The following is a 144,179-nucleotide window of genomic DNA, read 5'->3' as shown; positions in this document are numbered from 1 at the left end:
ATATAAATGTAATTCTACAGTATGTATTTTCTTGTGCCTGGCTTCTTCTACTCAAGATTATAACTGTGAACTTCATCTGTATATTTGCGTGTAGTTGTGGTTCGTGCATTCTTATTGTTGCATTTGTTATGTGAGTATGTATAGCACGATTTACTTATGCATTTACTATAGATGGTCATTTGGGTAGATTCCAGTTTGGGGGCTATTATGAATACTGTTTTTACGGACATTCTAGTCTATGTATTTTGTTGAAAAGATGTATACTTCTCAGTTGGATATATACCTAGGAGTGGAATTGCTAGATTCTTTTTAAAAATATCACCTGTTCCCAAAAGAAATTTATGATGGATTTTTAAAAAATCACAGATAGACTAAAATTCAAAACTATTTTATCAAAATGAAAGGTCCTGAAGTAAAGAAGGGAGCATAGTTTTATACACACCAACAAAAAATTAACTCCTGTTCACAAACATGGTTCATGGTGCTCACCTTCTTTTCTTTAAAGAACTGAAACAAACCCTTTTTTTTTTTTTTTTTTTTGCGGTACGCGGGCCTCTCACTATTGTGGCCTCTCCTATTGCGGAGCACAGGCTCCAGACGCACAGCGGCCATGGCTCACGGGCCCAGCTGCTCCGCGGCATATGGGATCTTCCCGGACCAGGGCACGAACCCGTGTCCCCTGCATCGGCAGGCAGACTCTCAACCACTGCGCCACCAGGGAAGCCCACAAACCCTACCTTTTAATGATGAATTAAAATTTACTTCTGAATTACCAGGCTGCTTTATCTGCAATTTTCACTCCTAATTACTTGAGGGGTGGGGATAGTCTATTATGTATTATATAATATATATTATAAAGTGGTTTATATTTATCCCAAATTATCACACACTAAACATAGACCAACTTCGATCATATTTTATTATAAAAATAGTAGAGTAATAGGTCTATATTTGCCTTAATAGTATTGTACAATGTCAGTTTCCTGGTTTTGACAGCGTACTGTGGTTCTGTGAGATGACTATTTTTGCAACTTATGTCTTATTTCAAAATAAAGGGTTTTAAATGAAAAAGTAATAATAAAATGTTTAATTAGCCATAATTCTTTGCCTACCAGAACCATCTTAGTATAGCATATTTCCTTCTACTTTTGTCCCTGTGAAATAAGTGCAATTTTCTAGTCTACTCTTTTCCACCACCTAATATATATTGAAAAACATTTCCCCAAGTTTTCTCACCAATCTTCTCTAACAGCTTAGAGAAGTTTAATCATCCAAGTTTAATCATCCTGACTACCGAATGTTTAAGTTGATTTCCATTTGCAGGCCGAGGTAAACAAGAGCTATCCTGCAGTTATCACAGTCTCGCTGGGGAGAAGCCAGAATGAGCCTGAGGCCCCCAGGTGTCTCTGCAGGAGTCCCCTCACCAGCGTTTTCTCCCCACAGAGCAGAGGGTACACTGGCCGAGCCACCTGCTTTGCAAAACAGATGTCAGGTTCTTGCCAGGCAAATCCACTGCAAATTTTAATGCAACAATTTTTAAAATTTGTATTCTGAGAACTATTCTGTGTGCAACAAGCTCCCCAGTCCACTAAAGACAGAGAACCTAATATTTCACAGAGACAGTACTTAACGAATCGCCTTGCCCTCTGGCCCGTCAGTTCCACTCAGCTCTAGACATTCATCCAGCAGGCCCCATCACCTCTCTTCTAAATGCACACATATGTAAGGTGTTCTCAGCAGCAGCGGTGTAAGGACAGCAGCAGTGCTCACCAGCAGGACCTTGGTCAGGTGGCTGATGGCAGCTCCTTAAAATGGAATATTACTCTGCTTAAAAAAATGAATGAAGAGGCCCTCCCTTTGAACCACCGTGGGAAATATGTAAGATACATGATGAAGTGTAAAAATGCAAGTTGAAGTACACCAGTGTGCTACCATAGAAGGAATATAATCATATTTATTTGAATTTACATAAAGCGTCCACACAAGACACGGGTAACAGCGACGGCCCATGGGGAGGAAAATGTGGAGGCTGGGAAAGGGGATAGGAGTGCAGAATGTTCATTGAATATTATTTTTGGTAAATGATTCCCTTTGATTTATGAGAGGTGATATTTATGAGGTAGGTGATATTTTCTGTTAAGAAAATAAAGCCCCGAAGTTTTCCAATAAGATTGCATTTTAGGGCTTCCCTGGTGGCGCAGTGGTTGAGTCCACCTGCCGATGCAGGGGACACGGGTCCGTGCCCCGGTCGGGGAAGATCTCATATGTCGCGGAGCGGCTGGGCCCGTGAGCCATGGCCGCTGAGCCTGCGCATCCGGAGCCTGTGCTCCGCAACGGGAGAGGCCACAACAGTGAGAGGCCTGCGCACCGCCAAAAAAAAAAAAAAAAAGATTGCATTTTACATAGATAGCTAGTGGGAAGCAGCCGCATAGCACAGGGAGATCAGCTCGGTGCTTTGTGACCACCTAGAGGGGTGGGATAGGGAGGGTGGGAGGGAGGGAGATGCAAGAGGGAAGAGATATGGGAACATATGTATATGTATAACTGATTTACTTTGTTATAAAGCAGAAACTAACTCACCATTGTAAAGCAATTATACTCCAATAAAGATGTTGAAAAAAAACAAAGATTGCATTTTACACAAACAAGTACTGCTCCAGGAAGGAAAGAAGGAATGGAGAAACAAGAGAGAGTGAGAAAGGGGGAGGGGTCAGGATGGGGGTGGGGGAGTCAGAGGGAGGGACTGGGGGAAAGGACAAAAGGGAAAAAGAAAGAACCAGAAGCAAGCCCTTGCTCAGCCTCTGGAGTGGCTGTCTACTTTCCTGAATACAGAGTAAGCTGTTGAAAGAAGGACTACTTTGAAGACAGGAGTCTGATAAAGCTACTGTGAAAGCACTGGCCTCATAAATCCCTCCAATGGTAATGGCAGGGCCGACACAGGGATATCATTTACCAAGGGGCCAAAAAGAAAAAGGAATTTTCATTCTCTTTCCCTTTCCCACCATCTGAAATTCATCCTCGGTGTCACTGAGTGTTAGTGGCATTGGCTCTGCCATGATGGTGCTCTCTAATGCCGCCCAAGCCCGCATTTGCCAGAGCCCGAAAGAGGTGCCTTGAGAGTATCTGCAGCTGCTGCTGCTGCTACAGAGGCTCAGAAGCAATATGAAAGCATAACAGTAAGGAGTAGGTTCACCTGGGAATGACAGGAAATTCCAAATGAAAGTAGCTTATATCAGATACAGATTTCCTTTTCTCTCTCACAAAATAAATCTGGAGGCAGACAGTCCAGGATGGCAGAGCTGCTCCGCACAGTACTCAGGAACTCAGGCTCTCTGGAGTTCTCTGTTCTACTACCCCTATAATTATCCTTGTCCTCATGATCCAAGACAGCTGCTGGAGGCCCACCCATCACATCCATGTTCTAGGCCAGCTGCTAAAGTAAAGAACAAAGAAAGATGTGCCTCTTCTCTTGAAGGAACATACAACACTTCTACTTTCAACTCATTGGCCCAAACCCAGTCATATGGCCACACCCATCCGGGAAGTTAGGAAATGCCGCTTTTCAGTGGATCACATGTTTATCCTAAATAAAATTGAGCTTCTATTATAAAGGGAGAAGGAAAGAAGAGGTTAGTGGTACGCAAACAGCAGCCTTCTGCAGGAGCCAATGTATATGAAGAGTTTACAATAATTTTATCCTCAACACATATTTTTATCTACTAATAGAGTTAGTTATATTTTTTAAAAAACTTTATGGCAGTCCATATTTGGAAAAGATGCTCATAATTGTTTTGCACTTAAACTGAGTCTGTAGAGTTGAAGCTAGGGAATTATCTTCATAACAGTATTGATAACAGTGAAGCTCGGGACCTCCCTGGTGGTGCAGTGGTTAAGAATCCGCCTGCCAATGCAGGGGACATGGGCTCGATCCCTGGTCTGTAAAGATCCCCCATGCCACGGAGCAACTAGGCCAGTGTGCCACAACTACTGAAACCCATGTGCCTAGAGCCCATGGTCCGCAACAAGAGAAGCCACCACACTGAGAAGCCCGCGCACCACAACGAAGAGTAGTACCCACTCGCCTCAACTAGAGAAAGCCCACGTGCAGCAATGAAGACCCAATGTAGCCAAAATAAATTAATTAATTAATTTTAAAAAACTGTGAAGCTCAGTGAAGAATTAGCAAAATTCTTATGTCCCTCCACTTTCGAAGGCTCATGAAAGGAAATGTAGTTTTGATATTAAGGTAATGTTGCTTTGGTCATAACTATGACCTTAAACAGAACCCACTGTTCTCCTCGTGACTCACACTGTAGTTTAATAAAAGCCTAAATCAAGAGATTTTGATGCTCCCTCTTTTTTCTAGGTGGCAGTCCTTGGTTAGACAAAGAACAGGCTTAGATTTAGCTGTAGTTTACTTTTCGGTAGCAGTTATTTATGAATCTGCTGTTATGCCTATTCTAAACTCTACTATTTAAGCAAATTTACTTTCAACTCTCAACCGAGTTCACCAAAGACAAGTAATCCTTCTGCAACTGGCAGGGCTGAAGATTAAGCCACCCTGGGCAATTAAGCGTATCCCAAGGTTCAGCTGGTATGCTGCAGTTTACATTAATTACAGACGTTTAGCAAGGTTCTACAGCTTACACCCCTGCTCTGAAGGAGGATTTGTAGCCTTCATTAGCATCCTGTATCAGGCTAGGATGCTGTGGCATACGCCACCGTCAGGCTGTGTCACAGTATTATGAGATTAGGGCTGCAAACTTCATCCTTCTGCCACTAGTGGAACCCTCTAGTACTTGGCCTCTGGGAGCAGCTGCGCCAGTTTTTGAAGGCAAAGCCTGAGAGGGTGCCAGTAAGGAAGTGCAAACAACCAGGGTTAACATGGTTATGAAATTTGAAATTGGGGATTCAGTTTTGAATCAAAGCCCCAAATGGGTACAAATGAACATAACTTTCAGGATGTCCAATTTGGTGTTTTTAAAAGGAGACTACAAGTATGGCAGCAATATCAGTTAACTATTGCTGTGTTATGAACGTTTCCAAAAGTGTCTCAGCAGCATACAATAATAAGCACTCATTTAGCTCCCAAATCTGTGTGTCTGGGCATCGACCAATTTAGCCTGGGCCTGGCTCGGGTGACTCAGCTGCCCCCAGGATTCTCATTCCCCTCCTGGGACTGGCAGGTTAGCCTAGGCAGGTCCTTCTCATGATGGTGGCAGGAGCAAAACAGCGAGAATTCACAAGTGCTGTCCAAGAGTTTGCTTGTGTCACGTCTGCTGACATCCCATCGGCCAAAGCAGGTCATTTGGCCAGAGCCAAGGTGTATGGAAGTATGCCCTGCCCTACAAAGTTACATGGTGAAGAGCACAGATGTAGAAAGGGATAAAGAATGTAATGCAATCTACCAGGTGGGACAAAGAGACTTGAAAATATACACCTGATTAATGATGAAGAAAGGAAATAAGTCAATGAAAAATGAAGTCCCACATTTAAAAAAAAGTATTAATGGAAGACTGCCAGCTATGTTTAGGACCTAGAGGATCACGTTCTATATGGCTGGAACTCTATTAATTTACAGTCATCTAGACCAGTGGTTCTTAGCATTCCTGAGGTCTGGACTCTTCTTACACACATTCATAAACATATAACATTTTATAAGCCTCCTGTGGACTGTCTGAAAACCATCTATGAGCCCTGGTTAAACTTGCATTTTAAGGCAAACTTCTCATTGTGACAGGTGGGGAAACTGAGTTACATTTTGGTTTCTTTATGCTTCAAAGAGGTCTTTCAGCTGGTGTAAAATGTATGTGTTTGGTTGGATTTGCTTTAAAACCTCCTGAGGTGTTCCTTCACACAGTGTAAAATCCCTGACCCTTCCTGTGGCCTTCAGGGCCCTCCAACAACTGACCTCTGCCTCTACCTTCACAGCCTTGCCTTCATCTCCCATCCTCCCTACATCCAGCCACACAGCCTTCCATTCTGTTTCCTGCACCTGCCAAGTTTGAGGCCTGTGCAGCTGCTGTTCCCTCTGCCTGGAATGTATGTTTCCTGCATATTTACACTACTCACTCCCCTGCTTCATTTAAAATTCTGTATAGAGTCTGTCTCCGAACACCTCATTTAAAGTGCCACCACTCAATTGCTCTTGCCTTATTTACAATTTTAGTCATTTGTTGTTTCTCTCTCCATCTGGGGGGTAAGACCAGAGGGCAAAGACTTTATCTTGTTCTCCAGTGCATCCTTGGCAACCAGCAACAAGCCTGAAAGAGCAGGCACTCAGTAGGCATTAAATGAGTAATTTGACATGTTGCACTGTAAGTTATGCATCCACAGAGAAACCATCTCCACAGAGGAGATGAAAACATACTGGAATACATTCCACAACCAAATAAGAGAGAGAATTTATACAGCTCATTCTTGCAAAGAAAGTGTAACCCTTCTACAAGTCTTTTGGGTGGCTTTCCTTTAAGAAACTTAACGTTTAATATCAAAGTAAATAAGGACAATTCATTAAATCAAACTATTAACCATAGCTAACTAGCCCTCTCAAGGATTTTGTAGGGTTTTTATTATTGAGTGATAGCTCTGTTGGTACAAATGGGAATGTTGTCTGAATAAAGCTTTGGGGTAAGAACTTGTAACTGACAGACCAAGGGGCATGTTGGTCCCTTTACAGGTGGGTGCCATATGGCTCCATTTCTTGGTGTGTGGCTTTCTTCTGTATTACCAATTTGAAATTTGGAGCATCTTATAAAGCACCAAATGGAAATGGTGAGTTGGCTGTGAGGAAGTTATAAGCTATTCTTAGCAGTGATTTATGGAAGTTCTGATTTCAGAGGTTAACAAAGATTTGCTTTGGGTTTATGTGCCATTTTCCAAAGTCATTCTGAACTGAGAGATAAATATGTAGCCCTCTTTGCTGACGCCTTTTATGGGTAGGTGCAGCTGGATGAAAATCAGCCACAAAGGAGATCCCGGTGTTATCATTAATGGTGACTTTGTGTAACAGATGTTGTCTACATATTAGAGGAGGCTGCTTAATTTGTCTCTTGCAAACATGAAGCCTCTTAAAACTATTATGTACTAAACATTGTCTGGAAAATTCCATTCTTTTGTAACACAGTCCTCCTTCAGGAAGAGCAGCAGTTGAGAATTAAAAGAATAAAAGCAGGACTCAAATGAAGGAATACTACGCCCATTACATTTGTGTTCATCATGATTACAGCAAAGAGAGACCAACGGGGGGAAAAAGACATTATGGTATTGCCAAAGGAGAATACATGTATTAAAAACAAAAGTCTAAATGAATTCTGGGCAAATGATGACAAATTAGGGCGGAAATGGGGTTTTGCCTCCTGCCATTTGCAAGGAGGCATCCCCATTGACTTTACTAGCTAAGGACAGAGTGATGACAAAGACCTAGAAATCTTGCACACAATGTTAGGAAAGTGACTTCATCCCACTCACCATATGGTCAGCTCAGCCTATTTTTCAGGCAAAAGAGTAATCTCTTGTTAGGCACATTAAGCTCCAATTCTCCACACTGCCTACCGTGCACACACACACACTGTTGTGATAGTCCTATACCACACTTCTCCACCTTTTCTTCTCTCTACAAATAAGTGCGAATTCCATTTTTATTTTGGGGCATCTCTGGGGAAGGTATCATGCATATCATCAAACAAGTTGTTTTCACCTTTTTCTCAGTAAATAAAAGGAGACTTTCACGAGACCATAAAAAGAAGGTTGTAGATGGCAGAGTTATACATTGATATAACCACTTTGGAAAGAAATTCGGTAATTTTATCAAGAACCAAAAAGACTTCAATTTATAAAAATATTGAACCACTGTTGCACACCTGAAACTAATATAATATTGTAAGCCACTATATTTCAGTAAAAAAAAGAACCAAAAAGACTTCAAACATTGTGCCCCAAAACTTCACTTCTGAGAATCTACTCTAATTCAAAATAATAAAAAGACATGTCACAGAAATACATTTTTATAATAGCAAAAATGGAATTTTTGTAATAATAAAATTGGAAGCAAGCCCAAATTCTTACATTAGGTTATATTTAATAAATTATTATAAATTACCTAACATTTTTCAGCAATTAGAATTATGGTCATCAAAACTAGTAACGTGAAAACATTTATGCTAGATGTTAAATGAATTAAAAAATGAAAAATTGTATATATATGATTATTTATATCCTTGTACAATATGAATATGAAAAAGACTCTAGGGAAATATACCGTAAAGATAAATATTTTTGTAAAACCAAGGAAGATATAGAAAGGAGGCATGGTGCAATCTTAGGAGTAATTATTTTCCTCAGTAAGCACCAGCTAGTATATATCAGAAACAGTTTTCTGCATATTAAACTACTTCATTATACATTTATCGTTCCTGGCAACCCTCCTCCCTGTGGCCATATTTTCCGACTGTTCATTAGATCATGAGTATATATGAAAGAGTAAATGTTTGTATCAGCACTCATTTCAACACTAAAAACGGCACACTTGTTTCTCCTCTTGACTTAGAGGAGGGGTGTAGAAGCCCCTCCATCATGTTCCCGAGGAAACTCCAAGTCTCAGAACAAAGGTCGATACAAGAGAGTTGAGGCAATAAACTGTCCTGCAATGTTTCATCTAATTAATTCCTCAGCACAATGATTTCAAGGTGTGTAATTGCAATATATACTCAATAATAAGGACCTTTCCACCTTGGAATCCCTTTCAGCATTCTAAATACAGAGAGGTTGGTTGACTTAAGACATTAATAAAGACCTCCAAGACTGCTCACACTTTGAGGATCAACACAGAAACACCTGATACTCACAGGCCCTAAGTGTTATCACTGGCTGCCAAGGAGCACCAAGGGCTGGCGACAGAGACTATCTGTGGACTCATAGATGACCAGCCTCAGAGTCAAACATAACCTCCTAAAAGTGTAAAGTAGCTTACTTTTTGTTGTTGTTGCCAGTGCCATATTGCTCAGGTATTGCAAATAACTTAGCTCAGAGATGTATTTATTTTATAATAACCTCCCCCACTCCAGAGATGAGAAGTCCCTAGTTTAAAACAAACAAACAAACAACTGCGCCACCAACAGACTAAGCAGAAAGTAAATACTACCCAGGAAATCGGGCAGAAGCCAGGTGGAGAATTCCTCCTCAAGCATCACATGTCCTGAAGGTCCTACTCTATGCCCAGCACAGAGCCGGCCTCTGGTTGCTTCAAAAGCATCAGGCTCATTCCCTGCCCTTAAGGACCTTAAAATCTGGTGCAAGGGCATGATACATGAGTAATTGATGGTTAAGCAGTCCCTACTAGTAGGCCATGGACAGAAATTGTTTTCCTTTTCTCCAGCCTCTGCTTCCAACTGGGCTGCATCAGATGCCCCTATTCTGGTCCTTAACATCTTCAGTCCGTCACAAACTTCCCTAGTCCAGCCACTATGGAAAACAGTATGAAGGTTCCTCAAAAAATTAAAAGTAGAACTACCATATGATCCGAAGTCCCACTCTGGGTATATATCCAAAGGAAATGATAACAGGATATCGAAAAGATATCTGCACTCCCAAGCTTATTGCAGCATTATTCACAATAGCCAAGATATGGAAACGACTGAAGTGTCTGTCAACAGATGAATGAACGAAGATGTGATACATATATACACAAAGGAATATTATTCAACCATGAGAAAGAATAGGCTGCCATTTGCAGAAACATGGATGGACCTTGAGGGCATTATGTTAAGTAAGTTAAGTCAGGCACAGAAAAACAAATATTGTTTGATCTCACTTTTATGTGGAATCTAAAAAAGCCAAACTTGTAGAAACAGAGTAGAATGGTGGTTACCAGGAGCTGGAAGTGATGGAGGAATTGAGAAGATGTGGTTCAAAGGGCCCAAACTTCCATTTAGAAGATGAATAACTTCTGGAGACCTAATACACAGCATTATACACAGCATTATTATAGTCAACAATATTGTATTATATTCTTCAAAGCAGCTAACAAACTAGACCTTAAATGTTCTCATCAAAAAAGAAAAGATAATTATGTGATGTACAGAGGTGTTTAGCTGAAGCTACAGTGGCAATCATGTCACAATATATAAATGTATGAAATCAACACTTTGTGCACCTTAAATTTATACAGTGTTCTATGTCAATTATATCTCAATTTAAAAAAACTTCCCCAATTGCTTCTGGTTATTAAATTAAGTACATATAATTCTACTGAAATTTCATTTTCCTTATGATAATTTCAATTTTTTGATATTTGGTAAAACACAAATATAGTATGCTGTATTTCTAATGAACCAAATAATGACAATAATAATGATAATACTGCAGTGAACAACTCTGTATTTCTCACTGCATTTTGGATGATTTCTCAGTAATCCTGCTCTTGGTACACAATGCCAAGTTCTTTTCCAGGTTAGTTGTACCAATTCACAGTCCCACCAGCCATTATGAAAGCCCCTGTCTTAACACAGCCTCAGTAGCATCATATATTTTTAATCTTTTGTAATTTCATCAGTAAAATGGTATCTTATAGCTGTTTTGATTGACATTTCTTTCTTTACAGATGAGTCTGAATTTTTCACAAATTTATTTTTCATTTATATTTATTTTGCAATATTACTATCCTTGTTCTTTACCCATGTATCTATAGGGATTCTAATATATGAACTTTTTATAATTTAAAGCCATTATATTTGAAAGTCATATTTTTTCATAAATTGTTTACTTTTAGTATTTTGTCATTTCTTAAGCATAGAGATAAAAGTTTATGAACTCAAAAATATTGATATTCTCCTTTGTGATTTTTCATTATGTTTAGAAAATGGTCTTTTCTTCTAGAGATCAGTTATATATTCATCAAATTTTTTTCAAATACTATTACTTAATTTTCTTATATTTAATTCTAAATTTATCTGAAATTTATACATAAGGTTTGGGCAGAGAAGGAGAATCTATATTTTTCCTGCAAATAGCCTGCCAACTTTTTCAAAACATTTATTGAATTATCCACCTTTTACCTATTGATTTGTGATGCTTCTCTTATCAAATGTTGTTTTCATGTACAATTACAATCATGTAGCTAGCTACTCTGCTGCACTTATCTATTTTTAAGCCTTAGCCACTGTGTTTTAAATAGCATACCTTTAAAGCATGCTTTTATAGGGGATCTCTCAACACTGGCAGTATCTGTCTTTTTATCTCTTTCAGATTAACTTTAATTTTCTCAAAGCCCTCAAAAACAGACCTTAAATTGTCTTAAATAAATTATCTAGTTTGAGAAGAATTAGGTCTCATTACTCACGGCCACTAGCCATCCCTCCCAGAAACACAAGTGTCTTCATTTATTTGAAGCTTCTTTTATATTTCTCTTTCATTACTGAGGTTTCTTGTTAAGAATAGAGATTTATTTTTTTAATTAAGTATACTAGTCCCATTATCTGCAATATTTTCAAATTAGATGTAATGTAAATAGTCTTGAAGCTTCCAAGAGTGAACTGATTTTTTTCCTGGTTGGCTTGTGTGTGTGTGCTTCCATATTAATTTCAATAATGTAAACCTCTAATTGTCTCTTTGGGGTTCTATCTATACAGGCAAAATATAATAAAGAAACAAATTGAAGACCAAAAGAAAATTTACATGGGTATTTCAGATAAAAGGGAAAGAAAGGAAAGTGCTGCTTATTTCAACTGGATCATTGGTACAGGTCTTAACTTTCGGTAAGTAGACATAGCTTATTAAAAGATATACTACTGGAATTTCCTGGTGCTCCAGTGGTTAGGACTCAGCACTTTCACTGCTGTGGCCCGGGTTCAATCCCTGGTGGGGGAACTAAGATCCCGCAAGCCCATGTGGTCAAAAATAAAAAAAGATATACTACTTAATTTTGTAATGATTATTCTAGCTTAATATCTATGCATCTGTGTAGCATGTACAAAGTTAAATGCTCAAAGTGCTTGTTGAACATAGCTAAAGCACTGGGTTTGAGTTAACCTGACTCTCTAACATTAAAGCCACTGAAGAATACATTTCCTCCAAAATGCAGGGGTCTATATAGAAATATAACATTGCATTATGTTTGTTATTACTATACTGTATTCATAATCCCCCCAAATAGTTTTATTTCAGGGTGATTCATTTTCCCTGGGATTTGGACTTCATACTGGTGATTTCGTCATCTCGTTCTTAGAGAACTGCAGGCACACATATTTGTTAATATTGAATACATGAGTGTCACCACTGGCTTCTATATAGAGCAGGTGCATTAATTACATCCTAAAATGAAAAAACTTGTCTTCTCAAACATTTTTTAACTCTAGAAAATATGATAATGGTTTTTTATATCAGAGAGTTTTCATTCTTCACTTAGAAGAAACTGTCTTCCAAATGCAGAACACTTTGCTAAAGATGATGGCACATAAGAGAAAGTGTTTTATAGATAACACTAGTCTTTCATTCCAAATGTTTATAAGTTTACGTAACAGTATACATGGAGCTTAACTGCCACAGAAACATTTTCCCGCATGCCTCTTACTCTGCACTTGAATTTTCTACCTAGAGTCTCAGCAACTGCAACACTTTTAAGTACTTGATTGTGGTGAGTGATTTTTGAAATTTTTTGACAGTTTGCTTAAGTTCCACTTCAGACACACCTCGATAGACGTCTGTATCAACTCTCCCCGCTTCTCTGCAACAAATGCTTTCTGCAGGATGTTCACAAGTCTTGATCACATCTCTGCTTCACACAGGGTTGAACATCAAGGTCATCTGACCTAAGTTCAGGAGAGCTGGACGCTGCTTGATAGGGACAAGTCCAATGATGTATTTTTTATCCAGAAGCCTAAGCAATTCTTTTGAAGAATTTTTAAAGAGGCCAAGACACGTGGGCCTTCTTCTGAAGGCAGCTCTCCAATCAGACTGAAATTCCAAGCTATCTTACAACATTGGTCATACTGTCAATACCATTTTGAATATCTGTGACTAGTTTTCTGAATTTCACCTTGATAAAAGTCTATTGGTGAGCAGTTCTTTTTCTTCCGCTGCACCTTCAACCTACAGCCTACAGCAACCACTCCCCCTAGAAAGCTTTCTTTCCAGTTAATAGCAGTGTTTTGGTGAGTTACTGAGTTTTAAAAGTACACATAATAGACAGAAGTATAGAGTATGTATGTTATCTTAAGGCCAGGAAACACCTCTCTATTATCATACACTAAAGAATGTTAACAGGTTTTTGTTTTACTCTGCATAAATTTTTTTGAAGAAACTAGGAATATTAAATAGTCAAAGAGGTAAAAATCAGAAACTTTCCTCTAACGACCTTATAACTACAAGTCAATCTATATACAATTCCAGAATTACAACATCTTTTGGGATCTCTCTCTCAATGTCACCATCATCAAAATCAACAATATTCACAAACATCTGTGGTATATTTTCTATGTGTCAGGCCCTGTGATTAGTATTTACTTATATGGATTAACTCATTTAAGCCACACTATTATCCTTTCAGGAAGATGCTATTACTATTTCCATTTGCAGATGAGAAGAAGATTAAGCTCTCGGCTGTACTTCCCACAGGTAGGAAGTTGGAGCTGGGGCATGAGCCCAACTGGGTGGATACCTGAGCCCTCAATCTTCATCACTCGTATACTGTCTTGCTTTCTGTCCTTGAGGTTCAGCCAGGAGCCAATCTTTGAATCTCTCTTTCCTCCACACCCTTTATTCAACTACTCAGGTCCCATGGAGTCTAACTTGGCTTTCAAATCTCTATCTTCCCCTTGGCTGTGCTCGCACCAGCTCTTAACAAATCTCCCCTCCATGACTGCAACTGCCTCCTGCCTCACTGTCCCCTGACTCCAGTCAATCCTCTGCACCGGCACAAAGTGAGAACCCAATCAGCCCAGGTTCCACTTAACAAAAGCAGAGATGTGACCATGTCACTCCCCAGTGATGACAGAATAAAGTTTCAAACCTTGAGGATGGTATTCAGAGTTCTTGCGTTCAGGTTCCAAGCCACCTTTCCCGCTGGATGGTCTGACACTCCCTCCTGCCAGCCTAAGATCCAGTAACCCGAAATTACCAATAGTCACCCAGACAAGCCAGGGACTTTCCTCACTCTGTGCCTTTTCTCAAATTCTTCCCTCTATTTGGAATGTCCTTTCCTCTATCCTACCTCTAATCCCCAGTTTCTGCTAATCAAAAGCCTAGACCTTCTTCAAGATCCTGCTCAGGTGCAAAGCCTTCCTTGACTCCTTGAGTTGGGAGTACTTGCTCTCAGAGGACTGTTTACATAGGTCCACACTGCTTTATTCACAGTTCAGAAATGTAAAATGCTGTGAAAACCAAAACTTCTTTTTATAACTTTGATGCAAACTTTTTTGGTGGCCTCACCTAATCCAAGCTGACATGAGACTGTCATTTATAGTGTGAAAATTTGCCTTTCACTTTAGAAATGTTGGCTTCACTTTAGAAATAAAAACTGCGTGTGATTACCACATACTGCCCCAGATTCTGCTGGGGGTGTTAAATAAAATATGGTATATGTACCATATTACCATACATTCTAAATTCCATAGTGCCTCTGGTCTCAGTAATTTTGGATGATGGATTGTAGACCTATACTTAGTGCTCTCCACAGTATTTGATATAAAAGGTAGTTTTTGTTTTTTTGTTTTTTTGTTTTGCGGTACGCGGGCCTCTCACTGTTGTGGCCTCTCCCGTTGCGGAGCACAGGCTCTGGACGCGCAGGCTCCGCGGCATATGGGATCTTCCCGGACCGGGGCACGAACACACGTCCCCTGCATCAGCAGGCGGACTCTCAACCACTGCGCCACTAGGGAAGCCCTAAAAGATAGTTTTATCAGTCATCTCACCAGCCACCTAAGGTTCGTCTTAATAGAACCAGGCACATGTGTAGCTGACATCACCACATACTTCATGTAAGCAATGAGGGGCATCAGGAATGAGTCCCCTAACCTTCCTGCTGCAGTCCCCTGCCTTTTCTTCCGTTCTGGTTTCACTTTGCTTAGTTCCCACACCTGTGCAGGACCAACTCCTTCAATTTGCACTCTTAATCCCACCCCTTCTTCAGATTTGACTGCTTTAATTATCCCCTATATTCCTTACATTACCCATTGGGTCTTTTCATTCCATCTATAAGAAAATTCAAGTCTTCCCACATTCTTTTAAAAAACATTTATCCACACTGACATAAATAAATAAATAAATAGTTGCTCATCCTTATAGTAATAAACCGACTAATAAATGCAGAAGGAACACATCTTTTTAGAAAAAAATCACATTTTATAACCATCATAGTAATAATTGATTTAGGCAAAAATCATCAATGAATACTAAATATTAATAGTAGGTGACTGTCTAATGAGGAGCAGGATATTTACATAGCCTCAAAGTATCTTTCCATAAATTACTAATTGTAGAAGGAAAACAGCTACTTTACAATGGAGAAATATGGCAGACCCCACATCAACAAGTAATCTAAGATCATATCCCCAATAAGGGAACAAAACAACATCATATGCCTCCTGATACAATGCCTTGAGAAAGACAATCACTTCTGGGGCAGTCCTGGAAAATCAGAAACCTTAATCAAATTTGGAGAAAGCATCATCAATTCCACAGTGAAGGACATTCTATAAAATAACTAGTCTGTACTCCTCAAAAAATGTTAATGTCATGAAAGATAAAGAAAGACTTAAGAACTGTTCCATTTCAAGGAAACCGAAGAGACATGACAACTAAATGAAATACACAATCCTGGCTTGCATCCAGAATGGAGAAAAAATAGCTATAAAGGACTTCTTAGACACGATTACTGAATGTAGATTAGATAATGGCATTATATCCATGTGAAAGTCTTATTCTGGTAACTGTACTGTTGTAATGGAAGGTAATGTCCTTATTCATTGGAAATCTGCACTGAAATATCTGAATGTAAAAGGGGCATGACGTCTGCAACTGACATAATTCAAGAAAAGAGAATAAGAGACAGAATGATAAAACAATGAGGCAAAACGTTAACAAATGGTGAATGGTGAATTTGGGCACATGGGAGCTCTTTGTACTATTTTTGAAACTTTTCTGCAAGTTTGAAATAACAAATGAACCAAACATTCCTTAGAATCTAGCTTCACCTAAAGCCAACAACTTTTTTGTCTCCTCTCTTATGGTCTCATTCTTCTTATACTCACTGACTTCACTTCCTCATTTTGTGTTGACTTAAGTTCCAATTCCATTACCTCTTTTTCTCATCCATCTTGACCTCCTTTGAGCTTTTTAAAAAATTCCTGACTCTTCTGTAAAATCTTAACCTCCTTTGGGTTCCACAGTACAACTCTTGTCTTTACCCTACTTTCCTCATCTTTCCTGGTATGTTCACTGACTCCTCATCAGGTGGTTTTTCCCCCAAGACATCTTCACTTTCTTTTCTTTTTGTTCACCATTCTCTCCTGAGGCATCTCATCCACTCCCACTGCTTTCTCCTGAGCAGTTAATCCAGCCCTGGCTCTCTCCCAAATTCCAGAACTACATAATCAATGGCCTAATGATGAGCTTCTCATGGATGTTGCCAATTTTACCAAATTAAATTTATCATCTCTCCCTTCAAACTTTCTTCTGTAGCCCATGTCTCAATCAGTAAAGTTCCTAACCACTCAGTCTAGCTTGGAACCGCAAGGCTGCTGTTGACTCCTCTTTCCCTTCCTCTCTCTGCCCCTCCTTCTCTCCTCTCCTCTTGGACACTTACAGCGTCTGGGCTTGGCTGCCTAGACACCTGTGGGAGTGGCTGGTTGAATGACGCCATCCAGCCTCTCACTGGGTTGTGGCCCAGACTCCTTAGCATGAGAGTCAAAGCACCTCCCAGTCCTGGGGCAGCCTCTCTTCTGGCTCCACCTGCTCCCCCGTCTGCGGCCCTCCTCCTGCTCCAGCTACACTTGGCCTCTCACTGGAACCAGGCACATCACGTCATCTCATTCCTTCACCCCTCTTCACCTGCTGTTTTATCTACTCTTCCCTAATCCTCCGCCTGCTGATCCTACCCACCTCCCAAGGAAGGTCCAGTTTAAATATCACTTGCATTACAAAGCCTTCCCTTATCCTTCCCAGTTTAGTTGAACCAGATTTAATTTTCTGAACTCCCACAGCACTTGATTTAGACTCTTGTTTTAGAGCCATCTGCAAAGTAAAGTATAGCCAGTTAGTGGTGTACACACCTGTCTCTCCAAATTTTAAACTCCTAGGAGGCAGGGCTACATGTGATTCACTTTTGATTTCCAGTAACTCCCAAGCACATGGTAGGCTCCCAGCAAGTGTTTACATGGACTTTCATGTCTGCTTGCTGCGATTATGGTAGTTGCCCTGAGACAGTTCTAACAACATCTTTGGCTCTTATTTTCAAGTGCCTTTGTTGGGAGCCCATTGGCCAATTACCATTCCTTATTCCTTTCTCTGCTGCTCAGTCTGGGCTCCATGCATAAGCCTTGGCTTCCACTTTGGCTCCTACCTCTGCCCTGAATATCAGTCAGGCTGACGTCCTGCACTGTCCTGATGTCCCATTTTCCTCTTTCCTGCCCTCTTCTCTGGAACCTGAGCTTCTGGAAGAGGTGGGGTTATACCTTGACTTGGAACGATGGGTAGAAGTAACCATTCAATTCTCTTCAAAGACTTACATTCTATTCTTTTGTCCCCATAACCCAGCCCCCACCAGGTGAGCTGTGTCACTCTGGGTTAAACAGACATTGACTTTAAGATCCCAGTGAGACCTCATGGAGCATCTGGTGGAAACCCTTCAACACACAGATAAGGGAATTGAGACTCAGAGAGATAAACAGACTCGTCTAAGGTCATCTGGCAGTTGGCAGCAGCCTTTTGAGTGCACTGCTTCTTCCACTTTGCCTCTGTGAAGAGAGGTTTACATATCATCACTCATGATTATGAAACAGACTCCCCTTATCTTATTTAGTACCAGACAGTCATGTTCCAATATTTGATTGCTGAATATATTATATTTCCCTATGTTTGCTAAGTAAGTTTTCCTGTATTGTAAATAATGCAGACAATGTCTCACAGATGGGAACTGACTAAATATTGGTCCTTATTTTGCCAGATAATTGTAAAATAATAACCACCTGGGGAAAAAATCAGATATAGTTTTCTATGCCATACTGTCTTCAATAACATTGGATCTGATTAACATGGAAAAAAAACAAAGCTGAAATGAGAAAAATAAAGAGGGTTATTTACATCCTGCTCTGTTTGTATGTCCTCAAAAAAGCTGTAATGCAGCATAATTTCAATGACTGTCACAAAATTGGTAGTTCTCAGCAGCACCTAAAATTCTCCATTGACCTGATTGTTCCTGGAATTCATTATAAAAGAAAGATAAGGATAATTTTCCTGGGATTATTATCAAGCGTCTGATTGTATAAGCAACTACAATTTTCAGGTGTTTTCTGAGCATAAAAATACAGCAAACAGAAAGCAGTGATTAAGAAGAAATCCACAAAACATGTTATATTCAAACCTCCTTGTGTCTGTATTTTTGTCTTCTTTAGAATTCAAAAATCAAAGAAAGCAGAAACTATTTATTTTGATTCACTTTTACTTAATACTACCCTTCCTGTAGCTTATGTAAATGCCTTTTCTACTTCTTGTATTTGTCATGTGTTAAGTGCTTTTACCAAACAAACAAAAAAATTCTTCTAAACAATGCATGAGCCATTTCCAAAATAAAATGTCTTCCCTAGCACTTAAACTACATTCAGTTACAAACAGGAGTTTAATGATGCCCAGTATGAATTTAATTACACAACCGTTCGTGTGATGATTTGTCTCCCTCACTCTAAGTAAGTGCTGTAAGTATTAACAAATGTTTTGGTTTGGGTTCCTCCATAAACAGGTCCTGAGCTGAGGATTTTAGTGCAAGTGGTTTATTGGGAGGTGAATGCTGGAAGCACCTCTGGGAGTGAGGAAGTGAGACAGAAAAGAAGGAAGTAAAAAGAGGGTGTATTACTGAGCAGGTCACCACTATGGGCCATTGGGCTCAATGCTGCTGGGGACCTCTGGGATGCTATGTGGAACGTGCCTCAGACTTGTTCCCCCCTTGGGAATACCAACCCACCCCCATCTGGCGTAGTGTAAGGGCAGCTGGGGTGGGGAGGCATTAATTTTGCAGTTTTTTTTGGCCTGAGGCTAAATAAAACCTTCAGCAAAGAAGTCAAGGTGCTGATGGTTGGAAGCCGTAGTGTCAACATATACAGGAATGATGAGTGCAAAGGACATGTGGGCAGGGCACCCACAGTTGTGCTATAATAGTTTATGCCTATTTAGGGACTTCCCTGGTGGCACAGTGGTTAAGAATCTGCCTGCCGATGCAGGGGACATGGGTTCGATCCCTGGTCTGGGAAGTTCCCACATGCCACAGAACTAAGCCCATGCACCACAACTACTGAGCCTGCGTTCTAGAGCCCGCAAGCCACAACTACTGAGCCTGTGTGCTGCAACTACTGAAGCCCGCATGCCTAGAGCCCGTGCTCCGCAACAAGAGAAGCCACCACAGTGAGAAGCCCACGCACCGCAATGGAGAGTAGCCCCCACTCGCCGCAACTAGAGAAAGCCCGCGCGCAGCAACAAAGACCAAACGCAGCCAAAAAAAAAAAAGTTTATGCCCATTTAAAAAAATAATGTATGTGTTTATTATTGAATAGGCAACACACACATGGTTAAAACTTTTTTACCTTCTTAACCATTTGTTTTTATTGAAGTATAGTTGATTTACAATTTTGTGTTAGTTTTAGGTGTATAGCATAGTGATTCGCTTTTGGTTTTGTTTTGCTGATTATATTCCATTATAGGTTATTACAAGATACTGGGTATAATTCCCTGTGCTATATAGTAAATCTTTATTGCTTATCTACCCTATGCCCATTTTTGATCATCACTGCATCACACAGCAGAGTGTGCCATGTGGTAGATGCTCAATGTGGAAGGAAGGAAGGGAGGGAGGGAGGGAGGGAGGAAGGAAGGGAGGAATTGCCCTTCTAAATCCATAACCAATCTAAGTATCACAATGAAACTGAATCATTGATGGATAAGCTGGTTCTTAATGTGTCCCTTTATTCTATTTCATGTATCAATATTTTCTACTGTACATTTGCAGCCTCCCAAAAGCCTTTGTGGAGGTAAGAAATGCAAACAGCATAAGGAAGGGCAAAAAGTTCACTTTTCAGATGATCAGGAAAAATGGGCAAGACTGTATTTAGAGAGAGGTGAGGTTGTCATCGTGACCAGCAGAGCCTGAAAAGATTTAGATCAGCTCTTGGAACTAATGCATCTGTAATGGAAGGGGATCCTGAGGAGGGGGATTAAGACCTGCCCAGGCAAAACTCTTCAATTTGAGTTGAGATATTACTCTAAGATCTCACTCCTCGGTTTGTACATTTCTTCCCTTCTATTCCTAATTCCCATACCCTCATCCTGACCAAGGCATCTGCCTTCACACACAGACTCAATATCAATCTCTTTCCCACCATAAATACTACTCCCATGTCCTAGTCAGCCCTAATTCCTCCTCATCAAAACGTACATGTTCTACATCCTATGGAACCCTGCCCCCTCCTGTTCCAAGTTCAGCCATGCCAAATAGCACTGAATACGAACAGGTGAAAGAACATGTGCATGATCTCTCTCAACCGCACATGTGCATTTTTTTATTGGGGTACAGTTGCTTTACAATGTTATATTAGTTTCTGCTGTATGTAAATCAGCTCTATGCATACATATATCCCCTCCCTCTTAGACCCCCCTCCCACCCCCTCCATCCTTATTCCAAACTGGTGACTTCTAAATACCACAAGCTTATAAGGAAAATTCTGTAAAATAAGATACAACCCTTTTATTTGGGAATCATTTAAAACTTACAAAAACCAGCAAAAATAAAAATAGCACAAGGCAACCCTGTACCCAGATTGTCTTCCCTCTCTCTCTCTTTTCCCTGCATACTTTTTGCTGAACCATGAGGGTAACATACATCATGGCCCTTTATCCCTAAATACTACAGGATGTATTTCCTATGAATAGGAATACTCTTTTTCTTTAACTTTTTATTTTATATTGGAGTATAGCCGATTAACTATGTTGTGATAGTTTCAGGTGCACAGCAAAGTGACTCAGCCGTACATATACATGTATCCAATTCTCCCCCAAACTCCCCTCTCATCCAGGCTGCCACATAACATTTAGCAGAGTTCCCTGTTCTATACAGTAGGTCCTTGTTGGTTAATAGGAATATTCTTTGGGTTTTTTTTTTTTTTTGCGGTACGCGGGCCTCTCACTGTTGTGGCCTCTCCCGTTGCGGAGCACAGGCTCCGGACGCACAGGCTCAGCGGCCATCGCTCACGGGCCCAGCCGCTCCGCGGCATGTGGGGTCTTCCTGGACCGGGGCACGAACCCGTGTCCCCTGAATCGGCAGGCGGACTCTCAACCACTGCGCCACCAGGGAAGCCCAATAGGAATATTCTTTTACATTACCACACAACTGTTGTCCACTTTGTAAATTTACACTAGCATAATACTTTTGTCTACCCCACCATCTATATTCTAGGCTTGGAAATTAATCTGATCATGTCCTTTATAGACTTTTTCCACTTCCAGTAGAGAATGCAATCTAGGGTTTGGTATTGAATTTAGTCATCGTGTCTCTTAGCCGCCTTCTACCTGATCATTTCCACACCCGTTCTTTGTGCTCTATGATGCTGGCATTTTTGAAGAACACAGTGCCCCCACCTTTAAGTAGAACTCTCATTTTTGTGTCTGTCTGATGTTTGTGTGTGATTAGAATGAGACTACTCAGCTGGAATGCTGCATGGATGAGGTCACGTCCTTCTCAGGGTATCACACTGAAGGCAAACAATGTCTATCTGCCCCTCATTGGGGCTGTTAATTTTGGTCACCTGGCTAAGGCACTGCCCGATTTCTCCATTTTTCTCCACTGAAATAAACTGGGGTTTATTTTTCTTCTAATTAATAAACAATCGGTGAGTATGTTTGTATGATTAAGATCATACAAACATACTCCTCCTCATCAAAATTCTCCCTAGAGTTAGCAACCTGTGGTGATTCTTTCCTGACCCCATCTTTACTGTAACAGTTGAAAAATGATGCTTTTCCAACTCTAGCACTCCCTCCCCATTTCCCAGTCAGCCTTCTCCAAGCAAGAGAGCTGCAATCTCCTCTATTTATTAACTCATCTTTTATCAGCAAGGACTTATGAATTCCTATTTAACAGATGCTTTATATCAGAATCTTCATTTATTATGAGGCAGATGGAGTAAACCTTAGAAAAAATGCACCCAAGCTCCACCTAAGAAAGATAATATCTAAAAAGGAATAGGAAGGTACCTTTTAAAAGCCTATGCCTGGTGGCGCAGTGGTTAGGAGTCTGCCTGCCAATGAAGGGGACATGGGTTAGAGCCCAGGTCTGGGAAGATCTCACACGCTGTGAAGCAACTACGCCCATTCGTCACAACTACTGAAGCCCGCGCACCTAGAGCCCGTGCTCCGCAACAAGAGAAGCCACCGCAATGAGAAGCCTGCGCACCGCAACGAAGAGTAGCCCCAGCTCGCCACAACTAGAGAGAGCCCACGCACAACAATGGGGACCCAACGCAGCCAAAAATAAATAAATTAATTTAAAAAATAGTATCTGCAGGTAATTTGTTAAAAAAAATAAAAAAAAATAAAAACCTATGCCAATACCAAAAACTATTGAATTATAAACTTTGGGTGAGTCATGGTGTGTGAATTATATCTCAATACAGTTGTTTTTTTAAAAAGCTATACCAGTCAGAAAGTTGATGAACTTTCTGAAGATGCTGAAGTGTGGATCTCCTAGAATATTATTTCTTTCTTCACTTTTTTAACCTTTACTATCTTTCCACATAGAAGGCAATTTTTAGAAAACATCTTCAAAAAGTGTGGCTGGAGGAAAGGGGTAATGGGGGAGGCTGGCAGTGGTGGGTGGCAACCAGAGGGTGAACTCCCCTAACGTGTCAGGTGGGAATGCAGGTAGAGTCTCAATAACAGGACTTCCAGGAGTCAGGGGTTTCTTTTCTTGTACATATACATCCGTTCGGAGTCACAGAGGACCAAGAACTGCAGGATGAAGGCGATGCTACATCACTGGAGCACAGGGCACTGGAGGAAGCTGCTGCAGCTCAGACACAGTTTGAGAGCTGTGCATGCCCATCAGCCACTTCTCCTGCACTGGGTCTCATGAGGAGAACAGAGGCCAAGCTAAGGCAAGCTTCACACACTGTCTGCTTCAGAACATCAAATTGGAACATAGTTTACCTTGTCCAAACATAAGTAAAAGATATACAAACCCACATAGAGCTTATGAAGAAATATCATTAAGAAAGGGAAAGAAAACTATTTCTATATGACCCAGAGGAAGATTCTTTCTCTGGAAATGACATAATTCAGTATACAGGTTAAAAAGTTTTTAGTAATATTTTGTTACTCTGCAAGAAGATATTACCTGTAGTTATGGTAGCAGAAGTCTGTAAGGAAATAACAGGCTGAAATAAAAAGGCAACAGAAAGAGATAAAAAGACAGTGGAATAAAGTTTTATTAATAGCTATCATTTATTGAGTATTTACTATATGCCAGGCACAGTGTATATATTATTTGTTTACTCCTAAAAATCATCTCTATTATAAAATAGACAGTTGAGAGTTGGAAGAGTGAAATAACTTGCTCAAGGTCAAGCAGCTGTAAATGTCAGAGTAGTGATCTGAATCCAGATTTGCCTGTCTGACTCTAATGCCATGATATACAGGTTAACCAAAGGATAATTATAAGGAAACTAAAAAGGCAATCGTTAAAATTCACAAGCATAGAGTACAGACGTTGAACTGATGATGTGGAAAATAAAACTGGATAGATAGACAAATTGAAGAAACTCTCCTGTTACACAAAGTGAAAGGATAAGAAAGAGTGAAATGAAGGAGAAAAAGGTAACACAAACGGAAGCAAGAGACTGGAAGTCAGCATGTGGGAAACTGGTGCCTCTGAGAGATGAGACCATATTAAACTAAAAAGGCCAAAGATACTGAAAAATAAATTCCTAAAGCTGAAAAAAGATCAAGGCAATATAGATAAAAAATAATCAATGAAAAGAAAACCACAATTAGACAAAAAATTTCTAAGAGCAATTTTAAACTAAATATAAAGACAAAAAAATATCCTAGATTTCATTCCTAAAAAATGGTTATCTACAAAGTACCAAAAATCAGCCTGGCCTCAGATTTCTCTGCACTGCTAATACCAGAGTCTAGATATCCATAGACACTAAGGGCAAAAGGCTGTGAACCAAGAACTTTGTAGCAAGTGAAGATGTATGAAGGCAACACAGTTATCATACAGAGGCCCAAAATGTACCATTCACATATTCTTCTGCAAAAGGACATAAATAAAAACACAAATATAGAGCCAAATGCACACTGAAATTTAGTATATGATAAAGACAGCATCTTAGCTGCTTCAGTAGAAAAGAGAAGGTGTTAGATGGTAGGACAACTAGATAATCATATGGAAAAAGTTAAAATTGGATCTATTCCTCACATCATGCATCAGAATAAATTCTATATGGATCAAAGGGGAGTTCCCTCATGGCGCAGTGGTTAAGAGTCCACCTGCCAATGCAGGGGACATGGTTTCAAGCCCTGGTCCAGGAGGATCCCACATGCTGCGGAGCAACTAAGCCCATGCATCACAACTATTGAGCCCGCGTGCTGCAACTACTGAGGCCCGCGTGCCTAGAGCCTGTGCTCTGCAACACGAAGCCACCACAATGAGAAGGCTGCGCACCACAGTGAAGAGTGGCCCCTGCTCACCGCAGCTGGAGGAAGCCCACGTACAGCAACGAAGACCCAACACAGTCAAAAATAAATAAATAAATTTCTTTTAAAAATAATAAATGGATCAAAGATTTCAAAGTAAAAATATTAAACATGCAAATACTAGAAAAAACAAGATGAATTTCTTACTTATTTAGTTAGTTAGTTGTGCTGGGTCTTAGTTGCGGCTTGCAGGCTCCTTAGTTGCAGCACACGGGTTCCTTAGTTGTGGCATGTGAACTCTTAGTTGCAGCATGCATGTGGGATCTAGTTCCCTGACCAGGGATTGAACCCAGGCCCCCTGCATTGGGAGTGCAGAGTCATCCACTGCGCCACCAGGGAAGTCCCAAGATGAATTTCTCTGTAACCTGGGAGTAAGGTTATGACTTAAAAATCCACAAAGAATAAGGGAAAGGTATTAATTACCAAAAAATAAAAATTAAGAAGTTTTGCATGTCAAAATTTCTATTAGCAAAGTAAAAAGACAAATGACAAACTGGGAAGACACATTTGCTATTACCATCACAGGCACAGGGTTCACATCCTTCATATGTAGCACTTCTGGACATAGAAAAGAAAAACCCAAAACCCTTATAGAAAAATAGACCAGGAATATGTACAGACAATTCCACAAAAAGAAATTCAAATGATTCTTAACGATATGAAAAGATGCTCAACCTCACTCACAAGAGAAATACAAATTAAAACAATACTGAAATACCATTTCACACATCAGATTGGCAATATTATCAACTGTTTGACACACTCTGTTGGCAAGTCTGTCAACAAACAGGTACTTTCATACATTCCTAGTGGAAATACAAAGTGGCACAACCCCTTTGGAGGGGAATTTGGTAACATGTAGCAAATTACATATGCAGTTACCGTTTGACCCAGCAATCACACTTCTAGGAATCTACCCCAAAGATATACTGGCAAAACCACAAAATGATACACGCTATTCACTGAAGCACCATTTGTAATAGCAAAAGACTAGAAACAACCTAAATTTCCTGCAGTAGGGGACTAGGTGAATAAATTATGGTACATCCATACCATGGAGTATCATGCAGTTGTAAAAAAGAATGGGAAATACATCTATATCTCTATAGAGTGACCTCCAGGATACACTATTAGGTGAAAAAAGTGAAGTAAAAATAAATGTGTATAGTATACTCCCATTCATATATAGAATATATATATACCTTCATATATGAACACTGGCTGGATATTTTTATATTATGGAAGTATTGCTTACTTTTATGTCTGATAATAGTATTATGGTTATTTTTTAAAATACATCTTAAAAAAGAAGCATTAAAAGGAATACTTCAGTCAACCAAGAGATGGGGGAAAAAACTCAGAGCTCAAAAGTAGAGAATTGGAACACACATGCAAAATCCACAAAAATTTATGAAATCCATCATTTTATAAAAAGGATACTATATTATAATTGAGGTTTATCCCAGTAAGGCAAGGTTGGCATAATATTTTTTAAAAATAATCAATGTAATTTAACCACATTAACAGAATAATGCCCTCAAGGTCCATTCATACTGTCACAAATGGGCAAGATTTCCTTCTTTTTTATAGTTGAATATTAATAATTTTCTTTATGCATTCATCCATCGATGGACAATTAGGGGTTGCTGCCATATCTTGGCTACTGTAAATAATACTGCAGTGAACATGGGTGTCCAGATGTCTTTTTAAGATAGCGATTTTATTTCCTTTGGTTAAGTACCCAGAAGTGGAAATGTTGGGTCATATGCCTTTTAGATTTTTTAAGGACTCTCCACATTGTCTCCCATAGTGACTGCACCAATTTACATTCCCGCCAACAGTGCAAAAGGGTTCCCTTTCCTGCACATCCTTGCCAACATTTATTGCTTGTCTTTTTGATAACAGCTGTCCTAACATGTGTGAGGTGATATCTCATGGTTTTGATTTCCATTTCCCCGATGATTAGTGATGCTGAGCACTTTTCCATGTACCTGTTAATCATTTGTATGTCTTCTTTGGAAAAATACCTATTCCAATCCTCTTCCCATTTTTTAATCAGACTTTTTTTTGGTATTAAGTTGTGTGAGTTCTTTATATATTTTGGATATTAATCCCTCATCATATATATGATTTTTCCCCTTCCATAGGTTTCTGGGAGCTTTTTTTAAAAGACACTTTGAGATTTCCTACATAGACAATTATGTCACGTTCAAATAAAGGCAGTTTCCTATATCCCTTTGTGAGACATATGCATATTTCTTTTTCTTGCCTTAATGCACTGGCTAGGATCTCCAGTAGAAAGTTGAATAGGACTAGTGAGAGTGGACTTCCTTGCCTTGTTCCCAGTATTAGAGGGGAAAGCACAAGATCTTATCGAGCTTGATGTTAGCTGTAGGTTTTTTGAATATACCCTTTATCAGGTTGTGGGAGTTCCCTATTATTACCAGTTTTGGGAGAGTTTCTATCATGAATGGACATTGAATTTTGTCAAATGGTCTTTCTGCATATATTGAAGTGATCACACTCTTTTTCTTCTTTTATATGTTGATATGGTGAGTTAATTACACTGACTGATTTTTTAATACTGAACTGGACTGCTTTGTAAATGAGGTACTATCCTTCAATAAGGATTGAAAAGGAAAAATTAAAACTGTCCTTATTCACAAAGTGTGTGATTGGGTACGTAAAAGTTCAAAATAATCTACAAATAAATTATTAGAATTAATGTATTTAGCAAATTTGCTGGATTTAAAGTATTTCTATACAACTGTATTTCTATAATGAACAATCACTAGAAAATAAAAATTTTTGAATACTCCTTAAACAATACACTTAAAAAAATCACTTTCCTGGAAATAAACCTAACAAAATATGTGCAAAATCTTTACAAAGTAAACTATAAAACATTGAGAAACCTAAACAAATGGAGAGACATACCATGTTTATGAATTGGAAAACTTAACATCATAAATAAGTGAAGTTTTCTCTGCACTTAATAGGTTGTCTTTTCTTTTTGTTGATGATATCCTTTGCTGTGCAAAAGTGTTTTATTTTGATGTAGTTCCATTTGTTTACTTTTCATGTTGTTGCCTTTGCTTTTGGAGTCAGATCCAAAATATTATCACCAAGACCAATGTCAAGGAGCTGACCGCCTATGTTTTCTTCTAGGGGTCTTTTATATTTCAGATTATTCATTTTTAATTTACCAGTTGTATCAGTTAAGGTTCTCCAGAGGAAGAGAACCATTATGATATATATATATATATATATGTGTATATATATATATATATATATATATATATATATATAGAGAGAGAGAGAGAGAGAGAGAGAGAGAGAGAGAGAGAGAGGTTTATTCTAAGTAATGGCTCACAAGACTGTGGGGGCTGGCAAGTCTGAAATCTGTAGAGCAGGCGGCAGGCTAGAGACCCAGGGAAGAGTTGATGTTGCAGCCTTGAGCCTGAATGCAAAATGGAGGCAGAATTTTTCTTCTCCTGGGGACCTCAGTCTTTTCTCCTAAGGCCTTCAATTGATTGAAAGAGTCTCATCCATATTACGGATAGTAAAATGCTTAATTAAAAGTCTACTGATTTAAATGCTAATCACATCTAAAATAATACCTTCTCTGAAGATATTTGACTGGGGTTTGACCAAACAATTGGGCACCATGGCCTAGCCAAGTTGACACATAAAATTAACCATCACACCAGTGGAGTTTTAGAAATTTAGAATAGAATTAGTATGGATTCTACATACTAGAAACATACAAACATCATGGTACTCCTAATTCCAGCCTCTCCAAATGCTTTAACATGCCGTTCAATCACAAACTGGAATCTGATTCACTGACCAAGAGAAATATTTAATTATTTACTAATATAGCAGTCTCTAAAACAAGGCTCCGTGATTTATTAAGACATCTTAAAAGGCAATAGAAACATTCTAATGGTGAACGAGATAATATCTGATGTTGCCATAGTACCTTATGAGTTTAGGCATAAACTAGAACATTAAATAGTAATACTGGAGGATCATCATATTGTATTAAAGTTTAACATTTTAGACACCTTTTCTTGGAAGCTATTTCTGATTACACCTTTCATCATCATATTAGTGGTATGTTTATTTTCATAGGGAACAAGATACAGTTGCCTTTCAATAATTGATGTGTAGGTATGTTGAATATAATTTTCATGGAAGATTATAATGATTACATTGGTCATGGTGTAGTGTAGATTCTGTCAGGATTGTATTGTACTTGCTGAAATTTTTCTGAGTTCAGAGCTTAGTGATTTAATTCCATTTGACTAAAGAAATAAATCTAATCCATGTTAATGCTGATAGCACAATCCCTTTGTATTTTACTATCAAGTTTCTGGTTTACAGGCGGCCAACGTTACTCTTTTGACTGGAAGATGATTGTCCCTTTTTTTTTTTTTTGCGGTACACGGGCCTCTCACTGTTGTGGCCTCTCCCATTGCAGAGCACAGGCTCCGGATGCACAGGCTCAGTGGCCATGGCTCACGGGCCCAGCCGCTCCATGGCATGTGGGATCTTCCCAGACCGGGGCACGTACCCGTGTCCCCTGCGTCGGCAGGCGGACTCTCAACCACTGCGCCACCAGGGAAGCCTTACTGTCCCATTTTAAGTGAAAATTTACTCAACATTTTCCAGGAAAACTGGACCAAGAGCCATTACTTTCCTATTTTTAATTTTTGAGGTTTCTATATTAACACTTTCTATATTTGCCAAATATGTCTAGTAAAAAAAATCTCTCACCTCGATGAACTTGATCTGTGAAATTCCTGCCGATCGCTCAGAAATCTCCAGAATTCCAAGCAGAAACAAGGAATAAAAAGGATTTATGCAGTGAAAGGCACTTGAGTAATACCTCAAAAAAGAAAGCAAACTATTTGTATGTACAATAAAAACCTATGTTGGGGGCATGGATCAAAGGATTAAAGAAGATGTAGTAGTATACAAACAAAAGGAGAGGATACTAACTCTTTAAAAACAAATAACTGCAAATGGATTTTTTTTTTTTTCTTTACAGTAAGCGGGCCTCTCACTGCTGTGGCCTCTCCCGCTGCGGAGCACAGGCTCCAGATGCACAGGCTCAGCGGCCGTGACTCACTGGCCTAGCTGCTCCATGGCATGTGGGATCTTCCCGGACCAGGGCATGAACCCGCGTCCCCTGCATCGGCAGGCAGACTCACAACCACTGCGCCACCAGGGAAGTCCCGCAAATGGAATTTTGACTCAAGAACCTGGTATATGACAAGCTTTTACAAAAGGCAAAAATTAATTACATAACATAGCATTAAGTGGTGAAAAAATGAGTAATATTTGATTCTTCAGTTTTCCCAACTAATCATTCAGGCACTGAAAATTAGTATTGGACATGAAGCCCAATATATCTCAGAACTACATATGTTCACAAAGATATATGTAACTAATCTAAGTCAAAGAACCCACTGAAATCAAATGGGCATTTACACTCTCAACAAAAGCAAAAATATCTAAGAAATAAATACTCCATTACGTCAGTTTGTATTGTTGAAAGTGCTTACTGAGAAAGCAGAAAATCTAAAAAGCAAGCAGTCAAGGGCAGTAACTGCTGTCTAAAGAGAGAGAATGAAATTACTGACAATGATGAAGTGATTTCAGGAGGAAATAAGAAAATCACATATCAACAAATAGAATTTTTTCAAAAGAAAATAGTTTATCCAAGCCTTGATACTCAGCATTCTGGAAATAAATGCATTGCTGACATCTGATTCATACGACATTAGTAACTAAATCACCAAGTAATGGAAAAACTCAGGACTGAGGCATTATCGTTAGAGGAGTATAAGGTCATGTACATCAGTGTGGCTGAGGAAGTCATTTAAAATCTGTTTCAACATAAATGTCTAGGCTATCAAGGAACCTGAGGTTAGGTGTGATGAATACCTACAACATTAGTATCTGGAGTTCCTGACACATATATTTTTAGCTTTTTAAAGGTGTTTGGGGACTTCCCTGGTGGTGCAGTGGTTAAGAATCCATCTGCCAATGCAGGGGACATGGGTTGGATCCCTGGTCTGGGAAGATCCCACATGCCGCAGGGCAACTAAGCCTGTGTGCCACAGCTACTGAGCCTGCACTCTAGAGCCCGCGAGCCACAACTACTGAGCCTGCGCACCACAACTACTGAAGCCCGCACACCCCAGAGTCTGCATGCCGCAACTGAAGCCCACGCGCCGCAACTGAAGCCCGCGCGCTCTAGGGCCCATGTGCCGCAACTACTAAGCCTGTGTGCTGCAACTACCGAAGCCCACGTGCCTAGAGCCTGTGCTCCCCAAGAAGAGAAGCCACCGCACTGAGAAGCCTGTGCACCGCAACGAAGAGTAGCCCCCCACTCACTGCAACTAGAGAAAGCCCGCATGCAGTGACAAAGACCCAGTGCAGCCAAAAAATAAATAAAATCAATAAAAATTTAAAAAATTAAAAACATAATAAATAAAGGTGTTTGGTTTGTTGGTTGTCTCCAGCTATTAGCAACTACAGAAACACCTTTGAGCATGAACTAGCATTTTGTGGGGGATGGACTCTTCAATATGCAAAGGTGCTCCTACCCTTTCAGCACTTCTGGGAACCTAAGGATATGTAAATGTAACTGTTCAGGGATCGGCGGTTACAATAAGAAATCTGACTGCTATCAGCTTTTAAGCCACACCCTTCCCTCTGCCCCTCTGCCCCACATTTGGGCAAGTGGATGGGAAAACCTTAGTGCTCCCTCTGCTGACGTCAGAGGAAGATTCAAACCAGGCAAGGCCCTGCCCGCATGCAGGAACCCTGTTCCCAACCCCACCTCAACCACAGGAAACACGCGTATCTCCTTTCCTTACTCTCTCACCCATTCTGGACCTCCTTGGCTGCCTGCCCTGCTCTCCCTAGAGACTTCCTATTGTGGACATAATTACACTTTTCATACCCTCTTGGTGTGTGTGTGGCACCATCAGTGCTACAACTGAAACAAATTTTGAGAGGGTGTCCATTCTGTTTCTCAGAGTGGCTGCAACAGTAATTAATCACATATTGCTTAGCGAGGCTTCTTTCCCCTTATACAGAAAACTCTAGGCCAACTGGTTAGTAGCTTAAAAATTATAAAGCTAGTATATATTTGGTCAAAGCTGGAAACAAAAGATTTGTTCAACTTAATAACAAGAGAATCATATGTTCTACCTTTCATTTACTTATAAAACATCTGGGACAATTGTATTAACAACTCTGTAGACACAACCAATGTCATCAAACTGGGCTCTTGGTTATACTCAACTTCTGTGGTGCTCATGAGAGTCTGTTTCACCAGACCTGTCAAGGAGTAACTTCATACTACCCTCCTCCATTGAGCCTGGAAGAAGATTTTTAAAAAATCATCAGTAGCAATAAATACACTTAAATATTTTATAATCTTTGCATGGGAAAAGAGTGAAAAACTAGAAGCCACAAAGGAAAATAACACATTTGACTGTACAAAAATTTAAAGTCCTTTTGGCAAAAGACACTAGAATCAAAATTAAAAGACAAACAACAAACTGGGGGAAATATCTGCAATGTATACACAAGACAAAGAGTTAACATCTTTACCGCATAAAAGCTCTTACAAATCAAAACAGAAAAAATGTTACCCAGTTTGGGATTGACATTTACACAACGTTATATTTTAAATGGATAACCAACAAGGACCTACTGCATAGCACAAGGAACTCTGCTCAATATTATGTAACAACCTAAATGGGAAAAGAATTTGAAAAAGAATAGATATATGTATAACTGAATCACTTTGCTGTATACCTGAAACTATCACAACATTGTTCATCAACTATACTCCAATATAAAATTAAAAGTTTAAAAAAATAATTTAAAAAAACAGAAAAGATGAATATTACAGTAGAAAAAATATATGAACAGACAATTGACCATTAAGTATATGAAATGATGCTCAACCCTATTCATAATCAAAGAGATACAAACTGAAACAATAAAATACTCTGTTTGCCCTAGTATGGGTATAGTCTGGGATAGATGAAAAAGAATGATAAAGCTCAGTGCTGACCACAGCACAGGGAAAAAGTGAACCTTATGTACTGCTGGTGAGAGCATAAATGGTGCTGTCTTTCTAAAGGGTAGTGCGTATCAAAATATAAATTTTATCTGTTCCGCCTCTAAGGATACATCTTCAGTCAATCATTGTTCAGGTGCACTAAGATGTACCTACAGGGATGTTTGTGGGAGTATTGTTCACAATATCTGAAAACTGGAGCAACGTGAACATCAGTCAGTGAGGCACTGGTGAAGTAACCCATGCTATAACTAACTATACAATGGAATTTCACACAGCTTATAACATGAAAAATGCCATCAACACAGGAGTGCATAAAGAAGACTACAGTCTGTGTAGTATCACCCCATGTATGTTTTTCTTAATGCATAAAAGAATCTAGAAGACTACATACTAAATTTTTAAATGGCTGACTCTGAAGTCATGTCTTGGAAAAGGGCAAGAGGCAGCATGACTGAAGGCCCTGGGATCATTTGCACACAAGTGCCTTCCTAGAAGACTGAAATTTGGAAAGCGAAATGGACTGATGAAGACTGCAGGTAAAATCAGCTTCTTCTCTGGCCCCAGATGGCTGCTGCTCCAAGTACTGGGCCATTAGGGTAGAGGGAGATGTCTTCCAGTGACAGCAGCCCTACAAATAAGGAACCATGAGCTCAATAAGGTTGGGTGGCTGAATCAGGTGGCTGAGATGCATTTTCATTTAACACCACCCAGCCAGTTATTCCTGGGTATACTGCCCTCAAGAGAAGGGAGACGAAAGCGCCTGTTGTAACACTGTGGGATGGGGATGGGGGCTGGGGGTGCTACAAAGTTCTGAGGAACTCTGTAAACAGCCCAAGGCTGACTTCGTGAGTTGGCTCTGACCTAAGCAGAGGGGACGGTAAGGAGGACTACTCACTATATCAGGGAGGGAGGGAAATGACATCAAGAAAAGGGCAATGGCTTGCCTTCTGGGAGCTGTTGGAGCACATTGAGGCACAGTCCCTTCAGAGGCATACTCTGCAAGCTGTCAATGGGAAGAGAGAGAGACAAGCAATTTGTCAAGCAGGAAACACCATGGTATAGTGGAGGCAACCTAGTGCCACCCTTAGCAGGTGCAGTGAATGTCCCTATCTGTAAGCCTAGCTGCAACATTCTGGAATCTGGTGCTCAGCCATGTGCATGGAACAGAGTGGGAGGTCCCCACAGTCTGTGAGTGACCGTGCTCATCCAGTGTCAAGGCAGAGATGAACGTTTCCAAGACTACAGAAAGCCCACCCAATGGCAGTTAGAGAACAAGAGTCACTGAGGAAGAGAATATAGTAGATCAGGGTTCTCTGGTCAAAGCAAAAAACTTCCCCTCTCATTCCTGTCTCTTCCATAGCCATGGGATCCCCAGGAGCGAGTGACTAATTTAGAAGCTCAGACCCTGGAGGTGTATGGAGCATAGTTTTTTAGTGGTTGGTGCCCTTGCTCCCTTCACCCCCACCACCCCCCAAATAGAGACAAAATCCACCTACAGCTAAATATGGACTAAGAGAGACAGTACTTTAGAAACAAAATCTCTGATGAAATACAGCTCTTGTCAAAGAAACCAGAGATGTCTTGCTTTGAATGTAGGCAGGGGAGAAGCTCCATCCTCCATCTTGATGCACACTCTGCCATTCAAACTCAGGCCAGAAAAGATGAAGTTAGACAAAAACAAAGAGACCCTTACTAGGAGTTAAGAGAAAAAAAATATTTCTACTTTCTTTGTAATGTTTTACTCTTGAATACTTTTAATATCGAAACAGATTTTCTAGAAACTAGAAATTATGGGACCAAAGACATTTATAACTTAACCACACTAATGAATTTAAAATTTTTGAGATTTATACTCATAGAGATCAGTGAAACAGAAGTGAGAGCTCAGAAACTTTAGATATACCCATATATGGTGAATTAATTTTCAACAAAAACAGAAAGGCTATTCAACAAATGGTCCTTGAATGACTGGATATCCATTTGTGAAAGAAAGGAAGAGAGAAAGAAAGGAGGGAGGGAGGGGGACAGAAGAAAGAGAGGAAGGAAGGAGGGATGGAAGGAAGGAAGGAAATAACTAGATCCACACTTCCTCACAGTCTCACAAAAGTTGACACAAAATGTATCACAGACCTTAAAGTAAAATCTAAACCTTTAAAAGGGCAGAGTTGATTTTTTGTTAGTGGAAATATTTTCATTGTAGTGGTGATTACATGACTGTATGCATTTGTCAAAACTCACAGAATTGAACACTAAAAAGTGTGAATTTTAATGTACGTAAATTATACCTTAATTTAAAAATTTTTTAAATTATGAGTGTTAAGAAAGGATCACTTTACATAAAACCTATCAACTCTGCCACTAACCATCAAAAGTGACCGGCAAAACCCTAAACTTTCTGGGCTCAACTCTTTAGTAAGTATATTGAAGTCAATGTAAGTGGTTCCTGAAACATATAAATATGTTTATAAATATATCTGGGGTTGACTAGAGGAGAAAAGAACATGAATTGTACAGAATTTAGAGACTATGAATTATATAAAATTCAGAAACATCATTACTTCAAAATATTTCCCAGCCCTTGAAAACAACATTTAAAAGATTTGGTTTATTTTTTAACATTTGGGAACATGTTTGTTTCTTCAAAATAAAACAGTAAGATGTAAAACAACCAACCAAGGTCTTTCTTTTGTCACTAACAAAGCTTTTAGTCAAAAGCAATACAAAGTAGCTATATTGACCATAAGCTTTGTATTTTCAGCAAGGTTGCTACACACAGCAGTTTCCCAGCAATGGAGAGAAATTTTAAGACATCTGAGCCTGTCTCTTCCCTGCACATAACCTCCTGCAAAAGGAGAAATTCACTTCACAGGAGCTTGGGCACAACGCATATCCTCTGTCCTCTGCCTCACAGGCATATTGTAAGCAATGTCACCACAGCCCAGCACTACACACATATGCAAGCTTGCCCACTGGGGTCTCATTTAGATGCATGGCTCCAGGCTGGGCTGGTACTCATAACAATCTCCTGCTGCACAGAAGCTCCATGCCTAACCCTTAGCTCCAAAGCTGGAATGGGATTTAGGACACTGAACATCAGTTTCCTCTAGGCCATCCCATTAAAAGTGTATAAATGGATTTAAACTCTACTTAGAAAAATTTGGAAGAGAAGTGGACTTTTCCACTTTGGGAGGTTTAAAGGGCACAGTGTCAGACCATCAAAGAATCTCTACATTGGAAGTTATATAGTGCCCCCTCTCATCCAAGGTAGTTACTCTTTATTGTAAGTACCTGAAGAGTTGTCACTTAGCTTCTGCTTTTACATACTTACCTAGGGGAATAGGAAAAACTTAGTGGCATTCCCAAATCAATTCACAATTAGGAAAGGATTTTCAAATACATAAACTACCACCTATATGCCCAACATTGTTGAATAATTTTCCCAGAAGTTTCTTATGTTGAATTAAGATCTGCCTACATATACAAAATTTCCACCGATAGATCTTTCAAAAAAATTTTAACTGAAGTATAGTCGATTTACAATGTTGTGTTAACCAACAGATCTTTTGATGCTACTGATAACAAATCGAATCTCCCTTTTATAACTCTAAGTATTTTGAGACAGCTTTAATTTTGCATTAAAAAATTTTAATGTAAGCTGGCAATTCCCAGAACAGCAAAAAAAAATAAAGTTCTTAAACAAATACATAAAATTCTACTGTCTAATAAACTGCTTATTTAGTGGCTACTAAGTGCTTATTAGCATATTTCACTTCCAAAAGTAAACAGCTTAGAAGTCATCATTCTCTTCTTTACAGCGAGCAAAAAGCTGAACAAACTGAAATATCAGTGGCTTTTCTTGGACCCAATAGAGAGCTGAGGATGCAAGGCTATCTGCCACCTTGAAATCTGGCAAGATGGGAGAACTCTCAGAGTCACAGCTGAGATCTGCTTAACTGGAGCAGATGTGCTAGAGCCATAAACTGGTAGGGGCACATAAATGGTAAATGTGATGAATCACTGGAGGCTGAGGGTAAACTAACACAAGAGTGAGAATCTCTTGTGGGGTTCAGCCTTAGGCGGGGTCCACACTTCTGTGGGTTTTACCTCCAAGGACCCCACCAGGTTCTTGTGATAAAAAGCCAAGAAAGATCCCCTCAGGGCTGTGGCAGGGGGAGGGGAAAAGTAATCACTGTGAAATATACCCAGAGCATTGCCCTACAAATGCCCATTCTTCAAGGGGAAGGACTTTGCTGAAAGGGGGAAGGGCATTTCTCCAACCCCAGCCCTCTCTAGTTTTTCTGCCTCACTGAAGGCTGGGGAGAGCTAAAATACACTTGTGAAGGTCACATCCAGGGACACAGGCCCACTAAAAGACTGAGATTTAATCATAAGATTATAGAGCACTTCCCCTCCCCTATGTTTTACCACTATATCATTAGTATTACAGTATAGTAACAGTGGGATTGCAGCTGAAAGAGCTTTGAGATACAGACTGTATTTAAGGAAGTCCTTAGTGCAGCCCTAAAACACCAAGAGAGACAAAAGCAAGGACTTCACTAGAAAAATGTGAAGGCCTCTGGCACCTACAACTACAGAAAACATTAAACACAGCACAACTCCTAAGCAGATTAATTATTAAAATGGAAATCCAAAAAAAAGCTGGGGTAGCAATACTTGTATCAGAAAAAATAGACTTTAAGACAAAGACCATTCAAGAGACAAAGACATTACCTAATGATCAAGGGATCAATCTAAGAAGAAGATATAACAATTGTCAATATATATGCACCCAACATAGGAGCACCTAAATACATAAAGCAAATATTAACAGACATAAAGGAAGAAACTGACAGTAACACAATATTAGTACAGGGCTTTAACATCCCACTTACATCAATGGACAGATCAACCAAACAGAAAATCAATAAGGAAACACTGGCCTTAAATGACACATTAGACCACATGGACTTAATAGATATATACAGAAAATTCCATCCAAAAGCAGCAGAATACGAATTCTTATCAAGTGCACATGGAACATTCTCTAGGATAGATCACATGCTAAACCACAAAACAAGCCTTGGTAAATTTAAGAAAACTGAAATCATATGAAGAATATTTTCTGAACCACAACACTATGAGACCAGAAATCAAATACAAGAAAAAAAATGTAAAAAACACAAACACATGGAGGCTAAACAATAGGCTATTAAACAACCAATGGATCACCAAAAAAAATCAAAGAGGAAATTTAAAAAAATACCTGAGACAAATGAAAATGAAAACACAATGATCCAAAATCTATGGTACAGAGAACTTCCCTGGTGGTCCAGCAGTTAAAAATCCACCTTCCAATGCAGGGGACACAGGTTTGACCCCAGGTTGGGGAACTGAAATCCCATATGCCATGGGGCAACTAAGTCCACATGACACAACTACTGAGCCCATGTGCCACAACTAGAGAGCTCACATGCCACAACTACAGAGCCCATACGCTCTGGAGCCCAGATGCCACAACTACAGAGCCCATGTGCTCTGGAGCCACAAGCCACAACTAGAAAGCCCACACACCACAACTAGAGAGAAACCCACATGCCACAGCGAAGATCCTGTGCATCGCAATGAAGCCCCCACATGCCACAACTAAGACCCAACGTAGCCAAATAAATAAAAAAGAAATAAGAATTTTTTAAAATTATAAATATTGGGCTTCCCTGGTGGCGCAGTGGTTGAGAGTCTGCCTGCCGATGCAGGGGACACGGGTTTGTGCCCTGGTCCGGGAAGATCCCATGTGCCGCGGAGCCGCTGGGTCCGTGAGCCATGGCCGCTGAGCCTGCGCGTCTGGAGCCTGTGCTCCGCAATGGGAGAGGCCACAACAGTGAGAGGCCCGTGTACCGCAAAAAAAAAAAAAAAAAAAAAAATTATAAATATTTATTTATTTATTTATTCTTGGCTGCACTGGGTCTTAGTTGCAGCACATGGGATCTTTCATTGCAGCATGTGGGCTCTTCGTTGCAGCACACGGGCTTCTCTCTAATTGTGGCGCCTGGGTTCCAGAGCATATGGGCTCAGTAGTTGCGGAGCGCAGGCTCTCTAGTTGTGGTGCACAGGCTCCAGAGTGTGCGGGCTCAGTAGTTACAGAGCGCGGGCTCTCTAGTTGTGGCGTGTGGGCTCTAGAGCACATGGGCTCAGTAGTTGCAGCATGTGGGCTTAGTTGCCCCATGGCATGTGGGATCTTAGTTCCTCGACCAGGGATCGAACCCACGTCCCCTGCATTGGAGGGTAGATTCTTAACCGCTGGACCACCAGGGAAGTCCCAATAAATATTTAAAAAGAAAAAAAAAATCTATGGTACACACCAAAAGAGGTTCTAAGAAATAAGTTTATAGTGACATAAGCCTACCTCAGGAAATAAGAAAAATCTCAAATAAACAACCAAACTTTACACCTAAAGGAACTAGAAAAAGAAGAACAAACAAAATCCAAAGTTAGTAGAAGGAAAGAACTCATAAAGATCAAAGCAGGAATAAATGAAATAGAGACCAAAAAAATAGAAAAGATCAGTAAAACAAAGCTGGGTCTTTGAAAAGATAAACAAAATTGATAAATCTTTAGCCAGATGCATCAAGAAAAAAGACAGAGGGCTCAGATCAATAAAAAAGAAATGAAAAAGAAGTTACAACCGACACCACAGAAATACAAAGGATCATCAGAGATTACTAAAAACAACATATGCCAATCAAATGGACAACCTAGAAGAAGTAGACAAATTCCTAGAAATGTACAATCTCCCAAGACTGAACCAGGAAGAAACAGAAAATAAGAACAGACTAATTACCAGTAATGAAATTGAATCAGTAATTAAAAAAAAAAGCAAAACAAAACAAAAACCTCCCAACAAACAAAAGTCCAGGATACCATGGCTCCACAGTTGAATTCTACCAAACATTTAGAGAAGAGTTAGCACCTATCCTTCTCAAACTATTCCCAAAAATTGCAGAGGAAAGAATGCTTCTGAACTAATCCTGTGAGGCCAGCATCACCCTGACACCAAAACCAGACAAAGATATCACAAAAAAAGAAATTTACAGGCCAATACCAATGATGAACACAGCTGCAGAAATCTTCAACAAAATTTAACAAACTGAATCCAACAATATATTAAAAAGATAATAAACTATGATTAAGTGGAATTTGTCCCAGGGATGCCAGGATGGTTCAATATATGCAATTCAATCAACGTGATACATCACCTTAACAATCTGAAGACTAAAAACCATATAATCCCCTCAATAGATGCTGAAAAAGCTTTTGACAAAATTCAACATTGGTTTATGATTAAAAGCTCTCCAGAAACTGGGTACAGAGGGAACATACCTAAACATAATAAAGGCGATATATAACAAGCCCACATCTAACATCATACTCAACAGTGAAAAGCTGAAAGCATTTCCTCTATGATCAGGAATGAGAAAGGATGCCCACTCTCATCTTTATTCAACATAGTATTGGAAGTCCCAGCCACAGCAATCAGACAAGAAAAAGAAGAGGAATCCATATTGGAAAGAAAGAAGTAAAACTGTCACTGTTTGTAGACAACATAATACTATACATAGAAAATCCTACCAAAAAAAAAAAAAAAACAACTACTAGAGCTCATCAATGAATTCAGTAAAGTTGCAGGATACAAAATTAATATACAGAAATCTGTTTCGTTTCTATACACTAAAAATGAACTATCAGAAAAAGAAATTAAGGAAACAATCCCATTTACAATCACATAAAAATAATATACCTAGGAATAAACTTACCTAAGGAGGTAAAAAAAAAAACCCTGTACTTGGAAAACTATAAGACACTGATGAAAGAAACTGAAGACAACACAAACAGATAGAAAGATATATACCATGTCCATAGACTGGAAGAATTAATATTGTTAAAATGTCCTTACTACCTGAAGCAATCTACAGATTCAATGCAATCCCTATCAAAATACCCATGGTATTTTTCACAGAACTAGAACAAATAATTTAAGAATTTGTATGGAAACACAAAAGACACCAAGTAGGCAAAACCACCTTGAGAAAGAATAACAGAGCTGGAGGTATCACGCTCCCTGACTTCAGACTATGCTACAAAGCTACAGTAATCAAAACAGGATGGTACTGGCACAAAAATAGACACATAGGTCAATGGAACAGAAGAGAGAGCCCATAAGTAAACCCACACACTTATGGTCAATTCATCTATGACAGAGGAGGCAAGAAAATACAATGGAGAAAAGAAAGTCTCTTCAATAAGTGGTGCTGGGAAAATTGGACAGCTACATGTAAAAGAATGAAATTAGAACATTTTCTCACACCACACACAAAAATAAACTCAAAATGGATTAAAGACCTAAACATAAGACCAGATACTACACTTCTAGAGGAAAACATAGGCAGAACACTCTTTGACATAAACTGCAGCAATATCTTTATGGATCCATCTGCTAGAATAATGGAAATAAAACAAAAATAAACAAATGGGACCTAATTAAACTTAAAAGCTTTTGCACAGCAAAGGAAACCATAAACAAAACGAAAAGACAACATAGAGAACGGGAGAAAGTATTTGCAAATGATGCAACTGACAAAGGGTTAATCTCCAAAATATACAAACAGTTCATACAGCTCAATATCAATAAAACAAACCACCGAATCAAAAATGCGCAGAAGACCTTAACAGACATTTCTCTAAAGAAGACATACAGATGGCCAGTAGGCACATGAAAAGATGCTCAACATTGCTAATTATTAGAGAAATGCAAATCAAAACTACAATAGGGTATCACCTCACACTGGTCAGAATGGCCATCACCAAAAATTCTACAAATAATAAACGTGGAGAGGGTGTGGAGCAAAAGGAACCCTCCTACACTGCTGGTGGGAATGTAAATTGGTACAGCCACTATGGGTACGGGAAACAGTATGGAGGTTCCTTAGAAAACAGTATGGAGCTCTTAGAAAACAGAGCTGCCATATGATCCTGCAATCCCACTCCTGGGCATGTATCTGGAATAAACATAATTCAAATAGATATGTGCACACCAATGTTCATTGCAGCAGTACTGACAAGAGCCAAGACATGGAAGCAACCTAAATTTCCATTGACAGATGAATGGATAAAGAAGATGTGGTATATTTATACAATTGAATATTACTCAGCCATAAAAATGAATGAAATAATGCCATTAGCAGCAACATGGATAGACCTAGAATTACCATGCTAAGTGAAGTAAGCCAGACAAAGACAAACATCATATGATATCACTTATATGCAGAATCTTTTAAAAAAATGATACAAATGAATTTATATACAAAACAGAAATAGACCCACCAGCATAGAAAGCAAATTTATGGTTACCAAAGGGGAAAGGTGGGGGAGTTTGGGATTAACATACACACTACTATATTTAACACAGATAACCAACAATGACCTACTGTATAGCACAGGGAACTGTACTCAATATTCTGTAATAACCTATAAGGGAAAAGAATCTGAAAAAAAAAGATATTTATGTATATATAACTGAATCACTTTGCTGTACTCCTGAAACTAACACGACATTATAAATCAAGTATACTTCAATAAAAGAAAATGTTAAGATACTTCCTTGATGCCTGAAGAGTCATGTTTTCCCCAAAGGGAGGATAATATTATTCAACATTTTGGCTGTAGAGGGGCCTACCTGGTGGCGCAGTGGTTCAGAATCCGCCAGCCAATGCAGGAGACAGGTGTGAGCCTAGTCCAGGAAGATCCCACGTGCTGCGGAGCAACTAAGCCCGTGCACCAAAACTACTGAGCCTGCGTGCCGCAACTACTGAAGTCCGTGCTCTTACAGCCCATGCTCCACAAGAGAAGCCACCTCAATGAGAAGCCCATGCACCACAACAAAGAGTAGCCACCCCTCGCAGCAACTAGAGAAAGCCCATGTGCAGTCATGAAGACCCAACGCAGCCAAAAATAAGTAAATAAAAAAAAATTTTTTTAAAGTGGAAGGAATCACTACTCAATGTTGAGGTTTAAAAACAAACAAACAAACAAAAATTTTGGCTGTAGAATGTCATGGGACAAGAGGAGATGACCTGAAGGGGCGGTGTCAGGAGATGGTGAGAAGACTCAGTCCTCAAAGGAATAAATCTTTCTCTCCACAAGTCCATATCCATTACTATACTAACGTTACTTCTCAGCTATCTCCTTTGACGTATCATGGGTTGCCAACCTCTGCAATAAAACATGGTATTTTAGGAAACGTGTCTTTTTGTTGTTCTCAGAAAGAAAGCAGTGAGAGAAAAAGAAAGGAAGCAATAAATAAAGCAAACACTTTATGCAACAGCTATGATCGGTGACTTCATCTATTATTTAAACATATTTAATCTAACCTTCACATTTTTACAGATGGGAAAACTGAGTTCAGAAAGATAAAGTAAAATTTGCCATCAAATTTTACAGTTTGATAGAGTAGGAGTCAACTGAAGTCTAATTCTAAAGCATGATTGCTTTTTACTATGCCATATTCCTCTCAAAGAAAACTAATCAGGATGAAAATACAAATATATCAGAGTCCTAAGCTAAATCTTCTAGCTTGAATTCTTATTTAAGAGTGGTTATTTCTGAATGTTATTTCAGAGGACTTGCCCCTCGCACTTTATATACTTCTTGGTTAATTTTCTTTTCTTTTTTGATTTTTTTAAATGAGCAACAGTACTTTAGCAAATAGAAGACTATTAAGGAAATACTAAGTTATGTATGTAAAGCTAAACTAGACTGGTAAAAACAATTTTTTTTTTAATGATTATCCACTGTTGGTGAGAGATGTAGGGAGAAAAGGTTACATCACACACCACTGACACGTAAACTGATGCTGGGTTTTTTGGAGGCTAATTTGGCAACTCCTACCAAAATGTATAATAAACTTACCCTTTGATCCAATTTTACTTCTAGAAATCTATCCTGCAGAAATATTTGTACCAGTACACACAGATCTGCATGAATGTTCACTGCAGCACTGTTTGTAACAGAAAGAGAGAGGGAAAGGGAGAGAGAGAGAGAAAGACAGGAGGGGAAGAAAGGAGGGGAAAGAGCCTAAACTCATTAACATGGGACTGAAAAAATAACATATAGTAAACCTGAATCATGGGATATAAATAAGTAGATTCTAGAATGAGAACATCTACGTGCACTGCCATGAAAGCACATATTTGTACTAACAAGGAACATATGTATAAGTACTAATTTGGAGGGACTTCCCCGGCGGTCCAGTGGTTAAGATTCCATGCTCCCAATGCAGGGGGCCCAGGTTCGATCCCTGGTGGATGAACTCAGATCCCACATGCCACACAACGCGGCCAAAAAAAAAAAGTACTCATTTTGAAACTGATATAAAATATCATTAAGTGAAGAAATCAGAATATATATGAAATGATGCCATTATATGTTTTAAGTGTGAATATAAGTTCTAGATACATAAAGAAACAGAACTACAGAATATGTGTAGTCATACAGATCTAGAAAAACTCACACAGAAAACCCTTCATAGCTTCATTGTGATTACTTCCGGAGATTGGCGTGGGATTGGGTATTTGTAAAGGTGACTTTCACTTTCACTTTTACCTTGGCTGAGTTTGACCAACATTTTCTGTAAAAGCACCAGCGAGCAAATATTTTAGGCTTGTGGGCCATATGGTCTCTGTTGCAACTACTCAACTCTGCCACTGATAAAGGTGTGTGGGTATATTCAATAAAATGTTATTTATGAGCACTGACCTTTAACTTGCATATAAGTTTTACATGTCACAAAATATTATTATTCATTTTTCAACCATTTCAATGTAGAAACCATTCTTAGCTCCTGGGCTGTAGAAGAACAGGTGCCTGGTTGAATTTGGCCTGGGGGCTATAGCTTTGGAGCTACAGATAAAATTTTAATATATTGGGTTAAATAAAATACATTTTTATTTAATCTCACCTGTTTCTTTTTACTTTGTTTAATGTAGCTACTAGAAATTTTTAAACTATGTATGTGATTCACATTGTATTTGTATTGGACACAACTGTTCTACAATAATATACTTCAACAGTATTTTGAATTGTTTTTCAACAAGATTCTATTATTTCAGTAACTGTAATAATATTGAGCAGATATCAATAATGCCTATAATCTACAAATCAAATATTTACATAATTTTCAGAAATTATGTTGTAAATATTTTTAAGGAGATTGTTTTATTACTGCAGTAACTACAGAAAAAACTCTTTTTATCACTGCTCTATTAACTCTGCTTATAGTCACCAGAAACTTCCAAACTTTCTGCTGTCCTTATAAAGAAAATGTACAGAAAACAAATATCCAGTTGAATAGTAAGTTTTTAAATTTTATCTAGATAGCCATCAGAATAGTCTGACAATGTAAGAATAGTTTCATTAACAATAGCTACTCAAATATCACATAAATCCTAATCTATCACCCTTGTAGAAATGCAGGAAAGAAGTATCTTTGAGATCTCTTTCCCACTCCTTTTCAGAATATTTTTTCATTAGAAAAGATATATACACCCCTATGTTCACTGCAGCATTACTTACAATAGCCAAGATATGAAAGCAACCTAGATGTTCATCAATAGATGAATGGATAAGAAGATGTGATGTATTTATACAGTGGAATATTACTCAGCCATAAAAAAGAATGAAATCTCTGCATTTGTGATAACATGGATGGACCTATTATGCTACGTGAAACAAGTCATACAAAGAAAGACAAATGCTGTATGAGTTCATTTACATGTGGAATCTAAAAAAAATGAACCAACATAAAACATAAACAGAATTATAGATACAGAGAACAAACAGGTGTTTGCCAGGGTGAAGGGGAGTAATGGGACAAAAATAAATAGGTGAGGAAGATTAAGAGGTACAAACTTCCAGTTGCAAAATAAATGAGTCATGGGTATGAAATGTACAGTGTAGAGAATATAGTCAATAACTATGTAATGTCTTTGTATGGTAACATATCAAAACTAGACTTATCGTGGTGATCAGTTTGAAATGCACAGAAATATCAAATCACTATTTTGTGTAACAGGAACTAACATAGTGTTGTAGGTCAATTATACTTCAAAACCAACCAAACAAACAAAGTCATAGAAAAAGAGATCAGATTTTTGGTTACCAGAGGTGGGGGGTGAGGGGAGGGAGAATTGGATGAAGGTGGTCAAAAGGTACAAACTTCCAGTTATAAAAATAAATTAACACTAGGGATGTAATGTACAACATGATAAATACAATTAACACTGATATATGTTATATATGAAAGTTGTTAAGATAGTAAATCCTAAGAGTTCCCATCACAAGAAAAACAGTTATTTCTATTTCTTTATTTCTCATATTTTGTACCTATATGAGATAATGGAACTTCACTAAACTTATAATCACTTCAAGATGTATGTAAATAAAATTATTATGCTGTATACCTCAAACTTATACAGTGCTGTATGCCAACTATATCTCAATACACCTGGAAGAAATAAAATTATTATGCTGTATACCTCAAACTTATACAGTGCTGTATGCCAACTATATCTCAATACACCTGGAAGAAAAAAAAGAATATTTTTTCACTTGAATCACTGTCAATGTCAGTCACACTTTAAGTTCTCTTCTATCGTAACTATCAAATGAGATAAACACCTAAAGTTCACGAACGTACCTAGCACATTAGTAAAGATTACTGTTAGTGGGTTTCAGGATTTTAGCCTTATCTCCACCTTACAAATGGGATATGTTCTAAACAGTTCATTAGTAAGTCAATTGCTTAGAACCTGGCATGTGTGTGTATGTATATATATATATATATATACACACATACACACACACATATATATGTACACACAAGCACACACATATATATGTACACACAAGCATACATTCATATGTACATATAATTTTAAATAATAAAGTAATACACACATACGTACATACAATTTAAAAGTACCATTTCAAGATCAGAATATGGATGCCAAGAATATGTTTCCTCTTTCTGGTACCAGAAGGGCTCCCTTCCCAATTTTCTAAAGCACTCAGGACACTCCTGATAATCACCTGATAAATAGTAATCACTTGATAAATTCTTGGTTAATAATTGTGTATGTTCACTACAGACTTTTTTTTGTTTTGGGGCACTTTTTGTATGAAAAGGAGAAAACATAATATGATTAATATAGTATCTTCTTATATTTAGAGGGCTTTATGGGAGACCAGACTTATAATTTGGCATCAAAAGGTTGAATTGGGACTGATATCTGCAAATGAGAGGGACATAGTTAGCCTCAGTATAAGAACTTTCTAATAACCAAAGCGTAACAATGTTGTGGCTTTTATGACGTCTTGTTTGAAAAGTGTGGAGTTCAGTCCTGGAACATCAGAAGGCTACCCATCTGGACCATATCACTTACTTTGCTCCCACCCCTCAGTTACCTTAATTGAGCTGATTTGGTGTTGAGGTCTCAAATTTTTGAGGAATGGCCACTAAAACAAGCTAACTTTATGAAATAACTCTGCTAGAAAACTATTAAGAATGTTACAGTATTCAGTGTTTCCTATATGAAGCCCCCTGTGAGGAATTTCTTTTAGAGCGCTTCTTTTCCTGAAGAATCGAGGCGGGGGTGGGGGTGGTGTTTGTTTTTGGTTTTGTTTTGTTTTTTCCCCTAAAAATAAGGAAAGTGTAACTGGCTTTTCCAGATGACCACTAGGACGCTTACAGCCAAGGTTGAGGTTCAACTACAGGAACTTGGTAGGCTTTATGGCCCATAGATTTGATGTTTTTTTCAGCCATATCTTAACTTCTTACTATTTATTACAAGATCCTTATCTACGAGGTCATGATTCTTACTAAATGTTTGAAGTACACAAACATACTTATTTAAAAGCTGCCTCATATCCTTTATGAATCAAGATAGAAGAAGTATATAATTAAGCTTTTCTTTTTTGCATCATATAACTAATTCTCCGAGTCTATGTCAAAACATTTACATGAGAGATACAACTTTCTGCTTGAATATATGGAAATGTGGCAATCTATATATATAGATAGCTAAGGACAATTGTGGTTAGCCTTTCTGGGGTATGAAAAGTGTTTGATTTTCATGAGTATTTACCTATATTCATTTATTGCCTGCGTAGTTAAATGCAGGCACATATGGAATACTGAATAGACAGAACATTCTGCATTTCTCCTTTTGAAACGGGTATAGAATAGACACTTTGATTTGATCATTTAAGATCCATGACCAAATCATCTCTTTATGCCACATAATTTTTTTTTTCAAGAGCAGAGCACTTAAACAACACTTGTACCTACTAAACCTGGGTTTTATGTGAAAATGATTTCAGAGGGCACTGGAAACCCCAGGTTTCTTTTCGATCCTCTCGTGTCTTTAGAAAGCAATTCCTAAACCACCATTTCCATCACCCTTTTAATCTCTGCAAATTGTTCATAAGAGCTGCAGCAAGGCAGTCTGTCATCAATTATGTTCATAATGACAGTTCAATCATATATGCACTACCACTGATTATTCTAAAGAAACATTGCATTTAAAAGAATTAACTCTAGAAGAAATCATCACACATACCAGACTATTTATAGAAAACTAAAACTTCGTACGTGAAATAGTTTTCTTTCAGATCTTTCAGAGTATTTTATATGTTTATAACAGTAAGCATACAAAACACAAATCAAAACAATGACTTTGTATTCCATCATCTAACTCCTAGAACAACTTATGCACAACATCCAACCGTAATACACCCTTCACAGTTCAAGATTTATTTATCCTATTAAAAAGTGAACTTTAAACAATTATAAATTCTATTTTAAATTTCTTTTATACTGCGTAATTTTTAAAAAATCTCTCACCCACTTAAGTTTGCCATTTATTCTCACAGTTAAGTTAGTTTTGTTAGCTTTTTAAACTATTTTGCATATACATATATGCTTTTTATTTTAGAATATATGACCTATTCCAAATTTACCTATTTCTTCTGTGAGATAATATTTATTTCTAAAGACATGCTGTATACCAATGATAAACTGCTTTCATTCAAGCTGGTACTGATTTTCTCAAGTAATTCTTACTTGGCATTTTTTGGCCAAATTCCAATAGCTAGCAGCTTGTGACACTTGTGAAATTTCCACTAATTCTAAAAGCAAAAAACCGTTTGAGGGCTTCCTTGGTGGCACAGTGGTTGAGAGTCCGCCCGCCGATGCAGGGGACACAGGTTCGTGCCCCGCTCCGGGAAGATCCCACATGCCACGGGGCAGCTGGGCCCGTGAGCAATGGCCACTGAGCCTGCGTGTCCGGAGCCTGTGCTCCGCAACGGGAGAGGCCACGACAGTGAGAGGCCCGCGTACCGCAAAAAAAAAAAAAAAAGTTTGAATCATCTTTTCAGTATTACCTCATGTAATTCCCTACACAGTTACAAGATCAAATTTAGTACCTAATTTTCAAATACTTAATAAACACTAGGTTTACTGAAGAGTCATCTCATTAGTAGTTCACTTAACTGGGTATTTTGAGGCAATATTCAGTAACCTTCAAGTCCATCTGACAGATATGTTGTGATTTAAGACTCATTTTACTAGGTTTTTATTTTTTGTTTTTTTAAAGGAAACCTTATGAGGAAACTTTCATCAATCAGTTCTCCTCACTGCACTCAGTGTCTGTATAAAGTAGATTAATAAAATTATTTCACATCAAGCTTTGTAAAGCGAATTATTGAACCAAAAATTAAATTGTTTAAAATCTACCAAAACTGACATTGATTTATGAGGTGAACACCAGCCTACTGCATCAAGCACAATTCTCAACGAAGAATGCAGATAGAGACATAACAAATAGCTCCACAACATTCATAGTACACAGAACAAAAAGGGAAACATTGAGCAACATTCTCTAATTATGTTAATTTCATAATTCTTTCTTCTAAAATGTGTATAGTAAAACTTTATTAATAAATGCAACAAATAATTTATCAAAAATGCCCCAAACTGAAGTTTCTCCTTCAAGTAAATAGCAGGTGTAAAGACTGATACGTTCCTTGATAATCACAAATTAATTTGTAAACGTAAGGTGATACATCTTTAATGTGACGTGTAGGAGAGAAAGAGACTTTAAATTCAATGAAACTTAGATTTGGAAAACTTGAGTGCACTTGAGAAAAAAAGTTATAAAAGTATATATTTTAAAAAGCTACACGCAGGTATGTGTAGAGATATGGTACAACCTTTAGAATGACAAGCTCCTCACACAAAATAATAAATAGAAATACCATTTTGCTTAAAATTCAAAGCATTCTTTTTTTCCTATAAAAGAACCATTTAATTACATTCCAAGACATGTAAAAAATGTCAGATATTGTTCAATGGAAATGCTATTATATTCTAAAAAGTTTAAACTTTCTGTGTAAGCAAGATATACAAGTAAACTTGTTATCACAATAAAGAATATATTTCAATATTGCCCTTGTTTCCCATATCATGTATTTATTTTAATATTTACTCTAAAAATAATTTTTATGGACTTCCCTGGTGGCACAGTGGTTAAGAATCTGCCTGCCAATGCAGGGGACACGGGTTCGAGCCCTGGTCTGGGAAGATCCCACATGCCACGGAGCAACTAAGCTCATGTGCCACAACTACTGCGCCTGCACTCTAGAGCCTGTGAGCCACAACTACTGAGCCTGTGAACCACAACTACGGAAGCCCGCGCACCTAGAGCTCGGGCTCCGCAACAAGAGAAGACACCGCAATGAGAATCCGGCGCACCGCAACAAAGAGTAGCCCCTGCTTGCTGCAACCAGAGAAAGCCTGCCAGCAGCAATGAAGACCCAACACAACCAAAAAATAATTAATTAATTAATTTAAAAAATAAATACATAAAAATAAAAATAATTTTTAAAACATAGAAAAATTTAAATTTCTAGCTTAAGCTCATAATCCTAGGGTGAGAGAGTTGTGCCATACTGGTCAATTTTCATATTTTTACCCCTTTGGTGTAGCCTAACGTTATTATCCCCTAGAAGGGGAGGTTTCTAGTTTTTCTTTTTGTTTTTTAAGAACCATTTAATTGGCCCTCATTATTATGATGATTCCAACAACAATCATGTCTTAACACCCTCTACTCATTCTCACATTGTACTAAAAATCATTTAAATTTAAAATGTATTCATTGGTCAGAAAACTATTTTCAATCTAAAAATCTGAGTATCAGGAAAGAGTGACTCAAGATTTTTTTAATAGGAGTTAAACTGCAATGAATTTGCATTTGTGAAGAAATTATGAAAGGATGAGGTGGGGGTTGTCCAGTTCTCTAGTCTCTTCCTCCTGTCCTCCCAAGGAGAGAGAGTCCCACTCCCCTCGGCCCTAGCTGCATTTCAGCACACCAGGGAAAGAGCTGAGGGTTAAGAGACGGAGGCTTGGCGGGGAGGCATGTGGGTATTGTGGAAACCCTCCTCTCTGCCATCCCCCGTTGCAGGAGGAGGAGGGAGAAATAACAAAGTCATATAAATACAAGTGTAAAATTATCATAAGAGACTCATAATAATTGAAATGAACATTCAAAACACAGAGTCTTTTAGAAGGACTAAAAAGAAACCAAATTTCAGAAATTGGCAAACATTTTAAAAATAATTTTTTTTAAACTTTGTGTTTCATCTCTGTAACAGTTTTGTTTCCTCTTTATAATCATAAATTTTGCTACAAAATACTAGTATCCTGACCTGCTTCATTTTATTCCTTCCCAACTGCAAAGACAATATTTTAAAGCTACTTCCCAAAAGTGAGAATTTTACTAATCAAATTATTTCACAACTATTTTAAACTAATCACAAATGTAGCAAGTGTCTCATTTCTAAAAGGCACTTATCTTCTTGAGTGTCAAGCAGAAAGTTATATTTTCAAACACAGTATTTCTTTATAAGGAAATTCAGGATACACTAGAAATCTACTTGCCACCTTAGAAAAACAACATTTCCCTTTAAGTAACTGACTGGTTTCTCAAAGTCTCTCAGGCCCCTTTCTCTGAGCTCCTGTCTGACAACAGCAAATCCTCAATCTGGGGAAGGCTCCTACTTCAGAGTTGTTTTTGCCAAATAATTTTGGCCCTAAGGTTAACAAACACATGAGAAATTTTCATTAACTACCACATTTTTGTCAGAAAGCTGAGATTCTACTGAATCTTTTTATCTAGGAAATGTTTCTATATGTCTGCCACAGCCCATTTATTAAGTTTTCAGTTGTGTGATATATAAAATTACAAAAACCTAAACTGTGAAAAGAGCAAGGTATCAAACTATATGCTACCCCCTGTGTGTAAAATGGTAGTATGCTTCAAGATGTACAGACTATGCCAGAAGAAACAGGTAATAGTGCCTCTGAGGAGGGAAAATGGGAGGCTTGAGGGAAAGTGGGAGGATGGGAAGGGGAGGAACATCTCTCTTCACTTTGTTTTCTTTGGTAGTAGTTGGTTTTTGGTTTTTTTTCTGAGTGCCGGCATTGTTTTTAAGGAAAGAAAAAAACCAACAAGAAAACATTTCTCAGAAACGTATTTCCTATGAAATCCAATTTCACAAGTCAATAGTATTTAAGAATCTACTGAGTATAAATTTCCATACATAATTTAGGCAGACAACAATATGATGAAATGAATTTGATACAGAGCTTTAATGAAGCATCAATTGGATTATTCTAATTTGTATCTGTATATAAATGTAGATACACACCCTCCAGACTACACCTATTTCCAGAATCATCTGCACACATCCAAACAGTGTTTCCAGCATGAAGTTATGTAATTTCTGGAATGAAACACAAACAACTGATAGGGAAAAATGTTGAAGATTGTGGATTTTTTTCCCAGAACTGTTCACCTCCAGTAAAGGAGAACTAATTAGGGTATCAAGTTCCCAAGCAGCCAGAAAGTGACTATCTGCAGAGAGCCCCCAGATATGATAAAGTGCTTTTTTATTTAAAGGTGGGAACTTTCCAGATGTAAATGAACTTGTAGCAGGACCCACTACAGCTGAAGAACAAAATAAGCAACAAATTGTAGTTTAACCACTCAATGTGAACTGCTATCCTAAAGTTCTATAAAAATATTACACAAGATGAAATGTATAGCCTGAAAACAGAATAAATAATAACTGTCTAAAAAAAACTATAACTGTAAACACTTTTGCACTTTGGGTAACTCGACAACACGAATGAAGACTGTGATAATAGGTTTCACTTCTAAAACATGTTTCGACTTGAAAACTAAAATATAACGGTTCACAAATGACTTTTATATCCATAGATGTTATAAAAACTACTTTTACTTACTCTCTTGTCTCTGAGGAAAGTTTGAAAGGAAAGACTTCTTACTATTTTTAAGAGAATCAAGTAAACAATACAATTTGAATGAAACCAGAACTTAAAAACCAAACTGCAGTTTTTAAGATTCTAGCAACTACTTAAATACATACGATACATGAATACTTCTTTGTATTAAATCACTAATTAAAAAAAATTAAGTAGGCAATTCCAGTGCAGGTGAGGATGAAGACCTAGCCCAAGTGTTTCAAGCTGAGGAAAGACCTGTAGAAGTAGTGTGGTGCAAAAACTGTAGCAATACTAATCTTACTAAGTCAGCAACTGACATCTGGAAACAATCATGATACCTTGTCTTTTGGGTCTTTCAGTATTTTAAAATACTAATACTCTACGCACTTGCCTGGTTGACACTTTCTTCCCATAGGTGAATACTGGTCCCTCCCCCCCAACACCCACCCCCAGATTCTTTGCAAAACTCACTGAAATGAACAAAACAATGATTAAAACAATAAGAGCAAAACCATGGAAGACATTTCAACCAAAGCACTGAAACCAAACAAGGAAATGGTAACTGTTCTTCCCTTCAAGACTGTGTACTATTAGGTTTTACGTTCTATCAGGTTAAACTGGAATTGTTTTCATACATCCTGTTCTTCTCTTTCTAAACAATAAAATCTTGCTTAAGAAAGCACTCTCCTTGTTTTTCTTTCTCCTGCCCCAGTCTTCAGGAAAACTTAAAAACTGCATCTTCATTTCCCTGGTTGTTTCATTTTTTTAACTGCAGGGCTGTTTTAAAAATTTAGTCAGTATGCTTCTCACACTTCTTTTGTCTTATTCTTTGTGGTGTTCAGCATTCAGAGGAAAGTTCACAATGTCTAAGTTCTTTGCTATGCAGGTAAATATGCAAATCAAAGGATGACAAAGTTTTTTTAAGAATCAGTTTATCTACAGTATTTTTCAAGAGAGACTACCATTTTCACCTGATCTGTGCATCCATTTCATAATCCTTGAGCAGGTTATATTTTTCATAAAACAATAAAAAGACCCATTTCGAATAGTTAGAAATATTTGGATTTTCGCGGTGTTTTCTTTCTCTTCTTTTTGATCATTGTAGTGATAGGCCAGTAATCCCTAAGTTGGATATTTGTACTCGGGCGGATGCGGGGGAAAAAAAAGTGGAGGGGGGGAAGAAACCTGTAAAGAACTTTGCAGGTGCAAGCTGAACAGGAAACATTCGAAAGATAAAAATGTACCCTCTTTCCCTTACCCGACCTCCATCCCCACAGAGAAGAAACAGAATACTTACAAGTTAGCATCTGTGTATTTGTATCTCTATGTGTTTTCTCTCTTCTTTGGATTTGGATACTTTGAGCTAATTTGGAAGTGCCCGTTTGGTTGTCCACAAAATGATGCTTGAGAATCTAAGGATGCATAAATTAGAAGCCCTACAAAGGCACAGAACGGTCATTGTACCTCACTCTTTATGCGCTCTTATGGTGGGACCCAAGAGCCTTTCCTTTTCTCTTTCTTTCTCTTTTTTTTTTTTTTAACACTTTAGATGATGGAGCGAGTGAGAGGCTGGTAGCTAGAGACGAATAGGCGAGCCCTGCACCATCCCCCCCTCAACTTAGCACCACATCCCCCCTCCCCAATTACACTGGACTTTGCTACGAAGTCAGTAGTTTTAGGAAAACTGGGGTCTGGATCGGCAGAGGCGCGGAATCCTTCACTTCAAGCCTCGACGCCGGCTTCGGAGTTTCTATTTCTGGTGCTCCAGGGTTGGGATAACGGCCGGGATGGAGGCGGGAAGCATGGAGAAAGCAAAGGGGAGTGATCTTTTCAAGAAACACCCAACTGCCCCCTTTACCTTTTTTGTCTCCACTATGGGGAGGTGGGGGGCCGAGAGAAAAAGATGTCAATGACCATTGTTTGCTCGTGTGCGATGTTGCTCCGCCCCCCGAGTCTGTCGTAAACCTGGCGCGGGACTAAAATAAACCCCAGATCCCGCAGCTCTGGGGGCTCGCCGCGCCGCCGACTCCTGGTCACAGGCGCTGCCGCCCCGGCCCAGGTGGCGGCGACCCACGGCCGCCGCGTCCCGCCCGCGCCCGCCCCGGGCCCCCCTACCTGGCCGTCCGCCGAGCCATGTCGTTGAGCCCCAAGCACACGACGCCCTTCTCCGTGTCCGACATCCTGAGCCCCATCGAGGAGACCTACAAGAAGTTCGGCGGCGCCATGGACGGTGCGCCGCCCGGCCTGGGGGCGCCTCTGGGGGCCGCGGCCGCCGCCTACCGCGCGCCGCCGACCGGGCCCTCCTCGCAAGCGGCGGCCGTGGCGGGCATGCAGCCCCCGCACGCCATGGCGGGCCACAACGCGGCGGCGGCGGCAGCAGCGGCGGCGGCGGCGGCGGCGGCGGCGGCCGCCACCTACCACATGCCGCCCGGCGTCCCGCAGTTCCCGCACGGCGCCATGGGCGGCTACTGCAACGGCGGCCTGGGCAACATGGGCGAACTGCCCGCCTACACGGACGGCATGCGGAGCGGCGCGGCCGCCGCGGCCACCGGCTGGTACGGCGCCAACCCGGACCCGCGCTTCTCGTCAAGTGAGCGGGGCCGGGAACGCGGGACGGAGGGCAGCGGACCGCGCGAGCTTTTCCCGCCACAGTCCGAGGCGCGGGGGGCGCTGGGACCGGGCTCGGAGCGCGCGCGGTGTCCTGGGACCCTGAGCGCGCGGGGGGCGCTGGGACCCGGCCGGGGTCGCGCGGGGCGTCCTGGGACCCTGCGCGCGCGGGGGGTGCTGGGCCCCTGGGCGCGCGGGGCGTCCTGGGACCCGCCGGGGCCACGCCGGCGTCGCGGCCGCAGCGGTGTGAAAAGAGTTGGGCGGCGGCTGACTGGCATTCCCTTTGGGCCCCTCCCCAGTCTCCAGGTTCATGGGGCCGTCAGCGGGAGTGAACGTGGCCGGCATGGGGTCGCTACCGGGCATCGCGGACGCCGCCAAGTCGCTGGCGCCACTGCATACGGCGGCGGCGGCGGCGGCGCCGCGGAGGAAGCGCCGCGTGCTGTTCTCGCAGGCGCAGGTCTACGAGCTGGAGCGGCGCTTCAAGCAGCAGAAGTACTTATCGGCGCCCGAGCGCGAGCACCTGGCCAGCATGATCCACTTGACGCCTACGCAGGTCAAGATCTGGTTCCAGAACCACCGGTACAAGATGAAGCGGCAGGCCAAGGACAAGGCGGCGCAGCAGCTGCAGCAGGAGGTCGGCCTGGGCCCGCCGCCGCCGTCCCCGCGCCGCGTGGCCGTGCCCGTGCTGGTCAAGGACGGCAAGCCCTGCCAGAACGGCGCGGCCACGCCGACGCCCGGCCAGGCCGGCCCGCAACCGCCCGCGCCGACGCCCGCGCCCGAGCTGGATGAGCTGTCGGCCAGCCCGCCCGCGCTGCACGGCCCGGGGGGAGGCCTGGCGGCCCTGGACGCGGCGGCTGGGGACTACGGCGGCGGCGCGCTGGGCGCCAACCTGCTCTATGGCAGGACGTGGTGACGGCGTGGGCCGGGCGGGGTCCCTCGTGACGCCTGAGGGTCGGCTTGGACCGACGGCGGACGCGGAGCTCGCAAACGGACGGACGGGTCGTGGAGGCGGGCGGGCGCGGAACCTTACTACTGGGTGTGGGGACGCGACAGCCCCAGGATCGAATCACGAGCATCGCGCCAGGGGGCTTTGAGGTGGTCATTTCCTCCTTCCAGAGGTTCCTATATTATGTGAAAAGCCGGCCGAATCAATATCCACCACGTTCCTAACCAAAGCTCTCAGAGTTTTAAACGTTGGAGACTTCGTTGGTGTTTGTTGCTCTAAAAACCAACCCAGCTTTAGCAATGAATTCTTCTTGGAGTGGAACTTACCTTGGGAGATTAATTTTCGAATCCCCCTCCCCTTAAGTGCAATTTCATTAATGTTTGATGGAAAGTAAATTTAATTGTAGCTCAAGGTGGATCATGCACATAGCAACATTATTGCAGAGGAGTTATTGCCATTTACAGAAATGGAATAAACTTAATCAAAATATTGCTTATACGAATTGAGATAGCTTTTTAAATTTAATGCTGTTTTTTAAATGTTTTGATCATTATTTGGCAATGAGTGTTTGTATATTACCCTAAAAGAGGATTTTCCCCCTAATATGCAGTTCATCAAAAGAAAGAAGGGTTGTAAGCTACTTTTTATATGGAAACTGGTCTCCCCAATGAATGGATAAAATAAATGACACCCTGTCTTTCTGTAGACATGTTATTTACTCTTTCTAAGGTATTTGCTTATCTTAATTTGAATACCGTGATAAAACATTAGAACAAGTAAGCAAAATTGCTAAGATAGACATCAATTAATTAACCTGTTTGAAAGCATGTCAAGAAGAGAATAAGGTGATTTACTGAATTGTAATCAGTATGTAAAGAATAAGTAACTAAAATATTTATAATTTTCTCATATTTAGAACTTAATAGGGGTTACACACCGATTTTGTTGGTGTTTTCTTGTACAAATAATGTATTTACTCTTTAATATGATGATTTATATTTCCTGTGTTTCAAAAGGATATTTAAATATAACTTAAAAGAACCTTAAGTACTTTTTTTTTGGTAAGAGTCAAATGGTCATTTATTTTTCACTAAGTTGTATAGGTTTTTTTTTTAACACTACTTGGCATGATGTGACAACACAGCTCAGTTGACTCATGATTTAAAGAACTGGTAGCGGAGTAAAAATACTAAAAAGCTGAAGAACGTGAGCTTATGAAATGAAGAAAAATTAAAGACGTTAACATGGATAAAACGTGATTTATAATGACCAAAACATCTACCAGAAACCTTAACGCTCTTCTACATTTGAAGTTTTAGAATTATAGTTTGAAGCGAAACATTTAACTTCACTGTTTGGGTGTTTTTCTGAATGTGCAAAGTGCATTCTTTAAGAAAGTGTTTTAAAAGTTGCACTTTCTCTAAATGTATTTTATATAGTAAATAATAATAATAGTAATTAAGAACTCCAGTTCCTTCCACAAAGAGAAAAAACAAAACCCAAAACACTAAAGAAGCAAGTGGATCAGCCTTTATCAAGGGGCTGTGAATGCATTTTTGTAAAATGATAACTGATTTTTAAAACATTTTACATAAAAAAATAAGCAAAAAAATAGTATGACAATGGTGCAATACACCTGAAGGAAATTTTCCCAGTTTGGGTTTTTGCATACTAATAAAATTGACTTTCAAAATATTAGCCAAGCTAGCATGACTATTACTGCTGTGCCACATTTCAAAATGCTTGTTTATATTGATCGGATTCCTTCAAATTCTGAAATTTTACTTCTAGAAAACATGTTCTAAAAGTTCACATGGTTTGTAATTTTTTTTTTTTTTTTTTTACAGCCCAATACTTAACAAAAGCAAGAATAGCTTATGGACTAAGGGGTCCAAGTAACATATTTAAAGAAAATAAATCTTCATGGACAGTTTTTTCCTTGCTAATTTCTGGAACAAAAAATCCCTTAGACTAAGTGAACTCTCTATCAAAAAGACCATTAAGAAGAAACAGCCTTCTTTATACAATATTTTCTGAAAGTGTATTTGGTACAGGCATATCTTTTTCCTTTCAATGTTCCTTTAAACAGTAAAGGACCCAAGCCAGAAGTAATTGCTGCAGAGGGCTTAACATTCTATACCCAGAAACTTACTGAGTTTATGTGTGCACATCCTGAAATTAGGACAAGGTTTGATTTTGAAACATTAAAATAGAAAATGTTTTTATTATAGAATTCCACATTCTGATTAATGCAAAACAAGAGCTTTTTTCTTCTTTTGCAATTAATGCTTTGCAGATCTTTTATAAAAACACAAACGGCCAGACTAGGTGAAACTCATTAACTGAAGAGGAGGATAAGTGTCTTCACGACCAAGAGGGAGGGCTGGCGCAGGGTCTAAGTGGAACAAAGCCCCTCCAAAGTTTAGCAGAGGCCACGGTAAAACTCGGTTTCAGAAATGCTAACTGCAGATGTGACACTTTCCTAAATGTTTTGGAGTTTTACAGCATTCTAACGTATCTTTTCCAATTGAGGCACAGAAACCAAGATCCAGAATCAAAGTTGCAGAGAGGAACGGCAGGGATTGCAGGTACTGTTCTGAAATCTGTGTTGGGATGTAAATTGAAGCGGGGTGTGTGTGTGTATGTGTGTGTGAGCGCAGTGTTGAAGGATACAGGAAGGGTGTTTTGTATATGGAAGGGGGGATGGTGTGTGTAACCCAGTTGTCTTCTATTTAAGGCTTTGCTTAGAACTAAAACCTAATGGTCGGAACAAGTAAGTCAATCAGATTTTTATCAACACAGATGTTGTGTTCAAACTCCATTCTGCTATCGACTGTTTACTTTCAATTTAAAGCAAATCAGAGACTCAAATCAATCCTGTTCACTAAATGCAAGCAACTTCCAAAGACTTGCTTTGTTAGCTGCATTGAATACTGATGATTTATAAACTTTTAGAATTGGTGAACCATAGTCACATAAAGACCCATCGACTGGATTTTTAGCTATGAATTTGTGCATCAGATGGTGCACTGTGTAGTGGCAGTATAAATTTCAGATGTAGTTCAAAGCATGAATGATACTGCCCAACTGTTTAATATAACACTAACGTGTGGATAAAACCCTGTATGTTAATTACTAGTCCAGTTTTTAAAAACAACTGCTACTTGCCATGCCCAAATACAATGAGACAGGGCAGTAGGATACATTTTATTAAAACTGAACTAAATAAATAGACTTTTGCTAGTGAGAATTGGTGAGCATCTGGACAAGATTCAAAGAAGACTTGAAGTCAGGAATTCGCTCTCTCCAGTAAGTATTAAGATAACTTTGTGATTTTAAGATCACTTTTATGTCATTACTTTTAAGCCTGGAGGTAAGCTTAAATGGAAGCTTCTGAAAGAGGTGTTTTGGTTTCATTTGTCTTTGCTTTAGAATGTTTACCTGCAGTTGAATGAAATGCCTTTTATTTCAGTTTCTAAATTCCATGTAACCTCTTATTTCAGTAGTTGCTTAAATGATTTCCAATAAAAGTTTAACTACGAATTTGCCCAAGTCTAAGTTGTGCAAGCTATTTTGGAGTAGTGAATAGCTCCATTCCCATTTCACACACACAAATTAAAGCATGTTCCTCTTTGGCCCTCGTGCATGTATACGGTGTCAGACAACAAGCAACGCAGGCATTCACTTCACCCCGAGTGGGGCGTTTGCTACTTCATTAGTTTTACTTTTTTCCCGGTTAGAAGTAGCAGAGCCGTCGCTCGCGGGCACGCGTCCGGTGGGTCGGCTCCAGGCCGCCCTGGGGGCGGGAAGCGGCGCCGACGAGCGGGATGCAGCCGGGGCCGCAAGCCGCCTGTGAACCGGGCGTCCAGGTGACTTCGGAGAATGTCTACATTCTAATTTGGAAGCAAAGCGAAATTCGCTTACGTTCAGGCTTGGAACTTAAATCAGCAGCCTCGGGAGAGGACCCTTTCCGCTCTTTCCTTCCAGGTCCCGGTATTCGAACGCGTGCGGAGCTGAGACGACGCTGGGCTGTAGGGGAAGCTGCGGCGCGGGGTCCGGCCGGGGATCCGGGCCAGGATGCCGGGTCCCCCGAGCCTCGGGGCCGCGGGCGTCCCCGCCCCCGCCGAGCGCCCCCCGAGCCCGCCCGGCCGGCCCTGGCTCGGGCTCTGCCTGCCGGTCATCTCCCCGCCTGCCTCCCCGACGCTGCACGGCGGCCGGACAGCGCTTCCGATGGATGGCCGTGGGCTCTAAGGCTTTGCCTCACTGGACCCTACAGGGAAGACAGCTGCTCACCATGGGCTCTTAGCGCCGCGATGAAGTCGGGCTGTTTCCAGGTTCTAAGATTCTTACAAATCTTTAATGAGACCCTGAAAAAACTTGGCCCTACGTAAACGTACTACAGTGGTGCTAATTACATAAAATTGACCCGTTGACTTTACACCCGAATATGGAGGGGATAGTTATAGCTTTAAACATGCCATTTAAAGTTCTAAAAAGCGTGTACTTGTTGAAATAACAGGGCGTTTTTCTGGGAGATTCAAACGTGGGGACAAGTTAGAAAGAGATGCAGAGTAAGGAGAGGGAAGGAAGCGAGGTCTCACCACCCGCTAGTGGGACTCTAGCCGGCTTAATTTTTCCATCAGGCTTTTTGCTTAGGTGTCTTCAGAACACTTTAAACATTAATTTTCAAACTTGTTTGTAATGGTGAAAGAGCCAAATCAGAAAGTTATTTTAGACACGCTCATGATAGCTTAAAACAAAAACTAGACCAAAATTAAAGATCTGAGAAAATACAGGTTCTGCAGAAGTGTGGGTATGGTGTACTTACGAAGCTCTGTACACTAAGACAGACATGTATGTGGGCTCCTTTGAAAGGAGTATGCAATACTGATTTAGGCGCTATACATTTTCAGTATTTGGAAGATAGAGAAATCTAACAGAAGGTATTATTCCCACTTTAATGTATTGTGAAGTAATATATAATGGTTGTGTTAATTCCCAGCAGAGAGACTCTTTACCTCAACAATAAAGGACCCTGCTCTATTCACCCATCAGCAATGAGCTCAATAGCTTCAAAGTACCTTCCTGTCCAAGGTTTAAGGTGGGACTTTTTCTGAATAGATTTAAGATTAACAAGTGTGCCTTTGTAGAATACTAAAGCAAAAATGTCCGAGGTCAGAAAGTCAGACAGAAACCTTACTTTACAATCTGAGGCTAAAATGGAAAGGTGGAAACAAGGCAGCAAGTCTTCATACGTGTGTCTGGGTTGGCTGTGGCAAGGAAAATGCATATGGAAGTGCTGCACGTGAACTGCAAGCGTAAATGTAAGGAATTATAGTGTGCTTAGTAGCAAGAAAAAGTTAAGTACAAATTGGAATCTATTGTGAAATAATGCAAAAACCTGCCAAGGAACATAGGCAATTTAGCTAGGAATTAAACTTTTTAAGTTTTCTTTCTTCTTTCTTTCTTTCTGCCCTCTCATTGGGTTCTGTGTAGTGTTTTTTCAACTTAAGTACAACTGACCTACACCACTGTGTTACTTCCAGGTGCATATAATGATTCGATATTTCTATACATTACGAAATGATCACCACAGTAAGTCGTTACCATCTGTCACCACACAAAAATAATATTATTGATTATATTCCCCATGTTGTACATTCCATCCCATGACTCATTTATTTTGTAACTGGAAGTTTGTACCTCAATCCCTCTCACCTATTTCACTCATCACCACTCCCCGGAATTTTTCAACTTTTCTTAGAGATTTAAAACCAGTCCTTAAAACTGCAGTATAAATCTAAATGAAATTTGTAAAATGTAAATAATTTATTCTCATGAAGATTTTATAATTTGCCAAATCAGTAGCAGACACATACATGGGTCGGTTGGGTTGTCTTGCTGACCATATCCTCTTAAAATCTACTTCTTCACTGATTTTCTTTTGACATCTAATTGTAGAAATAAATTGTTGTCTGATATACTGATTAAAAAACAACAAAAAGGGCTTCCCTGGTGGCGCAGTGTTGAGAGTCCGCCTGCCGATGCAGGGGACACGGGTTCGTGCCCCGGTCCGGGAAGATCCCACATGCCGCGGAGTGGCTGGGCCCGTGAGCCATGGCCGCTGAGCCTGCGCGTCCAGAGCCTGTGCTCCACAACGGGAGAGGCCACAACAGTGAGAGGCCCGTGTACCGCAAAAAAAAATAAAAAATTAAAAACAACAAAAAAAACACATGCTTGGCCAAGATTTTCAAAGTTTAAATACTGTAAAAGAAAAACAAGAGACCAGGGTTTTAAGTTTTCTTTTTTTTTTTTTACTAAAGTCCAGAAATTTCCATATGACAAGTACATTAATGAAATGTTCCCAAAGAAATACTGAACAATATACACTCTAGTTAGCTGAGAGTTCCAGCTCAAGAGTTCATACCTAATTGTGCATTAAAAATCAGCATGGATCTTAGATGATCTAGAATACCACTGTGTTTTGAAATCCACAGCTGGTTTGATTTTTGAACATAATGAAAAACCAGTATTCCTGTTCCATCAAATGTGTTTTACAAGCAATAATAAATTCAGATCCACTGTATTATGCAACACACATCTTTGGAAAGCAACATAAAACAGTGAGATCAGATCAGTAGAAATATACACAGTTAAAAGAAATACACAAAGTACTGTAGTTTTATTAAAAACTACTACTTGAGAAAGAAATCTTTCCACAAATAGCATAAAACTGTAGAATGATGAAAGGATTTGGGAAAGCTTTACAAAAGCCTAATTCCAACTGTATCTTCCTGAAGGTGGTGGCAAAGGGTATTTCCTTCCTTCTCTGGGATATCCCTGAAAAAAGAGCAAAAGAGAGAGTTTATCTTCTGGATTAACACTCCTGCAAAGAAACTAATCTTACTTCTCTGTGGAAAAACACACTATAAAGAAGGTGAATATGTCTTACAGGTATATCACATGGAAGGTCTCCTTAAACTGGTGCTTTTGGTCTGCAGCTTCATAGAAAGCTGCATGCAAAGTGGGACATCAGCATAAATGCTATCACTGATAACTAACCAAACAAGCCTTAACAAGCGCTTGAGAAATTCCTTAAAATGCACACAAATGAAGGATAGTTAAGTGTCCTGTGTAAAACACTTGTCATTCTCAATTCTCCCTACCACCCCCTCCCCAGCTCGTAATTCAAGCCACACTGTGGTAAGGTGCCCACATCATCTTCACACACACGTATTATATACTAGGAAAGTCGTTTTGCTTAACAAAGGCAGGCGCTTGCTGCATCAGTTGAGGCCTAATGAACTATTAATTTTAGGGTTTTTTGTTTGTTTAGCTATAAATAATAGCGTACCACATTAGGTTATTACATAATCAATTACTGGCAATATTCATAACAGTTCCTAATATGCTTGCAAATAACATTTCTGTACAACCTGAAGGTAAATGTGACGTGTCTCCCATCACAATTCCCTTTCTACGGAGGATTCTGAAATGGACCCCCTTCCCCATGTTGCCACTCAGAGCGCTTCACTAGTTTAAATTATAACATGAATATGTGTAGTCCTTCAAGGTCATAATGTAGGCTAAGGACTTGTTTAGTCGTATAAACTCCACTAAAAATATAATGAAGTCATAATTTTACTGCTTTTAACAATAAACGTCTACAATTTAATAGCGCTTCAAAATTCTGATTTAATTAAAAAAAAAATCTCCACAGAAAAAAGACTTAAGAAAGAAATGTATTTCCAAAAGGTCCTAAAAGAATTATAATGTACAACCAGTTTGCATCTCCTAAGCGAATAAGAATTTTACCTCGTGTAACAGCAGAAAGCTCCTTTAAAGGGACGGGCTCCCCTAAAGGAGGCAGGGGAGGTGCTGAACTGGGGTCCGAAGTCACAGGCGTCCCCAGCTCTGCTGCCCAACCCAGAGGCAGGAGGGTTAAGCTTTCGACTCCTGACTTGGAAAAATGAGGTGACTGGACTAAACTTCCTCCAGAACTTCTTCTAGTTGCAAGTGTGCCTTCCTTTCAAAAATATTCATCATTTAGGTGGCCCAGTGTCCCCTCGACACTAGCAGCATAAATAGTCTCAATCTATGGAACCTACCAATAGCATCTGTAGAGATCTCGGGCTGAGAGTATGCAAAGTCATATTCTACAAATTGATTCTAAAGAACTGTAACAAAATTCTCTCAAAAGACAAGATGATTACTTTCTTGTAAAGTGAACTGAGACTTGTAAGAATACACCAAAAAAGCGTGGAAAGAAAAGATTTTTCTTAGCTGGCAGAAGATTTTTCTCAGCTGGCAGAACAAAGGGACACATGGCAAGAACCTGAGTTAGAAAATTAATATTCGAAGCACTGCAAAAGGCTGTAGGCGACACCAGGTAAGCAATTTAAAAACCACTTCACATCACCACAGGTGCCAACTCCAGGAATAGCACACACTCTGAATCACTGCATTCAGATCCTGTTCTCTGGCAAGAGTTTGATTAAAGAGCATGTAAATACTGGCCAGGGTGTCAAATGGCTGGGGGACAAACAGACTGAGGCAAACAGACCTCAGGCTTAAATGTTGCTAAAAGTGGATGCTATAAAGAGAAGGAAATAAAGCTTACATTTACTGAATTTGTCTAGGAATTACTATACTCACTCAATGTATAGCTGTTTAAATTTAGTTTAAAAAAAAAAGTGGGAAATTAGATAGGAAAGGTTTCTTTCCATGAAGATAGAGAACAGATGAATCAAGACAGAAAACTCCCAAGAGGAATAAAGATAACAGCTGAAAAGGTGAAATATGACTTTCAGCTTCTAGAACATTACCATTTATTTTGAGAGATCTAGTTTCTATGAAACTAAAAAGCAATACCCTAAGGATAAACATGTTTTGGTGACAGACCATATTTGTGCTAAATATCAGATTGCTGTGATTAAAGGGGCTTTTGGTCTGAAAATTCTTCAGCGTCATCAAAGGATAACCTATTTAGTGAGGCAGATACTCACCCCGTATACATTTTTAATGAGGGATCCAAGTTCGACTGAGCTACTCTATCAGTAACTTATCCACAGATGTTTAAGGAAACCAAAACCAAAACCAAACCAAACCATGGAGTCCCAAGAGGCATGGTTCCATTCAAAGTGAGCAGTAAGCTTTCCATGCCACAGTCCCCGCTGCATCACCTGTCTCCCGCCGCGATCATCACGTCTGGGTGCATACCCGCCCGGCCCGGCGAGCATCTGGTACTGGTTTGGCTGGAAGGCTGCGTTTGGGGTTTGGAGCATCCGGTTCCATGGCAGCAGAGGTTCGGCCCCAACGCCTCTGTGGAAAAGCATCATGTTTGCATTAAAAGTCAGAAGCCTAAAATCTGGCAGGTATCATCATCTCCAAATCTGAGGAGAATCCAATCTGCCTGGATTTGTCGTAGGGGATATGTAGTATCAGAGTGGCCTTTATGTCCCTCACAGTGAGTGTTGTTTAACATGTTTCAGGAAGTATCAGCATTTATTTAAAAGGATGTTTAAACTCAACTGAATCAGAAAGGTCTGACTTAAAAAAAATTTTGTTCACCTTCAACTGTCAAGTTTCCTTTTTAGTCACTTAAAGTTTTGGGCCCAAGATCACCAAGTTGGCTACATTTTAAGATGCTATCCAGGGCTTCCCTGGTGGCGCAGTGGTTGAGAGTCCGCCGGCCAATGCAGGGGACACGGGTTCATGCCCCGGTCCGGGAAGATCCCACATGCCGCGGAGCGGCTGGGCCCGTGAGCCATGGCCGCTGAGCCTGTGCGTCCGGAGCCTGTGCTCCGCAACGGGAGAGGCCACAACAGTGGGAGGCCCGTGTACCGCAAAAAAAAAAATAATAATAATAATAAGATGCTATCCAAAGAGTAAACATGTACAAGACAGGAGAATGAGGCTTTATTTTAAAAAATGTCCAGGCTGGTTCTTGGAGTCCATTCTTTCTAGTTAATTGCACACTGCAAATGAATTCTTACTGCTGAGTATTTTGAATCTAGGGTAGGGGACTTGGCTGTTTTTTCCCATCCATTATTCTGCTCAATATGTCAGAAGGTCTGATCAGGAGGAAACCTTTTCAAGTTCTATTGATGCAGCTTTCAATTGACCACGGTGACCTAGCAACGTGAGCACTAATTGGCATGGGCTGACTGGCATTTGGTGTACAGTTTACATGGGAACACAGATTCAACAGCTATTATAACCCAGTTTGCTGGCCCAGATTATGGTCAAAAGAAATGTTTTAATTGTCTTCAAGTGCCTATTTTAACTTTGCAGATACAAAGCAACAGGTATGATGTATTAAATCATAACAATTTAAAACTGTCACATCAACAATGTAGCAAAGATTACCCTCTAAAAGCGATCACCATGTATGACATAACTTTCTTGAGGCATTTTCCTCAACTTCCAGTTTATAGAACAGTCACTACAAAGAATAAACAGTAGCAAAATTCTCCAGTATATTTTAGCATTAGAAGCTTTGGGGCCATTACAGATGTTGGGAGGAATTATAAGCAAACTTTAAATTTGCTAAAGCACTGACTAGCTGGTATTAGCTATAACTGATAGCTTATGAATTTCACTTCCTAGGTCTTAGGGGGAAAAGCCCAAAGCTGGGCTCACTGGGTAATGCATTCTTCTCACAGCTATTCAAGCTTGAATCCATCCTCTCTACCCCCCACTCTCCTCCCTTCACTTGGAGCTTGCCTGTTTTGTTTTGTTTTTTTTCAAACACCAAAGATAATTATTTTTGTGTGATGGCTCTAAGAACAGCTCTTTTAAGAACTCTAGAAAGGCCAATGCTATTCTTCACAGTTCGTGGTGAAATCAGGACTCTAATAATATAATTTTCTGTGAGTCAAAATAAAATGAAAACTCTGTACCTCAGAAAGAATATGCATATATTCAGGGCTTTTAATTATTTTTTGGATTCATTAATACAACTATATTTTAGTGAGAAGGCCTCATCTATTTAGCAAGAACAGCTCCATATGTAGAGAACATATGGTCTCTTCCACCCTCTGCAGGACTGAGGGGTTGAGGTTTGTGCTGTGACCAAGGAGGCTCATCAAAACTGAGCATGCAAAACCCACTTGCGTTAAGTGCCACTCACACATTGTATTAACTGTGATCATTTTTTCTTTACAGTTTTATAATGCTAAAACTCACTCAACTGAGTTTCAGGAAAATCTGCTGGTATGGATAGAATACATTATAAATGCAATTTTACATTATTTTATGATTTAAAAATAGGTTAGGAACAAAGCCACAATTTAAAAGCACAAAGTTCTCCTTTTTGTTTGAAATGATTACTTGAACTGTTTTTGACAAAAATAATGTTTATAAAAATAATTTAATTAAAATTAAATGGAAAGAGCAAGTAAGAGGGACATGTACTACTCTCTTTTTTGCTTGTAAGTGGCAGAAAGGCCTTTATTTTACACAAGTTTATCATTTTTCTACACTGTACTAATTATATTAGTTTGCAAATACTTACAAACTGAAATTTACCCTGGAAAATACATTTTAAATCTGGAATGGAAGCGCTGAGGCTGACACATTTTAACTTTTAAAAATCAGTAGCCATCGATTGAGGCAACTTAACTGAGGCATTTGGCATCGTGAATGGCAACAATATTCTTAAGTTTCTAAATTACTGCTCTGGAAAGTAGCTGGTAATGTGACATAACTACATACTACCACTGGGGTATCTTTATGTGTATGTGTGTGTGTGTGTGTGTGTGTGTGTCTGTGTGTGTCTGTGTGTTTGTGTGTCTGTGTGTGTGTATGTGGCAAATCAGCTTTGAGCTTAGCACCCATTTAAGTTAAAAACTAAATGGATAAAAAACCTTGCATACGGCCAGAAAAGAGAATGCTCCGCCGGCAAAAACACAGACAACAGGGCAGAAACTCAGGTGAGGAGGAGGCACATGCTGGACCTCACTCACCATCAACACAATGATCGCTAGGTTGTCTCTGTGTGGGGAGAAGAAGGTGGGGGCAGGGATGCGCCCAGTGTATTTTTAAGTGAAATGAATATATGAATTATATATACTATTTCAAAGTAGGAATTAATTCAAGAAACAGTGTAGTTTATTAAAAAAAAAAAAAGTACACTCAAAATTTTCTTCTCTAATAGGGTTTTCAACCAAACACTCAAAACTGTGCAGTGGAAAAGTACTGAACTAATGATCAGTAAAACCTGGTTCTAGGAAGAATTCTACTTACCAGTTGTGACATCTCAGCAAAGTCAAAGTGAGTATGAGTTTGTATTTTCTCCTCTATGTCTTGTAAGGTCAGAAAGGTTAGACTGACACGTGCTGTAGAAACGAGTGATGTACTGTATTTGCTAAGAGGCTGGCTAATAGAGAAGTTTAGGAGGCTGAATTCAAACTTTGTTTTCTTTATGAATAAATGGTGTGTGTCTTAAATGACCGTGATTTAAGACGTAAGAAAGAATTATATTACGCTCACACGTAACTTCCGCTCTACAGCATGATTTTAGTTTCTGACTAAAACTAAACCAAAAACATCCACAAAATATGTCCCAGATCTGTTGGGTTCACAGAGTCAGTCCAGAAGATACCAACTTGGCTAGGGCAGAACAAAAAAAAACGATGGATGTCAGGACACAAGGTGATCATCTTAGGGAAACAATGTGTAGAGGGAAGGAAAGCTTTAGGACTGAAGAAAGGGTGCCTTGGAGGTGGAAGGGGCTCCTTTTCTTCTATGAAGTCCCTGTGGCATATTATGGAATGCGATGCTTACAGTCAGTTTTCTGATGAGTTTCGCTTGAGTGAAAAGTTTCCTAGTAAAGGATGGTGAGGAAGAGAGACCTCAGATAAGCTACTGAATTGTGTGCCTCAGTTTCCTCATCTGTAAAAATAACAACATCCACTTCAAAGGGTCGCCGAGAGGAACAGTGAATTCACGTTTCTAAAAGCATGTTAGCACAGTGCTGGCACTTCCTAAGCAGATAATACTGGCGATTATTAACAATATGCGAGAAAGGCAAGCAACAAAGTGGAGAAACCAAATCTTAAGAGCAAACTTGACAAACGTAATGGAGAAAGACAGTTATTAAAATGAGATCAGCGTGAATGTGATAATATGTAATTTAGAAAAAATTTACCCCTCACTCATTTAATCTGTTTGACAACAGTGCTACTCTGAGGATGCTGAAGTGGTACATACCATGTGCCTTGAGCACTTATACTGAAAACAAAACATAAACACAGGCAGTAGCAGTTATTTTAAATTAAAATGCAGCTTGTACCAAGTAGCTGATACTATTAATAAACAATTAAATAACATAATTTCTTTTATCTTCTTGAAGAAAATAATGAAATGAGGTTTTGGAGTCTCTAAAGAAAGACCTTTCTTAAAGGGGGTAGAGGTTATAACCCTGTTCAAATAACAACACTTCATTCATTTCAGATGTGAACAGCTCAGACTGCTAAAACGGCAGAAGAGAGGCAAACAAAACAGATCAGAACTGGGGAAGGCAAAGAAGGAAGCCGTACTATGTGGGGGCTTAAACTCGTCTTAGCATTTACTGGTGCTGGCAAGACCAGCATGAGACGACAGACTTTAAAGCTGCCCTTAAAAAATTATTCTTCAGATGTTAATATAATCATTCATAACACGCCCGGCTGCCTTGTCGTGCAGAGACCACCTGACTTCGGAGAGCACAACTTATCAATGAAAGAACACATGTCAAACATCCCTTGTTATTAAACCATGTCACATTCCTCCTCGTCCGTGGTACTTATTAGACTGCAGATCCCATAATCCTCTTCTGAGTCCCTTCTGCATTTAATTCAGTTCAGTCTTAAGTAGTTAAAGAAACTGTTTTCAGTGGCAACTAATAACTACTGACCTACAGTGACACTGCACTACAATAGGCCTGTCAGCCCTGAAAAAGTTGTACCAAAGAAGCTGATTAGGACTTCAAGAGGTTTGCAGCAAGAATCAATGGTTGGTCTGTGCTGACGCTGCGCCGCCGGCACAGAAATGATGAAAGTGGAACTCCATTAGTTATGCCTCATTAAGCTGCACAACACTTCTCAAAAGAAATTTGTTTAGCCTGACCAAAACCTAATACAACTTTAAGCTCTCTGTGTTGCATTTTTCAGGGCACCTCAAAAGCATCAATAAAATAAAGGCCAAGAACCAAGAAAAGCAGAAAAGTATACAGGCATGAATCTTTTACCTCAACATATTAACCATCTATTTTCCTAAAGAAAGGGCACAAGAGAAACCATTTAGAGGGAAGAAAGTATATTTCATACCACAGAGGAAGCCCAAACTTCAAATGCTGATGTGAAAAGTTACTGAAAAGTCGTATTTGCTTTAATATTACCTGTCAAATCTTTGCTGCTGGAAAAGGGGAGGAGGACCTCGCCAGGAATCCTGGGGCCTCATATCTGGAAGATAAACAGGAAAGGGTTGAACAGGAGATTTTTTTTTTTTTTTTGAAAAGTAATCACTATTCAGCTACCCACATATATTATAATTAAAAATTCTTGAAAAAAGTTGAGACTGAATATAAATTAAATAACTAGCATAATTACACACCCTGGAAATGTAAAAAGATATGAAACCAACAGGGTCAGTAAATCTGTTAAATTATTTCTCCTTTGATAACAAAACACAGTTTTAGAAGCCCTGGTCATTGAACTCACGTTTCTCTCTCCCTCACCATCTGTGTATATAAAGCTATACATGTGTTTTACGTTTATATTTTAAACGCTGTGCAAAACGATGGTATTTTGGTTTTATCCGTAAATACAAACTGAACGAATAGTAACTCTAATAGAAATCCTAAAATTTGCCCCCGAAATGTGTAAACTGGAAAGAACGCTGACTTGCCTAGCTGTGCTAACATGAAGCAGACAGTACACAATCTCTCGAACACAGGTCAGAAGACATGTTCATAAAGGGACTGCCCACTTCCCTATTGTTTTCTGAGAGTCAAACCTCTTCCCCTAACAGAAGCTAAGCTGGGAACATCGAACGAATTACAAGGAATAGTTAAGTGGCTGCTGGTCCTCTGTGTAAATGGGATGAAGGGCACCCCCAGCACAGTCAGCAGGTTGGTATCAACCAACCACCATTCCAGTCCCCAGTCTCAGTCATCTCAGCCACCTTCCGGCAGGGTCTGAGTGTGACCTAATTAAAACAGCTGTTCCAGGAGTTGTCTAATGAGGTCTCCGCGTGAGGACAGTAACCTCCTCCAGACTCCCAAGGCCCAAGGACAACAAGGCTTACCATAATGTATTCAGGCTCACATTTTAATGGAAACACAAACTAGAAACATGCTTTTCGAAATTACTTTCTTAAAGGAAAGAAGAAATGAAAGCTTATCTCTGGTTACCAACCAAAAAAATGCAATCTGGGTTTACTTGGGGGCGGGGGGGGGCGGAGAAAAGAAGAAAGAAAAGTAGAATTGTGCTTTAAAACCCCCTGCAAAGGAGAATCTGGAACAAGTAAAGCACCTGGCTGCTCACAAAGGTTCCAGCATGAAACACCCAGCTGTTGCTGCTCTGGAAGCAACACAGTCGAGGTACTGGCCCAAAGAAAGCCTCCTAGATGGACAAACCACCCCAGGGGAGCCACCCCAGCCCCCGGCCCAACGATCAGTGCACGCGCGAGGCCTACACCACCATCACTTCCAAGCAGAATTCCATTCTGAACTGAAAGAAAGGTGGCATCCCTAGTCAATCTGCATTAAGTCCCCCTTTTATCTCTTAAAAACCAAATTAGTAGCGGTCAAACTGAGAACAATGCTGAGGAGGTTTCCCGTTGGTCATTAGATATTCAGAGCCTGAATGGAAACTCAGGAAGCTCATTGCCACACAATCCACAGGAAACAGGGCCAGGATCCCTAGTCTAGGCCCAGAATAACTTCTGAATCACTATGCAGACTGTACACCACCAGAAAATCTAAATCGGAGGAGGGAAAACCAGAAATTCTTACAAGACAGCAAACCACCTGTGCAGTTTACTTCTATAGAGAAACTTAAAATACACTATACGATTTTCAATGAGTTACGAGAAAGCAATCTACCGAAAGTAAAACCAACATTTTGGCCACTTTTCCTGATGATTACTGTGTTAAACTTGTAGTCCATAACTATTCAGATACTGCACAAAACTTAGGTCAGTGAAAATTGGTTAAAATGTTCCCAGAAGTATTATATTTTAGTGTCTTATTATACAAAACTAGCTAATATAGCAAAGGTCAAAAGAAATACAGTAAATTTCATTTGGACACCTGTCTAGCTCTGTACTTCACATGTCCCAGAATCACTGTGGTCACCCTGGAAACATGCCTCTTTTTAACATAAAAACTTAATTCCATGATTCTGGTTGCATGGTGTCTCTTTATATATGATGTCATCACAGAACACACTCTCCATGGTACTAATAAAAGCTTCCACACAGGATCCCTAATAAATATAAAATTGAATGAAGATAATAAAAAAACACATTTACATTAAGAAAAGCCTTCAGAAATGTTTATCCTAATGTTTTATGAAAAATAAAGTCAGGGAAAAAGCTGGTATATTTCCTCCCAGGAACAGTATTAAGTGGAGGTTCGGAAAGTCCTCACCATCAGGAAATACATGTTCACTAGATCCAAATACGCTGCGTGCTAGATTAAGCACACCAGTATTTCTAAGTAGAATTGGAATGTAATGTTCACTAAGTGTCAATGCTTTTGGAGAGGGGGAGCCCTTCTCAGTAGTCTAATTGTATACCTGTAAATGTCTAGAAAAACAGCCAGAGCTCCTACCCCACCAATTCTGGTATGCCAGGTGCTGCCCACTCTGTTTTGCTTTCACTATTTCTCACCTCCAGGACAACTTTTTTTTTCCATACAACAAACTCAGCACATGCAAAAACTATAGTTTTTTGTTAAAAACCTAAGCAAATTGTGTTAAGACTTTAAAATATCTCTTGCTTTCAACCCAAGAAGAAAAGGACTGAAGACAAATTTCGAGGCTACCTGTAAACAAATCTCTTCATGTGACTCTGAGCAATATATGTGGCCCTTAAGTGTTCATAAAGCAGAAATATTTCCTGGCTGAGAAATAGAATGTAAAACAAACTTATTATCATTCATTTGTATGGCTCTAAAAGAAGATCCATTTGAGAAGGAGAAAAAAAAATCTGAGATAGTGAATTGCACTTCACAAATTACAAGCAAGAGAGAGAGAAAAAAAATGACAGCTTATTTTTTCCTGTGGTCTTTAAAAACATATCCCTTTTCTAGAGCTCTACAGCCACAGAAACCAAGGCTTCACCCATAGCTCCTCAAGTGACAATCTACCTAATCAGTGTAGCAATCATGGAAAAGATTCCATGTTTACTGATTGCACTAATCAAAAATCACTTTTCAAATGCAGCTAATTGACAAGTTTACCGACTGAAATGAAGAGAAGTGACATGTCACGTTCTCCAGGTTGCAGAAGCGAACGCTTTATTGATGCTGAGCACTTGGGGCTGCACTTGACTCTGACAAGTTCCCAGTACCTGGACAATCACCCGTCAGCCAAAAACTGACACATCAAAGACTGACAGTGAGAAATGCCTGCAGCAGACACTCAACAGAGCTGGAAGTATGACCAATGGCTCTCCTTGATGTAACTCTGCCCCACATGAAAAACCAGCTATGATATTGATACTACAAATATTTTAAAAGACTGACTAAACAGTTTAGATCTCAATTTTACTAAAATTATTTCCAAACAAATTTTTTTTTTTTTTTTTTTGCGGTACGCGGGCCTCTCACTGTTGTGGCCTCTCCCGTTGCGGAGCACAGGCTCCGGACGCGCAGGCTCAGCGGCCATGGCTCACGGGCCCAGCCGCTCCGCGGCATGTGGGATCTTCCCAGACCGGGGCACGAACCCATGTCCCCTGCGTCGGCAGGCGGACTCTCAACCACTGCGCCACTAGCGAAGCCCTCTAAACAAATTTTGAAGTTCAAAATTCTATAAAGAGGAATGCTGATCTTTTATCACTGAATACTTTCACAGTATCTACTATGTGCCAGGCACTGTTTCAAGTACTTAATAACTTAAACTCACTTACTGTGAATATTTTGTGAGATGGGTGTTCTCTGTACCATTTTAGACGTGAGGAAAGGGAGTACTGACAAAAGCCTGCCTGAGGTCACAAGGCTAATAAGGGTGGAGGGAAAGCCAGGACTACCCCCCCCAACACACTATGCTGCTCCATGGTTCACGTGCACTTGTGCTGTCAGCTGAGGTGACTCTTCATGTTATTTTATGTCAGAAGGACCAGGAGAGCTGCCTCCTCAACCAGGAGGCTCAGGAGCTCAGGGTCTCAAGAAGGCAAGACCGGGGATCTCTGCAAACTACTTTCAATATTTCCAAAGTTTAGAATTCACATGACTACACCCACCCAATTAAGACAGGAAGGAAAAATAAACATACTTTATTGACACATGCACTTCAGGAGTAAGCATCTTGACAAACAGATTCATGGGGAGAAAATAAAAGATCTTGGGTAAAACATCTGGAATCACTGCTTTTTTTTAATACAATTTTTACATTCACTTTATTAGTAATTTAATGTGGAAACAGTTAAACATTAGAAAATAATTCTTTTTGACATCTGACATTTTTTTTGAAAATCCATAATTACTTTTTTTCTGTTTTGTTAGTTCATTTGTATCCATTTTTATTTTTTTAATTTTTTTGAATTTCATTTTATTTTTTTTAATACAACAGGTTCTTATTAGTTATCTATTTTATACGTATTAGTGTATATATGTCAATCCCAATCTCCCAATTCATCCCACCACAACCCCCCGCCCCGGAATCACTGCTCTTCTTAAAAGGGTAATACTACCTTAAAACACTTTGTATTCAAAAAAGATATGTAAATATAAATGTAAACGTAAGGAATCAGATACAAATTAGAAGAGAAAATACACAGAGAGAGATGAATGGATAGACAGATGGATCAACGGATGGATGGATGGACTGGTTGGCATATACATAAGGATTAGGTCTGTCTGCATAAATATGAAATCTAGAGGTCACAAGAGACCATGAAATAAATATGCCAGAAAAATATTAATGACAGTAAACTAAAAAAAAAAAGAAAAGAAAAAAAAAGAAAAGAAAAACCAAATCTTCTGTTGAGCCACATGTAAAGAGTACTGGGGAAAATATCCCAGAACATGGAATTTCCCTTCTTGACAGTTGGCAGCATTTGTCTGTGCTTATCATACAACTGTGACCAGTTTACTACCATGCAACAACTATTCTAGATTAGGCCGATTATTTCTCCAACACATCTCTTACAAAGGTATCAGGGAATACTGTGTCAAATGACATGGTTGCCTTCTAGGAAGTCCAATCTCACAACCCCAGGCTTTTCTAGGTTCTCGTATAACCAAGGGCAATTAGAAATCTTTAACCTATCGCAATCCTGCTTAAACTTTTATACTTCTGGCTTACACGGATATGATTCCCAATTTCCTCTCTCCTGAGCAGGTATCAGATCCTTATCGCTACCTCCAGGCAGATGGCATCAATGTCTTCAGGCATTTCAACTTCCACACAAATCAGAACTATCATGTTCTTCCATCTTCCTCCATCCTCCTGTGCTTCCAAACTCTCTAGTCCCCCAGGTGCCCTCAGTGCACAAATAGCCTCATCTGGAATCTTCTCTCTCCTGCACTTCGCACGTTCAACTACACAGCCCTTTAGCGCCTCCATTCCCACCTTCTCCACTTGGAATCCACTTCACCACAGATCAGTCCAGACTTTCACCATCTCTCCCTAAACAGAACCACCACCAAGTCTTTCCACAAGCAAGTTGTGGTTCTAGAAACGAGATGTAACTGCACATTTTTTTTGCTTTAAAAAGTTTTTTAAAACTCTTGCCAAAAAAGAGAAGAATTCAGTGGTTTGTGTGAGTCTAAGAATTAAGACATGACAACAAGCTCACAGTAACCCTTATTAGAGAACAAAAATGTAGGAAACACTTTCTAACTTGTTTTATGAGGCCAGACACGTGAAGAAAGCTATAAACTAATCTTTCATAACACAGAGATGAAAAAATAACCCACACTATACTGACACACGCACACAAAATTGATATATCACAAACAATTAGGCTTATTCCAGTAATGCCAGGTTAGCTTAACAGTCAAAAATCAATCTGTGTACATTCACCATGTAACAGAAGGAAAAAAACAAACAAACATTACCATCTCAAGAAATGGAGGAAAAGCATTTGATAAAATTCAATACCCACTAGAAACAAGGAATAGAAGGAAACTCCTTCTATAAATGAAAAAACTATAGCAAATATCATATTTAATGGTGAAATATTACAGGTTTTCCCCTTAAGACTGGGAATGAAACAAGGATGCCCACCATCACCACTTACACTGACTCACACTGGAGGTCCCAGGCAGTGCAATAAAACAAAAAGACCAAAAGACATCGAGATTAGAAAATGAATATATAGAACTGTCACAACTCACAGAGGACATGACTGAGTAGGGAAAAAATCCAAAAGAACATACAAACTTTCGGAATACACGAATTTTAGTGAAGTTGTCAGATAAAGTCAATATTTAAAAATCAACTCTTTATATATACAAGCAACAGGAAAATGACATTTAAAAGATATTACTTACAAAAACATCAAAATACATGAAATATCTACGAATTTTTTTTGTCCTCGGTTTTTTATTGTGATGATTCAAGACCCAGAGAAAAGCTACAAGAGCACAAGGAGTTCCCACATGCGCCTCACCCACTTTCCCCAAATGCTGGCTCATCAGATGACACTAAAAGGAAAAGGCAAGTTTTCAAGTGGAAAAAGATACTTCCAATACAAAAAACCCCCAAACAAACTCATAACCAGACTATAAAAGAACTCCTACAAAGTAAAAAGAAAAAGGTAGACAACCCTGTAGAAAAATGGACAAAAGACCCAAACAAGCACATCACCAAAAAAGATAATCCAAGCAGTCAATAAACATGAAAAATTGCTCCAAGTCACCAAGAAGAGGCTAATTCAACGTGAGTGAGCTTCCACTACCCGTCCCACAGAGTGGCTAAAAGCGAACAGGCTGACAACACCAGGGGCTGGTTAGAGCAGGGAGCAGCTGGACCTCCCCCACACTGCTGCGGGGATGTAAACCGGGCCGTGTCTGGCACTTCTCACGAAAGGTGACTGTGCACATAGCCCTGACCTTGCAGTTCTGGGAACGGACCCACCAGAAGCGTTTACAACACGCACCAGGACGTGAGAGCTTCACAGCGGTCCATTCCAAGCACCCCCAAGCTGGGGACCAACTCCACACTATCCCAACTGGACAGATAAATGACGGTCAGTCACATAATGGGACACAGGAAGCAATGAGAACAAATGAACTCGCGCTACAGCGACAGGCGAATAAATCTCAGAAGCAAAACATCCAACTAAAAGGGCAAATTTAAAAAGGGTAACGGTGTTAAGAGGCTGTTAGATACTACGTTAAAAACAAAAAAAGACAAAACTAATCTATGGAAGTCAGGTTGTCTTTAATGGGCAGGGGCAGTGCCTGGGGGAGGACACAATGGGGGGCTTCTTGGGCACCAATAACTTCTTAATTAATTAATTTATTTGGTTGCATTGGGTCTTAGTTGCGGCAGGCAGGCTCCCTAGTTGAGGCAAAGCGGGCTCCTTAGTTGCGGCTCGCCCGCTCCCCGGTTGTGGCATGCAAACTCTTAGTTGAGGCACGCATGTCGGATCTAGTTCCCGGACCACGGATCGAACCCAGGCCCCCTGCGTTGGGAGCGTGGAGTCTTAAGCATTGCACCACCAGGGAAGTCCCAACTTTCTGTTTCTTGATCTGAGTGGTGGTTACATGACTGTGATCATTTCATAAAAATTAAACTGTAGGGCTTCCCTGGTGGCGCAGTGGTTGAGAGTCCACCTGCCGATGAGGGGGACACAGGTTCGTGCCCCGGTCCAGGAAGATCCCACATGCTGCGGAGCGGCTGGGCCTGTGAGCCATGGCCACTGAGCCTGCGCGTCCGGAGCCTGTGCTCCGCAACAGGAGAGGCCACAACAGTGAGAGGCCCGCGTACCGCAAAAAAATAAAAATTAAAAAAATTTAAACTGTACGTTTATGATTTGGCACTTTATGTATGTTACATTTTAATAAAAAGTATATGTGAAAACCTGTATAATAACCTAATTTTCAAAAATTGCATATATGAAGAATTAACAGAAGAAACACTGCTTACTTCACGATCATGGATTTATTGGTTTTTAAAATGTTTTACTATTATACACCATATTTTATTTAACTAACATGTATTACAGTTAACATACATTTAAAACATCAGTTAAAAAAAAAATCAGCCTCCCTACCTTCATAATCAGTTCCAGTGCATACTCTGTGACTAATTTTATATTCTAAGCTTAATACCACCTGACTACTTGCAGTGTACTTCAAGCTCATTGTTTTCTCTCAGTATTCCAAATTCCCCCTTGTTGGCTCAATTTAAATATCGCATCCTGGTTGATTTTTTTCCATAAACTTTTTCACTCCTCCCATCCCCACCCCCTTTGAAAAGATATGTTAAATACAATGAGAGTCCCAGCACTGATCCTCAGGTGACTCAATGTTTACAAGTCGCCAGGCAGAGAGGGCCACTTGTTTCTTGCTCAAAGTGAATCCCTACTTCACAAAGCATATTTCCTATTTTTTAATGATGTAATTAAAGAGATTCTAAGTGGAACAGATTCTAATCAAAGTTTCTAATCAAAGCTTCTTTGTAAGTATAAACAAATTTTATCTAATTAAGTGCTATAAAACAGCAAATGACGAGTTAGTCAAAGTAATAAAAGGGAAGAGGGGACCCCACTATTTTAAATAAAATGCCCAGATGCTGACAAGAGTTGTCTGTTTCCACAAAAGGCAAACTAAGAACTCTAGAATTGCAGGCCCTGAAGGGTATGAAATTCTTTACCTCTGGTATGACCTTGATAAATAAAAGAACTTTCTGACTTCTTTCTCTTACTGTTGGGGCAGGATCCTGCAGGGTGGAAGGGGACCTCGGATGCAGTATTTGGATTTATATGAATCCCACACTGAGTGACTTTCTGGGAAGGGACTCCATGACTTTTACAGATCCTCATATGGCCTATGATTCCCTGATTAAGCAAAACTGATCTAGGCAATATTTCCCCAAGTGTGGTACATGTCACAGGTGGTACAGAAGATGATTTTCTGGGGGTCCATGAACAAGCTTGTTCTCTTCGTGGCTGTATTCATTTTGATGTATATTTGAAAAAATACAGCAAGCGCATCAAAACCATAATGTATTGATACACTTTACAAATTAAAAATAAGTCAATTTAAGTTAGTGGAAAAAAAAGACTTCAAAGTTTTAAGTAAGATGTCCAGGTGCCATCTGGATAAACTATGGTGGCAGCAGGCCAGCAACTGGGCCTTAGGAAACAGGAGGTGGAAGGAAGCCACTTAACACAGAGCACGTGTGCTTTCACCTCTGCTACTCAAACCTCTTGCCACACCTCGGAAAGTCTACTCAATGCAACAACCTCAGAAATTCCCCACAACCATGGTCTTGAGAAGTACTGGCTAAACTAATCCACAGAGATTATACCTGGTTCTAGCACTTGCATCTCATTTTGTCCCCGTATTTGGCAGCTGTGATACCAGTAGAGATAGAAATAAATGGCAAAGAGCCACAAGGAAAAAGGAACTGATAAAGAACGTCTGAGTAAACAGCTGGCTTTAACAATTAGCTGGAGATGCTCTCACCGCTCACTGGTGAGATCTCAGGGCACAGATAACTCCTACAAAGTGATTAGACTTTTCTGTTGTATGTGGTACATGTTGATACATATTCCGCATGCATTACAAATGGAAATACTCAGAAATGCTATTTGCTAAATTTTCGGGGGAAAGCAGCTGAGGGAACTACTGTAACCAAGCAGATCTCCAAGAAGCCCATTAAACCCTGTGCCCCTTCTGTGCTTCCTTCACTAAATAGAATAAAACCGCTAAAGTCCACAGATTTCATGGTGGAGTCTAACAATGCGCCATTCAGTGTCATTAAGCCACACAGAGAGACACACAGACAGACAGAACACAGTGAAAACAGGACCCTGAGAGAAGGAGACCATCAGAACTCCTTTCTTACAGGGCTTCAGGTTAAAAATGGTTTTGTAACTAAATCAGCATGAAAACAATACTAAGTACAAAGCATAAATATTTCCCAACAATCCTCACTTTAATCTGGTTCTTTCTTTGACAGGTGTAACTGGTTTAAAAGGAGCTCTAAGGGTTCTCTGCAATAGAGTAGCCCTTCCTGTTTTTTCTAAATTTAATTTTTATCAACTATTTGAAACATTCAGAAAAAAACTTAAATGCTACGACACTTGGATTTAACAAATGTTAGCATCTTGCCGCATTGTCTCCCTCCTCCCCACGCAGGGGCTGACTGGTGGGGCAGCAACCAGACAACCCGGAATGCAGAAGCACAGGCTTCACAAAGGAAGGGCTCTGAGAACTTGGCACGTGACCTACACTTCCCTGAAAATGAGCCCGGCCACAGAGCTCAGACACAACAGTTAATGGGGATACAGTTTAAAATTAATACAAAGTCCGAAGCCCAACACTCAACTATTTTCTCCGATTTCCACTGCAATCCAAATGCCATATAATCACTTTCACAGTTAACATTTCTGATTCACTTCTGCCCACAAAACAAGTTATAAGGGGTCAAGGAAAGGCCACAGTCTTCACAGAACCACAAGGTTAAAGGCATATTTCTACCTAAAGCAACGCCTGTCTTTATGTTAGGCAGTTACTAAGATACGATTTGAATTAAGAAACAGATACCGTTGTCTTTCAAGTAATTCCAATTCCATGTCTACTGCACCTGATTTAATTGCCCCATTACCTGTATTAATGGAATAAACAGGAGCTTGTTTCGCATACCTTTTTCTGCATATGTTCACCCAGAAGCAGATTTAGAAATGAAAATAAGAAATCCAATTCATATTATTCAATTAACTATATACAGATAAGATAAAAATATCTGAAAGTCTGTATGAAGTATTCTCTTATAATTCTTCTAAACATTATGTTTTTAAGTCCACTATGTCTGCACTGACATAATAAATCTTTTTAGCAATGAAGATCAGAAGCCACCCTTTGTTGCAGTACTTAATTTAGCAGGTAAAATAATCCATTACTGAAAACTTACTTGACATAAGCTTTGGAATCTGGGCTTGTCCTCTCAACAGTGGCCGGTACAAGTTTCCCTGGTAAGTCGCAGGTGGTGGTGCAGCATTGCTGTAAACGCCAGTTCCAGAGCCTCTGGGCATAACATGGCTATAAAAGGACCCCCCAGCCAGCAAAACAATTATATAGACATATATCCAACACATAATAAATAAATGTTGGCAGCCGTCTTTGTACTACTAGATCTGATTAAGACAATGCAAATTTAAAAGATTTATAATGGACAAAGTTCAAAACAGTACCCGATAATGGTGACAGCAAATATTCACTTATCACACCAAAGATTTTTAATAATCATGTAAATATTTATTACTTTATGCAAAAAATAATCTGAGTCTATTTCTTTTTTTGCATTATATTTTGTTTTGTCCTCAAAAACCCATGCTGTTGCTATCACTATGCAGTTGACCCTTGAACAACGTGCGTTTGAACTGCGCAGGTCGACTTATAGGTGGATTGTTTTCAATAGTAAATACTAGAGTCCTATACAATCCACAGTTGAGGATTTTCGACTGCTCAGAGGGTCAGTGCCCCTAACCCCAGAGATGTTCAAGGGTCAACTGTATATACTACTACTCTATATCTTACTATTTTCAGTTTACTACTGATATATCAAACATTTCCCTATATCTTTCATAGTCTTCCTAGGTGTTAACATCTATACCTATAGAATATTTACATGTTGATATCTCATATTACTAAACTAGTCCACCATTTAGTACCAGTAGTATAGACAACAATGCCTAGAGAGATCTGGGCATATAACTAGGCTCCTCTAAAATATCTTCTCAGGATAAATTCCAATAAGCAGGAATCTGGATCAAAAGTTCAGAGTACCTTCAGAACTTAAAACTCTATTTAGAGGTATTTCTAAATGTTGCTTTCCAAAATGGCTGAAATAATGCAAAAAAGAAATCTTTTAAGAATACTTTAGATTTGCATTTCTTTTACTATTAAGAATGAAGACGACCAAACAACCACAATAGAAACTATGCTAAGCAGTTAACCCCACAACAACTTCATGAGTTAAGTAGGTGTGATTGTGATTCCCATTTTACACACAGGAAATGGAGGCACAGGGCGGTGCAGTAACGTGAACAAACATATCAAGTGGTAGACACGGCATCTGATCCAGACGTTTAGGATCCAAAGCCCATGACCCCACTGTCCCTTACTAGCCACTGTATAACGTACATGCTGCTGATGGTAACCTACTGCCTAAATCCCATTTTGAATCTTAAGGTTTTCCTATGAATTGGAAATATCTATTTATGAGTTATCATCATTAATTCATAGATGATAACTCATTAATATTTACCCCAGCACATTGCTCTTTTTATCCCAGCTTTATGTGTTACCATTTCAAAGCTCCCTCTTTTATATACGGTTGTCTCCATAACTAGGAAAAAGGCAATTTGATAGCTAATAAGGGCAAAGGATAAAAATCAGAAATTCACAGCAGAGGAGATACAAATGGCCAGCAGACATCTTAAAAGAGACTCAACCTGACTAACAGGCCAGGAAACACATTAAGGCAGCACGGAGACATCAGTGCTTGGGTACAAGCCCCGGAGGTGATGGCTCTGCTCAGAGGTACTGGGGACACCCGGACATGAACTCGGCCAGAACTTTCTTGAGGGTAAAGAGCACGTTTTATTCTTTTGAAATAACGGTCTTCTAGACAGCAAAATCTCTTAAGAGAAAATAACGGAATTCTCAAGCAACACATAAAGCAATATATAGACCAAAGAAACAGAAGTGAATTTTAAAAAATGAAGAAAAGCAGAAAAGTATCAAAGTCATTAAAATATCTGCAAAATAGTTGTATTTAATTAAATATTAAATATTTGTGGCATAAATGCTGACTTAATGCTTTGTGGAAGACCCAGAAAAAGCAAAATACACACACAGAGAAACCTACCACTCACCCCAAAGCCCTGAAGGCCGCCGGATCCAGGTGGACGGGCCGCCGGTCCCGGTTAAAGCCGAGCTGGGGCTTCCACTGCCGCCCATTGCTGGATTTCTCCCAGTCGCCAGGTTTCAGTACCGGTGCAGGTTTTCTAACCATTTGAAAATACAAAATTTAGTTATAGGGATGAACTTTGCTTATACAAAATAAACCTGGAGAGTTTTATAAATGCATTGTTGTTTACCTTGCTCCCGGAAGCATTATGGCTTTAAAAATGTAATCTTCAGCAAACTGTGGGTCTTTAAAATTAATACTAGAAGAGAACAATACACAATTTAGTGATTATACTGGATTAGCCTCGCTTAACTATCATGTAAACTCAGGCACTTTTCACCGTTATTTTATTTAAGTTTTTTTTTTTGGCCTCACTGCGTGGCTTGCACGATCTCAGTTCCCCCACCAGGGACTGAACCTGGGCCCCGGCAGTGGAAGCCTAGAATCATAACCACTAGGCCACCAAGGAACTAGGCACTTTTGACCTTTAAACAGAATAACTAAAATTCAAATGTTCTCCAAAAATGATCTTAGTCCCTGGATTTTGCCAAATTGCCAAATGGCTAAACATCTTCCTCACCAAACTGCCACTAATTTCCAGGATGGCCCTCGTGTAACTTTCTGTGCAAGAGTCATGTTCAAGTTAATTGTGAGTGATCACAGAGAAATAACAGACACTGCCTGCCCAACTCTTGAGAAATTCCAGTATAATATCAGAGACAGGTCCAAGAGGTTTCCAACAACAAAAAATAGAAAACACCTTTCATTTTGTTCAGGCCATGGCAAAGACCCTCCCTCTGGCATCTTAGAGAAGATCAGCTCTTGTTACAAGAAAGATGCAAACAACAACAGAAACATTTGCAAAATCAAAAAAGAACACAAATAATCCATAGGGGAAAAAACACAAAACCTCCCAGTTGGAAGCCTGTATCCTGCTCTACTAATGTGTGTTTCTGTGATAATGTAACAGTCACCATTTGAACACTACACAAAGGCTGTACATTCAGACTAACAAGCTGGACCAAACTCCTTTCTGGTGGGGGGTGTGTGTGTGTGTGCAGGCGCCTCCCAAAGCACACAAGTCTTCCTTCTGACACAGCAACGTCTCTTCTAGGACTCTGGATACGCGCCTGGTTTATACTTAAGGATGCTCATAACATCAGTATTCATAATGTTGAAAAACTGTAAAACCTAAGTGTATGGACAATAGTGGACTGGTTAAAGAAACTATGGTTCTTTCTAAAAACGGTATCCTCAATTGATATTTTTTAAAATGTAGTAACAAAATACTTAATGACATGGGAAAATTACACATGCAACAGACTAGACACACATTTACCAAAAGGTTACTTGTACATTCAACCATTTCCTTTCCTTCTTTTTGCTTTTTTATATTCTCCAAAGATCCTCCAAAGATTACAGATTACAGTTGCAATCAGTGAAAAAGGCTTTTATTGAACCGGTTGACATTTTAGATAGCTAACTTTTTTTTCCTCTTCAAATACTGCCACTTAAAATAATTAAGGCCCATCTGTTATAGAGAAATTTTCGTTGCAGTAGGATTTAACTGTATATTTTAAGTACACAAAAATAGTTTCATTTATAATAAAGATACTATAAGCTCAAGAACAGCTGAACAACACTTCATTTATTCAATCTGTTCCTCTTACAAACTCACTCTTCACCGCAACTGTCTTTATCTCAGATGTTCTCTATTCCAGATGGCTTAGGGCAGGGCCAGGCACAACAGGCAGTATGAAAGGTTTAAGAGCGTGAAAGAGAAAGAGATAGGTATCTGGGTCTGTTAGGGCTTTGTAGATACATAGTAAAGAGAGAAAACTGGGGACTTCACTGGCGGTCCAGTGGTTAGGACTCCGAGCTTCTACTGCAGGGGGCACAGGTTCGATTCCTGGTCGGGGAACTAACAAGCCACGATCTCACAAGCCACGTGGAGTGGCCAAAAAAAAAAAAAAAAAGAGAGAGAGAGAGAGAAATCTGGTGATAAAGCAAGACTTGCAACTAAAGTATCTCAAAATACTCCTCTTAGTGTCAGCAGGCCTTTTCGGCAGTTTACCAAACAAATTTTCAGAGTGCCCACTGCATACACGGTCTCACGGTGGGATCAGGGGCACAAACACTGACCAAGCACGGAACCTGCCTCCCCTTCTAATAGGGGAAATAGACAGAAAAGGTTTAATAACAGTTTAATAAGGAAGAAAGTGGAAAAGGCAACAACAGGCACAGGAAAGACGCTGAATCAAAGCATGTGAGTGCACGTGCCTTCCACACACACGCCCTTGTGAGTGTGGGCTAAATGCATGTATGTATGGTGGAGGGAGGCCTTTCACCTGGGACCAAGGAAGACAGCACCCAACAGGCTATGGTTGAAGGTGGGACAGGACTGGCTGCAGGATAGAACAGACATGGAAAGGGGTAGCTCCATTTAATTGGAGCAGCCTTCTCAATGGGGATCTGGGAGAGAAGTAACAAGCCCTACAAAAAATGATTTAAGTGACTACATACATTCTCAGTTCTCCCAAGGAAGATACATAACCAGTGCCATTCTAAAGGCACAGGATACAAACTGGTTCATTACATGCAGTAAATGCTTTAAGTTCTCAAGACTTAATTCTCAGGTGGGACCCCGGTTGAGAAGGGCTGAACTGGAATGAAAAAGTATGTGAACAGAAGTGGGCAGTAAGACGGCCTGGTTGAACTGGAATGTTGTCATGAAGGGCTTGTTCTGACCACAACGTAAGGCCACTTCAAGTTGTCAGAGTAAAAGCAATCCAAGATGCAATTCAGAAAGAACCACCCGGCCACACTGCATTAGAAAGATGGGGCGAGAACCAAAAGGAGGTCACAGTCCTAGCCTAGGGAATGCTGGGCGAGCTAAAGAAATGGCAGGGCTGGAGCTGGAAGGAAGATCATGCTTAGGTGAGGGCTCTAGGGGAACACCTGCAAGGCGCGCACAGAAAGAGCTGAAACTAAGAAGTGAAAGAAACAGCCAAGTAACAAGCTCCCAGGGAGAAGAGAGAATCCCAGGTCATAGGGATACTTTCTCTCGAAAGACAACGGTTACAAGAGGTTTAATAAGAGAGCTGAAGGTAATGTTTGAGAAAACAAATCCATTTATTCATCAAATATGTGCAGTTTATTATATGTCAATTATTCCTCAATAAAACTGTTTTTAAAATTCCATTATTCATGTTCATGTTCTGAAAGGGAAAACATTTCCAAGCTAATAAGAAAACAATCTCCTGTATCTCTCCCACTTCCCCTCAGAACTACACTCAACAGAGTGATCTTATACTTAATATGGTTCAAGCCATTGGAAGACAGAAAAGGAGTATTTAAAAATAAGCTTGGAGGTCCCCCACTGAAGGGACAAGGGACACAACTTACGATCTGAAAGATTAAAGCATTCATTCCCCTTGGATCTTTGAGAACAATCTGAAGACTTATTCTCCCTAGAAAGAGTTAAGCTTTTACTGGTTGTGAGATTTTTTTGTATTTTAATTTGTTCCCCAAAATATATACTAAGAACTATTATGTTTCTAGAAACTAAAGTAACAACAGAAGCTAAAGCACAACTCTACTGTACTTTTTTCCAATGTGATAACATCAGCCACAACTTAAACTTCCTAAAAGTAAAACAGACTTAGGCAGGAACCCATTAGGCAAAGGTCCAAAGGGTAACTTTTTATTTGGATCCAAACTTCCAAAGTGCCTTTGGTTTTTTTCAGGTTAACGTAATTCAAATTTTTATAGGTAGAGCATTAAAAATAATGGAAATAATTCCATTATACTAAAATATATAAATAAAAATAACGGGGAAAAAAACATAGATTACTCTGAGAAATTCCCACCATTAGAAACAAGAGGCATTAATTGTGGAGAGTTTACTGGGGAGGGAAAGCAGTAATATGGAGATAAAGTCAGAAGCACCCTCAGGGAGGAGACGAGTTAACAGAACAACCTCTGGACCCAACAGGCTGCCCGGCTAAGGTCAGAGAACGGTGCGTAGATTCATATTGTTTCATCTAACTGGTGAACAGGGGAGGGGGGTTAACCACTCCCTCGAGGTGGAACAGCGCCGACTCAGCCAGCATAAGCTTCTACCCTCCAGACCAGCTCCGACGAGGGCTTGTACAGTAGATCCCCTCCTTGGTAGGTAACCTCCCTATTATTTTAATCACTTAATTGTCTTCATAAACACACTAAGGACAATAAATTAAAAATGTTAAACCTAAGCATAGTTGTAAAGTAAGGAAACTGAACAGTGCTTTTATTTTTATCACAAGTAGCACTTTAGACACTTTGCAGCAAAGTCTCAATAGAAAAAAACCAGAATGCACAACACCTTTTCCAATTCCATTCACTTTAAGAATTATCCTTAGAAACGCTATTTAAGTACTACTATTGTTTGAGACTGCTAGGACACATCACAAAGAAAGCAGAAAACTCCAGAAATCTTTTCATTTTTACCTTTCCCTGATACATTCCATAATTAATGCTCAATCAGCAAACCACTGCAAACTGTTCACGATTCATATACTTGACATTTTAAAGCACTTAAAGAGTTTATAGGACTTAACAATGTCTTTTCTGACATCCTATCAGAAGAGGCTAACCAGTTGTGTCCTATGAAGTATTACAGGCAGTGAAAGTTAAACCCTCCCAAGTGTTCCCAACCATCAACTCTGTTACTGATTCCGTGTGTCCTCCACTTCTTCAGGTTTTGGATCTCAAGTTACCTGCTTGCCAACCATGAGTCTTACAAACACGGCAGTAATGGTCATTACATTAAAAATCTATCTTCACGTACATCCACATTTTAAAAACATCTCCTTGAAGACAGAAAACATTCTATCCCTTGCCTGATCCATCCAAAAGTGAACACAGAACCTTTGAGAAGCAGTCCTCTGAAGAAGTAAGTCTGGGCTCTTAGAAGAATCTGGCAAACACAGGTTCCAACAGTATGAAAGCCAAGCTTTTACATGGTGTTTAGAAGGATGCAAGGTGCCATGAGAGAAAAAGAGAAATCTGACAATGCTACTAATGAAAACATCTCTAAAGATTACATAAACCCAGATTACCTTTGAGAAGAGAAGAAAAGCAATGAAGGGTAGGCAAAGGGAAGAGCATTCCAAGCACTGGGAGGAAGGCACAGGGATGAGTGGGACACGGAAGGGACCAGCCTGGAGAGCAAGGAGGAGGTGTCCCTGAGGAGCTGTGGGCACTCAGGCGCAGAGCACGGCTCCACCAAATTAGGGCAGGAACCAAAGATCGCCGAGGGGTGGCAGTGTTTAAGAAAGATGAGACAACAGATTCAGTGGGAAGGAAGGTGGCATAAAAAAAAAAATCAGCTGGGAGAGCACTACGGTAATCCAGGAGGAGCGAGTACAGAGCAGGCTCACTGGGAAAAGCCAGATATGAAAAATAATTGGGAAGAAAAAAATATTCCAGAGCAGTGGTGTAGGTACATGGAGTCCTGTAAAGTGAGAAGCCAAAGCTCCTAAATCTGGGCATCTGGGGGAACAGGAGGTCGAGGGACAGAACGGAGAGATGGGCAAGGAGGCGTGTGAGGGGCGCAGAACAAAGCAGCCAGTGTGGACACAGAGTCCGAGGTGAGACCAAGGGGGTGTGCGAGCATCTACTCCCCCAGATGGATAGAAAATTGTGCTGCTACACCAGGAAGATAACTTTTTTGTAATTTAAAAATCATATACAGGTTTTATATGTTTAAATTTGACAAAGAATTATTCTAAAATACTATGCTAAGCAAATTACAATGGTGGAGGAAGAGCAGACTGAGGAAAATTCAGGGAGATAGCTCAGCTCTGTTCAAAGTTAAACTACTACTATGTTGAACGATTTATGGAATCAGAATTGGAAAAAAAAATCCTAGGTAACTGCTGATTGTATTCTTTAAGAATCCTTCTATGAATTTAAGATACTTCAATAACTTCTAAAATATACTTTCTCAATACTACAGATAAGACCTAACACGATGAGAAGAATCTACCTAAAGTCAATGTGAGGAAGCAACTTCTCAAACATGGAATGCAATACCAGATGCATGCAAACAGAGAAGGGGGAAAATATCAAGAGTCAAAACAGAACTGGCAGCTGACTATGGAAGCTACCTTTTCAGATTTTTTGTTTATAAAGCAAAAAAAAACACTGGGCTACACAAGAAACCCTGAAACAAACACACGCAAAACTACAGTAAACTGCATCTCAGCCTCAACATGACCCCTCAGAGAAAACACTGAAAATCACCTCATACGGTAAGAGTTAACACTTTGGTCTTTCACGAAATCTCTAGGAAATCAACTCAATTAAGTCAATTTTATTATGAAGTTATATTCAATATATACCTGAATATACAGCTGAATCTCAGATTTCTTTTATAAATTAATAAATCCTGTAAAAACAGTGGATACCAAACACCACCAAAGGCCATTTCAGGCTCAGAAATCACCACCACCATATCATCATACAAACAAAAACTCCAGGATGTCAAGTTTGTAACTCTTCCCTTGCGCAAGTCTCTATCCTAATTAGATAGTTAAGAAGAATTAACTATTTCTAGAGGGCTGTGAAGGAAGACCCTTGAGAACATGCTGAGAAATTGAGGAGCACAGCAAACAGAGAGGACAGGTGGGAGTTAACTGGCCTGAAGCTCGGCTGGGAGCCAAAGACCCCAGGGGTTAATACACAGAGTCCACACTGGCTCTGCCGCAGCCAGACTGTTTGTGGTGGGCACAGCAGCTTGGCTTATGGTTCTGAATCCCACCCTTAACAAAAGAGCCCACAGACAAAGAGCCAGGACAAATTATGTGCAAAGATAAACAAAAATTGTGGGTAGAGATAAATAAAGGCAACTAGTTTAGGAAGATTTTCCAAATTCACAATGGTTTTCTTTAAGTAAAAGCCTTTCTAGAATGGCAGTTGCTATCTAAATCCATGAAAGACAGGAAAATAAACATGCTTATACGTCACAATGAGAAATTTAAGTAAAATCCAAAATATTCCCTGAGAATGAGAGAAACAATAACGTGTGGGAAAGGAGTATTCAGGAACAGCTTTTACAAAATCCTTGAATTACTAGAATATTTGCCCTACTCTCATCTAAAGACTGAAGAAAACAAAAACATAAACCCTGCCATCAAGATTAGTAATTACATACAACAGTTACATAAATGAGTAGTAAGTTTGATTTTTATCTAAATAGCTATATTTTACATACTCAGTAGAAAATGCTGTCACCATTGAAGAAATGAAGTATAAGTTTTCCAGATAGCAGAAATTAGCCCCTTAAGTTTTAAATTGTTGATTTAAAAATTCCACAAATTCGTCTATCTCATCTTAACCAAAATAAAGTATATTAACAGTTTTGTTTTTAAACTCAGCAGGGCCACGACCATAAATGTAATAAATAGTCTTACAATACGGTGAAGCTGTGTGGGCCTCTGGGGTGAAGAGGTCTGTTTGCACATACACAGCACACTACTCCTGGAAACTCCTACTTTCTACCTCCCACTTTTCTAATCCAGGAAGAATCAGAGGTTGTTAGGGGAAACCAGAAAGCAGAGAAGCAAGCTTGTTAAATCAGTAACCTTAACAATATACATAATTTAAAGTCAAGAGGCTCTACTAGGAGGTCTGCAACACAGGGACTCTCCAATCTCAAAGCACTGCTGGAATAACAGCTACCATTTCCTGGTGAACCAGTCTTCTTAAACTTATCTGCAAGTTCAGAGCTGCATTCTGGGCAAATGTCAGCAGTTTGGAGAAACTTACCTGATCGCAGCGTTCTGTGTCAGATCCCTTAACATGGGAACAGGAGAACATACTATTCTAAAAAGAAACAAGAGAAGAACCATCTATTTGTGAATCGTAACCTTTTAGATAAGTGGAAGCAAGATGTTGCCATGTTTCTGAGGAATCATTAAAATGCACCAGCAAAACAATATAATCGTATATATCTTTAAAAAAGGGCCTTGTCTTCCTTGCTTGTAATCTCACTAACAGAAAACAATTATGGGCAAAGGGCTTTTATCAGAATTTGTAAAGAATACCTACAAACCAAAAAGGGGGAGGTGGGGGGACAGATAACTTAACAGAAAAACAGAACAGGTACTTCATAAATGAGGAAAACCAAATAGTTAAGAGATATACCATACGGCATTCAATTTCATTAGTAATCAGAGAAATACAACTGTCAACCACAAGATCCCAACAAGCATCCACCAAATTGACAAAAAGTAAGGTTGTGACAATCCCAAGAGTTTACAAGAACAGAGCAATAGGATCTCTCACAAACTGACACAGATTATAAAATAGTGTAATCACTTTGGAAAACCCCCTGATATTATCTAGAAAAGATGAAGATACACATATTTTATGACCCGCAATTCTATTCCTGGATCTATATACCCTTGAGCAGCAGTTCTCAAACTCTGATCTCAGAGCCCCTTTACACTCTTATCAACTGAGGACCCCAAAGAACTTCTGTTCATGTTGGTTATATCTGTCAATATTTACCTATTAAAAATCAAAACTAAGAAATTTTTTAAACACTAATTTAAAGATAATACTAATAAACCTATTATTGAAAACCTAATAAGACAATTTAGTAATAAACCTACCATTAATTTATATAACATTTTTATGAAAAAAACACTATATTTTACAAAGCAAAACAAAAACAAATGAGAAGAATGTTACTGTTTTAACTTTCTTTAATACATGGCTTAGTATCTATCTTAATAGCTGGATTCTGTTATCCGCTTCTGATTCAATCTCTTGAGGTATCACACTACATTTAGCCTCTGGAAAACTCCACCATACACTCAAGGGAGGAAAAGACAAAGGCAAACAGCATCGTAACACCTTAGTATTATTATGAAAATAGTTTTGACCTTGCGGATTGCCCCAAGAGCTGGGCTTTGACCCCAAGTCTTTTTTTAGTCCAGGGATATTCTGTTGTTGTTTTGTTTTCTCACTACTTTCTCATTATTACTAGAAAATGAAACATTTAGGCAACAAAGTAAAAATGCTAACTATACATCCTCCCAATCGCTTCAATTATATACAATGAATACTTACTGATCTGGAAGAATGGCTTCTTCATCCAAAGAAAACTTTCCTTGAATCCCATGGCATAGTTCAGGTGGTACATCCACTGACTGTGGAAAAACACAGCCCTGATTATACACCCGAAAAGATTGGAAAGCAGGGACTAAAACATATGCTTGTTCGTCAACGTTCACAGGAGTAACATTCCTAACAGCTAAAAGGTGGAAACCACTGAAGTTCCCATCAACAGGTAAGTGGATAAACAAAATGTAGCGTATACACACAATGGAGTATTATTCAACCATAAAAGGAAGGAAATTCTGACACAAGATGGCTGAACCTTGAAAAATTATGCTAAGCCAAGTGAGCCAGACACAAGAGGACAAATACTACTATATGATGCGACTTACGTGAGGCATCAAGATTAGACAAATTCATAGAGTCAGAAAGAAGAAGAGAGGTTACCAGAGGCTGGGAGGAGGGGAGGATGGAGAGGCAGTGTTTAATGTTGTTTAATGGGTACAGAGTTTCTGATGGGGAAGATGAAGTTCTGGAAACCGACAGTTGGTGGTAGTTGCACAACTTTGTACATGGTCTTAATGCCACAGAATTATACACTTAAAAATGCTTAAAATGGTAAATCATGTTTATATTTTACCAAATTTAAAAAGGGTGTTCCTGATTAATTAACTAGGTATTCCTGATTAATTAACCAAATAAATATACTGTTTAAAAACACTTCATGTTGGAAGGGAGACCGTACCTCTGTGGAACCTGTCTTGTACAGCTCTGAAAGGAAGTCGTGCAGTGGGTGATGTTTCCCCACAAATAAGACATCGCCTCCAAGACTGTTTCTTCTAGCTGGGGGGAAAGTAGGAAAAGAATAAAGATCAAACAATTATATCTGCAAGAGCAATTTTTATGACAACAAAATTAAAAGATGCATCTAATTATAAAAACTTAAAGTCTGTGAAAAATAATTTAACAATAGGTCTAAATAGGTGATATGTCTCTGCAGAAGAAAAAAAAACTTTGATGATAAGGTTTCAAAAATCAATGACTATCAAAAAAAATTACTAAAATATACCTGAATTATTATGGGATTGCAAGATAAGGGTCAGTTTTCTTATTTATACAGAACTCAATTTCTTATTATAAGAAACAAACATTCCCTGAGGAAACACTAATTTTATCATCTGAGAACAAAAATTATCCTAAGGATGGTTGATGGAGATACTATTTCTATAGGTTTGTTACACTGGTATTAAATAAATTTTCCAATGGAGCCCAGCCTTGCAATTTCCCAATATTTTAACTGTCAGTATTAATGACAAAATCCCACTTTTTGTGAAAAATAACATTTCAAGTTAACACTCTGAGAGCAAATGCTTTTGACTCAACTTAACCTTCAAGCAAAGTTATTGTTATTTGGGGGGTAGGGGAGGAGGAAGGGAAGAAGGGAGATGGAGGAAATCTAATACTTATAACTTAAAAGTTTCATTTAATTACTATTCAATTTACAGATAATAAATTTTAAGAAACAAATTTAACTTTTGTTACAAAGAAGTAAAATCAGTGATTTTGCCCCCTTTGTGAAAAATTCACAAATGAAAAAAAAAGGCCTAATTTTTTTTTTTTTTTTTTGCAGTACGCGGGCCTCTCACTGCCGTGGCCTCTCCCGCTGCGGAGCACAGGCTCTGGACACGCAGGCTCAGCGGCCATGGCTCACGGGCCCAGCCGCTCCGTGGCATGTGGGATCTTCCCAGACCGGGGCACGAACCCGTGTCCCCTGCCATCGGCAGGCGGACTCTCAACAACTGCGCCACCAGGGAAGCCCAAAAGGTCTAATTTTATACGGAAACGTGAAGTCTGTGTCCCACAGACTCACTGCTGCCTGAGTGGGGCGTTGGCCTTACTCTCTTCGGGGGTGAGGTCCGGGTACACCTCTTCCAGGGCAGCTCGCAGTCTTCGTTCATCCACGAACGGCAACAGAGCCACACCTGGGGACATAAACGCACACCAACCGCCCAGCTATTAGGGTCACCTAAATTCCAACTGGTCCAAATGAACATTTCTAGTAGAATATCCCTGCTAATATAAAAATATTTGGGAACTGAACTCTGATCTTTAGCCAAAATTCAAATGTAGAAGAAAAAATTCCAAATTTCCCACCCTTAAAATGGCTCATATGGAAAACCATGTTTGATCTTAACTCTGTGATAATAAAATTTTTAAATTAAATGAACAAGTGGCCACCTAGACACCAGCCTCTCTCTGTTCTCGCCCTCCTTACTAGATGCCCTCGGGCAAACCAGTCAATCTCCCAAAGGCTTGGGTTCATCCTTTCATCTTTTTAGGACCTTGGTTTCTTCTTTTGTACAGAGATCATTCAACAAAAATACTCAGAAGTTCTGTTTAACTAGAATACTTGAAATGACTCTTGCAGCTCTAAAATTGCATAATATTCTGTTATATTTTAAGACCTAATAATTAACTTATACACACAAAAATTGTAGACACTTGTTTGCTTAAATTTTAGGGGCGGGCAGAACAGATGATGATTTTCAGGTTGAAAATTGTCCCCTGGAGGGTGCTAGAATTGAGATCATTGCTTTATCTGGACCCATGTGCATAATCTTCAAAGAAACACACCAGTAACACGATATCTATTACTAGAAAAATATACGCAGTTATTGAAGCATAGTAAGCGCTGCTGTATACAGTAAAAATAGTATTTTGGCCAAATAAAAATTTTAAGATAAACAGCAAACAGAAATGTTAAATAAAGCTAAATAATTTTGAAACTACTGCCACTCAAAACTGCTGTATTTGTGATTTTTTTCCCTTTAAAATGATGAGAAATGAAAGGTTTCCAAAGTTGTCATTAATTATTTAGCTACCATATTTTCAAAGTTAGGAAACGTCTTCAATTGTACTACAAGTAAGGAGAATACCTAGTTAAGGAGAATACTAACTTCTAGTGTGAATTTTATGGGGCCTAAAAAGCTGGTAAACACTTAGATGGAAAAAACCTAGAAAGTTGTTCAAGTGGTGATTAATCATTCACTTAACAAAAGTTATAACATGAAAAACTACAACATTATCTAGCTTTCGTTTTCTACCTACTAGATTTAGGATCTAAACAAATTATCAGAAAGACTTTCCTCCAATATCAACTCCAGAAGCTAATTCCAAACAGTAAGCAACTTGCAGTGCTAATGACAGCCATATGGTTAACAAGTAACAAACGAGCCCTACTGGCCAAGGGAGGAAGGAACACCTTACACCCAGGTGTGACAGTGGTAGTGCTTGAGAATGAGTTGATAGTAAAAATGACAGCAGCAGCAGCTACCTTTTTCTGAGCACCTATTTCCTATGTTACATGCTTTGGTTCATTTAAACCTCTCAACAGTCCAGAGGCAGCCCAAATGGTGGTAATATTTAGTTAAACACAGTGGTCAGACTCTCTGGGTTCAGATCTTAGTTCTGACACTGTGTGACTCTGATCAAATTACTTAAATTCTCTGTTCATATATAAAATACACAGCATTCGAAATATCTATGCTATATTATTATTATTTTTTTAAAGAAGATGTTGGGGGTAGGAGTTTATTAATTAATTAATTTATTTTTGCTGTGTTGGGTCTTCGTTTCTGTGCAAGGGCTTTCTCTAGTTGTGGCAAGCAGGGGCCACTCTTCATCGCGGCGCGCGGGCCTCTCACTATCGCGGCCTCTCTTGCTGCGGAGCACAGGCTCCAGACGCGCAGGCTCAGTAGTTGTGGCTCACGGGCCTAGTTGCTCCGCGGTATGTGGGATCCTCCCAGACCAGGGCTCAAACCCATGTCCCCTGCATTAGCAGGCAGATTCTCAACCGCTGCGGAATCAGGGAAGCCCTACGCTATATTATTATATATAATAATTGTAAGTACACATGGTCAATAAATATTGGAAAAATACCCAGATACATTTTATCATCTATCACTTTAAGATGTACTCAACTTAGGCAAGAACTTAACTAAGCATTATCATTACTTTCCATACGATTTAAAGATATGTATGGAGAAAAAACTACATCTCCTAACAGTAGTAAATTTTACCTCAAGAAAGGTATGTTCTTGCTACAGAGTCTCATAAATGAAAATATTTATATAAAATATAAAAATATTAAAGGTCTGAGTTTAAACCCATGCTAAAATTCATCTGGAATCTTAAGGGACCCCAGACAGCCAAAAGAATCTTTAAAAAGAAAAATAAAGTTGGAGGACTCACATCTCCTGATTTCAAAACTGACTACAAAGCTACAGTAATTAAAACAGTATGGTGCTGGCATAAGACGGACATTCTGACCAATGGAATAAACAGCCCAGAAATAAACCATCATACGCACTCAAATGGTTTTCAACAAGGGTGCCAAGACCACTCAGTGGGGAAAGGGCAGTCTCTCCAACAACCGGTGGTGGGAAAATGGATATCCACATGCAAAAGAATGAAGTTGGACCCTTACATTACACCACATACAAAAATTAACTCAAAATGGCTGAACGTCCTAAACATAAGAGCCAGAACTATAAAACTCTTAGAAGAAAATGTAGGGAGCAAGCTTCGTGACACTGGATTTGGCAGTGATTTCTAAGACACCAAAAGCAAAGGCAACAACAACAAAATAGTCCAACAAAAATTGGACTTCATCAAAATCAATAATATATAAAGTACACCTATAATAAAACAAAACCCAATTCAAAAACGGGCAAAGGACCTGAAAAGACAATTTTCCAAAACAAGATACACAAATAGCTAATAAGCACATGAAAAAAGAAATGATCAACATAATTAATCATTAGGGAAATGAAAATCAAAACCACAGTGAGATACCACTTCACACCCATCCAGATGGCTACTATCAAAAAACCAAATATTGGCAAGGGTGTGGAGAAACTAACTGATGTGCACTGCCTTACTTTTCCTCTAGACAATTTATACTACAATGATAGTCAGCAAGTCATCTGCATGTTTATATACTTACTTATTCATTTAACGAACACTTACATAAATAACTTATTTTTACTTTACTACTTCCTGTTCTCCTATGCCTCCTCTCCCTCTATGTGACTCCTCTACAAAGCATCTTCAAAAACAACCTAAGTCCCCAATCTTTTTACCTATAACACAATATGCCCGCAGAGTACAACACTTGCACAGCCCCAATCAACGGGTTGCACTTCCCACTATCATTCTGTTAAAGTAATATGAAATTCCTGTTACTACATAAATCAAAAGTCAACCCTAAAATCTCATAATTATTTCAATTGGTAAATTATTATTTATTCCCCTTTTCCTCCACAGTTCTCTTTGAGTTATTTTACTGGTCTCTGTACCCCAGAGAATAATCAGGGAAAAAGAATGAAAGCATGGTATTACCAAACATGCTTATCATTCTAGAAAAATATATGGTGGAAGAAGAGGTTAAAATGATTTGCTGAAAGGGACTTTGGTGTGAAACAACAATTGGCTTACTGTGTGAGAGGCATTCTTGTGTTTTACTGTCATCACACATTTTTTGAGTGGGAAATATCACCTTACATTTAGTACTAATTTTTACTGCCATTCTTTCTACAAAGTCTGTGAAAAGAACAGAATGAGAAAATAATATACACATAAATAAGAAATAAACTTTAAGTATGATTAATGTTAAGTATGTAAACTAAATTTCTAATACATTTTTCAAAAGTTTCCACAGAATGTAAGTAAATCTCCACATGGATACTCTCATGTTTCTACATTGCTCAGCAATCTCACAAGGCGTCAGTGACTGAAAGGAGCAAGTCCCAAGTCCTGTTAATTAATCACAAAGGAGATAAAAAATATGATTAATGTATTTCAACCCATTTATTGTTTACCACAGTGTGACTATTAAAATATCAATCATTGCTAATCCCAGTTTGGATGGCAAAATATAGAAATTCTTTCATCCCGTAAATCACGTTTGTGCACAGTTTTACCAAGAGAAAATTATTTTAACGAAAAGGAATAATGTCTAAATTTTACCTTGCCATGCATACTTCTTCCCATTCAAATCAACAGCAAAATCTTCTGGGTAGAAGTCAATTATACTAGAATCCTATACCAGGAAGACAAGTAAAGATTCAAAAAGTGAAGTCACATATTTCTGTTACAAAGAATTGGACATAACATTTGATCACGTTACCATGCCTGATAAGAAAATGAGCGTCCTTTCCTTTTAAAAATGGTATTCCTTGGGCTTTCCTGGTGGCGCCGTGGTTGAGGGTCCACCTGCCAATGCAGGGGACACGGGTTCGTGCCCTAGTCCGGGAAGATCCCACATGCTGCGGAGCGGCTGTGCCCGTGAGCCATGGCTGCTGAGCCTGCGCGTCCGGAGCCTGTGCTCCGCAACGGGAGAGGCCACAACAGTGAGAGGCCCGCGTACCACAAAAAAAAAAAAGTATTCTTTACATTGCAGGTCTAGTGAAACAAAACTAACTAATAAATTTATTTATTTTTGGCTGTGTTGGGTCTTCGTTGTTGCACACGGGCTTTCTCTAGTTGCGGCGAACAGGGACTCTTCTTTGCGGTGCACGGGCTTCTCATTGAGGTGGCTCCTCTTGTTGCGGAGCACGGGCTCTAGAGCACAGGCTCGGTAGTTGTGGCACACGGGCTTCGTTGCTCCACGGCATGTGGGATCTTCCTGGACCAGGGCTCGAACCCATGTACCCTGCATTGGCAGGCAGATTCTTAACCACTGCGCCACCAGGGAAGCCCCAACGATTATATTTTAAAAGAGGGGAAAAAAGGTATAATTATAGAGGAATTTTAAAGCAGACAGCTGTGGACCCAGTGTAGAGTGAAGAGCTTACTTACTCCACCTCCCAGCTGGGTCTCACTCCTCGCCCACAAAACCAGCTGGGAGGGGATTTCAAGTGGGCCAGCCTTAGCTCTAGCAGCCACCACACAGGCTGGAACAACCAAAAATAATAGCTTACAGGTAGGCTGAGAATAAAAAAACTGTTCTAAGAATTTCTCCCAAACACAAATGATTTTTTTTTTTACTAAGTTGGGTCCTGATGGCCAAGGAAAGTAGAAAAAGAATAAAGTGGTGAAAAATATACGGAACTCAAATACTTTTACTTTTTTTCCTGCACTTCGCTCTCTTAACTATGAGATGCAAGACGAATTGTGGCTAATGTTGGTAAAATGTACGACAAAAATCCAGTTACCAACACACTCAAAATACTAAGACTCACAGGATCACTCATGAGCTTCCGCCATGATGGAGGTAGAAAGTTACCACTTGCAGCTGGAAAAACCCCCATGAGTTGTTCCAGTGGTTTAAACTGTAAAAAAGAAAAAAAAAAAACTTTAGCATACAACACACAATTTTTATCTAAGCCAAAATTCTATAAATTTTATGGCTCTAAATAGTTAAGCTTACCGGTTTGGTACCCTTCTCAAAATCAGAAGCCATATCTGCAATACCTTCAAAGTCTGAAGCGAATGGTGCATAATGGAATGGATAATACCACTTCCAGGACGCACAACCCTGCAATCATTAAAAACAGCAAACCCAAAAATCTATGTTAATGATATACACAGAAAAAAACAAATAAAAATTAGACTGTTAACCTATATATTCTATTTATGAAACACGACTTCTAGTATATATTCCATGCATTAAGTTTTTCCATGAGTCCTAAGTTATTTTGATTAAATCTGAACTTTTTACTTCGTATCAATGGCCCCTTGATTTAAAAAATACAGCAAAACACCTTTAATAATCAGTAGTTAATACCAAACTTTATATTCACAAACACAATTTGGTGAAGATTTTTATCCTTATAATGTGTTTGGTGGCATTTCTTTCAACTCTAGAGCTGCCATCATCAAATAAAATGAAGAGCAGCTGCAGCTGACACTTACTGAGCCTACAGGTGAGGAAGGGACTTCACTGTGATTGAGAGTAAAACAAGCAAAAGCTTCATCTTACTATTCCCTATATTTTCAGGGAAAACTTTATCTTCATTATAAAAATATTTAAGTAAGCCCATCAAAACGGAAACAAGTTATACTCATAGAAAAAAGAAGTCTTCCTGCTATATGTTTTCACTCTGTGCCTGGTGAATTAAAATCTTGGTAGGAGTAAAACATGAAATTAAAATATTTTATAGTTGATACTCAGCACATTAAATTACTTTCTACTTACTAATTTCAGATCACACCAACTGAACTTGCTTCACTCTCCGAGCACAAAACCAGATATTAACTATCTGTGTTACAATCCCCGTGTCTACCTAACCTCTCATCAATCTGGCATCCCAATTATCAAAGGCTTTAAGTCAGATACAGATGACTCCAATTAGAAAGCACTTCAAGTAACATCACTGCCTTATACGGAGGAAATGGTATCATTCAAATTCCTTTCTAATTCTTAATAGTATTTTCCAGGCTTTGTCCTTTGTTCAGTCATTTAGTGACTATCTATTAGTTCCTCACTTATTTTTTTATTGCAATTAAAAAAAACTACACTTTAGTCATTTGAAAGACAAAGTATACTCAACCATACTCCCTGGTGTTGAAATCTTTTGACACAGCAAAAAAATAGCTTTGTTTATATATTAACACCTAAGGAGCTTTAGAAACAAATATTATTCAAAGTAATGAATTTCTAAATAGGAAGCTTAAAAAGAAGTCTAGGTTTAATCTCAGAATACAGCTCAATAATACACATTATTATAGAAATTATGTTCCTAAAATGACTAACTAGAGGTTTAGAGGAAAATATTCTCTTTGTACCTGGTAATAATATCGAAGAACCCAGCAGAGTCCTTCAACGTAAGACTGCACAACTTTACGTCGGAATTTCTCATCAGCTGCATCAACATCAAATTTGTTCTTGTAGTACCGCTGTTTCCAACCAGCTTCCCATAACCTACAAACCAGGCAAAGCCAGTGTATGCTGAATTAATACGGTCACTGTCTACCTGTTTATCACCAAATCAATTTATATTTAATGTCCAGGTGAACTGTAAATGAGTTAAACAGTAATGCTAACAAACACGGTTTCATTTAACTATTTCTAAAAAGTCCACTTTCACAGGATTTATTACCAACTTGAAGAGAGTTAAACATCAAAAACTCAAACACGGATTCCAGTAAGAGCATTATAAAACTACATTTAAAAAAAGAATAATTACTTACGCTAAAGTAGATACAGAACACTTGTTTGCTCGAATTTTCATACTGTTTTACATGCTTTTTGATTGCAGAATAATTCTAAAACTACATTTTTTTTTTTTAATTAACTTTTTGGCTGCATTGGGTCTTTGGTGCTGCACGCGAACTTTCTCTAGTTGCGACGCGTGAGCTTCTCATTGCGGTGGCTTCTCTTGTTGCGGAGCACAGGCTCTAGAGCTCGCAGGCTTCAGTAGTTGCGGCACGTGGGCTCAGTAGTTGTGGCTCTTGGGCTCTAGAGCGCAGGCTCAGTAGTTGTGGTGCACAGACTTAGCTGCTCCGCGGCATATGGGATCTTCCCAAGCCAGGGATCGAACCCATGTCCCCTGCATTGGCAGGCGGATTCTTAACCACTGCGCCACCAGGGAAGTCCCTAAAGCTACACTTTAAAATTTGCTGAAGATATTTTTATATAGTTCAAGTTCCTCAGTTTGTTAAAATATATTTAAACTATACAGAGAAAGTCAATTAAATTACTTAAAAGAAAAAAGACTTGCATGGGTAATTCTTTTAAAGGTAAAAAGTGATTTATAAAAGAATAATCTAGAAACCAGGCAGAAATTATATGTATAACTAACCTACTCTCCCTATGCTTGGGCCTCTTTGAGCTAAGAGTTGAAGGGAAGGACACGCATGCACATGTACACACGTACGTATGTATATTCTGGTAAAACTTAGAAGCAGGTCAATTAATTCACTAAGTTATCACTGAAAATACGATGTGAAGAACCACAAAGTACTCATTTCTCATTCTCCAAGAGATGAAAACATCTTCTTAAAGGAACACAAAGAAGCCAAAAAAAAATTTTTTTAATCAGCACAGATCAAGAACACCAAGATGATTCTACAGTAAGGCCATTTTCTACCATGTGCCAGAGCTTACAAATTAACTGCAGTCATGTTTCAGAATACAGGTATGCCCTGCTTTTCAAAAGTTCACTTTATACCACTTTGCTTTTACAAAAGACCCCCATTAATACCTGTTTTCTCTAATAGAAAGAAATGCAGAGATTTCGCTTAAAAAAAAAAAAAAAAGGCAGAAAGTGGGAATCTCGTTTAGCACGTTTGTTTTCAGTGTGCACCCCAGAAGCAGGAGTGGCCCCGCCAGCCCCTTCCCCAGGAATCACACTCAGCGTCTTAGCATCTGCCGCCAGAGCTGTGAGCTGTGAGCTGTGTCTGTGAGCATCTGGGCTTTATATCTCCATTTATTTTGTGCAGCCCTGGTCCGGGAAGATCCCACATGCCATGGAGCAAAATTTTGTGACCTAAGGTAACTCCTTCTTTACGCCATTTCGGCTCTGAAAGGTTTCATAGGCCCCATCCACCTTCGGATACTGGGGGAAACCCGCACACATTACCGATTTTAATTTCCCGCATACACAAAGGATTCACAGAACATCAATCAGGAGAACTATCCTCTATCCATGATGTGGATTATCACCATTTTACAGAAAATATGAACAAAATAAATGCTAAGAATCCCAAGCATTTCTTGAGAAGCATTTCTACCTTGATTATCCCCAGCACCTGAATTAAATAATAAAGTACTAAATAAATCAAGTTTACTATTAAGCTAGTATTGATCATGATGACCTCAGAGTAAAACAAAAGATACTCTAAGAGGAAATCCATTGTTATAGAAGCAGAGGATAAAAACTCAGGTCAGGTAAATGTTCAATGACCAGTCATCACAGATATTAGAATCTAACATCAAAGAACATTTCTAATTATAAACACACCACCCACATCCTATATAAGAAGCATGAGATATGGACCACCATTGTTTGCTTAACCCTGAACTATATCATTTTTGCTAAATTCTTAATGAGTTACATTTATTAAGACTGTTGGCCTTTTGCACTTGGAGCCCAGGATTCAAACCTAGATTTAATTACAGGAGAGGCTGTTAATCTTATTATATGATGATCTCCAACTTCTGGACAAATTAAAGAATCAAAGTTTCCCATTATAAATGTTAAGTATGGGACTTCCCTGGTGGCACAGTGGTTAAGAATCCGCCTGCCAATGCAGGGGACTTGGGTTCAAGCCCTGGTCCGGGAAGATCCCACATGCCATGGAGCAACTAAGCCCATGTGCCCCAACTGCTGAGCCTGAGCTCTAGAGCCCACAAGCCACAACTACTGAAGCCTGTGTGCCACAACTACTGAAGCCCATGGGCCTAGAGCCCGTGCTCTGCAACAAAGAGAAGCCACCTCAGTGAGAAGCCTGCACACCGCAACGAAGAGTAGCCCCCGCTCACCGCAACTAGAGAAAGCCCACGTGCAGCAACGAAGACCCAACGCAGCCAAAAATAAATAAATATATTTTTTAAAAAATAAAATAAATGTTAAGTATACAGCTGCAGGGAGACCTCTCTGTCATGAAATATAACTATGCATATACAAGTCTGTGTTTTTTTAAAAATATACATATTTATTTCTTAACCAAATAAGTTCTACATATTTCATCTTGAGGAAGAAACTTTTCAACTAAGAAGATTAAAGCAAACCATATCAAGTATCCAAGTGTAACTGAACTTTCTGGGTTAAGCAGCTTGAAAATGTAATCTCCACGCAGTGACCTTCAGATCACAGTCAGAGCTAAACACCTCGTGCCTAGCCCATCTAGCGCCTGCTCTCAGAGGGAAAAGTGGCTTGGAGGATGAAAACCTGCATACTAATCTAGATACTTAGGTTTAACAGCTATAGCTTACACATCTCACTGGAATTTACTGACTATTCTAACCCTCCACATTAATTACTTGTGGATAAAAAGATCACAGGCAAGCATCTGAAGGCACTGCTGCTCTGAGCTAATAGCATTAATTAGACCGCCTCTATTTCAGCAATTTGCTAACAAAGTGCTACCAAAAAATGGCTTCACCTGACGTTATCCTCTGGCTCAGGTTCACTGTCACTGTCTTCCGCTTTTCGCTTACTTCCTCCTCTCGGAGATGGGGAGCCATCAGAAGTGAAACTCGCATTAGGAGACACTGAAGGACTCTGCAGACAATTATGACATTAGAGAGGAAGGACTTAATTATTCATTTCACATAAGAAGTTACATCCAACTGCTACTACCACCATGCTTCACGGTAATACATTTTTTAAGGCTGTTAAATAGATACTAGTAAACGTATTTAGAAAGCACAAAGACTGATCTTGGCCTACTGCACTTCCCCAAAAAAGAGTAATATGGTACCAAGCTTCCTATGCTTAAACTCAAAAGAATCTGAACATTCTTAGGGTAAAAACTGCTTCAGAAGAAAAAAGAAAAATTTAATTTTATAAATTTAAAAAATTAATACTTAAATATTTATTTTCTTTGGTGATTCGCTGATCTTATGAATTCACGATCACTTTCCACCAATCAAACAGCAAAACGGTAAAGGGGGAGAAAGATAAATAAATAAATTAGTAATACATAAAATAGTCAAGCTGGTGAAAATGAAGTTAAATGGTATGTGTTCAACCTAGTATAACCACTCTGGAAAGCAACAGTTTAGTAATAAGGCTCTGCCAGATAACTGTTAAATTATTTTACATACACTATTTTAAAATTCAATGTACAAATAAAAATCTATTGGTCATCTTAGAAAAATGCACATCTTATTAGTATTTCAAAGACTTGGATACCACTTTAAATTCAGTATTATCTCTTCCCTTTGTACTTAACTCAATGAAGATAGGCACACCCTACAGTATTTTAATTTTAACTAAAAAATTAAAGTCTTCTGCAACTTTAGTTTTATGTTAAATGACCAAAAACATAAGTGGCAAAAAAGGTTTTCATAGTAAAGGTTTTGTTCTATTATTCACAATATATTAGATATTTTGAGTAAATTGAATTTTTTAAATTGAGAGCTCAGGAGGCTATTTTGTTGATACTATAATTAGCATAAAGGCAGTTCACACCACAGGCTAAGAAAGTTTGTTACAACAAAGCAAAATTATATTTCACACAGAGCTTATAACACTTTCCCTTTAAAAGCGTATAGTATCAATTTTACTCATGATACCGTATGGCCAATACTGTCCAAAACCCCTCACAAAACCCAGTAAAAAAATAAATCCAGGAAGGCACTGTTGCACTGGGAAAATGAGATGGGTATTTTCAGTCAGACAGACCTGAGTTTGAAATACCAAACCAGCCTTTCTCGGTGTATGGCCTTGGGCAATTTATTTAACCTGTCAGCCTCAACTTGAAATGGGGATGCTACTGTTCTCTATCTTCACAGATTACTGCAGGGATTAAACGAAACACCACATGTGAAAGATCAATAGCACACCTGACTCACTAAGTCATCACTTTTATTTTTAAACCCCACACTAATCCATTTGGATTAAATTATGATGGAAAGTTGGGTAAAAAGCAAACTTTCCCAAATTGACAAAATATAAATTCCATCTTTAGATAACAAAAATAATATTCCTTCAAGGAAAACACAAAAGGCGGGTGTCTGCTCTTTAATGCTAACCCCCCCACGGCTCTTTTCTCCTCTCCCTCTACCAACAAAAGGATTCCTTCCTAAACATACCAGATTCATAACAAGTCATAAACATTTTTTTTAAAATGCTGTTTTGTAATCATATTCTGTTAATTGAGAATGGCTGCAGATATAATGAAACCATACTTCAGAATGCAAAAATTAAAAACACATATTTATGAAGAAACAGAAGCCGTCTGATAAAACACTGACAATGTTCGCCGTCAGCAGACATTGGTCAAGTACTGCAGACTCACAAGCCCAAACAGCTCAAAAAAATCAATAAACAAAAATAAACAAAAACACACCAAAAGAGCAAAACTCCATAACTTTAAAGGCCATCTTTAACTGAACTGGTAATATGGCTTCATGATTACTTTAAATTCAGAACATTCTAGATGAAAATCCCTAACTTTGCAAAGACTCCAAAAGAAATAAATGTGTCAAGAGGAATTAATACAAGATCAAATAAGCAACGTAAACACCAACCTCCCCACTCTCACTCCCATGGGAGACGTTACTAATCAACAGTGGATCTGATTCTGTGGAGCCTGACTGTAATACTGCAATCCTTCTCAGGGCAATCACAGGTGACAAAGTTTAAACCTACTGCCTCCCTGACATTAAGAAAAAAGCATTCTATCATATCATCAATATGGTGTTTGAGAATGCCAGTCACTTTCAGTTCCACTCTGTGGGGACTGTAGTCACTATGATCTTAAATGATGGACATCAGCTTTTTCTGTTCTACTCAAGTGTCTCACTGCAGTCCCTTTCACTGACCCTCCACATCTCACTCTGTATAAGAAAAAAAAAATCAAAAATAGATACATGTACATGTATACGTCTGGCCAAAACGTTTGTTGGTCTTTTTCCATTAAGATGGCTCTAGTAGCGCTCAGTTGTCTTTAACTTCATTTGAAACAATTTTCTTTTCTTTTTTATGGCTACGTTGGGTCTTTGTTGCTGCACGCAGCTTTCTCTAGTTGAGGTGAGCGGGGTGGGGGTGGGGGGGCTACTCTTTGCGGTGCGTGGGCTTCTCATTGCAGTGGCTTCTCTTGTTGTGGAGCACAGGCTCCAGGCACGCGGGCTTCAGTAGTTGCAGCACGCGGGCCCCAGAGCGTGTGGTCTTCAACGGTTGTGGCACATGAGCTCAGTAGTTGCACCTTGTGGGCTCTAGAGCGTGGGATCAGTAGTTGTGGCGCACAGGCTCAGCTGCCCCGCAGCATGTGGGATCTTCCTGGACCAGGGATCGAACCCGTGTCCCCTGCACTGGCAAGCAGATTCTTAACCACTGGACCACCAGGGAAATCCGAAACAATTTTCTTAGATTGTCACAGCTGTCACATCAGTGTGCATTTTAAAAAAAACATCAAGATTGGTGAATTTTTGTGTAGCCATTTTAATATTGAAGATGGAAGAAAAAAAGCAGCATTTTTGGCATATTACGCTTTATTATTTCAAGAAAGGTAAAAACACAACTGAAACGCAAAAAAAGATTTGTGCAGCGTATGGAGAAGGTGCCGTGACTGATCGAATGTGTCAAAAGTGGTTTGCGAAGTTTCATGCTGGAGATTTCTCGCTGGACGATGCTCCACAGTCGGGTAGACCAGTTGAAGTTGACAGAGATCAAATCGAGACATTAACTGAGAACAGTCAATGTTATACCACACGGGAGATAGCTGACATACTCAAAATATCCAAATCAAGCGTTGAAAATCATTTGCACCAGCTTGGTTATGTGAATGAATCGCTTTGATGTTTGGGTTCCACATAAATTAAGTGAAAAAAACCTTCTTGACTGTATTTCCACATGTGATTCTCTACTGAAACGTGAGGAAAACGTTCCGTTTTTAAAACAAATCGTGATGGCTGATGAAAAGTGGACACTGTACAATAATGTGGAGCGGAAGAGATTGTGGCGCAAGTGAAATGAACCACAACCAACCACACCAAAGGCCAGTCTTCATCCAAAGAAGGTGATGTTGTGTATGTGGTGGGATTGGAAGGGAGTCCTCTATTATGAGCTCCTTCCGGAAAATCAAACGATTAATTCCAACATATACTGCTCCCAATTAGATCAAATGAAAGCAGCACTCGATGAAAAGCATCCGGAAAACAGACAGAAAACGCATAATCTTCCATCAGGATAACGCAAGACCGCATGTTTCTTTGATGACCAGGCAAAAACTATTACAACTTGGCTGGGAAGTTCTGAGTCATCCACTCTTTTCAGACACTGCACCTGTGGATTTCCATTTATTTTGGTCTTTACAAATTCTCTTAATGGAAAAAATTTCAATTCCCTGGAAGGCTGTAAAAGGCACCTGGAACAGTTCTTTGCTCAAAAAGATAAAAAGTTTTGGGAAGATGGAATTATAAAGTTGCCTGAAAAATGGCAGAAGGTAGTGGAACAAAACGGTGAATACGTTGCTCAATAAAGTTCTTGGTGAAAATTAAAAATGTGCTTTTATTTTTACTTAAAAACCAAAGGAACTTTTTGGCCAACTATATATAAGTGAATCATTTTGCTGTACACCTGAAACTAACAGAACATTGTTTTTTTTGTTTTGTTTTGTTTTTTAACTAATTTATTTTGGCTGCATTGGGTATTCATTGCTGCATGCGGGTTTTCTCTGGTTGCGTCGAGTGGGGGCCACTCTTTGTTGCAGTGAGCGGGCTTCTCATTGCGGTGGCTTCTCTTGTTGTGGAGCACGGGCTCTAGGTGCATGGGCTTCAGTAGTTGCAGCACGTGGGCTCCGTAGTTGTGGCTCAGGGACTCTAGAGCACAGGCTCAGCCATTGTGGCGCACGGGCTTAGTTGCTCCGCGGCATATGGGATCTTCCCGGACCAGGGCTCGAACCCGTGTCCCCTGCATTGGTAGGTGGATTCTTAACCACTGCGCCACCAGGGAAGTCCCAGAACACTGTTAATCAACTATACTCCAGTATAAAATAAAAATTAAAAAAAGAAAACAAAACTCAAACAGAACAAAAAAAACACAATAGAAAGGCAGGCAGGCTTCTTCTCTTGGGAGATGCAAAACCTCATTTCTCAAATTCCAAATCTAAGGTCCTAAAACTTCTAATTGTGAATTTATTGGAATATAAATTCAATCAGTCTCTTGATATGGCAAAAATTCCACATACAGGATTGCCCTATAAAAAGGGATTTTATCATCAATAGGATAACTAATAGAAAAATAAAACTTAAATATCCAAACTTATGCAATTTCCTTGCATCTATCATAGTAAAAGTTTACATAGTATCTTTTCTCCCTTTACAAAACTCTCTCTCTCTCATGCCTACTAGCCTGAAATAAGCAATAGCTTTATCTGCTGTATGTGTGTGTTAGTTCATGATCTATTCCCTCACCCCTGCTTGCTGTCTTGCCATGTGCTCTGAGCTCTTGGTCTTCTGTCAATACAACAGGAAGCTAATGGACAGAGTAAAGCCTTGCTGGCTGAAATGATCTGCTCACGCAGCTTGGATTACAAAGTTCAAATAAGGAGGGATACCATGAGGCAAATCCATTCTGAGTTCAGTAGTGAGAACTACCTTAAAACACATGCTCGGATCTATTCTATGACTGAGTTGGAGAGTGAAGCTTAGGCAGTAAGAAGTACCTGTATTTAACAGACTGAGGAATACCATTCTGCAAAATGCCCATAACTGATCCCTGGAAGGAAAGGGGAAATTAGGCAGCAAAACCCTCCCTTGTCTCTCACGCCAGAGACGTGAGACATTTGGATGTCCCCTCATGCTTCTAGCACCATCACCACTGTACCTTTGGGGGAAGAGGGAAGCACTGTGGCCCAGGTGCATTACAGAGACACTGCAGCCACTTAGCCAACTGTATTTACATGCATTTTCTTTCTTTTCACATCATTTAGATATTTTCATATTGATAACGAATTTAATAGAATTAAAAATATCTCTCAAGGCAAAAGAAATTGAGAAAAACTATCAAACAAAACAACCCCAGGCTAAATGATCAAATTCACACACAACTACAGGGGCATCTGATAAGTCACCACCCTTCAAAGCTACAAAAAATTGAGTCACTTACAGAGTTATTCTGCATCCTCATTTCATAGGCTGCTTGTCTCGGATTATGGGCTACTTGAGATCCTGGTGAGTTTCTTGAACCAAGGGCATGAGGGGTTAATATTCCACCAGGAGAGAAAGATGGTTGATCTCTCTAACATACATGGAAATAAATGAATGTAGAAATTAAAATTAAATCACAACACAGTTAGATGACAGGAAGAAAAGAGGGCAATAGAAAGAGTCCCCACTGTAAGCACTTAAAAGACAAAATGGATTTCTGTTAACATGACAGGGTTGTCTACACTTTGATATAATGGTAACTTACCCTGTAAACAACCGTTTGTAATAGTAACTCTGCTCTAAAAGTACATATAATTCACTGTTCTGGTATATACACGTGGAGTTTGAGAATGCCCGTCACTTGCAGTTCCACCCTGTGGAACTGTTCAAGTCTCATTAGGCTGTTCTACTACGTTTACTTACAATTTCTGAACACATTCAAGACACAATTTTAGGCAAATAAAAATAACAAATAATAAATAACTATAACATTTACCTTAATGGTAAAAAAAAATAAGTCAAGAGTTTGACTTCTACTCAGGAAATACAGCTTTTATTTACCTTTCACCTTGCTAGAATTTAATTCTTTATTGCCAATTAATTACAGCTATACTATAGCTATAGCTATACTAGGTGACGGTTGTGGCTGACTGATAAACAGATGTTTTAAAAACAGACATTGACTGAAAGGAAATAATAATATATGGTACAAACTATTATATATAAAATAAATAAGCTACAAGGATATAATGTACAACACAGGGAATATGGCCAATAATAACTGTAAATAGAATATAACCTTTAAAAAGTGTGAATCACTATTATATATACTATACTGTACATAATATACTCTAATCACCTGATTATATAATATTATACATCAAATATACCTCAATTTTTTAAAATTAATTAAAAAAAGGAAAAAAAATAAAGTAGAAACCAAATATGCTCCTCCCAATCTAAGTGGTTTGCAACTACCTGCAACAACAAATTACTCTTCTCCCTTCTAGGTTCCTGAAATTGCTCAAATCCAATAAAATATGATAATAAGAGGCAGTCCCTCAACTCCATGAATTTAAAATCCAGGAAGGAAGACAACATTCACCAGAGATAAAGGAAAGGACTGCTCAACCTGGACCACAAGCAGAGGCAGCAAGGGAGGCCGTGGAGAAGGCAAGGTGTGTGGGGCTTGAGGTAGGAATCTTCTGGGGCAGCCAAAGGGGGCCAAGGCTCTGGGTCAGGAGCAACATGGTGTATTTAGAGGACAGCAGGGGAAGGGCTGGCGGCCAGAATTCAACCAGGCCACGGTGCACTCTGCAAGGCAGACTGAGAGAGAACTGGATTCTGAGGGGACTAAGGAGTCACTGCTGACTTCCGAGCAGAGAAACAACAAAGCTATGGGTATCTTGTTCTAGGAAGATTAACCTGACAAAGATATAGACAGAGTATAGTGACTTGTAAGGGGAAACAAAGGGTTGACTGCTTTTATTACAAAAGCAATATCTGATTATTGTAAAAAAAAAACCTCTTAAACAGCTAAATGCAACCTGCCCCCTCCTGCCCATCAAGTGTTTCCCTTCAGACTCCAGAGAGCTTAGAAAGGACTTCTTTAAAATCAATACCAGGCAGGAAGGCAGCTGGGTGGGTGCCACGTCCCTAACCAACTCCCAGCCCGTAAGGAATAAAGAGCTATTGTAATGAACATCTTCCTCCCAAATCGTAAACTGATACCATTGCCAGTCTTATGATATTAGCTAAAACTCACCTTCATTCTCTTTCTTTTTTCTTTCTGTCGTCTTCTAAAACTGTCCTAAAAGTATAAAATCCACATATTCTGTCAAATAATTACACAAAAATGTAAGAGTTAAACATTACCAGGAATGATTCGGGAGACAATTAAAGTTTTAAAGGAAGACCCCAGAAACCTAGGTACATAATTAAACCAGGCAATGGACTGTATGTTCAAAGTGCTGCTTATCAGAACTGCAGATGGATAGAGAGCATTCTAAATTGAGTTTAGATACAATTTTAAGTGTTCCTCAATTTTTTTTTCAGGTAGTTTTTAACATCATTTCAGGAAAGAATGCAAGAGTCATGACAAGGACCCTTGGTTCTTCCCTGGAGTGAACAGGCTGCCAATAATGGAGAAGATGAACGTAAAGTAAGAAAACAATTCTTTAAGCTGTAGCTGAAGATAGTTAATAATCCAGATGGCAATTTTTAAAAATCAACACGACAATTTAATAATGGGCCTCTATTACCTAAAAAGGGCTGGACAGCTTCTAGCGCTGTCACATGTGTGGCACAAGTGGGTAAAGACAGCAGTGGGGCTCTATGCAAACACTACCCACCAAGATTGCAACAAGTCGACCTAATGAAAGAAGGAAGAAAATTCAGATGTCTATACTGTTTATTCTGGGCCAGTTAAATTCACAGGAAAGTGTCCAGTCTGCCTTGATTCTTCCCTCCACTCATTTTCAAAATGTAGCCATAGTTTCAACTAGACAGGATTTAGGGTTGACCTTGCTCTCCCCCAAGTGAGCCACTCAAAGGCCCCCTTTCCCCAGAAAGCACTCCTCCCACGCCTGCATTTCTGTTGAGTGTCCAGGCACTGAAACGACAGCTAAGGTGACCACGGCAGGTACTATACTGACTGTCACCCTACTCGCAGCACTTCCACCCACAACAGGACACCTAACGAGATGTGAGCTTTGTGCTTTCTGCAGGAGGGGCTGAACGCTGGACACATGGGGACCTACTCCTGAAAACCTCCTAAGGCGTGAACACCACCCACTTCTCTGATGAAGCTTTGCCCCTGTTGTTAAGGAAACGTCTCTTATCTGACCACGACTCCTCCTTCTGGAATGGTGCCCTCTGCACTGGGCTGCCAGGACACCACACTCACCTGGTTCTTTCACTCCTGTTGCTGCCTTTCACTCAACAGCCTCCCAGCCCCCACGCTGTCCCTGTAACGCTGGTGCCCCTCCGGGCCCGATACTTGGTCCTCCCCACTTCCCTGCGCTCACAGAAGGAATCCTCTCATCTCATGACTCTCCAGCCAGAGCCTCTCCCAACTCAACACCCCCACCCTCACGTCTCAAGCTTGACGTGTCCAAAACAGAACCCCACCCCCAGCCCTGCACCTCCCAGTCTTCTCACCACAGCTGCTCAGACCAGGTGACCGTCTTTCATCTGCTCAGAAAAAATGCCTTAGAGTCATTCTTGACACCTTTCCTTCTCTCACACCTAGGATTTCATCCCCCATTGGTTCCTGCTTCAACATACGTTCAGAATCCAGCCACCTATTCTCACCTTCACTGCCACCATGCTGGCTCCCCTGGATTATTGCAAAGGAGCCTCTTAACTGGGCTCATTGCTTCTGCCTTTACCTCCACACAGCAGCCACAGTGATGGCTTTATAGTACGTGTCAGATCTTTGTCACTTTTATGCTGAAATGATGCAGACTGAAAGCTGAAGTCCTGTCACTGACCTAGAGGGCTCTACCAGATCCATCGTCTTTCTGACCTCTTCTCCTACTCGCTTCTCTTTGCCTCCTCTGCTCCCACCACAGTGGCTCCTGGCTCCTCGCGGTTCTAAACATCCTGCGTATGCTCCTGCCCTAGAGCCTTCGCACGGACTGTTCCCTGTCTGAAATGCTCTTTCCGCACACATCTGCCTGGCTCACTCCCTCACATCCTTCAGGTCTTTCCTCAAAGCCATCCATCAGTGAGGCCTTCTCCAGCCACCTTTTCTAGGGTTGCAACCTCCCCAGACACTTCCTGCCCTGCTTTAGTTTCCTTCATGGCACTTAGCACTCTCTAACACCCTGCACACTACACTTCGTTTTTGTGTTGATTGTCCATTTCCCCCGGAAGAATGTTAGCTCCATGAGGTCAGAAATTTCGTCTGCTTTTTTGCTTCATTTTTTGTTGTATCAGTAACGCTCAGAATACTACCTGACACACGGTAAACAAGAAATATTTGCTGAATAAATGAACATTTGCAAGATGAAAGGCAAACATCAAAACTCATTAAATAAAAACTATACATTTCTGACCTAACTGTTCAATTTTAATAACAAATATTGATGTATTCCTATTCTACTATTTTGCTATTTTTAAGGGAGGTGGCTGCGTAAGCAGAACAAGTCCACCTGGACGGATCTTACTGATCTTTAATCTTTTTGTGTGCTATGAATTCCTCTGGAAATCTGTCAAAAGCCGTGGACACACTTCCCTAGATACTTTTATACTGAATTCCCCAGATACTTCCCCACCAAGTGAGCCAGATACTGTTATATTGAATTTCCGAGGGTTCATTAATTTCCCCAATGCCCAACCATGCTAACAGACATCATATGATGTCAAGGACACCAAAAAAGATCCAAAGCTGTAAAACGCCCTCTCTGCCAGGCCAGCTGGAAACCACATGACATACTTAAATCTGAAGCACTTTGGAGTCTATCAAATCCTATACATCCAATTCTAATGCCAAATACCATCAATATTTAATAGTACAGAATCTGCTAAAGCCACCTCAAAGGACTTGTCTAACATGAGATTTTTACACCAAGTAGTACACAGTATATATAGTTTATTCCTTAAGCAAAATGGCAGCAGTTCAAGTGGAGCCACTGTAATTGCTGAAGACTTAGTTAAAAACGGCTGTTCTGGTAGACATCTGATATCCCAAAGTTAGTTATCTGAATTTTACATGTGAAGATTATCAAATACCAAAGGCTTTGAAAGAATGCCTACAGTCCACTCACTGTTACACAAAATGGTACCCAAAGTTCTAAAGAAGAGGCCCCTAACTACAGTACACAAAATTGAAGAGAACATAAAATCTTGTCAGAGACAATGACATGTTTTAATCTGTTAGGAAATCGTGAAGCAAGGTAGTGATATTATGTTGCTATTTGCTCACAAGAGCCATGTGACTTGTAGAAAATCAGTTTCTAAGCGCTCTCCTCCATTTGCTCTCTGCTCATTTTACCCACTGCTGGTCTCCCTGGCGACTCCCCGGGGTCATCCTCCAGCCCACTCTGCCTCCAGGCTGCTGCCCCTCCAGCCCTCAGCTCCCGAGGGCATCTCAAGCCCTGGCTGAAGACTAGGGGCCTGTCCATCCCGCTCTGACACCTCAGGCAGCACGGAAGGCTTCTCCTCTCTCTAGGGACCTCCTCCCCCGGCCCCACCTTCTCCTTAAACGTCCACACTCCTCAAGGTTCCTGATGGAGGCACTTTCACTCTATATGAGCTTCCAGGGACATCAAGTTCACACTCATGATGGGAGGTATCTCCCACATGCCAATGGTTCTCAAATCTCCTTTCAAAAGACTTATGACCTGCGCTCTACATATATCCATCTAATTGGTTCATGGACTTTTCTCCTCTCAGGTGTCCTGTGGCCCCTCAAACTCAGTACCTCCAAAACGAAACTGACTTCTACCTTATCCCCACCCCATCCTGCTCTACCCCTGGGGCTTGCTACCTTGGTGAATGGCACCAGCAAACTCCCAATTACCCCAGCCAGAAACCTGGACTTCTCACCTAAGCACTCACCCTATCACAGGTAACTAATTCCCGGGTGCTTTGTGACTTTATTTCCTTTTTTTATGTCTACATTTCTTACACAGAGCTGCAACCACCTGCCTTGACTGATGTAATCCCACCCAGACCCCCGATACTCTGCCACCAGAGTACAGAGTTCCTAGGTCCAGAGCATAAACAGTGCCTATAAAACACACTAGTTCAATTCCAGCATTCTTCTAGCTTTGGAACCCTCATTTCATGTCCTATTGATTAGACAGGTGTTTGGATTTATACCTTAATTAAGATTAAGAGAGAAGAAATTACAATGCAACTCACACAGGGTGCAGTACATAGTTCCACACAGCAAGCATCACAGCCTTTATAAAATCATCAAAGCACTGACCACTCGTGATTACATTGGTGTTTGATACACTACAGTGATTTAACAGCGCACTCAAAGAGGTTAAAAGGACAATCACAGGATCATCACAGCCTATTAGAGACAGGAGCAATTTAGCTACTGCAATAGAAACACTTTACCTCATCATCCTTTCTCTTTTTAAAAATGCTATCCTCAACTTCACCAACTGCTAACATGATCATCTGTACTCTCTGCAGATTGACATAACCACTTTCTGTAAGGTAACCCTGTAAGTGATAAAATACATGTAAAATGATCTTCTTATAAAAGCAAATACTTCTGTTTTGAAATTATTCAAGAGTGAACTTACCCCAGTTTTGTGTACCACATTTTTGTATATGTTAACCAAACGGTCAATTGCACCTTCCCTGCCACCAGGAAACAAACATTATGTATTAGGACCAGCGTGCACTGTAAAGGCAAGAAGGCTAAAACAACAGTTTGAAGACCGACACAAACATACATACCTAATCTCTAAGGACGGCAGGTGAGGAAGGAAGTCATTTCCCACAAAGAAGCACATGAAGACCCAGTCATCAATGCTCCTCTCAACATCAAATGTGAATGGCAGGCTGGCCATGGTGAGCTCTCTTTCCAAATACTGCAACCAAGAAGGAACGTTGCCATTAAAGCCATGAAAAGGCACCCTGGTTTAGTGGCCCGATGCCAAGAGTCACTGCTACATACCTCACGAAGAACACTGAGACGAAGGAAGATAAACTCTCCTTCTGCACAAGGAAGACTGTCTGCCAGTTCATCGTGCTGCAAGAAAGGGGATGAAGACTCAACACATCTACTCTGAACCCTGGAATTTTCTCCACCCACACAAACATTATGGGTTTTTCTAAAGCAAGACTCACTTTAATATTACAAGTATTAAATAAAAAAGAACTCACCAAACCATGTTAAAAATAAAAATTACCTATAACCTCAATCAGACCTGGACCAGGGATTGGCCAACGTTTTTTGCGAAGGGCCAGACACTAAATATTTTAGCCTGGGGAGCGGGACGCATATGGTCTCCGCTGCATATGCTTTCATGTTTTGTTTTGTTTTTACAAGTCTTGAAAAAACGAAAAAAAACCCTCTTAGCTCATACGCCAAATCTGGAGAGCTGCAGTTTGCCAAACCCTGACCTTCACCCAACCAATATTAACATTTTAATGTATATGCCTCATCCTTCTCTGTGAATACGTATACTTCTTACCCGCTTTTTTCACTCAACATGTCTTTTAAAGAGGTACCATATTCTTAAAACAGAAACCCCTTTAAAGGAGAATGGATATAATCAAGGGAACCCAGAATATGTAGAAACTAGGAGTAACTTAAAAGTACCAAGGGGACTTCCCTGGTGGTCCAGTGGTAAAGAATCTGCCTCCCAATGCGGGGGACGCGGGTTCAATCCCTGGGCGGGGAACTAAGATCCCCCATGCCGCAGAGAAACTGAGCCTGCGCGCCTCAACTAGAGAGCCTGCATGCTGCAAACCACAGAGCCCACATGCCACAACTACAGAGAAGCCCAAGTGCTGCAACGAAGAGCCCGCGCCGCAACAGAAAAATCCCGTGTGCCGCAACTAAGACCCGACACAGCCAAAAAATAAATAAATAATTTTTTTAATAAATAAAATAAAATACATATGCCGTTAAAAAAATACCAAGAAGTTTAACATACCTGATTTATAGTTCCTTTTAAGAAGAATAACCATTTGAGACAAATAACTTCTACAAACAAATCAAGTGCAATGGGCATTATTACCTATATGACCTCAGCCTCATGTAGATTATAAGCTGTGTTAGGAAAGTGGGGAGTAGAAAGGATGAGTTCATGCGTGGTTGTTAATTGGTGTTTACTTTAAAGAGCTTTGAAAGATACATCTCTATGAGGGGTAACGGAGCAAGTAGGTAAAAATCTAATCAACCACTGTCTTCTCTTTATCCATTTTTAAAATGAGGCAACCTAAATATACTTAATGCCATCGCACTGTACATTTAAACGTGGTTAAAAAGGTGTATTTTCTGTTGTGTTGATATATATCAATATTTTATCACAATAAAAAATAAAATTAAGAAATTTTAAATGAGGCTACTACCACCTCGAAGTTCTTACCTTTCCCTTCTTTTCTCTCGGCAAACCTTCACAGTCTTTGACCTCATGTCCGAACTGATTACAAAGACCACAGGGTTTGGGTTTGTTTGGTTTGAATTCTTCTCTGATAATGGTAAAGTTGGGCTCATGTGTAGCAAGGCCGAGCATAATGAGATCAGCTATCAATCAACAACAACGAAACAGCAAACAGTGAGCACCCTAGAAGACCCTTACCCCATAACCAAAGGCAAGACATTATCATAACACAAGACACCAACGCAAAGAAAAGCCCAAATGAGCACATAGAGGCAGCAAAGCCAAAAAGCCTAAAACTTCCTAGAGGCCAACAAGATCTCCTACAGAAATGTGGGCCTAGAATCTAACTACCACTCAGGAGTCAACACTTGGAAACATTCCATTTTAAAGATATGTGTGGCCATATTAAAAAGTTGAAAAAATGTAACAACAACAAAAATTCTAGATAGGTGAATGTTAATCACAGATTGAACAACAACTCTATACTAGTTCCCCCTCACACATAAAATAAGGCATTTTAGAATTTCCAGGCAACCACAAATAATCCATTACTACACACCAACCCATCAACTTGCTATGGTTTAATCCAAGAGACTCAGATCCCAAAGAAGAAACTTACCATCTGCTCCACATAAGCAATGATGAGTGTTTGGGTCGTGGTTAGGCTGGGCTAGAGAGAAGGGAAATATATATTGAAGTAAATATATTTTATACTACAGGAATATCACATTTTACCAAATATTTTCTATACAATGGCTTGTCTTTTTTAAAATGGAACATATAATCAAATATTTATAAGTGAATTTTACCTCTTTGTCTTCTAATGTAATCCATGATTTTATGTTCCCCTTCACCAGGAGCACTAGCATCAGATAAAATAACCTATAAAAAACAGTTTTTAACATTTGTAGCTCACCCCCAGTTTTCTAGCACAAAAATCAACAGAATTGAATGTCTTAAAATAAACTGGGATAATTCTATTAAGACAGTGTTATTAATTAGAAATTTTTCTTAATTAGGTGTGCATGTGTTAAACATCAAAATTATTTCATTGGTTAACTTACTACTTGGAATAGAAAAAAATGAAATGTTTGTGTCAAACTTAGCCATTAGAAAAACAGATTCAGTTCACAAGTTTCTACTCTTCTCACTGCTACTCAAGTATACAGCATCCAACGATATAAGCCCTGAGAGTAATCAGTAAGAGATACCCATTAAATATAATGTACCATATCTAATTAACAGGGAAACAAGCTTATTATAATTTCTATTATATAAAAGTTTTGCTTAAATTCTCAGGAGAATTTTCTTTAGAGGCAGTCCCATGACTTTAATCTTGCTGTATTTTGATTTCTAATAACAGAAATGACTTTCATATATACGTATTTTAAATCATGAGTCCCATCTTATGGCTTCGCAGTGATGGTAAGAGTACAAAATTGGCACTGAGAGAAAATCAGCTGTCTCTAACTGGACCATGCAAGGCACCCCATTTCTAATAACCCTGGAAGCTTCTCCTTCCTCTAACAGCCAACCAGTATTTTATGGGGGGAAAAGGACAAATAATATCAGTCGTATCAAAGGACAGCCTCAAATCGTCACCCTAATCTTTTTTTTTTTTTTTTGCGGTACACGGGCCTCTCACTGTTGTGGCCTCTCCCGTTGCGGAGCACAGGCTCCGGACGCGCAGGCTCAGCAGCCATGGCTCATGGGCCCAGCCACTCCACAGCATGTGGGATCTTCCCAGACCAGGGCACGAACCCGTGTCCCCTGCATCGGCAGGCAGACTCTCAACCACTGCGCCACCAGGGAAGCCCCACCCTAATCTTTTTGAAGTACGAAAATATGAAACTTACTGTCAAATTTTTCCACCCTGGGTCATTATTTAAACGATCAGCTATGTAATAGCGAAGGCATTTAGCAAGATTGTCCATGAACTCAGTTCCCTAAAATGATAGAAGGAAATAAATTAACCCACCATTTAAGAGTTAGCAATAACTAGCAAAGTATGAGACTACTTACTGGTGTAATGCAGTTGCTGTCAAATCTTTCCTTTATTTCTTCTGGAGGAAGAAAGCCACCTAGAGAAAAAGGGGCAATGCTTTGTTCTCCCCATAAACAGTGAGGTAACTATTCGATATTAGGCCAGAACAACAAAAACAATAAGTTGAAATACAAAAGAAGGAGAAGTATTGTCACCTGAGGAACAATGATCCCCCTTTCCGAAGAAAACAAGATTCCTCCCCTCAAATTTAAAGTAAGCTTTAACATGACTGTCAAACAATACATGGTACACAAAAGATACTATACTGTTACATAAAAATACAAAAATTATGACATTCTTCCTAATGCCCCTGGCAGCAGAACACACACACACACACACACACACACACACAGAGGTTAGGGGCTCTGATCCTACTAACAGTTCTGAAGATGAAGGGGCCTTAGAAAAACAAAGTTAAAATGCTGAATTTATCACAGCTTTATATCACCTAGAGGGATTTAGAAATCCTATTTTTTCCTCTATATCACTGATTAGCTTTTTCTCAAGACACAAATATATTTTATAACATCTTCAAGAAAGAAGACATCTCTAAAAGCAAAGACAGCCTGTTATAAATATAAACAGGTTTTAGAGTATTAATTCCAAGCTGCAGCTAAAATACTCACATACTTGCACACTTCCAGCAAATTAAAATAACATTAAAGGCAGCGTAATTATAAGCCGCAGCCAACTACACTATGTCTCTTTTTCCACTTGCCAAATGCAACATCCTGAACCAATAATCGTGGCTTTCCTGGTCTATCATTTTGCCTCATGGAACAAAACACCAAACAAGCCACCCTGCCAGCACCGCCCTGCACTGCACCACACCCACAGGCATCTTGGAAGAAGTGGTCCCGGGGCGTCAGGGCCCTGGTCGCCCTCCTCTATGACACTCAGCCAACTCCCACCTCTGGACCCATCAGGGCTTTGAGGAACTGCCAAGATGACCACATTCCACTCCACAACCCCCTCCCTGAACTGAGGGAGGCCTGGGCACCTCACTACCTCGGTGCCTGCTGCCTCAACCCAAAGTGAGAGTGTGCATGACTCAGGGAAAGCCTGGAAACATGGTCCCATCATCCCAGGCCTCCTCACCCAGACCTGAGTTCTAGGGAGAAGCAGCAAGCATGCCACCAAGACTGACTTGAGGAAAATGCTTACACAACTGTAGCTCCCTAACAGCCCCCAGAGAAAAAGGAAGTAAGAAGCACCCTTCATGTGTTTCTAGTTTACAGATCTATAAAGTGAGCTGAAGGGCTGCACTCGCCCTGACAGAAGTTGACAATTTGCTCTCCCTACCAGAATTCCCTCCTTTTATTCCCAAGTTTCCCGTTTACTATAGAGTTTGGAAATGAACAAGCTTATTAATGGAATAAATGATTCTATTAACTACTTTTCCTCAACAGTGAACGTCAATTTCCCTTGGCTATCCTGGGGTCCTGATTAAATTAAAACCGTACCTATTTGTAAAGAGAAGTCTCCACCCCTACACCCCCGTCTGCATACATCTGATAAGTCCAACCTCAAGGTGCATGTTCTTTACCTTTTGCCAGTATTTCTTCCTTGACTCGCTGCTTCTCTACTGCTGCTTCCATTCCTTCTTTGGATGCTCGGAACCTCCTTGAACGCTGCTGGTTCATTTTAGCGCGTGGCGCCTGAAAACAGGTATTTCATAGTGACATAATACTGTTCCAAACATTCGTAAGTAAATCTGTACATTATTTTGAATCAGTTAGTCTTACAAAAATAGTATGCTAAAATGGAAAAGTTAAGCAATATGTCCAAACAATCCTTTCATGACAGACAGTAGATCCTGGGAGCTTATATTTGGACCAAGAACCTTGAACGCTGAACTTAGGTGAGTGAGTTACATGTCAAAAAGACAAACATCCTATGAGGCCACAGCACTTAATACTGCAGGGTCCATGCCCCAAGGCCAGTTCCACTGGGTTACGACGCTTTCAGGCACCCCAGACGGAAAACTCACTTTACTCAAAAGACTCAGCACACAGCAAGTGAGTGGTTTCTACAGAACCAGAATCAGGAAGACCTTCCCTTTGTCCACGACTAAAAGGAAGGATGGTCTCCAAATGGGATTCACAAGACCTTAAAAGCCTTTTTGTATTTCCCACAATAAGGTTCATAATTATCACTCTGTGTCTATAATAAGGCACAGCAGGTAGAAAAGGAGCAAGGTTTTAATCAAAAGTACTCTTAAATCACTCGAACCGAATGTAACTTACAATCACTGGGTAAGCCTGAATGAAGTGAAGTGAACTGCAAGGTTTTGCAGTTACTGAACTGGGTTTGGGACTGGAAGGGACTCTCAAGTTGCCTACATGAAATAAGTTATTTCATATTCTCTTTAAACAGTTCCCTTTCCTGTAAAATGAGACTACCTAATCTAACTCTTTTAGGTTCTATGATCTACATTTATATTTTAACAAAACATGAGTTATAGACAAGAGCGTGTACATACACATACACGTGTGCATATAACTTAGACCTGATTCAGCAGAAGTGCCCAACGGAGTACAGTGAAAGAGCTTCTTCAAGAAACTTAGCTAATGTGAACTGCAATCTGCTCCAAATAGGACATATTCCTGTTCCCTTTATTCCTCACTACACTTTAACTGCAACTTAAGTTTTCAGGTAGCTAAGATTTTTCTTTGAGTAAATAGTATCTCACAGAAAAGTTAAGCTTCTTGGACCCAAGTTTTCCAGATTTTCAAAATTATTTCATTAGCCACCAAAATTATTAAATCTAAAAGAAAGGGAATCAATGTGTATATGGCTAAATAAATTTAGGGTTATGATTTACCCTAATTTTCCTTGAACCCTGATATACAGTTTGCTGGTCATTTATAACTGAAACCACTTGGTATTATTATAAGCTAGTCCCCACCGACGTTATTGTGATGACTACTCACTGCATATAGGATAAAAGCCAAACTGAGTGTGACAAGAAAGGTTTTCTCAAGCCCCTCTCTCTACTTCTCTTTCCAATCTAAACACCTGCAGTTGCCCCAGCATGTCAAGTGTGGCCAGAGACACAGAAAGTGTGTGACCTGGCACATTTGAGACATCTGGAAGGTCCTCCTTCCCCACATCTGTCACATCCACCTCCCTCCTCTGCCCCTGCCCTCCCAATCTCCAATTATTCTTAACTCTTCAAAAAATGGGACAAACGCCCCCTCCTCTCTATTTCCTCACTCCCTTGTAGCACTGACTCCCCCTCCTTCAAGGCCCCTGCAAGTGCCGTCTAAGGCCCGAGGAAGGCCCTGGGTAACTAACCTTGCACATCTACCTCTGCCTCTGTCCCTTAAGTGGCGAGCCCTTCAAAGGAAGGGCAGTCACTGACATCCCCAGCCCCTCACGGGATGCGGCACAAAACAGGCACATACACAAAATACATTTGAATGAATAAACTGAAAGATGAGGCTTTCTTTCTCAAATTCACTATAGTCAACATTTTTCACGATTTAGCTTACTTTCATTCTAGACACTGGGAACACAGCAAAAACAAAAATGGGGGATTTAGCACTTACCACTCCGTCTATTGCCATGTACAGAAGCCGTCTTGGTCTTACAATATTGAAAAGCCTGTCAATGTACTCAAAGATTGCAACCATCATTTCATCCTCGTTTTTCGGTGCTGGTCTACGATGACAAGCAAACGATGTAATATCAAATAGTACTCCTCTGTAATTTGTGACATCAGTAACAAAAATGGGTTACGTACTTGTCTTCAGGATGAGTACAGGGATGGATGATTCCATTCATATCCAAATACAGATTATCAAACTCCACATCATTTGGATTAGGTTTACTGGCATCGACAGGGATCTTTACACCACTGCATTCTTTTGGCTATAAGGAAGTGATAATTAATAGTAGTTTGAACTTTCAAGTCTGAAACTGACACATCATAGGCTCAGTATGAACCTGCTTCATTTCTGAATTGGAAATAAAATACTTTTAGTAATCTTTAAATTATAAGATAGGCTATTGTAGTCCTTAAAGATTCCATCGCAACAAGTTACTCTTGACTACGTGGGGGATAGTTGCCAAATTCCCAAATCACTCAGTTGTCCAAGACAGAGACCATGGGAGTCATCTTAGAATTCTCTCCCTTATCGCCCGTTACCAGTAAGTCCTGTCAATTTAACCTGAAAAATGCCTCTCCACACCATCTCCTCTCATTCCCACTACCAACATCAGGCATCACCTCTCACCAAAAGATTGGAATAGCCTTCATATGGGCTGCCCCACCTCCAGACTCTACTGTCTCCAGCCCACACTCTATGCTGTCAGTTTTCTTTCTTAAATACAAATGTGGCTGTGTCTTCATCTTCCCTAATTTTTCCAGTGATACCACAGCAGGTGCAGACCAATGAGTCCAGCCCTTACCCACCCTGTCCTGCCAAACACTGCTCAGGCCGCCAGATCTCCCCAGTTCCTGGAAGACGCCCTTCCATCTCTCAACACCTCTGCTCCTCCTTCTTCCGCCCAACCAACACCCACTTCCGGAAACCTTATTAATTTTCCAAGGTCTAGACTCACATCAAATGCCATTCACTTTATAACACTTTGTACACATCCCTCAAAAAATTAACTTCTCTGCCTGCATTTCCTCCCAATTTTGCTTATTCACCTGTAGCACTTTTATGGTCTTATAATTAGTTTGTCATTCTAACCCCCAGCTACACTGTGAGTTCTTCCAAAGGCAAGGATCACGCCATACTCACTCCTGGAGGCACTCAGTTGTATTTCTGTGGTAAGCATTATCTTTCTCTTTTTCTACCAGAGCTTCAACAAATGATAACAATATGACTGGTTTTTACTCTTACTAATAGCAAAGTCACTTAAAAAATAACATAAAAAGTATCATTTGTAATAATAAAAAATTGTGAACAACTTAAAAGCCCATCAGGCACATGCTACGTCATGGATGAACCTCAAAAACATTCTGCTAGGGCTTCCCTGGTGGGGCAGTGGTTGAGAGTCCGCCTGCCGATGCAGGAGACACAGGTTTGTGCCCCGGTCCGGGAGGATCCCACATGCCATGGAGCGGCTGGGCCCGTGAGCCATGGCCGCTGGGCCTGCGCGTCCGGAGCCTGTGCTCCACAACGGGAGAGGCCTGCATACCACAAAAAAAAAAAAAAAAAAAAAAAAATTCTGCTAAGTAAAAGCCAGTTACAAAAGACCACAAAAGATCCCATTTACAAGCTCCAGAGCAGACACATCTTTAGACAGAAATAGATTACCTTCAATCTGCAGTTGGGGAAAGGGTGAGGGAAATAGGAAGTGACTAAAAACGGTTACAACATTTCTTTGGGGAATGACGAAAATTTCTAAATTAGATAACAGTGATTGCTGTACCACTGCATATATACTAAAAACCACTGAACTGTATAGTTTTAACAGGTGATTTTTATGGTATATAAATTATATCTCAATAAAGCTATTTAAAAAAGAAATCAAAACAAAAGGTCAACTTAACTAGGAAAAAAAAGAGCCTGTAGAAAGGACTGATGAACTGTAGTACATCCATACACCGGAACGCCAGACAAAAGTAAGATTCAAAGAAATAGGGCTGGAAGGTCATAAATATCTTAAGTCAAAAAAGCAAGGTGAAGAAGAAAAAACACAGTATACCACTTACAGGAAGTTATAAAATACACAAAACAGTATTAGGCATTGTTCAGGGATGAATATGGATGCAGTGAAAGCACAGGAAAGAGCAGGGGAATGATGAACACCAATTTCAGGACAAGTGGTGATCTTCGAGAGAGGGAAGGAATGAGACTGGGCTTCAGTTTGTATATATAATGGGGAGAAACAGATATCAAAACAGGGAAGAAGCTATCAGTGATCTGTGCAGACACCCTGTAAATCAGGAAAGAGGGGCTTGATCAGAAGCAGTGAATGGGATAAGTGGGGAGGAAAGCAGGAGGTCAATTTAGGAGGTCTATCAAACAAGATAATCTGATGAGTCCAAAACAAAAACAAGCTCAAAGAAGGCAGGAGGCTCTGTGCCTCTCCACCTCACCTCTACATTCAAAGTCCACATTTTCCTTTCTCCTGAGCCAAGCAGACACCACACTCAGGAGAATCCAAACCCACTTTCTTTATGCTCTCCAAGAAGCCAGACGGTAAGTATTTTAGACTTGTTGACTGAATGATCTCAGGTGCAATGACTCATATCTGCCTTTATAAAGTAAAAGCAGCCCTAAACAAGATGGACATGAATGAGTATGGTTGCATTCCAATAAAACTTTACAAAAACAGGAAACCACTGGTTTGCTATATTGCAGCTCTTCAATGAATGCTGAATGCAGCTGCATGAGAATTTCCACTTCCACTACCTAGAAAGTATAGCCTGGGGAAGGAGGTATAGGTGGGTCCTAATTTTGAGAAAAGAGCTGCAAGCATTCCCAATAAGAAAATGGAACATATTTTTCTCTCCAGAGTTCTGAGGATATCTTCAACACATTAATTATATAAATTTAGAGCTTCTTTCTTCAAGGGAAGATTCTGATACTCAACAAGAGCCTTGCCATTAAATACAATGCCAGTTATCTCCTGCTAGGTTCAAGAGAGATTCTTAATCAATCAAAGAGTAGCTAAAAGGAGAGCTACTCTGAACCCTAAAACCAATTCATTTCAAATAGCTTTTCATTATCTTTCGGGTTTTCCAGATGATAAGCTGAGCACACATTGCAGTCTTCCCTTTCTATCCCCAGACCACATAAAAGACTAAAAACAGGGACTTCCCTGTGGTCCAGTGATTAAGACTCCACGCTCCCAATGCAGGGGGCCTGGGTTCGATCCCTGGTCAGGGAACTAACTGCATCCTGCAACCAAGAGCCCGTTTGCTGCAACTAAAGATCCCGCACGCGGCAACGAAGGTCCCACGTGCTGCAACTGAGACCCAGGCACAACCAAATAAATAAATAATTTTTTTTAAAAAAAGACTAAAAACAAACAAATAACCACAATTGCATAACTGTGCTGAAAAACCAAAAGGAGATCCATCTGTGACTGATAAATCACAGGGGATGCCCAAAATGTGGAAAACTAGTAGATCTGATCAGATGGAACACACAGCCTCAAACATGCAGAAATGGGAGAACACAAGAGGGCTCTGGGCCCAGAGGGGGCTCACAGGACAGCATCTGGATGATCCCGCAGCAGCAGCAAGAACAGCCCAGTGGGTCAAGCCCTGCACCCTCCTCTCCCCTGGCCCTCTCAGGCCCCATGTGAACCAGTCAACTTGAGACAGTTATTCCCATAAAACACGAGTGCTTGCGGAGGAAGGGCAGTCAGTACCCTGGCTGAGCAGCAGCTCCCCGCAGGGGCAGGGAGCACACCCACCCAAAGGCTGGCCGTCAAGGCAGTTCTTCCCTGCAGGAAGCCCACTGCATGCAAAGAGGAAGGGATATATGTATCCCAAACAAGCAGTTGAGAAATTACCCTGGTTGTGCACAAATATGCCAAGGAATCAAAATAAAGAAGGTATTTGAAGAAGATGGTACACATACACAAACAGTGAATCTGTATAAAAATACACTCCACAGGTTTTGAAGTAAACCCCCAGAATGAGCTTCACATCAACCTACTGTTCCAGTCAGCCTTATACGGCTTTCTGGCTCTTCAAATGTAAGGCGGAAACCACTACTATCAGTAATACCTAACTAAATGCATTTCTGTGTAAGTCTGCACAATATTTAACAGCAGCACTAGGAATATCAGGACTCATGCCTGAGGTTCCACTGTAACGAGAGCTCCCACTGTTGGACAGTAGATAACATACTGTAGAACTTGGTTTTAGACTTCCCTTAAAGCAGCTCAGAACTCCAAAAAAGAATTGCAAAACACAGGTGACATTTTGGGGAGAAAGGGTCAAAAGGCTACTGAAAAATTTAGATTACCGTATTTGCATTAAAAATTCGGGCTATAAATTTTGATGTAGCTGTCAAACAAAAAAAACTTAGTATTTTTAGTGATTAGTGTTTTTTCAAGTTGCATGTATATCAGCTCTCCATTTTTATGCAGTGTTAGTCAACAAGGACTACTAATGATCACTAGCGTTTACAGAACACTTAAAATGGGATACTGTTCTAAGCGCTTTTACTCATGGATTATTTCCCTCTCTCCTCACAACAACCCTGTGAGGTACAGAGTATCCCACTTACAGATGAGAACACAAATGCTTAGAGGGGGTAAGTGGCTTTCCAAAGTCACACTTCTGCCAAGTTCAGAGACCAGGATTGAACCCAGTCATCTGAATTCAGAGCTGGTATCTTAAGCGGTATGTCAGACTGATTAATTGCAATTTCACTAGATTCAGCATAAACTTATTGAACACCTATAATGTGTGTCAAGGACTACAGCCAGAACTATGGGGGACACATAATATGCAAGATGTGTGAATCTGATCTTCACTCTCCAAGACAGAGATCATACTGGAGAGCTCGGCTACCAGCATGACTTCTGAGGACTTCTGCCTACCTGCTCCCCAGCTGAACTAGAGAAAATCTTTTAAAAAACCAAAACACTTAAAGCCTTTGGAAACAGTCCAAGGAGCAAACAGCAATCTAGTCAAGAAAAGCTTTGAAAATTCAGAAATGACTTCATTTGCAACAGAGCATGGAGAAGTTTACACCCAAGGGCATTCATTCTCAAGAACGGCATAAGGTGTGGTGAAAAGAACTGAGTAGAGAATCAGGGATCTAATGAAGATACAGCCTAGACCACAGACCAGCTGGTCTGCAGGTGAGAACTGGGGAATAAGACAGCTGGGAGGAACCCTCCTGGGGTTAGAACAGACACCAAACATTAACCTCAGAAGCTAATCCTTGGAAGGTGCCACAATTTCACTGCATTAGTCTGTAGAGGAATTTATTCCCTGAGCGCTGTTGAAAACAATGGCGCAATGGACAAAAATCCATGGAATTTAACTGCTGGGTGATCACATGCAGCAGTTACGTGGGTGAGAGTAGGAGACAGCCCTATGTGTGCCACTGTCATCGCAGGGTGACTGTGGGCACATCAAAACTGCACCTCCCTGAAGATCAGTATTAGAGGCATAACAACACGTTGAGAAAGAAACTCACCTCCTTAAAATAATCCAGCCAGTAGCAACATAAATAACAATAACATATCTGGGAAGGGCTTCGGGGGACCAGCACCTAAAATATCCTGTTCGCAGGAAAAAAAAAAAAATTCCAGGCATGCAGAAAAACAGAGAAGTATGACCCACATGCTGGAAAAAAGTCAGGCAAAAGAAACTACCTGTGATAGTGCCCAGATGTCAGATTTAACAGAATAGAGTTTAAAGCAGCTATTATAAATATGTTCACAGAATTCAAGAGACATATGGTTAAAGAATTAAAGAAAGGTATGATGACAACTTTTATCAAATAGATATAGTAACAAAAACAAGAATTATAAAAAACAAACAAATGGATACTCTGGAGTTGAAAAATACAATAACTGAGATCAAAAATTCACTACAGGGGCTCAACAATAGATTTGAACTGGCAAGAAAAAGAAGTCTTGGGACTTCCCAGGTGGCGCAGTGCTTAAGATCTGCCTGCCAATGCAGGAGACACGGGTTTGAGCCCTGGTCCCAGAAGATCCCACATGCTGTGGAGCAACTAAGCCCAAGCACCACAACTACTGAAGCCTACACTCTAGAGCCCGCGAGCCACAACTACTGAGCCCATGTGCCACAACTACTGAAGCCCACGCACCTAGAGCCCGTGCTCCACAACATGAGAAGCCACCTCAGTGAGAAGCCTGCACACAGCAGAGAAGAGTAGCCCCCGCTCGCCACAACTAGATAAAGCCCGCGTGCAGCAACAAAGACTCAACACAGCCAAAAAAAAAAAACCACCAAAAAATAAAAAAAGAATCCTTGGAACTTCCCTGATGGCTGAATGGTTAAGAATCTGCCTGCCAATGCGGGGGACATGGGTTTGATCCCTGGTCTGGGAAGATTCCACATGCTGCAGAGCAACTAAGCCCACGTGCCACAACCACTGAGCCTGCGTGCTGCAACTACTGAAGCCCTTGTGCCTAGAGCCCGTGCTCCGCAGCAAGAGAAGCCACCACAACGAAAAGCCTGTGCAGCGGAACGAAGAGTAGCCCCCACTCACCACAACTAGAGAAAGCCTGCGTGCAGCAAAAAAAAAAAAAAAAAAAAAAAAGAATTCTTAAACTTAGATTAATAGAGATTATGCAAGCTGAGGAGTAGAGAGAAAAAAGGATGAAGAAAAACGAACAGAGCCTGAGAGAAATATGAGACAGAAATAAATACATGAACATACAACTGGAGTACTGGAAGGAAAGGGGAGCAAGGAGCAGAAAAAATATTCAAGGAAACAATAACAAAAAAGTTCCCAAATGTATTGAAAAACAATAACCTACACGTGCAGGCAGCTCTAACAACTCCAAGTAAGATAAGCACAATGAGACCCACAGACAGATACATCAGAGTTAAAATGATGAAGGTATAAGACAAGGAGAAAACCTTCAAAGAACCAATAGGAAAAATGACGAGTCACTTACAAGGGAACCCCAATAAATTTAACAGCTGGCTTCTAGCAGAAATAATGGAGGCCAGGGACTTCCCTGGTGGTGCAGCAGTTAAGAATCCGCCTGCCAGGGCTTCCCTGGTGGCACAGTGGTTGAGAGTCCGCCTGCCGATGCCAGGGACGTGGGTTCGTGCCCCCGTCGGGGAGGATCCCACATGCCGCGGAGCGGCTGGGCCTGTGAGCCATGGCCACTGAGCCTGCGTGAACGGAGCGTGTGCTCTGCAACGGGAGAGGCCACAGCAGTGAGAGGGGCCCGTGTACCACAAAAAAAAAAAAAAAAAAAAAATCCGCCTTCCAATGCAGGGGACACGTGTTCCAGCCTTGGTCCGGGAAGATCCCACATGCTACGGAGCAACTAAGCCCGTGTGCCACATCTGCTGAGCCTGCGCTCTAGAGCCTGTGCACCACAACTACTGAGCCCACACACTGCAACTACTGAAGCCCACGCACCTAGAGCCCATGCTCTGCAACAAGAGAAGCCACCACAATAAGAAGCCCGTGCACCACAACAAAGAGTAGCCCCTTAAACTGTATTGCAAAATTGTCAGCCTTCCCTCAAGTAATCTATAAATTTGATATGATTTCAATAAAATCTCCACAGGAAATTAAAAAAAAAAAGAAGAAATAATGGAGGCCAGAAAGCAGTGGGATTACATATACAAAGTGCCGAAACAGAAAAAAAAAAAATGTTAACCAAGAATCATATATCCGGGAAGGCCACTGTTCAAAAATGAAGGTGATGGCTTCTCTGGTGGTGCAGTGGTTGAGAGTCCGCCCGCCGATGCAGGGGACACAGGTTCGTGCCCCGGTCTGGGAAGATCCCACATGCCGCAGAGCGGCTGGGCCCGTGAGCCATGGCCGCTGAGCCTGCGCGTCCGGAGCCTGTGCTCCGCAATGGGAGAGGCCACAACAGTGAGAGGCCCACGTACCGCAAAAAAATAAAAAGAAGGTGAAATAAAGACTTTGCCAGATAAACAAAAATTGCATTTGTTGCTAGCTGACTGGACTTACAAGAAATACTAAAGGAAGTTCTTCAGGCTGAAAGTTAAGTGACCCCACTAAAGATAATAATACATTTTTTTAATCCTTTCTTTTCTTAACTGCTATTGCAAAAAAACAGTTGGATGAAATAATATTTTGTAAAATACTATGGCTTACAACACACACTTTAATATAAATGTAATATATTTCCTAGTAACAGCCCAAAAAGAGGTGGGTAGAAGCAAAATAGCAATATGCTACGGAAGTAACCACAGATGGTAAAGTAATAATTATAGCAATGCACTGTTGGGTTTGTAACATTAACAGATATAATACATATAATGACAATACCATATAAAAAAAGGAAAATGGGGGGACTTCCCTGGTGGTCCAGTGGTAAAGAATCCATCCTGCAATGCAGGGGACGTGGGTTCAAAACCCTGGTTGAGGACCTAAGATCCCACATGCTGCAGGGCAACTAAGCCCGCATGCCACGACTACTGAGCCCTCGTGCCTCAACTAGAGAGCCCCGTGTGCCGCAAACTACAGAGCCCATGTGCCACAACTAGAGAGAAGCCCGCACGCCGCAACAAAAGATCCTGCATGCTGTAACTAAAGACCCAATGCAGCCAAAAATAAAATTAAAAACAAAAGGAAAATGGTAATCAAGCCATACAGCAGTAAAGGGTCTATATATTACTGGAATTCAGCTAGTATAAATCTAAAGCTAACTCTGGGCTTTCTCTGCCAGGGGCCTGGGTTCAATCCCTGGTCAGGGAACTAAGATCTGTAAGCGTGGTGTGGCCAAAAGACAAAAAAAAAAATCTAAAGCTGATTAAGATGTGTATAGTAAGCCCTTAAGATATATTTTTTAAAAAGATCACTAATGAAATCTAAACGCTACATTAAAAATACATATAGAAAACAGAAAGTAAAAGGGCAAATGTAAATTCAGTGATATCAATAACATTAAATGTGAATGGATTAAACAATCCAATCAAAAGACAAAAGTTGTCAGACTGGATTTAAAAAAATACCCAATTATACGCTGTCTACAAGAGACACACTTGAGATTCAAAGATACAGAGTGAAAGTAAATGGATGGGAAAAGAGACTCAAACAACAACCACAAGAAAACTGGAGTGGCTGTACTAGTATCAGACAAAATACCTAGACTTTAAAAAAGACTTACTGGAAATAATGACATTTGATAATGATAAAAAAGGTCAATCCATCAAGAAGACATAACAACTAGAAACACATGCACCTAGTAACAGTATCAAAATACATGCAACTTTTAATAAATGACAAAAATGAAAGAAACAGACAATTGAACAATAATAGTTGGAGACTTCCATACTCCACTTTCAATAATGGACAGAACTGAACAGAAGATCAACAAGGAAAACAGATAACTGCAACAACACTATAAACCAACCAGACCTAAGAGACTTTTACAGAACACTCCACTCAACAGAATATATATTCTCAGCTGCATAAGGAACATTCTCTGGGAAAGACCAATCGCTGGGCCATAAAACAAACCTCAATAAAAGCATAAAAGTGATGCCAAGTATGTTCTTCAACCACAACAAAGTAATGAGCTCAATAATGGGAGAAAAGTTGGCAAATTCATAAACGTGGAAATTTACAACACACTAATGAATAACCAATAAATTGGAGAAGATATCAAAAGCGAATCAGAAAATAATTTGAGTGGAATAAAAATGAAGACACAACATATGAAAACTTACAGTGTAGAGCCCAAAAGCAGTGTTCAGAGGGAAATTTATAGCTGTAAGTGTCTATAATAAGAAAGATCTCAAATCAACAACCTAACCTTCACTGGAATCATGTTGATTATAACTGATTTGAAGAAGGCCAAGTGAACTGAATAAGATCACTTGAACAGCATGTTTCTTGTAACTATCCTTATATTCTTCTCACAAAAGGTCTATAAAATATTTGTTTAAAATTTTTTTGTATCAAAATATTTGGAAAATTAGAAGCTTCTTTTTAACATGTATTGATATGACTTGAATTATTATTTTATGAAATTAAGAGCCCTATATACCCGTAAATCTTTTCACATATCGTTTAAGATTTTAAAAAAAAGAAAAAAAAAAAAACCTAACCTTCCACTTTAAGACACTAGAAGAGCAAACTAAACCCAAAGCAAGCAGAAAGAAGAAAACAACAAGTATTAGAGAAAAATTTAATGACAGAGAATAAAAAGAACAATTTTTAAAAATCCATGAAACCAAAGAAGATCAACAAAATTGACAAACCTCTGGCAAGTCTGACCAAGAAAGAAAAAAAGCAAGGTGGGAAACCTAGATTTCACTATATGCAAACAGCACAATTCTGTATTACGCAACATTACCAAGAGTTAGACATGAAAATATCCCCACTTTTATTTGGACATATAAACTACCAAAAATTAACTTACCAAATAAAATTCTGAAATATCAGTGCAAGGCACTGTTTCATGCACTTAACTTGGATTAACTGACTTAATCCACACAACCACCTTATGTGGCACATAAACAGCTGATCTTCTTTATTCACAAATTCCATATTTGCTAATTCACCCGCTCACTAAAATTTTTTGTAACCCTCCAAATCAATTTTTGCACTCTCAAGGTCATTCACAGATACAAGAAGGGTGAAAAATTTGAGTCCACTGACACACACATTCCCAACTGATGTTAAACAAGGCAACATTCTGCCCTATTTCAGCTCTCATACAGAGATGACCAGAGCATAGAGACTGTAGGAACAGGGTGGTGAAATGCAAGAAACTCCAGTTCTTCACGGTTTAGGAGAGTTTAAGTCATTTTCCCAAGACCAGAAAGCTAATGAGTGGAGGACTGTATAAGCCAAGGACACAAAGTAAAGAAACTGATGGTTGAATGAATTAAGAGTAGTTAAAAAGCCAAGAAGAAATAAAATGGAATCATAAAAAAGAAGGAGAACAATTGTAAAGCACAGATGAGACAGACAGCAAACAGTAAGATTACAAATTTAAATCTAACCATATCAATAATCATATTAAATGTAAGTGTTCTAAATACCCGATTTACAAGGCAGAGATTGGGAAAACAGTTTGGCAATTCCTCAAAAAGGTAAACATGGAATTACCATAAGACCCAGCAATTCCACTCATAGGTATATATACCCAAAAGAATCAAAAGCAGGGACCACTCATAGGTATATACCCAAAGTATTGATCTATTGTACAAATACCTGTGCACCAATGTTCACAGCAGCATTATTCACAATAGTCAAAAGGTAAAAATAACTCGTGTCGGGATATCATTATACAGACTTAAAAATTAACAGTTATAGAATATATGTATCTTCAGGTTTTACAGATGCTCCCAAACTGTTTTCCAATAAAATTAATTGCATTTTCATACAATGGGCTCCACAGTGAAATACTACATAGTAACGAAACAAATTTAGATAAATCAAAGAAACATGAAATCTCATAAACACAGATACAAGAGAAAGTAGAGGTTACGGTACCATTTTTAACAAGATAAGCATTACCAAAACTACTCTTTGCTATCAGAAGACAGGATTGTGGGGTGGCCACTGTCTATAAGGGAGCAAAGGGGAACTTCTGGGGTATGAATACTACGATAATATTCTGTTTCATAATCTGGATGCAAGTCATACATTTTTATTTTGTGAAAATTAACAAGCTATACACAGTTATATAACTTCAATATATGAAGAATTTAAACATTTAAGTGACTATACATGCATATATGTATTTGTGTATATATACTTCAATTAAAAGGTTTCCAAAATCCGAAAAAAAAGAGAAAGAAAGAAATTGATACATGCCAAACATGGATGAATCTTGAAAACACTATGCGAGATGAAAAAGTGAAATAAACCAGACAAAAAATGACAAATATTATATAATTCCACTTATATTAGCTCCTAGAACAGACAAATTCATAAGATAGAAAGTAGGGGAATAGACCATGTTAACACTAGTCAAAAGATCTGGTTATATTAATACTGGACAAAACAGATTTCAGAGCAAAGAATATTACCAAGGATAAAGGTCATTCTATAATGATAAAGGAGCACATTCAGGTATTTCCCTGGTGGTGCAATGGTTAGGAATCCACCTGCCAATGCAGGGGACACGGGTTCGACCACTCATCTGGGAGGATCCCACAGGCTGCAGAGCAACTAAGCCCACGAGCCACAACTACTGAGCCTGCATGCCACAGCTGTTCAGCCCGCATGCCACAACTACTGAAGCCCAGGCGCCTAGAGCCCGTGCTCCACAACAAGAGAAGCCACCACGATGAGAAGCCTGCACACTGCAATGAAGAGTAGCCCCCGCTCACCGCAACTGAAGAAAGCCCGCGCACAGCAACGAAGACCCAATGCAGCCAAAAATAAATAAATTTTTTAAAAAAGAAAAGTATCAAATCTTCAAAAAATAAGAAACACATTCATCAAGACGACCTAACAATCTTAAGCATTTATGCACTAATAAGAGTTTTAAAATGCAAGGAGCAAAAACCAACAAAGCTGAAAGAAGAAACAGACAAATCCAAAAAAATTATAGAAGATTTCCATATATACTGATAGAACAGGAGACAGAAAATCAATGTGCTGTTCAAGTCTTCCATATCCTATCAACCAGCATGATAATATTTACAGAACACTCTACCCAACAACAGCAGAACTTGTGTCTTTTTCAAGTCAAAATGAAACATTTACCAAGACCATATTCTGGGTCATAAAACAAATCAGTTAAGCTTTAAAATACGTAATTCAAATTATGGAAAGTTATGTTCTCTGACAAGGGAACTAAATTAGAAGTCAATAACAGAAAAAGAATGCCTGGAAAATCCCCCAAATATTTGAAAATTAAGGAACACTCTTCTGAATAACCAATGGACCATAGAAGTCAAGGGGATATGAGAAAGTATTTTTTACTGAATGAAAATGAAAAGACAACATGTCAATGTTTGTGATGTGCCACTGGAACAGCACCTAGCAGGCAGCTTATGGCACTCAACAGAAGCAACTCAAAGAAGCAGCATCAATACAACGACCTCAGCTTCTACCTTAAGAGGACAAGAAACACAAGCTAAACTCAAAATGAGCATAAGAAATAATAAAAATAAGAACAGAAGTCGATGAAGTAGAAAACAGAAAAAATAATATAGAAAAATCAATGAAACCAAAAGCTAGTTCTCTGAGATCAGTCTAGCCAGACTGATAATGGAATAAAAGAGAAAGGACAAAATTAGTAGCAGGAATGAGAGAAGTGACATCACTACATTTTCTATTGATATTAAAAAGATAATAAGGAATACTATGAACAACCTTATAGCAACAAATTGGACAACTTAGACAAACAAAATCTGTGTAAGATACAAACTACAAAAGCTCATTAAAAAAACAGGGCTTCCCTGGTGGCGCAGTGGCTGAGAATCCGCCTGCTGATGCAGGGGACACGGGTTCGTGCCGCGGTCCGGGAAGATCCCACATGCCGCAGAGCAGCTAGGCCCGTGAGCCATGGCCGCTGAGCCTGCGCGTCCGGAGCCTGTGCTCTGCAACGGGAGAGGCCACAACAGTGAGAGGCCTGTGTACCGCAAAAAAAAAAAAAAAAAAAGATAATCTGAATACCCCTATGTCTACTAAAAAAATTGTATTTTTAGCTTAAACCTTCCCAAAATACTTCAGGTCCGGATGGCTTCAATGATGAATTCTACCAAATACTGAAGGAAGAAATAAATACCAATTCTACACAGACGCTTCCACAAAACTAAAGAGGGTATGTACCTCGCAACTCAATATGAGGCCAAGATTACTCTGATACCAAAACTGGACAAAAACATTATAGGGGCTTCCCTGGTGGCGCAGTGGTTGAGAGTCCGCCTGCCGATGCAGGGGACACGGGTTCGTGCCTCGGTCTGGGAAGATCCCACATGCCGCGGAGCGGCTGGGCCCGTGAGCCATGGCTGCTGAGCCTGCGCGTCCGGAGCCTGTGCTCCGCAACGGGAGAGGCCACAACAGTGAGAGGCCTGCGTAATGCAAAAAAAAAAAAAAAATTATAAAAACACTATAGACAAACATCGTTTTTGAACATAAATCTAAAAATTCTCAAGAAAATGTTAGCAGACTGACTCCAACAGTATATAAAAATAATACACCATGACCAGGTGGGATTTATCCACCTGAAATGCAAGGTGTGTTTAACATTTAAAAATCAATGTAATTCACCATGAAAAAAACCCCTAAAAAACAGAAAGCATAGTATGAACTAAAAGCATAATAAGACATCTCTAAGAAAACACAAGAAAAAATCTTGGTGACCTTGGCAAAGATTTCTTAAATATAACACAAAAAGCAGGAATACTGAGGAAAAAGAAAGAAAGCAGACTACTAAAATTAAAAACTTTTGCTCTTCTTTGCACTAAGTAAGAAGACAAGCCACAGATTAAGGGAAAATATTTGCAAAAAAAAAATCAATATGTAAGAAACTCTACAATTCAGTAAGACAAACCACCTAACTTAAAAATGGGCAAAAGATATGAATAGACACCTCACTCAAGAAGACATATGGAAAGCAAATAAGCACCCAAAGATGCTCAACATCATTTCTCATCAGGGAAATGAAATTAAAACCACACTGAGATAACACTACACTAGAATGGCTAAAACTAGGAAAACTAACCATATTAAGTGTTGACAAGGAAGCGGAACAACCAGACCTCTCATACACCGCTGGTGGCAATGAAATGGTACAAACTCTTTGGAAAACAGTCTGGCAAGTTTTTCTTTTTAAATAATCAAACACCTACCATACAATGCAACCAATTCACTCCTAGGTATTTTCTCTAAAGAAATGAAAGCATACATTCACACAAAGATTTGTACACCAATGTTCATAGACTTTTTTTAATAGTAGAATACTGGAAACAATCCAAACGTTCACCAATCAGGTGAATGAATAAACGTGATATATGCACAACACTGAATACTATTCAAAAATAATAAGAAATAAACTACTGATATAAGTACCAACATGGATGACTTTCAAAATAATTGTTCTGAATGAAAGTAACCAAGTCAGGTTAAAAAAAAAAAAGAGTACATATTGTATAATTCTATTTATATAAAATTGTAGGATATGAAAACTTATCTATAGAGTCAGAAATAAATCAGTGGTTGACTAAAGATGGGCAGTGGGGAGGGGTTATGGGGAGGAACAACAAAGGGGCAGAAGGAATGTTTCAGAGATGATGTTCATTATCTTGATTGTGGTGATGGGTTCATGAACATACACATATGTCAAAATGTATTAAATTGTACACTTTAAATGCGTGCAGTTTGTTCTAGGTCAATTATACCTCGGTGGAGGAGGGAGGAGAGAACAGAGAAAAGAAAAATAAATCAATCTAGGAGGACCAGTATTCAGAGTTCAGAGAAGGCAGAGTAAAAGGAAAACAAGAAAAAAATCAAAGAGCATTCCCTAGAACTAAAGAACACAAGCCTCCAGACTCAGAGTCAGCCAAGCACTGATCAAAATGAATTGAAATTTTTAAAAAAATCTGTACCTAAGTACATAATTACAAAAGCTTATACCACCAAGGATAAATATCTTTTAAAAATTCAGAAAGAAAAACAGATCAACTACAAAAGAATGAAAGCAAAAGAACACAGAAACCAAGAGCATGGGCTTCCTGGTTTTGACACTGGCTCTGACATGTATTAGCCACAAGACCTTGAGTACCTTACTTAACCCCTGTGTGCTTCATTTTCTCATCTGTAATAAGAAGGAGAAGGGGGGGAGGAGAAGGAGAAATAGTTATGTAGTTGTTATGAGGATTTAATAAATTCATCTGTGAAGTGCCTAGTACATGTTAAACACTACATAAGTGTTAACTAAATAAATAAATCACATTAACATTCAACTTCTCATCAACAATTCTGGATGACAGAAGTCAAAAGAACAATGCCTTCAAAGTTTTGAGGGAAAGTAATTTTCAAACTCTGCCTAGCTAATGATTATTCACGTATACAAGGGTAGAATGGACTTAGAAAACTCACATACCACACACCACTTCTTAAGAACTCAAGTAAGAACAAAAACCAAGGAAGGGTTTAAGCCAAGAGAGATAATGATTAGAAAACAGTACCTCCAACTGAAGAAATTTTTAAAAATCTCAGGAAGTGGCTTTCTAGCAAGTCTAAATAACCAGGTGTGACAGCAACAGAAATAAAGACTTCAAGCAGTCTCCAACTAGAAAGAGGACTCGACAGAATAACTGATGAAGGAGAGTCTAGATGGGGAACGATGTATAATGGAAAACAGGCAACACACAGAAAAAGACAAAAGTAGCACAAGAGAAGAAACAGTCACAGTACATAATCTGAATCTACACAGTGACAATCATCACCAATACTATTTGACTTTTCATGTTTTGAAACAAACCTGTACAGCCAAAGCCCTGACAATTTAATTCTGGATGCCAACGAAGCAAAAGCACAGCTGAGAAGCTTGGGATGAAGAGTAAGGAAACAGCAGTAGAAAAGCTAATACCTAACCTCAGAATGTGAAGAATCACGGGATACTTTGTAAAGGAGATGGAATAAAACAATAAAGGAATATTACTTAAATTTATCAAGTTTACCAATAGAAGAAATAAAAATAATGATTAGGAGGATGGGGGGGGGCATGTGGGGAAGGGCACTGTATAAGTGACCACATCCTCTTCTATCATAGCTAGAATGCAACAGATACACTCAAAATCAATAAATCAGATGTCAGCAGGACATTTAGAGATAGAACCAAAAATAGTTTAAAGCAGTTATCAGTGGAGAGTAGAAATGGGATAAGATGTAAGTAAACTTTAAATAAAGTTTGATAAAAGTTTTAAAAGCAAAGGACATGAGCATTCAGTTTAACAGTTTCTCTTTGGAAAAGCACAGAGAGTACTGGAAATTCATCAGAACAAGAGTTTCGGTTCCTCCTAGGATAGAAACTAAGCAAAATCAAGATCTCACATCGAATGAACCCTGGAGATCCATCTACCTGTCCAAAAAACAAACAAACGAACAAACAAATCTCACTAGCCTAAGCAAAAAGTTCCCAGTGTCGACTGGGCACTTCCTTCAAAAACGAAGGGGTGGGGAGCATAATGTGCCCCATCCGGAAATTCTCATTAAGAGTACAAAATCGAACTGGGACGGAAACAAGGAAACGACAAATACAAAACTCAAGAACGGCCAACAGTCTACGTAACACTAACAAACCAACAGCAAAAAATGTATTGTCCAAGTGCATCCAGGAATTCTGAAAATGTCAAAGGCATGCCCAGAAGTCGGGCACCTAGACAAGGGGGCACTTAAGGGACTTCTGTCCTATCCTAGACATTTCCGAGGTGCTGCTCTCTCCACAGGACCTAACAACAGCAACAAATGGCCTCTCCCCTAGCAGAAAACCCTTCAGGCTAGTACAGGAAACGACAAAAAGCTGCCTCCCCTCCCCCCCCCAGCATTACTTCACAAAGTGGTTAGAGACTGGCAGGAGCACCCGCGCATCCCTAACCAGCTAACTCAGCTGACCAGCCGCGCGCTGCCCGACGGCCGGGGAGCCGCTTTCGAAACCCAAACCGGGTGAGCAGGGAAGAAACAAAGCCGTGGGCGGGGCCTTCCGCCGGGGAATCTGCGGACCGGGGAAGAGCATCCCTCCGCGAGCTCCGCCGCTCGACCCTCGCCCCGCCCATGCCACCCCCGGAGCCCGCGTCCGAAAGCCCGCGCCCGGCGCCCGGCGGGCCGCGGCTGCCGGGGCGAACGCAGCGCGGGCCCCCGCACGACGCCCGCCGGGCGGGCGGCGGGCCCCAAGGACCGCGGCCTGGACGCGCCGGGGCTCCTGGCGCTGGCGTGGCGGCCTCGGGGCGCCTCCTCACCTTCTCTTCCACGCAGTTGACAATGATGGACGGGTACTTGCGGCTGAGCCAGCGAAAGAAAGCCGGGACTCCCATAGCGGCGGCGCAGCTGTAGGCGGCTGCCCGGCCCGCGGACGGACGTAACCAGAGAGACAGGCAGCAGCGGGCCACGGGCACTGGCACTTCCTCCCACGTGCACCCGGCGACAGGAAGTGAGGTGATGGCGCCGCCGCCTGGGAAGCCGGGAAGGAAGCTCCGGCCCGGCTGGGCGGAGCGGGCCTGGTCGGGGGCGGGGCTGGCCAATGGAGCGGGTGGCGAGGGCAGCAGCCGGCGCGGCTCGGCGTGCGTCCTCGGCGGTACGTGTCCCGGAGCCTCTTCTACGGCGGGCGCCCTGCGGACGGGATCCCTGCGCCCCGCAGGCCGCCAGGGAGCCTTGCCCGGTCTGGTCTCCTCCTCTTTCCCACCTATCTTGATTCACGTAGAATCTAAGCATCTACACGCACTCGTTATTTCTGCTTCCTGCTTTCTCCCGGTTTTATGCCACAGTACGTATCTGGACTAGCAACCGTATTTTTAAAAAGTATTTTGCACTAATGATGGCTGGTTTGCATAAGTAACTCACTTTAAATAGTTGTAAAATGGAGTGTACCGTTCAGCATCTAATTCAAGCATCCAGCTACATTTATGGGTATAAAATAATTACTGGTATCACTCTCCAGCATTTAATTGAGCGTTTACAATGTGCTAAAGCATTGGCTAAGGGATTCTCAAATTTGATCGTCACTTGGGCGTTCTGAGGGTGCTTTTATCATCTTCACGTAACAGATGAGAAGGCCAGGTTGTAGAGGGGTTAAGTCATTTGCTTATTCACACAGCTTGTGTTTCAGTCCAGGTAAAGATCATTCAATCCTCTGTCCTTGCACTAACAGAATACTTTTGCCCTTTGTTTTCTGATGGCTTCAAATACATTTTTTTCAACATATAAAAAGGAAGGTGTGGAAGGGGAGTTATTTATGTCCATTTGCTCAAGCCTGGAAGCCTGTCTCCCTGGAATCCCCTCTTGGCTTGATAAATCACACTCAATCCTAAAGGCTCACCTCAGGAGGCCTCTGTGAAAGCATTTCCCCCTACGACCTGGCATGCAGTATTCATGCCCCCTCCTCTGTGGTCTGATGGCACTTTGTTTAAACTGCTGGTGTGGAAATTAGAGAAATGGTGAGGCCATGTTTTACCTAAGGACAGCCAAAACTATTACCGGGAATTCTATCTGTGGTGAAGTCCTTCATTTCTCCTA

The 144,179-nt window shown here is 39.9% G+C and overlaps 2 protein-coding genes across 8 annotated transcripts; one reads left to right on the top strand and one right to left on the bottom strand.

The window, feature by feature from the left end:
• The first annotated feature begins 55,466 nt into the window (after window positions 1–55,466).
• Window positions 55,467–57,950, top strand: NKX2-4 (NK2 homeobox 4). The gene is made up of 2 exons (XM_022594279.3): window positions 55,467–56,064; window positions 56,381–57,950. Exons 1-2 carry the CDS (start codon window positions 55,608–55,610, stop codon window positions 56,992–56,994), a joined length of 1,071 nt encoding a protein of 356 aa, XP_022449987.3. The 5' UTR covers window positions 55,467–55,607; the 3' UTR covers window positions 56,995–57,950.
• Window positions 57,951–63,675: 5,725 nt separating this feature from the next.
• XRN2 (5'-3' exoribonuclease 2) lies at window positions 63,676–143,108 on the bottom strand. Of its 7 annotated transcripts, XM_022594204.3 has the most exons (30): window positions 142,907–143,107; window positions 125,114–125,241; window positions 124,920–125,031; window positions 122,915–123,026; window positions 121,347–121,405; window positions 121,181–121,270; window positions 120,134–120,206; window positions 119,944–119,994; window positions 119,310–119,467; window positions 117,890–117,964; window positions 117,670–117,803; window positions 117,513–117,570; window positions 117,322–117,429; window positions 113,015–113,059; window positions 111,209–111,340; window positions 105,537–105,655; window positions 102,216–102,351; window positions 100,858–100,965; window positions 100,670–100,759; window positions 99,456–99,528; window positions 95,327–95,410; window positions 94,174–94,271; window positions 93,441–93,520; window positions 92,133–92,189; window positions 84,514–84,582; window positions 84,289–84,420; window positions 82,323–82,450; window positions 71,408–71,471; window positions 66,210–66,348; window positions 63,676–63,867 (listed from the first exon to the last, which is right to left on the bottom strand). In XM_022594204.3, exons 1-30 carry the CDS (start codon window positions 142,979–142,981, stop codon window positions 63,802–63,804), a joined length of 2,853 nt encoding a protein of 950 aa, XP_022449912.1. In that variant the 5' UTR covers window positions 142,982–143,107; the 3' UTR covers window positions 63,676–63,801. The 7 variants fall into 7 exon arrangements, 6 of the variants coding, with proteins under 6 accessions (XP_022449912.1, XP_089752641.1, XP_089752642.1 ...); XM_089896515.1 differs by lacking the exon at window positions 92,133–92,189 and having other exon boundaries at window positions 142,907–143,108; XM_089896516.1 differs by lacking the exon at window positions 95,327–95,410 and having other exon boundaries at window positions 142,907–143,108.
• Between the last annotated feature and the right edge of the window lie 1,071 nt (window positions 143,109–144,179).

This window comes from Delphinapterus leucas, chromosome 15 (assembly GCF_059928025.1).
Source record: "Delphinapterus leucas isolate spDelLeu-1000000601 "Yukka" chromosome 15, BTC_Dleu_Yukka2, whole genome shotgun sequence".
NCBI classification, from domain to species: Eukaryota; Metazoa; Chordata; class Mammalia; order Artiodactyla; family Monodontidae; genus Delphinapterus; species Delphinapterus leucas.
Note: the sequence above shows the minus strand (reverse complement) of the source record. Positions and strands in the feature narration are given on the sequence as shown.

Bases quoted from the DNA above. Each gene is read 5' to 3' on its own strand.
- NKX2-4 (XM_022594279.3), top strand. From the start codon at position 55,608: ATGTCGTTGAGCCCCAAGCACACGACGCCCTTCTCCGTGTCCGACATC. The intron at 56,065-56,380 runs GTGAGCGGGGCC...GCCCCTCCCCAG, and splicing joins GGACCCGCGCTTCTCGTCAA to TCTCCAGGTTCATGGGGCCG.
- XRN2 (XM_022594204.3), bottom strand. From the start codon at position 142,981: ATGGGAGTCCCGGCTTTCTTTCGCTGGCTCAGCCGCAAGTACCCGTCC. The intron at 125,032-125,113 runs GTACGTAACCCA...TTGTCATCGTAG, and splicing joins TGTACTCATCCTGAAGACAA to ACCAGCACCGAAAAACGAGG. The intron at 92,190-93,440 runs GTAAGTATTCAT...GTTTCTTTTTAG, and splicing joins GAAGCCATTCTTCCAGATCA to AATAGTATGTTCTCCTGTTC.